The 122,509-nt window shown below is 35.1% G+C and overlaps 6 protein-coding genes and 1 pseudogene across 8 annotated transcripts; 4 read left to right on the top strand and 3 right to left on the bottom strand.

Annotated features, from left to right (window-relative positions):
* Positions 1 to 1,338: 1,338 nt before the first annotated feature.
* Positions 1,339 to 2,203, top strand: LOC110115305. Its single transcript, XM_020848497.2, has one exon. It carries the CDS (start codon positions 1,625 to 1,627, stop codon positions 2,153 to 2,155), a length of 531 nt encoding a protein of 176 aa, XP_020704156.1. The 5' UTR covers positions 1,339 to 1,624; the 3' UTR covers positions 2,156 to 2,203.
* A 3,635-nt stretch (positions 2,204 to 5,838) lies between these two features.
* Positions 5,839 to 12,010, bottom strand: LOC110115346 (cytosolic Fe-S cluster assembly factor NBP35). The gene is made up of 3 exons (XM_028694859.1): positions 11,853 to 12,010; positions 11,646 to 11,747; positions 5,839 to 7,015 (listed from the first exon to the last, which is right to left on the bottom strand). The coding sequence occupies exons 1-3, from the start codon at positions 11,893 to 11,895 to the stop codon at positions 6,105 to 6,107; spliced, it is 1,056 nt and encodes a 351-aa protein (XP_028550692.1). The 5' UTR covers positions 11,896 to 12,010; the 3' UTR covers positions 5,839 to 6,104.
* A 7,586-nt stretch (positions 12,011 to 19,596) lies between these two features.
* On the bottom strand, positions 19,597 to 20,245 carry LOC110115319 (annotated as a pseudogene).
* Positions 20,246 to 28,623: 8,378 nt separating this feature from the next.
* LOC110115354 lies at positions 28,624 to 29,411 on the top strand. The gene has a single exon (XM_020848573.2). It carries the CDS (start codon positions 28,869 to 28,871, stop codon positions 29,136 to 29,138), a length of 270 nt encoding a protein of 89 aa, XP_020704232.1. The 5' UTR covers positions 28,624 to 28,868; the 3' UTR covers positions 29,139 to 29,411.
* A 15,918-nt stretch (positions 29,412 to 45,329) lies between these two features.
* Positions 45,330 to 55,869, top strand: LOC110115342 (PTI1-like tyrosine-protein kinase At3g15890). The gene is made up of 4 exons (XM_020848553.2): positions 45,330 to 45,526; positions 45,630 to 45,774; positions 54,762 to 55,024; positions 55,108 to 55,869. Exons 1-4 carry the CDS (start codon positions 45,483 to 45,485, stop codon positions 55,769 to 55,771), a joined length of 1,116 nt encoding a protein of 371 aa, XP_020704212.1. The 5' UTR covers positions 45,330 to 45,482; the 3' UTR covers positions 55,772 to 55,869.
* Positions 55,870 to 61,159: 5,290 nt separating this feature from the next.
* On the top strand, positions 61,160 to 80,159 carry LOC110115352 (TBC1 domain family member 17). Of its 2 annotated transcripts, XM_020848569.2 has the most exons (15): positions 61,160 to 61,344; positions 61,422 to 61,586; positions 61,763 to 61,841; positions 61,944 to 62,051; positions 62,848 to 62,932; positions 63,150 to 63,204; positions 66,583 to 66,999; positions 73,752 to 73,808; positions 74,960 to 75,058; positions 75,152 to 75,262; positions 77,666 to 77,737; positions 77,852 to 77,968; positions 78,100 to 78,249; positions 78,822 to 78,922; positions 79,218 to 80,159. In XM_020848569.2, exons 1-15 carry the CDS (start codon positions 61,291 to 61,293, stop codon positions 79,546 to 79,548), a joined length of 2,001 nt encoding a protein of 666 aa, XP_020704228.1. In that variant the 5' UTR covers positions 61,160 to 61,290; the 3' UTR covers positions 79,549 to 80,159. The 2 variants fall into 2 exon arrangements, with proteins under 2 accessions (XP_020704228.1, XP_020704231.1); XM_020848572.2 differs by lacking the exons at positions 61,160 to 61,344; positions 61,763 to 61,841 and having other exon boundaries at positions 61,445 to 61,586; positions 79,218 to 79,548.
* Positions 79,362 to 121,319, bottom strand: LOC110115350 (DExH-box ATP-dependent RNA helicase DExH15 chloroplastic; the record flags this gene model as incomplete). Of its 2 annotated transcripts, XM_028694858.1 has the most annotated exon segments (11): positions 79,362 to 79,491; positions 82,850 to 82,961; positions 85,009 to 85,155; positions 85,252 to 85,351; positions 97,555 to 97,775; positions 103,145 to 103,381; positions 103,825 to 104,187; positions 111,326 to 111,496; positions 120,049 to 120,327; positions 120,421 to 121,020; positions 121,145 to 121,319. In XM_028694858.1, coding segments are annotated over 10 exon segments (2,392 nt in total), but the record flags the coding sequence as incomplete, so codon positions are not given.
* Between the last annotated feature and the right edge of the window lie 1,190 nt (positions 121,320 to 122,509).

The raw sequence follows: 122,509 nt of genomic DNA, 5'->3' as shown, positions 1-122,509 counted from the left end.
GGGGGAATAAGGGCAAAGCTCATTCCATTATAATAAAATAGTTACAAGTAAAGAAGATATTGAGAACAAACAGTAAACATAAAAGGAAAACCTGTGAAGTTGAGCAAAATAATAAAAGCTCAACAGAAGATGAAAAAGAAAATTAGCCAAAATGTGAAAAGTTGGCTAAAACCACTATGAGCTCTAAAAAATGGCAGACCAAGAAATCAAAAGGCTCAGTAGCAAAATTTGCAACCCACCAGTCGGAATAACCCCGATTGCGAGAATTGCCATCAAAAGGATATAATGTTGCAAAGAGTCACCATCCAGGGGAAGAGTGTTGCAAATTGATCATCCTTGTCCCAAATACCAACCTCCAGCCATTAGCAAAAATCAAGAGCCGAAGTCCATTTAAATCCAATACGCCAGCCAAAAAGAAAAATCTGAAGATAAAGCTTAGTATAATATGCCAGTTCCAAGCAGAAACGTCCCGAATCACAATACCAGAAATAGGAACAATCAAGAGCCGAAGTGTTTTTGCTCTCAAAACTATTAGCAAATTTCCTACCATTCATTTATCTCCAAATATAATAAACCGAGCACCATAAGAATAGAAAGTTCAAAGAATGGTGATTATCTCCCCCAACAATAAACTCCATAATTTCAAATAGATTTGATCGCATAAGAAAATCCTTTAATCTAGATATGATATTTGAGATGATAGATAAATAGAAGTCACACTAAAAAAAAAAGTGTGAAGTACTTTCTAAATTTGAATTGCAAAAGCAGCAAGCTGAGTCAACATAGCTAGTCAAAAATAGAAAATCTAAGGGCACTAAAATTTCTTCATTGTAAAAATCTTGAATAAAGGTGTGAAATCAATATATCTCTCTCTAAGACCATCCACAGTTTTCAACCCACCAATCAAAGCCAGCCAATTATAAGGTGTTTCATTAGTCTCTCTTAGGGGTGTAAACGAGTCGAGTCGAGTCGAGTATTTGCCTTATCAAGCCTGACTCGTTTAGTTCTTAATGAGATCGAGATCGAGCTCGATTAGTGGGCTCGAGCTCGACTCGTTTAGAAAATATCAAGCTCGAGCTCGACTCGAAAGCTCGAACTCGTTAGAAAAGCTCGAGCTCGTTTGAAAAGCTCGAGCTCGTTTGAGAAGCACCAATGCATGTGATGGGTATTATTATATATATAATTATATCGAGTAGCTTGATAAGCTTTCGAGTCGAGTCAGGCTGAGCTTGAACTCGAGTTCGTTAATCATTCGAGCTCGAGCTCGAGCTCGTTAACGAGTCGAGTTCGAGCCGGCTCACGAGCGGGCTCGGCTCACTTACATCCCTAGTCTCTCTCTCTCTCCCTCTCTCTCTCTCTTACTACATATTTTTCCCAAATCAATGTGATCATACGTTCTACATTTCATCATATAAAAATCATGTCCGGCTCCCGTAAGCCGGGCCCATCCTTTCTCCCCGAACGAGAAAGCAAGGGCTCCCGCGCATGCCTGACTGCGTTCCAGAATCCCAAACGAAACGGCAAGCCCTTTCCCGCCATACAAACAAACACAGTCTCTCACCACTCCTCTGCCTTCCTTATCTTTTTCTAAAATAACTAAAAGAAACGAAGACAGAGCATAACAATGGCAAAGCCAACGATAGCCATCGGTGTACTGACCGTCACACTCGCCCTCTCCCTCCTCTTCCTCCTCCTCCTCCTCCACCTCTCCTTCTCTCTCCTTCGCCGCCGCACTCACCCACCATGCCCACTTGAAACACCTTCCCTGTCTCCGGCAAAATTTTCGCCCGCCATGCTCTCCCCTTTCTATGCTCATGGAGTCCTCCGCGCACCAAAAAGATTCCTCCTTTCTTCCCCAAAGCTCGATGCCATGCTTCATCCGTCGTCTCCCAGCGCGGACGCGGCCGAGAGCTTTGTTTGCATATCCAACCCTGTATTTGATTTGGCGAGCGGCAGAAGCAAGGCGGTGGTGGAGGAGTATGGCGACAGATCGCCAGAGCTGAAGCTGATGAAGAAGTTGCCTTTGAAGGCTATGCTGGCGCCGAAGGGGTGTATGGTGGATACGCGAACGTCGCTGGCGACGTCGGTGAGCGCTACGGAGACGAACATTGCTTCGTTCTCCCCTGAGAAACTCTGTTCTTCTCCCTCTTGGTGAGTTCTGTTCATGGGTGGAGCAGGTTAAATTCAAAGGATTTTTTTTTTTTTTTTTAAGTTTTGTTGCGATGAGAGTGGTTGAAGAAAGATGTGATGGAAGGAGGGTTGCCTGGAAGGAGGGGGTGGTAGTTTATGGTTGGAAAGATCGGAGTGAATATAAGTAGTTGAATTTCGTTTTGTATTTTTCAGTGTAGATTTCGATGTTTTGCTCTCTTTATTCGATTACTGCGCAAAATCTTTACTTTTGTGCGGCTCTGTGGTATTTGAATAGAAAGATAAATGATACAGATTTTGACCACTATTTTTTTTTGCTATTTAAAAAAATAATTAAAAAATTTACTGTAGAAAATATTTAAAAAACTTATTCTAAATAAAGCCTAAATTTATATATTCTATTTATTGCTGATTGAGTTTATTTTTAATCTTCTGATTAATTTTAATATTTTATTATATACAACAGAAATAGATTTATTTTTCTTCTATTAAGTATAATTAAGCAAATAATAAAATAACAAAAAAAAGTAATTAAATTGTTTCATTTTTTAGGCTAAAAGAATAATTTTAATGACTACTAATTTTTTCTTTTTTTCTTTTTTAATTTAGTTGGGACAAAGGTTTGATATTGTTATTGTGTCTCTGTTCATTGGCGCTCCAATTCCCTCACCTGTCTTTAAAAAAAAAGAGTTAAAGAGTTAAAGCTGTATATAATATATAGACAGTTTTTTTTTTTTGGGAAAATTTGGGGCTTTGTCCATTCATTAATAAAAAAGTTACAACTAAAGTGAGAACCAAAACTATAACTCCCTAACTAAAAAAGAAGTTAAGGAGTTCATAAAGAAAAAATACATAACAGTAATAAAAAACAAAATTGGCTAAGAAGCCATTAAAGACTCAGGCTGTCCTGCCAATAACGTATTTGATCTGAACTCGGAAGGGTCTGGGCAGGACAAAAAACCCTGGTTTCCAGAACGACCGTCCAAGGGGTAGCTGAAGAATCAGCATTCATCATCGTCCTTTCAAAATAATCTTTCCAGGCAACCTGTAAAAGGGACAAGAATACAGGCACCGCCAATAAGCATGAAGTGAGAACCAGCAGCAACAGCAGCTTAGTGGGTCCGCAGAGAAGGGATCCACCAAAACAACCAGGCAACCTGTAAAGGTAACAGTAATACAGGCACCCCAAAAGTGTAGAAATAACGGATGCAGCATAATTATCAGTCCACGGGCAACAACTTAACCAAACCATCCATTCACTGTAATGAATCATCTCAACCACTAAAATCTAGTAGTAAAACACCATCCAGAGCAACACCCAGAAGAAGGAAGGAAGAGTACAGCCAACCAAACCAGAATCCGGCAACCAGAATTTATAAGAGAATAACAAAATGACTTTTAAGATCATCATATCTCTTCCAGTATTTAACCTTAGCAAGAATAGTATGACGGATAGTATAGATTAGGTTAGATGGACTTTTCCAAACATTCTCAAACCTTCTTGAATTTCTTTCCCGCCATAAGAAGTAAATGGTGCTGCAAATAGTGAAATAGCAAAAAATTTTCTCCCAAATACAATAATCCAAAGAATCATCAAAAAACTTAAAGGCCTGCATCATATTTGGCCTTAAAAGAAAGGCCCCCAGAGGTGGTAAAAGAGTGGTGATGATAGTATACGAGAAGTCACATGTAAAAAATAAATGAGAATGACAGTCACTACCATCACTACAAAAGGAGCAAACAGAGTAAGCATCAATCCCTCTCATAATAAGATGATCAGCAGTTTTTAATTTACCAAGCATAGCCATCCAAACATAATAAAAAAATCGGAGAGACTTTTTCTCATGCCAAATAAATTTGTGCCAAAGAACTTCCTCAAATAATCCAAAATAATTGTTGTAAAAGGTAGAGAAAGTAGGATTAAGTGAGCCATCCCAGGAAACCTCCGTTTGCTCACTAAAGTTAAAATCCATAAGCTCGGATAACAGCATGTGAGGAGTGGAAGGTGGTAACATCCAGCCATTGAAGTTAGTGTAGCAGTTCACAAAGCATTTCTCAAATTTAAAATAAGGCATAATTTCTTTAAGAGCTTTTCCTTTGCACCAATGATCCCATTCCATAGAAAAGTTGCAGTTTTTGGAAGCAGAAAAAGAAAATTTCCTTTTAATCAAAATAGCAGTGTCATGAAGCTTTCTCTAGAATTTCGAGGAAGAAGAGGTAAGAGGTCTCCAAGGAGATATATATTTATTTCTAAACCAAGCAATAACCATATTATCCCTTGTGAAGAATCTCCATAAAAAAGAACAGTGATTGGCATGAAAAAGGGCATCAATAGACGGTATACCAATCCCCCCAATCTAGTAGGCAAAACAGTAGCACTCCAGGATATCAGATAAAGCTTTTTCTCCTTGATCTTGCCGTGATAAAGGAACGTCGAGCAAAGTCTAGAGATGACTTTACAACAAGATTTGGGTATAATGGAACCCCTTATCCGTTCCAAAATAATCTCTTTGTGAAAAGGGGATAATGTAATTGGTTAAAGCTTGCAACTGCTTTATCTCAGTTCTTCGTCTTTTTTTGCTTTCCTCATTGAGTTGCTTTCTATCTTTTATAAATCTTTTTTAAGTCTTTTCAGTGGCAGTTCTGTAGCAAGATGCAGGTACTTGAGAGAGAGAGAGAGAGAGAGAGAGAGAGAGAGGAGAGAGAAGGTACAGAGCTGAAGGTGAAACTGCACAGGAGAGAGAAAGGATCAAAACAGGCCATGACCGTGGCTTGGGTGAAGAAGACAAAGTTTCCCCTTTGATGTAAGTATTGGGGAAAGCAGCCATCCATATCCTTTTGTTTTTAATGCAAGATCGGTTCTTTTCATGTGAAGGTTTTCAAGGATCAAAACTGGACTCTCTCACACAGCTCACCTGGACTTGTTGGTTGAGAGTTTATGCTTCCAACTAAGAGATCTTGGATTCGAGTTGTGTATGCCTTGTGTGTGTGAGTTTGCCTTAAATGACCTAAATGTCCCAAAAAAAAAAAAAAAACTGGACTCTCTCTCCCCCCCTAGCCTCTAGAATTACTATTCCCAGCCAACTTGAACGTTAAAAAATTATTAAAAAAAAGATTAAGATATTAACTAATTTGCTTAGGTATCTGTAGATAGTGTTCTGGGTTATGTGAAATAGTGTTTGTTAATTAGAAGGAGCTGCCAAAAGAAAAAAAAACCTGTTATTTGGTTGTTTATTATTTCAAGGTTTTCAATTGCGAAGTTTTAGGGCATCTCCGACCAAAAAAATCATTTTTCACTCAAAAATGTCGTGAAAGTAAAAAATACCGTGATTCATCTCCAATCGAACTCTATTTTGCCCCTTTTGCGAAGGTAACGGTCGTTCACTTCTTCCACGCGTTTCTTCGGCAAGTTGGGTAGAAATAGAAAAATGACGGAGATGAACAGTCTGTTCGCCCGCAACCAAATAGAGGAAATTTTACCGTTCGGCTAAAGCTCGCGAGCGACGCCATTCAAGTGTTTAGAGTTTGGTTGGAGATGCCCTTAGTTGCACAAACCAGGAGGGGCATTTATTTACTGTTAATATTTTCAATTTCAAGCCTAATCATCTGCTTTGCTCTCTAACTAATGGACTCCAATGGAGTGACCGTTCGAAGAGCTAAAATTAGCATCCGATCAACTTTTGTCCAGCATTAGCATCATAAGTTTTTAGAGAAAAAAAATGTGAAGTATAAAATTAAATCTTACACTTGAAGAGAAGCCCACTTCCTTTCTCTGACATGGTAGATAGAAATCTAAGTTCATCAATAAAACTTGCCCTTCGCTGGAACTAAAAATAATTATGTATGGTATTCAAATACATTCGGAGGTCAATTCGGACGTGCCACATCACCCAATGCATATCACGTGTGAATTGAACTCCTACCATAATCAGAAGTTCGTAAGATAGAAAGGAGAACTATTCATGAGAAGCAATGAGTTGTTCAACAATTCTTAGAAGGGCCGGAGCACTTGAGCTACACTTCTGGTCTTCAAAGCACGATCGCCCTTCCTCCGCTGCCTTGCCAAGCTGCGGATCCATCGGCACCGTGCCAAGGAAGGGGACTCCCATATCAGTGCACATCTTCGCCGCACCACCTCGACTACTATCAAACACCTTACTGCAAGCAAAAAGTGACAATAGTTCTGGCGCATTCTCTATTATATACTTCTGAGCCCACTCAGTGACATCCTCCACAATAGTTTCTTTCCCCTCAATAATTACTCTTTCGAACTCGAGATCCAACACAGGCTGCTTCAATCTGCTCATGTTCTCCACAACTCCAAGGACTTTGATCCCAACTTTCTTGCAAAAGCTTATCTCCTTGCGTACATCGATTAGAGAAACCTGCTGTGGGGTGGTGACTATGACGGCGCCGTCAATACCGGTGGCCTGAAGGAATTGGACGATTGATATGTGTTCATCTGAGGTCCCAGGTGGGGCATCCACCACAAGATAGTCGATCTCACCCCAGTGCACATCCTTCAAGAATTGTTTGATGAGGCCATTCTTGCGAGGACCGCGCCAGATGACCGCCTCATCAGGATGGGGAAGCATGAAGCCTATGGACATGACGCCGAGATTGGAATCGACGTATATGGGAGACCAGCCGAGGTTGCTCTGATGGATGTCTTGTCCCTCCAGGCCGAGCATCTTAGGGATGCTCGGGCCGCATATGTCGATGTCGAGTAGGCCAACCTGGTAGTCCTTGCTTGCAAGGGCAAATGAGAGTTGAGCTGAGACTGTACTCTTTCCAACACCACCCTTGCCAGACAAAACCAATATTTTGTGCTTGACAGTTGCCATTCTTTCAGCTATAGCAACCAAATCTGATCCAAACAAGTTGAATTTAGTATGTTACCCAAATAAGTTGAATTTAGTATGTCACCTTTAAAAGTAGTCCATGATAGTACAGAGATGCACAACTGCATAAATTACAGCAAGATTTTGCAATACAAGTTGAATTATGATGCCTTCCTTCAAACTCTTCAGCAGTAAAAAAGACTGAAGATGAAAAAAAGCATAATTGTTGACAAAATGACCCACTGAAGAAAAAAAATTACACCCGGTGGTAGAGTGAGAAAAGCCATACGTAGTAAACTGCATCAGGACAGAAGAAGACCAAAAAATATATATAGTTATAAATAATTCAATAATGGCTAACAAGTGATACTAAGATATGACTAAAGAAGAACCACTTTATCAAGCCACGAGGTTCGCTATTGAAGTCTAGCTCAGCTTTAGAAGTCCGTACAAGTTAACCAAGAAGGCTTTTGATAACTTTGATAAAATATCATCATCAGCAAAACAAACGTATTTCTGTACAGGGTGAGAATAGTTTTGATGACTTCCAAGGAAAGATTTTCACATTTCTTAAGAGAACTCCAAGCTGTATATACATCACAAATCCACATTGGCTGTTATCAGTCTAAATAAGATTCAAGGCCCATATAACGTGGTACACAAACTGGGTTGAGTTTGCGAAGGCCTAAATAAGTTCTAGCAGTGGACAGAAGCAGAACCTTGCATAACTATTGATGAGTACATCGTTAGCAATTTTGACACGTGTAACATCGGAGACGCCGGAGATCGACGGCCACGATCAGGAGTTCTATTTTGAGTCATTTTATGTAGTAGTTTATTTTATTTTTCAGTTTTACTGTTTTACCCTTATGGGTGGTCATTTGATATTGTAGCCTCGAGGGTATTTATGTCTTTTAGTTTTTGTTTCATTTTGGCCTATTTATAGGAGGCCTCATGCATTGTATGAGGGAATGAATTATTGAATGAAAAAAAGGTTGTGCTTGTTTGATCTCTTAGTGAGTTCATGAGGGAAGCCCGAGAAGGGTGGTTTGCAATACCCATCAATCTTTGGAAGAGTCCAAGATTCGCGGTTCTTACGATCTCTTTGTGAGTTTGTTATTTTTACTTTTATCGTATTTGTTTCTTCATTCCTCCATCTTCCACTTCCGGCGTTCTTCCACATCTCCACCACCACCCCACCTCCGAAATACCACCTCTAAGTCCATTCGAACTCCCCATTCCCAAGCACCACCCGCCGGCCACCCATTGGACCCCCTTGCCGCCAGCCCCCTCTAGCTCTCCCCTTTGAATTTTGAATTCCTCTCTCTTAATGACTTTCCTAATTAAGCCATATTAATTTGGGAAATTAATTAAGAGGAGTTACACAAATTTGAAATTCAAATCTTCCCCAATTGATTACTCATCTATTTGAAAACTTTCCTATTTAAAAAAAAATGTGAGAATCAATTCAGATTTCAATTAAATCTTTGATTAAAGTTGTGGTCCCCACTCTACTTATGACAATTGTGCTCGTCCCTCTCTCCATGTGGCCGGCCCCCTTTAATTGATTTTTCTCTCTCCCAAATTAAATTAAAAGCTCCACCAAATCAGCCCCAATTACCTCCTCAATTAATGCTCCTAGTCATTAATGAATTAATTTGAAATTTCAAATTAATCTCCCTCCAACACCACTTGGAGCTGAATTTAAATCTCCCCGTAGCCCCACCCCATTAATTGTCCCTAAATTAATTCTCCAATCAAACACCTAATCTCCCGCAGCCGTAACTGCCTTCTCCAAGCCCCGTCTTCATGGATTTTTCCCCATTCCTAAAGTTGCTACGGGCTGTCCAAATCCCTGGACAGAACATGCATGCTGTCCAGAAATCCTAGACAACTCCATTGCTGTCCAGAAAAAAAATTCAGCTGCTGTCCTGAACTAATTCCAGAATTCTGGAAAGATTCTAGTGGCTGTCCCGAACTTTTGAACCAGGAAAACTGCTGTCCTGTCCATTCGGAATTGGTCCATTGCTGCCCAGAATATCCCCAGTCACTGTCCAGAAGTATCATGCTCACTAATCAACCCGTGGATTACCCGCCTCCGGCTACTTCTTCAATGGACTACACTTTGGGCGCCATTTGTCTCCTAGTGGCATCGCTCGGTTTGCTCTCAATCTTCCTCCGTTAAAGCTCCACCGTCAGGAGCGTGAGTGAGGGACCCAAGGTGAAGAGTTCTATTTGTTAACCGTGGATTATTGTTTCTCACCATAACATTACTCTCTATTTATATGTTGTCAATTTGATATTGTCCCGTTAATCTAGTTGTAACCGCATGCCTTACATAATTTCAACTTGAGAATTTTGAAAACCTAACTTGGGTAAGCATTAATTCTATAACTAGCAAAGTTTTAATAATCTTATATTAAGAATACCCAAGCAGTTCTTGTTTCCATGCATTACGTTTAACATCAACTATGCTAGATCAGTCAACAAAGAATCATGGAGACCTAAAAACAGGGCCATAGGGCATAAGGATCACACAAAGGGTCATTTGTTTGGATGCATTAGGAGTGTACTGCATTACTTTTCTCTGCATAAATTTATCTTTTTGATGTTTGAATTGAAGAAAAAGAAATGCTAAGTAAAATTTTGAGGAATTTGAAATATATCAAAGCCCTATTTTCCTTGCATTTAAAAACCATTCAAATCCAGGGCTCATAATTTCTGTCTCCCACACCACTCCCACCACCCTTGGCCACTGCAGGCTGCTGACACCCATCATATTTCAAAACGCATAAAAAAACATCTAACCAAATCAAATCCCCCATCGACATTTTTAAATGAATGTAATTTAAAAATATCCAACCAAAAAATTTTATGAATTGGATTATATTTCACTGTCCACCTAAGTATTCTATGTGAGAGAGAAGGATATATCTCACTGCTTGACAATCGTCTAATTTGTTCTGTAATTCTCTTCCTTCCAATCAATAAAATCTTTTTCTCTTCTATTCTCCAAAGGAATTCCTCATTCTACACTATCAAATTTACTGGCTTGATTAATCCAATTTCATCTCACAAATCATTTTGCATAGATGATGAATAGAATCTCCCTAAACTTGTGACCTCTTTAAGTCAACATCTATCACTTAGTTCTCCAGAAAGATTTGATAGCAAAATCTAGGTCAAGCCTTCCGGTGATTCCGGATCTAACAAAAGAGATTTTAGGCAAATTTCAGTTAGAGATTAGAGCTAAATTGAAGGAAGGGTACCTTAGTGGTACTAGATTGAAAGATGAAAGAATGAGAATAAGGGGATAGGAAAACTGCTTATGAGATGCATAAGCTTGTGGTATATTCATTCTCTTATGTCACTAAAAATGCATTATCATGAGAGATACCATATATTTCTAAATATATTATATCAGTTAATAAAGATCAAGAAATTCTAACACCACTTGAATCCAACGAATAACTAGTGTCACTTGATTTAAGGAACACCCAAGGAAGTGGTCAGCCATGGTATTGACCAACCTTCTGAAGTATTGCTAACCTTGCGATATAGCCAACTAAAGGCAGCTTGATAAAGCCACTCTTTGAAATACTGCCACCAAAAGACACCTGCAGATATCTCGTATCCATCATATGCATAAATCATAATGAAATCATGGAGCTTTTAATCTAGCCTCTGGCAGAAAAAATAATTACGATGGAATGCTAGCCACAATTAATTCCATCTCCTTATAGAACTCATGTCTTTGTGGCTTTGCCTAATTGTAAAGTTCCCTAGAAAAGAATTACCAGGATGAACTATGATGTATGAAAATAAAAATAAAAACATGTAAGATTGAGTTGGCAGAAACGCTATGTTATTTCCATCCTAACAAGTTAAGAGTTTATCACTAATATCCTTCAAAACATGTATCCAAACATATTTGGAAATGCAATTAGCAAGTAAAATTATGAGGGTTGGCAGAAACTTAAAAGAACAAAGTTTTATCAAGCCACAAAAGCTAATAGAAAAAGTGAATTTCCATAAAGCGAAACAAACACTCAAAGCAAAATAGTAATACAAACATTTCTAGCATAATGTAAAAGAAGCCTCTGCAAAATTTTCAAGTTTAAAGGCATAAGCTCCATTGTAACTTTTGGTATCCTAGATCGACATTGAATGAAGCTTCTCTATTAACTGAACTCTTCAAAAGAATGAAATACATAAAAATAGAAGATAAAAATCACACAGCTGCAAGTTTCAGTAGAAACCAGCAGGAAGATTCAATATCTTGTCCAGTTAAGTTTGAATTTCTTAAAAGGGTACAAGTGAACTAAAAAAGATAAAAGAAACAATGTACAAAAACTGAGAACGTTTGATAGAAAAACATAGGATCATATTAACAAAACCTAATTACAATATATGCAAGTTCAGTAGAAACCAGCAGAAAGATACAATATCTTGCCCGGTAAAGGTCTAATTTCTTAAAAAGGTATTAGCTGACTTAAAAAAAAAAAGATAAAAGAAACCATGTAAAACAACTAAGAAGGTTTGATAGAAAAACATAGTATCATATTAACAAAACCTAATTAAAATAGCTCAAACCTAAAGTAATAACAAAAACATTTCCGAATTTACAAAGTACAGGGATGAAGAATGATGAAATACCAGGATCTGGGCCTTTTGGAGCAGTGGCACATATTTGCTGATTAGGGCAACCTTCACAAGCATCAGACTTCCCAGCGGACTCGGACTGAGGTCCTGGGCAATCTAATAGGCCAGAATAAAATCCAAAACATTAAAACAAAATCGGACTTTACAAATCCTTAAAACAAATAAGAAAATATAAAACATAATCAAGGAGGAGGAGCATACGCTCATTGGCATTCTCTGGGATTTCTTGGTTTCCATTCTCCATCTTAAACTCTCTGTTTTTTTTATTTTTCTTCTCTCTTGCAAGTTTCCAAGCTTCTTTTGTACGGAATAACTGCAAACGGCAAATTAAGGGGCTGTTTGGTGGGGATTTAAGCCGAATTTATCGTAAATCCTGCCAAACGGTTTGAGAGAGCAGTGAATCCGAATCGATTGTAAATCCCAGATTCACGGATTTAAGAAGTAAATCCGAGATTTACTAGGGGGCTGTTTGGCAACAGGATTTATGCAGGATTTGAGCAAGTTTTATGCTAAATCCTGCCAAACAGGATTTAAGCAGTCGGTAGATCTCACGGAGGAATAAATCCTCCGTTTCCCTCCTTTTCCGTAAATCCCAGATTTACTAAAACCTGGAGTTCGGCGGATTTACGGGATTTGGCTGAAGCGCGCGAAAGGGAGAACGATAGTTACCTTCACAGCGAGCGAGCTCCCGTCGCTACGTTCGATCCAACAGGGAGAACGGAGAACTTTCGCGACTTCCGATTCGACGTCGTCGAAGGAGGCGAAGAACGTTTTAGCGACTCGTTCAAAACCCTACCTCACGCGAAGCTCGCAGTCTAACAGCAACGAAGAACGCAGAACAGAAGAACGGAGCAAATCGTCAGTAATTATTTAAGAATTAAATTAAGTAATTGATCTCAAAATTGACTAAAAATAATCTTTGGGAGCTCAACCATCTGTTTTTTGATCTCAAACTGAATGACCTCAACTCTGTTGGTAGTAGATATACCTGGTTCAATCTACATCTTGACAATCCAATACACATCAAATTGGATAGAGCTATTGTTAATGAGGAATGGAAATCTTCTTTTCCTTACTCCTTTTGCTCCTTCCAAAATCCTACCGGTTCGGATCACTGCCCTATCATTCTGCATTCAGGTACTGCTACCTCATCTAAGCACAGATTTTTGTTCAAAAATTTTTGGTCTAAATTGGACAGATACTGGGACTTGGTTTTACATATCTTTTCATCCCCCACTTCTGGAAACCCCACTTTGGACTTCTGCAGCAAACTAAAACTCCTCAAAGGCAATATTAAAAGTAAAGATTGGTTCAATTCTACTTCTATTCAAAAGAATATGGATGAGCTCAACCTTCTGCAATCTGATTGTCTTAACAGACTCAATTTGGATCCTCTTGATTCTACACTTAATGCCAACCTTAAGGCTATTAACCAGAAAATAGTTGACTTTTCTCATATGTTGGCCTCCTGGATTATACAGCGTGCTAAAGCAAAGTGGTTAACTCAAGGGGAAGATGACTTGAATTTCCTTTATGCAAAAATTCGCGCTCGGCAAAGCTCTAACAAAGCTGTCCTCAATTTGGCTTTTACCATTAGCTCCTCTTCTAGGCAAGATACTATCAACTCTATTATTGACCACTTCAAAACTTTGTTCAACCCCCCTTCTCTTGCTGCATGTGACGTTAATAATTTTCCTATGGGAAATTATATCACTACTTTTATGTCTCAAAATATTTCTCTGTCTGTTACCACGGATGAAATTAAGGCAGCTGTATTCTCGGGAGCCTCTTCCTCTGCTCATGGACCTGATGGTTACAACTTCTTCTTTTATAAATCTGGCTGGCACATTCTTGGGTCGTTAGTTTGCAAGGCTGTTAGGGGATTCTTTTCTACTGGTTATATGCCTAGTGGGGTGAAAGCAATTGCTATTGCTCTTGTGCCTAAATCAAAACATGCTGCCTCCTTTTCGGATTTTAGGCCCATATCCCTTTGCAATGTTTTTTATAAGATAATTGCCAACGTCTTGGCTAACAGACTTAAACCTATCATGCCTTTGATCATTAAAGAAAATCAACCTAGATTTATAAAGGGCAGAATATCCACTGAAAACATTATTCTTGCTAAAGAGTTGCTCACTTTAAAATGTCAAAGAGGTGGATATAATATCTTTTGTGCCAAGATGGATATTAGAAAAGCCTTTGATACAATTTCTAGAGAATTTATTCTAGCTCGTCTAGGCCAAAAATGTTTCCCTAGAAAGTTCATTGAGTGGGTTAAGGCATGCATTTATGATGTCAATTATTCTATTCTTATAAGCGGAGCTCTAGAAGGTTACTTTTCCTCATCAGCTGGGTTGAAGCAAGGTTGCCCCCTCATCCCTTACCTCTTTTGTATTGTAATGGATGCACTTTCAGAGCTTATTGATAAAGGGGATTTTGAAGGGGTGGACATTGATGGATTCAAATTGACTTATCTTCTCTATGCAGATGACCTTCTCATTTTTGGTAAAGCTACTGTTGACAACTGTCAAAAACTCATTAGCATTTTGACTTCTTTTGGTGAGGCTACGGGTCTATATGTGAACTTTGATAAAAGCTCTGTCATGCTTCCTAGTTCTGTTGCTAATCATCAGGCTATATGTCATGCTTTAAACATCTCCAATTATAGTCACAAATTCTCTTATTTGGGCATCCCGCTTTCATTTGAGAGACTCTTACTGGTTGATTTCATGCCACTGATTGATAGTATCAACAAAAAATTAAACGGTTGGAAAGCTAGTCTGTTATCTTTTGCTGGACGCCTCCAATATTTGAAATTCACTATACAAAATACTATTGCCTATTGGATAAGGGGTTCTATAATACCCAAAACTATTATTAAGCATATAAAGAAAATCTCTTCTAGATTTCTTTTTTGTGGGGACTCTTCGGCTGTTAAGAAGTTGATAATGGTTTCTTGGGATAAAGTTTGCAGGCCTAAGTGTTTTGGTGGTTTGGGCTTACCGTCTATTCCTGCTATCATTTTTGCTTTCAATTGCTCCATTATTAGTAGGATTTACAACAGCTCTTCCCTACTATCCAGCTGGCTATCTCTGAGATATCACTCACCTTGGAAACCTTGTTCGGGCTCTGCTTCTTCATTATGGAAATCCATAAGCAAATCTGCTGAGTTGGCTAAATCTTCTTTTCTTTTTAAGGTCAATGCCTCCTCCAATATCTCTCTTTTTGGGGACCATTGGTGTAATAACTCCTCTATTTCTAATTTTTCTGGTGGCAATGTTCTGTTACAAAACTTTGGTTCCAATGCCAAATTGGCGGTGCTGATTGATGGTAATCAATGGTCCATTCCACAGCATATCCCTGATGCTACTTCCTGCGTCATACGTGGCACTACAATTTTAGAGTCCTCTACTACCAACATTTATTGGGAAGACAATTCGCTTGGTAAATTCTCCAAATTTCTTCTTAAATACTATCATGATCTTCCCATATGCCTTTGGCATAAGTATATTTGGCATAGAAAATATGTGCTCATGTTTTCTAGCTTGGCTTGGTTATCCTTAGTTGGTGGGCTTAAAACGGCAGATGCTTTAATATTGAGAAATATACAGATCATCCAAGCTTGCCCACTTTGTTATTCTCAACCTGAAAGCACCTCGCATTTATTTTTTGAATGCAATTACTCTCATGAGGTCCTGCTGAGCCTTATTTCGGATATTGCTGCCCTCTTGCTTAGGCCTAATCTTTTACATATTCTGGAATGGATCTCTGACATTCAAAACATTTCTAATGCAACTAAATGCTTCTACTATCTCATCATTTGCTGCTTTGTTTATTATATTTGGAAGGAGAGGAATGAAAGGAGATATAATTTTAGCAATCATTGTGCTATGTCTGTTGTTCATAGAATTAAGCATGTGGTTATTACCAAAATCAGCAAATGGAAAAATGTGGAGCACCTGCTGGCTCTCCTCTGAGGACGGAAGGAAATTGTTTGATAAAATATGATGGGGATTTTCGACCATGGAAGATGATGTTCCCTGAGATCAGGCGCCCCTTGGATGGCTTTCGAGCAACCAGGGGCGGTGGGCTGGAAACCAAAATGACATTCTCTGTATACTGAGTCCTGGTATCCAGTAATTCTGGATTGTTACTGCTTTTGCTGTCTCTCTCCTTCCAGGTTTTGGCAGGTATAATGGATTTTTGAAGATCATCTTATGCTTGTGGACTATTTGGACGCTTGGTTGCCCGTGCTTCTGGATTGCTGAGTCTACTCGAGCGCTATGCTGTTCTTTTGTTTAATTTCTTTCTCTATAGCTTTGCTAGTGGGAAAGTTTTGTTTTTATTTCCTCCTAATTTTTATTTTTTAGCCAACGGTATAGTTTTTTTTTCTGTTTGCTCTTTGTAGCTGCTATGTATCTGGAGGCTTTAGCCTCTTTTCATCTTATTTCAATTTAATATTCGGGCTTTGCCCTTAAAATTCCCAAAAAAAAAAATAAGTAATTTAATAAATATAAATAAAAAATAATTAGATAATTAATTATATAAATAATAATTAAATATCTAATTATATTATTAATATTCTAAATAATAGATAACTATTCAAGATAGTAATACTAGTTATATAGTTAATAAAGTTATTGATACGACATCACAAAATCATCTTGATCGGGCACGAATCTCGAGGCAAAAACTAGTTGGAACCTTCAAAAACTAATTTCGGGAGCATATGAACTCCGATTTCAACAAGCTTACAGTCAAACTGAGCGTCTCGGAAATACAAACCCAACGACACAAAGATCAACCCAATCCGAGTCCAAATGAGTCAGAATCAAGGGCTCAAAGCGCTGTTGGAAGGTTCAATCCGCAATTTAAGATACCAAACGGTCTCCGATTTTGACGAGCTTATACTCGAATCGAACGGCTCGACGAGACAAATCCAACGAGCCCAAGATCGCCAAATTCCGACATCATTAAGACCTTCAAATGCCCAACGAACGGTGCATGATCAAAGGATTCAATATCGGCCGTCCATTCAAAACACTCCCAATTCGCCCCTGGTCTCACGCCTATTTACGGGCTATGCCACTCCAGAAAAACTATAAATAGAGCCCTCATTCTACACCAAAGGGACTCAAGTGAAGAGAGAGAAGAAGAAGAGGAGAAAGGGGAAAAGGAGATTCCTCACCTCCTCGACCACTACCAGAGCTCTTCCTGACGCCGGAACTATGCCAGATTTTCAGGAAACGCAGGAATTCTGCACAACTTCCACGTGATGCTGAAATCCTTCCCAATTAACAACAGAGTTCCCTCCTGACGCCGAAACTCCGCCCAAGTGAAGCCGGAGTTCTCCTCTGCCACCAAAGACGTCGGACTTCTACCTGACGTCGGACCTTCACTCTTCGCCAAGTTTCTACCCGACACCGGACTTCGTTGGACGTCTATGCGAAGATGCATTTCTTTCCATTGCTGGACTTCTACCTGACGCTGTCCTACTGATCTTCGTCGTCAGACTACAGTCCTTCCGACCTCCGTCGCCAGCCGACTACGGTCCTCCTGACTTACGTCGCCCGCCGACTACAGTCTTTCCGACATCCGTTGTCCGTTGAATACGGTCCTCCTGACTTATGTCGCCCGCCGACTACAATCTTTCCGACCTCCGTCGCCCGCCAACTACAATCTTACCGACCTCCGTCGCCCGCCGACTACGGTCCTCCTGACTTACGTCGCCCGCCGACTACAGTCCTCCGTCGCCAGCTGACTATGGTCCTCCTGACCTACGTCGCCCGCCGACTGCAGTCCTTCTAACAAAACGAATACGTCGATAGTAGCTCTTTGTATTTACATCATGTAATGTACTCCATAAGATGTACATCAAGCTAAGGCCTTCTCCCAAGGAAGGGCCTCATTTGTAATCGACTGCGAATACTAGTGGATTCGTTCAAACTGGGCTAGGCCACGTGGTTTTTCCCCCTTTTTACAGGGGTTTTCCACGTAAAAATCTTGGTGTCTCATAAATGCTAGACCCTCTCTCCTTATCTGATTGCGTGCCGAATTTTCATACAATGCTAAGACGATAAACTTTATATTTCTCTACCGCCGCGAATACTCCTGGACGCAACAATTATTAATATTTACAATAATAGTTAGATAATGGAGCTTATTAATATCTCTAAGTTATATTATTAGTTAGGTAAGATAATTAATCTTCTGAATAATAATTATATTATCAGTTAAATTATTTAATAGTTAAACTAGTTTTTAATAATAATATTTATAGTTGTTATTTATTAAAGGTGATTTAAATTAAAATGAATAAGTAAGTTGCATTATAAATATAAATTAAATTTTTAATGAATTACCAGCCTTAAATCTTGAATTACATTGTCAAAAATTTCCACATTATTTAACACTTGTCTTGTCAAACCTTTTTTAGGACTTAACTTCAACAAGATTTAGTAAATCAAGATTTACTCCTAAAGTTAAATCCTACTTGTTGCCTAACAGCTTCTAAATCTCATTGTTGGGCGAATTTAAGGGATTTACAAACTATGAGAATTACAAACTTATTGTGGAAAATGATGATTACCTTCACAACGAGCGAGCTCCTGTTGTAACTTCCAATTCAACATCATAGCACAACGTCCACACAGAATAAGATTTGCACCTCCCTGGAACTGTGACCATAGCACAACAAAGTCCTTTTTCGGTAAGGATCATCCTTCTCGAGGATTAATTATTTTGTGTGGACGTTGAACGTTGTCCGTAGACAAATTAGAAAGCGTCATGTCACCCTTGCGCTTGTTACCGCAGCTCGGTGCGGCTTGGTACTGCTCGGTACCGTGGCTCGGTACCGCTGATGTGGCGCATTCTTGTTGGTCTCGAGACGATATTTTGAGTTCGGTCTCCACGCAAAATAATTTCTCCTCTCTGAGTTCCAAATATTTACAATTCAAAAGCACTTATTGTTTCTTGCATGCATTAATATAACTTAGATTTCGTTTGGGACGGCTTTTTTGTTGCTTTCTAAAACGGAGTTTTAGTACAAAAATAAAAAAATTTGTACTAAAACTCCGTTTTAGAAAGCAATAAAAAAAGCCGTCCCAAACGAAGTCTTAAATATACCAAATCCTCACATGTTGAATGAATTTATCAAAATGATCCCCAAACAAAAAAAAAATTCTTCTGAGAAAAAACAGAAAAAAATAGGTATGCCTTCACTGACAAAATAAAATGACTGAATTTTCCAAATCCTTACGCGGAGGAATTAACCCTTCAATTCTTCAAAATCTGCATAAGCTTTTCACAAAACAGGCAAAAGATATGCATACTAACGATGAAAGAAAAACATTAAGGCCCTAACGTAAGAGCCTCTTGAGCTCCTACGATAGAAATGAGCACTATTTTGAGTTCAACAATTTTTATGTTTTTTTTTGGATGACTTTCTTACCGGTTATTCAAGTAGATTTTTAATAAAATATTAAAAATTTTGAACTAAAAAATTATTTTAAGAATCAGCAAGAAAATCATCCAATCGAAATCTTAGGCCTCGTTTGATTAGGCTTTTTTCTCCGTTTCCGTTTACTGTTTAGAATCAAAGCTTAACAATAATTCCTTTTTAATAAACATCGTTTTTTCGGCGGTTACAAAATTCTTTTCGTATCTGCTTCTTCGGTCACAAAACGGAGTTTCGGCCACAAAATGTCTTTTATAATAAAATCTCAAAAGCAGAACTCCTAAACAAACAATTTAAAATTACTTTCAAGTATTAATAAGCACTTTCAAAAATATTAGTCAAACATATCTCATTATTGAAACTCCATTTTATTGAAGGGCTTTTTCTCAACCTCCTTTTCTAAAACTCCTTTTTATATAAGCATAAACCAAATCAAACGAAGCCTTAGGCTTTGTTTGAGATGACTTTCTTACTGCTTCTAAAGAAGAGGAAGCCTTAGCAGGGCTGGAGCACTTGAGCTGCACTTCTGGTCTTCAAATCAGTGCACATCTTTGCTGCACCACCCCGACTACTATAAAAAACCTCATTGCATGCGAAAAGGACAATAGTTCTGGTGCATTATCTTAAGAAGAAATAAGAACAGCAGTTCCTTTCTCCCCAGTAACCATTCTTTCGAACTTGAGATCCAAATATCCAATGCCGCCTGCCTCAGTCCGCTCATGTTCTCCACAACTCCAACGACTTGCATCTCCACTTTCTTGCAAAAGCTCATAACTATGACCGCACCTTTGATCCCAGTGGCCTGAAGGAATTAGATGGATTCATCTGAGGTTCCATGCGGAGCATCCACCACAAGATAGTCGATCTCGCCCCAGTGCACATCCTTCAGGAACTGTTTGATGAGGTCATTCTTGCGAGGACCACGCTAGATGACTGCCTGATCAGGGTGGGGAAGTATGAAGCCAATGGAAATGACACCAAGATTGGAATCAACGTAGATGGGAGACCAGCCAAGGTTGCCCTGATTGATGTCCTGTTCCTCTAGGCCAAGCATCTTGGGGATGCTAGTGACGCAGGTGTCGATGTCGAGTAAGCCAACCTGGTAGCCCTTGCTTGCAGGATGCTTATCTGAGTCACTTCACTTGTCCGATCCATCGCTGCTCTCTTGGCCGGCTAGAGGACCGCAAGCAGGTATCTCCCTCACGCATTCTCTAGCTCGATCGGTAGGAACCGCACGAAGTCCCGCTCCCGTTCTCTCTTGCTGCCATGATCGCACGAGCCAGTCCCCTCTCTGTCCGTCTCTCCCTCTCCCGTTTCTGTCTCTGGATCCCGCTCGGTGGATGGATAGAATGGGGATAGCCGCCAAACACCGCTTATAACCCTAAAAACCTAATGTATTGAACGAAATGAAAAAAAAAAAAAAAAAAAAACGATTTTGCACTCAAGTTTTAATATGATCCAAGGGCTGAGATAAAAACTGAATTAAACAACCAAATTAGATTAGGATTTGGGTTCATTTAGTTAAATCGATTCGAGCCAATTGACGTTGATTCGATTTAGATTTAGTCGAGATGTGTTAAATTAGATCTATCGAAGCCGGTGAGCATAAAATTTATTCAATTCAGGTTGAATTGACATGATATTGAAAGACTAATTTTTTTTGGTTAATCTCAAATTAATTTTAAAAAATTTGGGCCACAGTCGATTTGAGACGAATTAAATAAGGTTGGCTAAATCCGTTGAGCCTAAAATTTCATTGGAGTTGAGTCAAATCAACTCGACGTTGCTCGATCAAATTAGTTTTTATTAAATATGGTTCGGCTTGACTCAACTTAAGGATCTATTGAATCAATTTAACAATCAACGACGGTATCTAGGTCAAATCGAACTTGAATCGAGTTGAGTCGATTTGACGGTGTTCAATTTTGTTTATTTGATCAAATCGATTTCAATCATCCCAAATACAACTCAATTTTTATTTTAAAGAAGGGACAATGACAATGATTATGAATTTGCATTTAAAAAGTGAGGTCAATTAGGTGGTTCTCTAATAGGGGTGTTCCAACGATAGTGATCAGGCAATGACCAATTGGCTATGTTAGAAAAATTATGATGGAACTAAATTTTAAAATATCAATTGGACCTTTTAAAAAAGTCAATTTAATATTTAACTTGCCCACTACAATCGCATTGACCACGGTCGCCCATGGTCGCCCTATGGTCCCACCGACCACAGTCGTCCGATTATGATCCCATCAACCACCGTCGCCCGATACTTGTCCCTCAAATATTATCGCCCGACTACTACGGTCCTTTCGACCACCGTCGCCCACCGACTACGGTCCCTCCGTCCACTGTCGCTCATCAAATATAGTCCCTACAACCTCCGAAGCTTGCCGACTACGATCCATCATTTCTCAGTCGCCCGCCGACTATAGTCGCTATAACCACATTTTCTTGTTGAGTACGATCCATCTGACCACCATTACCCATTAAGTACGGTCCCTCCGACCTCCATTGCTCGCCTACTATGGTCCTTCGGATCTTCGTCACCCGTCGACTACAGACCCTCTTGAATCTGTCGCACGTCAACTACGTTCCCTCCATCCATCATCGCCCTTCGACTATAGTCCCTACATCCACCGTCTCCTGTCAACTATGGTTAGTCTAACCACAGTCTCCTGGTAACTACGGACCCTTCAACCTCCGTCGCTTGCCAACTATGATCCCTCCAGCAGTCGTCGCCCGACTGCAGTCCCTTTGACCATTGTCGTCGGACTACGGTCCTACCGACTAAAATAACAAGTCAACATTCTCTTGAGAACAACTCTCATATTACTAAATTCTTCCAACGCCCATCATGTAATGTGCTCCATATGATGTATATTTGCTACATCGAGTCAAAGCCTTTCCCCCAAAGAAGGGCCTCATTTGTAAATAACAACAAACACTAGCATAATTATTTTAACTGATCCATGTCCCGTGATCTTTCTATTTTCAAAAATTTTTCATGTAAAAATTTATTCTCTTATGACTCTTGCATCTCTCTTTCTTATCTATATGTATATTAAATCATTATACAAAGCTTGAAAACTATATTCTATATCTCTCTTGTTCCATGAATACTTTAGGAAGCAACAATACTTGTCAATTTAAACCCTAATAATGCCAATGGGTGCCTTAGCTAAGTAGTTCACGAGCGTGCCTCTAATTGTTGGTGACTCATCCTTTATAATTAATTATAGGAAAATTTACATACATACCACTTTATAACATCCTATTTACATATCTAACACCTAAAACTTTAATATTACATGCATACCAATCTATATTATTTTAATATCAAATATACCACTAATATTTCTTTCCTACCACTCATATATTTCATTTCTACCAGTCATATTTGATATGAAAATGAATTATGGGTGGTATGTATGTAATATTAAAGTTTTAAGTGTTAAATATGTAAATAGAATAGTATAAGGTGGTATGTATGTAAATCTCCCTTAATTCTATGGTTACAAGAGGACGATGATAGATGTACGTTAATTCCTCGTTTATTTTGTTATTTTTTTTCATGGAACTAAAAAAAAAAATAAAGAAAGAATTATTCTATCTTAATACATTAAGACGTGAAGGTTCTCACTATGGATAATATCAAATCAGAGGACAAAACAACTTTTTTCCCTCGTTTTTTTTTTGTTTTTTTTTAATTAAAATCAACCGGTACTTCTCAAATGATAATTAATCTAAAGAAAATTAAATGGGCCCACATCATTATTTGGGCTTCCAAATTTCGATATATCAAATTATATCAGGAAAGCTGTCTTATCAATTCAAAATTTGGAGAAATGCCCATCACAATTATTTGGGATCAATTTGAGGCCACAGAATTTGCAATCTTAATAGGATGTGGATATTGATGTACTGTTAGTGAATCTGATTGAAAGGATCCAACATTTTGGCAATTTTTTTTTAATCACAATTAAATCTCTTTGAATACTATACAATAGTGCAATGATTCATATTGTGATTTATATCAATTGAAAAATAGTAAATTTTAATTATAGAAATGATGATTGATAGCTCTAAAAATATGTGACTTCGAATTAATTTTAATTTATGATCGTCAATATTCTTGATCTTATGATCCTAGGGGTGTCAAAATCGGCTCATGCGTTGGGTCAAACTTGAGTTGATCCTGATCTAAACGGTTCAACACGAACTTGATCCGTTTTTTACAAACGGGCTAGATTTTTCAACCCGGACCTATCCCGTTTCTTACTCGGGTCAACCCGACATGACCCACAAACTCGGGTCAGCGACGATGAATTGTAACTGGCGGATGGCCGGGGGCGGATGGTTGACAACTAAAGGGGGGAGGGGGATGGTTGAGGGTGGAGGGCGGATGGTCTTGTGGCACACAAACAAAGGAGCGACGCAACGAGACACGAGAGACACGACGAGACACGAGAGTTGACACGACCCATTATTCACCAAAGTGCTTATAAATACCTCTTAAGGAGGTAAGATAAAGCAATTAGTCTCTGCATTTCTTGAAGACTCTTCTTCTCTCTTCACTCTTTTATTCTGAAAGTTATACCAATTTAAATTAAATTTAAGCTCTTATTTATCTACAATTTTTGTTATTGACTTGAGCGATGAATTATATTCTTAAAGACTATCCATAAGGACTCATCGGCCTCTTGTTTTCATTAATTGTTGGCAGTACACTTGCAATAAATATAACAAAGGGTATAACTACCTATCAATATTGATCTCAACATCAACACCAACCTCATAAAATAAGATATCCCATAAATGCAAGGACTTGAAGTTAAGAATATTAATGCACTTGAAAGTCTTTTTTTCCTAATAAAAATTAAAGAAAGCAAACATTTAATGGTTCCATGAAAAGGAAAGTCCAAACAATTTTAATGTTGGCTCTGTCTTTTCCCACTATTCATAAAGCAATTGAAAGATCTCACAACTATTAAATACCCCTAAACAAAAGTATTTCAAGCACTTGCTACCAAAAACCCTAACCAATAATAAGATTTTTCTTCATGACTTCTATTAAATTGATTTCTATAGTGCCATAAAAAGGCTTGATTTTCAAATGTTTATTTAAGTATGGTTTAATTTGTCAAGGCTTCTTTTGGGACAGTTTTCTTATTGTTTTCTAAGACGACTTTCTAGAACAAAAATTTTCAATCTCAATTTTCTTTTGTATTAAAAAGTTGTTTTAGAAAGCAGCTACAAAGCTGTCCCAAACGAAGACTAAACGTCAATGGATAACTAACAGCTAGAAATAGAGGACAAATAGATTTAGTTTTCCTCCCTCCTAAAAGAAGTTGAACATGCAAATATATATACCTTTTCAACAAATGTGTACTTCACCCCAAAACCCTATTCATATGCATTAGAGAGAAACACTAAGCTTGTAAAATCATGCTATCTTAGTCCTTATATTCACACTAATGGCTATTATTCTAACTTATAAGATCATCTAATCATTGGTCAATTACTTCAAAGTTTTCTTAATGTATGACTTTGATTATATGAGTATAGAAATTTATGATTTCAAATTTTAAATAATATAGAGTTTCATATAGCTTGATGTAAAACTATTGATTGTTGATGATATTTAGAATATTTATGGTGGGTGAAATATATGTGTAAATTGACTTTTTATGAGTGTTTTTTTATGTTATATTGATCTTAATTTATCTCAAATGATTTGTATTTGATTAAGTGATTATGATACTTACGAGATCCTATTCATTAACAATTTTTACATTATAGAAGCTCATAATTTTTTAAGAAAAAAATTGATCTCAAATAATTAATTAAGTGAAAGTAAGATGATTAATTTATAAAAAAATAGACATAAGACCAATTATTGATAAATAAGACTCAAAGTCAATTACATATCCAATTATACACAGAGAGAGAGATAATATCCGTTTAAAAAAGATTATTTTAGGTTAGACCCGAATATGTGGCATTTACCCTAACAATCACATATGACATAGTATTTCAACTATAGCTCTTGACAAATGAGCTTATAAAGATAACACTAAAATTAGAAGAAGAAGATCATCCTCCACAAAGATTAAAAAAACATATCCATCACACACACATAAAATGTATAATATTTTTTAATTATAATTATATTTTTATTAAAAAAAATTAATATTATTTAATGAGCCTTTAGTTAGTCATGCATGGCCCTAAAATGTTAGTTAGCTCATCTAATTAAAAAAAAAGTAATTTACATTCTACAAAATAAAATTAACAAAATGGCTCCTTTTTGGTTTTAAAAAAAATATTTTAACCTAATTTAATCATAAACCGATTATATATATGTTAAAATAATTTTCAAAATATTAAGGCTTCATTTGATATAATTTTGTTATTGCTTTGTTTTTCATATTGCAACTATAATTTATATTTTTGGCCATTGCTTTTTTACTGCTTTTAAGAAAATTTTATGTTAGAAAGCAATTTGTTACAACAACTTTTAATTTTTTTTTTTACTTTCTCCACAGCAGCTTTACATACACCTTTAAAAAAAGCTACAGTCATCACAACAAATCATTAATTAATAATAGGCAGAATCAATTGAAACTTGTTGTTCAAATCAATCATTTGGAGTATATTTGTCCACCAATTTTTCTATCAATCTTTTACTTAATAAACTTTATATAATAAGAGAGTAAGAAAATGATAGAAAACAAAAGCATGATCCACAGACTTTTTTATCATTGTTATAGTAATGTAGATAAGGTATGACAATAGCATTTGAGATCCCAATTTAAAAATCAAGTGCGCGATAACACTTGCCATAAATTTAAGCTTCCTCTACAATATCCCTGGCCTCAAAAAATTTGAGATCATAATTTAGATGCCATGCTTGTGGAGGGCAAGATGTTTCAAAGTCCAAATACAAATCTTCTTGATTTAGAATCCTTTGTTGCTCTATTAATTAAAATATTTCAAAATTTTGATATTTTTTTTATTATATTTACATGTAATGGATTGCCAGTTTCTTTTATGAAAATTTTACTGGTTTTATGATATAAAAAATAATTACAAAAAGCCGCTTTAAGAAGCAATAAAAAAATCATTACAAACAAAATCTAAGTATTTTAGATGAAAATTTATATAAAAAAAAAATCTTTTTTTTTTCTACATTTATTTCAGAAAGATGTTTTTTGAGAAATCATAATACAAATTATAATTTTGAAATAGTTTTTTAAAAATATAATAATTAAAAAAATATAAAACTTTGTTGAGGTAACCATTACATTTCTTATTAGTTAAATATAAGTATGATCAGACATCAATCAATTAAAAATGTACATATTTTTTAAATAATCAAGAAGTTTTTTTTTTTGCCATAAATTAAATGAAAATTATCACTATTACTTATCTTTTATACTCCATATACTCGAGAAATGAAGCTATATATATATATATATATCAATCTTAGTACCTCCAAAACCTAAAATTTATGGCTTATTTGTATGGCTAAAAACAGTCGCCTTATCTTTTTATAATTTCTGATTATATCTTTGTTTACCCTCATTTAATCAGTCACGTGAATAACTGTTATTTTTTTAGGATAAAAAATGTAGGCAAACATAAAAGATAGTTACGAACAACCCTAATATTTATCATTGCCAACAAGTTCAACATCGATCATCTACACTAATGACGCTCATCATCACCAACAAAGCCGATGCTTCCTATCACCACAAAGATGAATACCAACCTTCCATGCAAGGAATCAGCATGAATCATTTAATGGCTTGTTTTGATTTTTCTCAAAAAATCTATAACTTACTTCACTTCCGCACTTTTTGAGAGGCTAAAATGAGGTCATGCACAGGAGGATTGTAAATGAGAGTAAATGGAGTTGTCTACTGGCATTAGACACCCACTGTTGATAAATGTCAACGCTCATCATCACCGCTAAGCTTGAAATCTAGCATCAAGACCAACGATAACACCTGTCATTACCAGCATACATCTACCATTGACATCAACATTGATACTCATTGTTTACACCAACACTAATGTCCTTCATCTCGATCAAAGTTGATTCATGCCTTCTTGGTTATTGCTCTATCATTTTATAAGAAAAACAGTCGAACAGATTGTAACAACTTAAACTCTTAACTATCGAGATATTGTCTGTTTTGGCTAATAGCTTCACGATTTTATCCTGTTAGTGTAATGTCCCAGTAGATCACACATCCCATAATTGCTTAAAGATGATCGAGCTTAATTGCGGAGTTTCTTAATGTAATTCTAACCATTACACTAAAATGCATCTCAATATTTAAGAGTTTAGCTTATTTTATTAAATATGTTTCACAATTTTCCCCACTTAAATAACTGACATTCTCGTCAGTATTTTTATCCCAGAAGCACCACCAAACCTATAGGATTCTAGAGATGGTCCCTACAAATTCAAGTGTTGGCTCCCGTCATGTAACATTTTGTCCGATATAGGGTTCAAGAGTGGCTCCCATGGAGTAGCACTTTATCTTGCATGACAATTAGTTCCTATCTTATGGCTGGTGTATTGATCTGATATCATTTGTAACTGTCCAAACTCTTAATTATCGAGATATTGTATGTTTTAGCCTAAGAGCATCACAATTTTATTCTATTCGTGTAACTTCCTAGTAGGTCACCCATCTAAGAATTGATCCGAGTTGAGCGCGCTTAACTGTGAGGTTTCTTAATGACGACTTGATGTTTAATAGTAGCTTCTTTTACTTAAAAGATTTCACACAATCAACCAAATCTTGCTGACAATGTTTACGCCTCAAGACTCCTCCTAGTTCCTCAATAAAGGCCTTCTCCATTTCATGCAAAGTATTTCCTTTATAATTTATGACTTCCACAATTGAAACAATTTTATGAAGTCATGCCACCTGACTTATCTCATTATCGAATTTTTCATATAAAAAAAAACCTCATCGCTCTTCTCAGCTGCTTCCCATTTATCTATATGTTCAAAATTTTAGTGCAACATTAACATAATAAATAATAATTTATCATTGTCTATCATATTAAAAGCTCCAACACAAAATATATCTCAAGGTTTGGCTAACAATAGAATGTAGTAGTAATTAGCAGTCCTCTTCAGAAGGAGAAATTATTGTGTGCGAAATTTGAACGTGTTCGAAGGCGAATTCGGACATGCCACGTCACCGGGGCCTTGTGCATTTAATGACATGAGTGTACTAGTAAACAAAATAGCTCCTTAAAATTTTTATTTTTATTTTTATTTTACATGAGTGTAATATAAATTATTTTAGCATATCCAAGATTTATAAATCCTAATATATTTTTTTTTATTTTAATTTAAAAAATAAGATTATAATTTTCATTAAAAATAAAACCTATTTAATAAATAAGGCCACATGTTTATAAAATCTTGATGAGATATGCCTCCAGGAAAAAATTATAAAGTTTGGTGTGGGATGTTGGTCGATTCAAACACACCACATCACCTAATAAATAGTGCATTTGATGAATAGGCCCATTCGAATTAGCCTCTAAAAGCGGAATAATCTCTCATGCAGGAGACTTGGCACTGGTGTGCGGCTTTAGCAGGTTCCTGAAATTTAAAAAATAAAAAAAGAATCCCTTATAAAACATACAATAGAGTCCACAAAGGCAAATCTCTTCCTAAAACACCGCTTTGTATTACATATAGAAACAGAGTGAGCTGAGGCGGAGCCATGCCGAACACATCTAAGTCCCAGCCACCCAAGAAGCCGGCTCCGGTGGCGCCGCCGTCACCTAGGTCCGCGGGCGGCGGCGTTGGTGGTCAGTGCCTCTGCTCGCCGACGACGCATCAGGGTTCTTTCCGCTGCCGCTACCACCGGTCGATGTCGTCCGCGTGGCTTCGAAGGTCAAACTCGATGCCCTCCGCCGCCTCCAAATCCTCTTCCGGCGCTACCTCCGCCTCCGCCGCCGATCCCGAAGCTCAACCAGCTGAAACTCCTTGATTGCGTAGATTCCCGCATATCTTCCCTCGTATCTGATCTTTCTCTTTTTTTGTAAATTATCTTAGAATATCTTGGTGCAAAATTAAAAAATTTAAAAGTTCATTCCGATAGGTTTTGCATACGGTGATTTGCTTTTTTGAGTTTTTTCCGTATTGCTTTGCCCTTGCGATGCTTTCATGTGAGTATACGGCGAAGAAGCAGATTTAATGTATTTAATTATTTATTCATCTTTTTTCTGCAAAAAGGGTGTATTTGGGTAATTTTGACATTCAATATATTTTTTTTTCTGCAAGTGGGATAAGGTTTGGGTGTCAATTAGTAAAAGTATTTGAATTTTGTTAGAAAAAATACATTTGAATTTTCTACAAAAAAAATTTATATTTATGACCTAAGAGTGATCATTAAAAGAAAAAGTTTGCTATTAAAAGTATGGTTTACTTTATAAGTGGAAACTATTTTGCAATTACTGAAATTGTTTGGTTTCATTTGAAACTATTGATTTCAGTCAATATTCAACAGTTTTGCTGATGTTTGTTTGAAATCAAGCAAAAGGTAATTAAAACAACAAAAATTTGATCGAATTCATCAAAATTCAGCTAAAACTTAACGAAACTCAATAAAAAAATTCATCCAAAAAATATTATATTTATAACTTAAAATATTTATCTGCAAATTTTAATTTATAAATTGTTTTTTTTTCTATTTTAGATAAAAAATAATCATCAATATCTATTATTAAAATAAAAATCGAAACCAATAAATCAATTTTTTTTTTTAAATATAAAATGAAGCCAAATTTGAAAACTTTGGTCTAACTTTTTTATTTATTTAGTTGATAAAATAATTATTTAATGTAAATCAAACATTATAGGAGACTTGGGGAACCTTTAATTTTATTTATTTTTATCTGAAAGTTGAAATTTGTGGCCAATTTTCTTTTGGATATTTTTAATCTTTAATAATTGAGGCAAATGATTAATGTTAACAAACAAGTTGATATGATTTTTTTTTAATAATTTTTAATAATTGAGGCAAATGATTAATGTTAACAAACAAGTTGATATAATTTTTTTTTTAATTTCCAGCAAAAATAAATTGACTTGAACTCAGTGAAATTAATTTATTAAAAAAAATTGATTAAGTTTTAAATTAAGTTGTGTTATTGTTCCTAATTTTTATTGTGAGTTAGGTTTCTTTTGGGACATCTTTTTTATTATTTTTTAAAGTAGTTTTTCAGTATAAATTTTTTAAGCTTCAAAAATTTTTGTACTAAAAATTTGCTTTAAAAAGCTATAAAAAAGCTGTGCCAAACCTAATTTTAGGGTGATGAAAATGACATCTTCTTAAATGAAATGCATTAAATATGTTTAGAATGGGAATATTTTCACGAATGATTGCGGGCATGAGCGCATGACAACGATATCATCGAGCGCTCGCTGTAAAAATGCTGTGCCAAACCTAATTTTAGGGTGATGAAAATGACATCTTCTTAAATGAAATGCATTAAAAATGTTTAGAATGGGAATATTTTCACGAATGATTGCGGGCATGAGCGCATGACAACGATATCATCGAGCGCTCTTCCTATTGATAATTAAAAAAAAGGCATATATATGTCATAAATTTTTTTATTTATAAAATTAGATTTTAAAAATGAATGTATGAAATTCATATTAGCAACATGCTGCGATCAAATAGAATTTAATGGAATGAAAAATATTATATGATATGTGATTGTGATCTTCAAAGATTTTGATTATATTATCATAAATGTAAAAATTGAATATTATTTTTGATGTGTTTTCGGGCTAATCTTATTTGTATCTAGGCAGTTTTTTTATTGTTGGATTCATCACAATAAGGGAAAAATTATTTTAAATATTTTTTTTAAAAAATTATCATTGTTGTTGATGGCTGGCCGCTGTCAGCCTCCAATTTAATTAGGCCAATATTGACCACCACCTCTGGCTAATGTCAACCTCAAAAGTCGACCACTGTCGACCACCATCGTCTCTCACTAGGGGTGTCAATATTTGATACAAAATGAAATCCCGACTCAAATCCGACCCGGAAATTTCGGATTAGATCCGACTTGATTTCAAAACAGGTTGGGTTCAGGTTCTCAGATTCGACATGTTTGGAAAAATGGGTCGGATTTGGGTTGTCCCAGTAACTCGAACTCAATCCGCGTTAACCCGTGAAAAATCCCCTGATGAGTCAAGTGACAAACGTACAATTTGCGTCGAATCCCGTCCACATCGAGTCCTGTCCACATCACGTCCCGTCCCAGTCGAGGGCTATCCCCGTCGAGTCATGTCCGCATCGAATACCCGCTGTTGTCGACTTGTCATTGTCGACGCTGCCTCGCCTCGCCGTCTCGGGTTAATAAAATCATGTCGAGTTGGGTCAACTAGGTAACCCGACGGGTCTGGTCCGGGTTCGTGTTTTCGACCCGTTTGCAAAACCAGGTCAAATTCGGGCCAACTTATTTGAACCTGAGTTAATTTCGAGTTCGACCCGAACCCAACCCAAAAATTGAATTTGACATCCCTATCTGTCACTATCCTTGACTGCCGTCTTCAACCACCACCAACGACATGCTCTTGTTGTTGGGTTTGTTAGTAGCCATCTCCAATCACTTTTTTTTTTGGCTAAATTTAGAAACAGTAATTACTATCCTTTTTTTTACTAACTTTCTAAACCTTAAGTAATCAATACCTGATAATCCCTTTCCCTTATAAACCTTTGCCACTTTAGAGTGCTGGAAAGAAAGAGGTAGATATCTCTCATATTTCCATCCAAAATGTTAAAAAGGGCATTTAATAAAAAAAAAATCGTAAAAAAAAAAGAAAATTATTTTGATTTGCACCATCATTTTATTGATATACTCTTATGAATATTATATAATTACAATTAAAAAAAAAAACTACCACTTCAAATATAAAAGATTTATTTTTTTCATATATCCAATTAAATTAATTTTTCGAAATGAATCAAAGTGTGCTTATTGAATCTCGTTTTATGCTTTTTTAAATTAAGCAGCTTATAAATCTATCATTTTATAAGCTATGATTTGGGAGTTCTGATTATCAATAAAAAAAAAATTACTTTAAGATTTATATATGTGATATGTGTATGAATTTATCTTAATTGATCTAAATGTTCTCTGAAAAAAATATTTGTTTGACTGAGCTTGATTTCATCAACTAAAATCTAAATAAATAATTAGAGAAAATTTGGGATATGATACATAAGGATGAATATTTAAATTTTAAATTTTATTTTATGACATAATATAGAAATGGCCAATCAACCTTTATATTTTTTATTTTTGCCAATTAACCTTTATATTATACAACTTCAAAATAAATTTAGGTAGTTTAAAATCTATTATGCTTAAAATATTCTCATCAAAATTTTTAATTTCACAAAAAAAAAAAATCTCAAAGCAATTATGTTATTCTTAAAACAATAATTATCTCGTGTTAAAACTTTTTAAAACTCAAATGTTAAAGTTACATTCAGGATATGTATCTCACCGCTTTCTCACTTTTTTTTTTTAATTCCAACCACAATTTTGCTTTGTTCCTATTTTTTGCTATTTTTTAATAATTTTTTTTTAGAAATTTATATTTGGAAGCTGTTTTTTACAATCAAAATTGCTCATGTGTGATAGCTTTAAGAAAACATTGGTTTGATTTATTTAAGAAGAATATTAAAGTCACAAAAAATTCACCATGATCGAGCACGAATCTTGATTCAAATATGAATTAGAGGTTTTAAAAATTAATTTCAAGACTATCCACACCCTGATGTTGACAAGCTTATAGTTGAATTGAACATCTCGAAGATATGAATTCAACGACACCAAAATCAGTCTAATTCAAGCATAAATGAACCCAAATCAAGGGTCCAAAACATACTTGGAGGCTTCAAAGCATCAATTGAAAAACTAAATGATGGTCGAATATGTCATGCTTATAGTCGAATCGAGCGAATTGATTCGACGAGTCCAACGATCCCAAGATCATAAAATTATGATATCATTAAGGCACTTAAATGCTTGACAAATACTATATGATCAAGTAAATCATTATTAGTCATCTAATAGAACACTCTTAACTTGCCCTTGATCTTCTCCATATTTACAAGTCATACCACTCCCCAAAAACTCTAAACACACCCTCATCTTCACATGAAAGGACGGAGAAAAGAAGATGACTTAAGAGCTCTATTGAGTAGAGTTCTTCTTGACCGCCACTGGATTTCTTCCCAACCCCTGCCAGAGTTCTTTCTGATCGCCGTATGAATTCTTCTCGATCACTACTGGAATTCTTCTCGACCTTCAAATGTCACTGAGCTTCCACCAGCTCGTTGTCCACCGCCAGATCTCTTCCCAACCACCAACAACCCACAAACTTTTGCTCGTTCATCCGCCATCCATTCTAGATCAAAAGCACCTATTTGAAGTTTGACAAAATTCTTCGACATATTGTATTCAACCTGTATTTCATATTTGGAATGGGTCGATCTCTGTATTTCATTCAAGCAATATTGGAATCATTTTAATTGGGCGAGGCCCCATGGTTTTTCCCTTTTATAGGATTTTTCATGTTAAAACTCTGGTGTTCCCCAGTCTTTTTAAGTTCATATTTGTATGTTGAATTTTCGTGCATAGCCAAGGCGTAAAATATTTGCACTCTACCATCGCGAATTCCTCACCCCATAACAAATATATTCATAGCATCTACAATAACTTTAAAAAGTTATTTTTGTCAACAACATATTCATAATCATCTTTACAAAACACTGACCCTCAATTTTATCTAACAAAATCAAATAAAATTTTTTGCAGGATGAATAGATTTTTTTTCTTTGTTTATCATTATTCTTCTAATTACTTTAATAACCTTTATAGCTTCTATATATTTTTCATCTATGCTAGAAAAAATCCCAATTTTGTTTGATTTACTATTGCTAAAAGCCTAGAAGATGCAACTGATGAAAATTGTCAATGCATCACAATGCATGCATCTATGAAAGGACTCTGGCTAGAATAGCCCAATAATAGCGAACAAATTGGCAATACATCACAATATCTGCATCACTTTAAGGCCAATAATAACCAACAAATTTGTTTTGAAGGACAAGTGCACCTTTATATATAGACTTCCTGTAGTTTAGTTAAGGCTTCGCTTGGGCCGGCTTTCTTAAAGCAATTTTTTAGTATCATAATTTTAATTTTAACTAGAAATTTTTTTTTAATAATCAATAAGAAAGTCGTCCCAAATGAATCTTAAGCTGAAATTTTGACAGTTTTTGGCACCCAAAAGAAATAATATATTTCATATGGATTAAACACTTTACTTTGTCATTACTTACTTTCTTGAGCCAAAGTAATTTAAGTCGTCTCTCCTTCAATATTTTGAGTTCTCCTCTTGTATTCTTGCAACCATGTCAATGAGAAATGGATCATTTTTATTTGGTAATCATAATACTTTACTCAACAAAAGCATATGAAGTTTTTTTGAAATAGTTCTCCTAAGCAATGAAGATAGGAAGAAGTTCTACTTTCTAAATGAGTACAAGTGTAGGGATTGCACAAAGGTTTGTTACTTATGGAGGTTAAGAAAAGTTAGGTAATTTTTCAAGAGAGGTGCTTAGGACTAGAAGGAAAATAGTTCGTGTTCAACCACATGGAAATCAACTTGTGTACTTTTTTACATTGCCTTATTTCACTATACTTGAACAAGTTCTATTCACATTTGCATCTACCTTAGTATTTTATATACAACACTCTGCTCTTTATCTGTCTCCAAGAAAACTCTATATATCGCTGCAAAAATTAGGTATACAATGTCACATCACTATGCGGTTGTACATAAAAAATAGGAAGTAAAGCACCTGAATCGAAGCAGTGGGAGAACCCCTATAATCCCGCAATGAGCTCAGCTGATGGAATTGAGGTCCAAGGCAACAATACAACTTGATTGATCGACAAAATCAAATCCCACACAAAACTAACATCGCCCAGTTGGTTTGATCTTCTAGGGCTTGCCAGCATGCTATGATCTTTGCAATGTGAAGTGTTCGCTTACCCATGGCTGATGCCAGCAATTACTCTACGAAGACAATATTTTCTTTTGGTGATTGTCGTTAGGGGTGTCAATTTTTGACACGACACGAAACACGACCCGAACCCGACCCGAAAAAATCCGGGTTCGGGTCAACCCAAACCTGAAATGGGTCGGGTTCGGGTTGAAGAAATCAACCCGTTTTAAAAATCGGGTCGGGTTCGGGTTGACACAGAAACACGAAATTGACCCGAAAGTGACACGAAAACTGATAATTGACCCGAAAATCCGAGTTTGACCCGTTTTTGACCCGATTTGACCCGAAAAATGAAGATTGACCCGATTTTTGACCCGAAAACTAGCAATTCCGGGTCATTCGTGTCGGGTCGGGTTGACCCGAACCCGAATCGGGTCGGGTTGACCCGAACCCGAATCGGGTCGGGTTCGGGTCCGGAAACCTGACCCGTTTTAAAAAACGGGTCGGGTTCAGGTTGACCCGAACAGTGCCGGGTCAGTTCCGGGTTCGACCCGAACCCGACCCGTTGACCCGAATTGACACCCCTAATTGTCGTTTTGACCGCGTGCTTCCTGTGGCTGAACTCCTTGCCATGAACTTTTTTATACCTTTGAGTTACTAAAATGAACATTGGCATATCATCCAAATATCATCTTGATTGAGCATGAATCTCAAAGCAAAATCAAGTTGAAAGCTTAAAAATTTAAATCGGAAGCCATCTGAACTCCGATTTTAATGAACTTATAGTCGAACTGAACGTCTTGGAAATACAAACTCAACGACACCAAATTTGACTCAATCCGAGCTCAAATAAGTCCAAATCAAAGACTCGAAGCACATTTAGAAGGTAGAAACCATAATTTGGATTACCAAACGATTTCCAAACGTGACATGCTTATAGTTGAATCGAGCAACTCGGCAAGACAATCCAACGAGTCTAAGATCATAAAAATATGATATCAATAAGGCATTTAAATGCCTAATAAATAGTTCATGATCAAAGGATTCAACATCGATCGTCCATTCAAACCACTCCCAACATGCCTCTGATCTCCTCTTTATTTATCTAACGACGGACTTCTACCTGACGCCCGGGGAGGGGGGGATGAAGAAGGAGGCCCAAGCAAAAAGAGAAGAGAAGGAAGAAAGGAAGAGACACCTCCTCGACCATCGTTGGACTTTCACCAAGCAGCTTACCGACGCTGAAGTTCTGTCCATAGGCCATCTAATGCTAGAGTTCTGCCCACCCGCCGTCTGACGTCGAACTTCTACTGGACGCCCTACCTCCGCTAGTCGTCAGACTTCTACTCGATGTTGGACTTTCGCTCATTGCCGGATTTCTATCTGACGACAGACTTCTACCCAATGCCGGACTTCTGCACGTCTTCGGACATTCGTTGAGCTTCTATCTGATGCTGGGCTTCTCCCCGATGCCATCCTTCCGACCTTCGTCGTTAGACAATAGTTTTTATGACCTCCGTCGCCCATCGAGTACGATCCTTCTGACTTACATCGCCTGCTGACTACGGTCCTTTCGACCAAACAAACACATTAACATTGATTCTTCATGTTTCTACCTTGTAACACATTCTGTATGATGTATATTTGTTACATCAAGCCAATGCCTCCCCCCTAATAAAGAGCATCATTTGTAATTGACTGCAAATAATAATGAATTCATTCAAATTGGGCTAGGCCCCGTGATTTTTCCCCTTTTTAGGGTTTTCCACGTAAAAAATTTGACGTCTCTTGTGAATACCGCACCCTCTCTTTTTATCTGTGTGTGTGCTGGATCTTCATACAAAGTTAAGACGTTAAACTTTATATTTCTCTACCGCCACCAATACTCCAAAACGCAACAAACATATATGAGCATACAAAGTTAACAAACTATAATAATAAGAACAAAATAAACTATCAAAGCAATGTTATGGTCATAAGTGGGCATTACAATCTATTATGTTTGGAGAAAAATAAAATATTTCGCTGTCCTAATCCATGGATGTTTGGAATATTCAAAAGCTGTGAAGATAAATTATATAAGTTCCAATCTCAAACAACTTAACAAGCTCCAAATAATATTCAAATGAACTTTAATGACATAAAATTAGCATAAAATGCATTAAGTTGTACTCCATACACTTCTTAATTGGTCTTTCAAGCAAACATCAACTATTTAATTGTCTACCAAACATTCTAAATGGGGAATTCATAATCATTATATCTTGAAAATGATACAACCATTTATTTCCCATCAGTCAATGCTATATAAAACCTCTTCATGCATTCAACTAATGGCAGTACAAATATTGTTAAGGGGGATTTACATATGTACAACTTTATTTCATTCTATTTATATATCTATTGCGGGATAGAATATACGCGATGATAGAGTTATAATTCTACGTCTTAGCATTGCACGGATATCCAGCTCACACACAGAGAACATAATATTTTTTTACGTGGAAAACCCGGGAAAGGGAAAAACCACAGGGCCTAGCCCAGTTAAAAATATGATTCCACTAGAATTTGAGGAAAGTACAATGGTCGTCCTTGAAGACGACCAGATAACAAATATCATCTGAGATTTTTGTAAGAGTCTAACGTCACCCTAATGTCAGGTGGCGGTCCGGCAGCACTCCGGTGTCAGGCGGTGGACCGGTAGTGGCACTTCAGCGTCAAGGGGTACTTCAGCTTTGGGCGGCACTTCGATATCCTTTGATAGTCTGGTGGTTATTTGACAGAACTCTGACGTCACTTTGTGGTCTAACAGTGGTGCGACAGATCTCCGGTATCGTTAAGTTTGTGTTTATGAGACGCTCAATTTGGCTGTAAGTTTGCTGAAATTGGAATCCATATGGCCTCCGATTTAATTTTTGAAGTTTCCAACTTGATTTTGCCTCGAGATTCGTGCTCGATCAAGGTAATTTTTTGATGATGTATCAATATCTAATACTTAAAACTATAATATTACACTCCTAACATATAAAATTTTAATATAAATATATCACTCATATATTTCATTCTTACCAATCATATCACCTTATAAACTTTAATATTTCATTCAATACACATATTTGTTCAATGAGTAATGGACATGTAACATTAAAATTTTAAATATTAGATATATAAATAGCATGAAATAAAGTGGTATGCACGTAAATCTCCCTATTGTTGATTTACAAAATTAATATCATATTTCTCAAATAAAATAATATTTAAATTATTATCTTGAAATTAATATTACAAATGCTATAGAGGTGGAATTATTCACGCAAAAAAAAAAAAAAAAAAAGTCAAAATCATCGTGGCAAAATTCCATTGAACTATGAATCCCAACACAGCTCATCTTGGCTTGTTGGTTGAGAGCTTATGCTTCAACTAAGAGGTCTTGGATTCGAGTCTTTGTGTATGCATTGTGTGTGTGAGTTTGCCTTAAATGGCCTAAATGTCCCGAAAAAAAAAACTATGAATCCCAGAAATGCTACCGTGCTGAATTCTACATCTTTTTCCGGGTAAGAGTAGACCTTTGACTTACATTTACCAATTAGCCATTATAACTTGACATATTTTTCGTTTTTCATATACTTTGATATATATTTATTAAAAAATATTTGACTGAAAATAAAATAATTGATATTCTGATATTCAAGCAAAGTAATTAGTTTTAATAAAATATTTTTTGATATACAATAAATAAATTATCTTGATCAGACACTCAAGGCAAAATCAAGTTGAAAACTTCTAAAATTAAATTTGAGATCATATGAACTCCGATTTCAACAAATTTATAGTGGAACTGAGTATCTCGAAAAAGATGAAACTAACGTCACCAAATTCGAGTCAATCCGAGCCTAAATAGGACAAAATCGATCGAAGACCCAAAACACATTTGGAAGGTTCAAACTATAAATTTGACGACCAAATGGTTTGCAAACGTTACATGCTTATAGTTGAATTGAGCAGCTTGACGAGACAAATCCAAGGAACCCAAGGTTGTTTAATTATAACATCATTAAGGCACTCAAATACTCAATAAATATTCCATATGAATCAACATCGGTCGTCTATTCAAACCACTGTCGGGGGAGTCCCATAAGGGAGGATCAAGGAAGAAAGAGAGAGAGAAAGTTCTCGTGCAACCAGAATCATACTTGACCACTGTCGGATAACTAGTTGACGCCGGATTTCCACCATGCTTCCTGTTGCGTCCAGGAGTATTCGCGGCGGTAGAGAAATATTATATTTAACGTCTTAGCATTGTACGAAGATCTGGCACGCAAGCAGATAAGGAGAGAGAGTCTAGCATTTATGAGACACATTATTGGACTTACATCCAACGCAGGACTTCCTCCAAAGAAGGGTCTCATTTGTAATTGATTAAAGACATTAATAGATCCATTCAAACTGGTCTATGCCCTGTATTTTTTCGCCCTTTTCAAGAATTTTTCACATAAAAAATTTTAATATCTCTTATGAACGCTACATTCTCTCCTATATCTGGTTGTATGTTGAATCTTCGTACAAAATTAAGATATTTAAATTTATATTTTTCTACCATCACAAATATTCTACGACGTAATTATTGTACTTTATTTAAATTCATTCCTTTAATAAAAATTAAGTTATATCATTCAATAAATAATTAATGAAAATTTAATTTTTTTTATAAAAAACATTATTTTAAATAATTATAAAATTAATATATTATAAAAAAATTATTTTAGGTGAGAACGCAAAATAAATTTAGATTAAGGCCATTTTCTAATATAATAATTTAGGATAATTCAGCACAGGGCTATAAGGCAAGTCGTTTTACCAGTCATGATTAACGACAATTACCTAATTATTATCATAAATAGGCCAATATCCGCAACTATCAACTGTTTGCTGGGCCCCATCCTTCCTACCACCATGAAAGCCCGTGGTGTTCGCAGCAAGCAAATGCGGGTCCCACCACTAACTAAAGTAGGCGTTGCGTGGGTTTACTTGAAATGGGTGACGTAATGTTTTGCCCTCTGAGGGACAGGGCGAGGTAGAAAGCGACTCGTAAGATTTATTCCTGCGGAATATTTTAAGAATTGCATCACAGGCCGCGTACAAACCCTAAATTGCGAGCATTTTTAATCATATATTTTACATGTTTTGTCTAAGTTGAAAAGAATTGGGAGAATATTATAAGAGGCTCGTGATGGGATGTGGCACACCAGCTATTCTTTTTTTTTTTTTTTTTTTTCTTTTTTTTTTTTTTTCTTTTTTTTTTTTTTTTTTTTTTTTTACTATTTGTTTATTTTTAGCCTTTGAGCAGTTGAGCTCTGGCTTTTTCACCCCGAAATTTATTTTTAATCCACTGTTATTAATATTGTCGATTAAGAATCAGTTTGGGATGTCTATAACTTTTCTTTAAAATGATTTTAAAATTATAATGAAAAAATAATTTTTTGTAAGCTGTCTTAAAAATAACATTTTAATATATAAATTTCTTGAAAGCAGATGAGAAAATAAATAATTGTAGTTAGATTTGAAAAGCAAAACAGTAATAAAGTTGTTTGAAATTAGGGGTGTCAAAAATTAGTTGATGGGTCCAGTTCGAGTTTGACCCAAAAATGATCCGACTAGAATCCATTCAACCCAAACTCAATATCGTTTAATAAATGGGTAAAAAAGATTAACCTGAACATGATTAGCTAGCGACTTGAATATCATGAATCTGACATGTTTAGGATCCATTCAACCCCCAAACTCGTCTTGTTTTCCTTCTCATTGTACTCAATGCATTTCGTTAGGTCACTTGAAAGTGGAATGTTGTTTATTACATCCCCATCTCGATAGTTCTCACAATGTTAACCCTTCTTCAATTAATGTGGGTGTTAAACCCTTTGTTGGTTTTCAAGAAAATTTTCATGGTGGTGATGGTGTTTTGCTCAAGAATGTGGAAGTTAGTGTTGCTGGTGATGTTGGTATTTTCCCTTGGCAGTTAGTGATGTTGGGCTTGTTTCTGTGCTTGCGGCTGGTGATGTTGGGATTCCCATTCAGGTGACTAATTTTGTGGTTTTCCCTCCAACTGTTTCGGCCTATGATGTTGGGCGTTCTCCTGAGCTAATTGTTAATGGAATTGATCATCCGTTGTCTAGGATTTTGTTGATGGCTCCTTCTTATGGAATTAATGAGAGGGCTGTTGAGGCTTAAGATCCTAACAATTGTTTAGTTAATTTGATAGCTAGTCTTATTGTCTCTCCTTATTCTAATATTGATGTCGGTGATGGTGAAGCTGCGATTTTTAATGATTTTGTCCCTTTGGACCCTGGTGACTGAGATTGTTAGCCATATACGAGTAGGATTTTGCCTGTTAATAATTGTGTGGATGCTAATTTTTTGGGCACTTATGCTCCTTTTAGTGCTTCTTTTATCGAGGGTGTTGATCATGTCTCTAAACATATTGGTGTGCCACTTTTTGATGTGTCTATATTCGTTATTTTTAATGATGCTTTGTTAGCTCATCTAGCTTGTAAATCAAGGAAAAATAAGGTGATGCAGGGTGACTGATTACATGATGACAATTCTTCAGTTGCTTGTGAGGAAATTAATGAGAATATTTCGGATTCTCGGGATAACTTTGATTTAATTATTTATCAAATTGTTGATGCTGATTTTTTAAAAAAGTGTAGTAAGCATAGAGTTTGTAAATTGAAAAAAAATAATAATTTTTCTTTTTCGGATTTGACCCTACTTCTGCTACTGGTGTTTGCTTGGTTGGTTTTGGCTTATTTCTTTGGAGTGTTATGGATGGTGGTCCTTTCAGACTCAAGGTTGGCCGATTGGTTTTGTTGGGTGCCTTGTGGATTGATGGCAAGACCGTGAGGTGTTGGCTTTTATTTTTGGACTATGATGAGGTAGGCTTCGTGCTCGCCCCCCTAGAAGACCATGGCTTGTTTTGGCGCTGCTAGTGGTTCCTTCTTCTGTGTGTTCCTTGGTGGTTATCATATTTGGGTCAGATGGTTATTCTTCCTCCAATGGATGGTCCAAGCTTCGCAACCAGGTGGTGATTCTGAGTCCGACACTTTGGATTATTTATCCTTTCTAGTTTACTTTGCATTTTGTTGATTAATGTGATATTTTTAGCTTTGTATTTTTATTTCTTTGGCTTTTTGGTCTTTTGGTTGTATGTCCATTTTCTTATGAAATAAAATATGTTGTTAAAAAAAAAAGAATTTGACTCATTTTGATTATTATTTTTTGACTTATTAACTATAAATTTAAAAATATATAATAAAAATTTAAAACATTATAACCACACAAAAAATTAGGAAAAATATATCAAACAAATTATTTTGGGTAAAAAATGGGTTTGCGGGTCAATTTGAACTTGATATGTTTGATGAGTAAAAAACTTAACTCGAACTTGACCATTTTATTAAATGGGTTAACTCAAACCCGAAGATGTTTTAAGAAACAGTATGAAAGCTGTCCCAAGGATGACTTTCTTATTGTTTTCTAAAGAAAATTTTTAGCTCAAAAATTTGTTGAACTATAATTTTTTGTACTAAAAAATTGTTTTAAAAAATATTAATAAAGCCATTTCAAACAAAGCCTAAATTAGATTGATTATCACTTAAAATTGAAAAATAAATAAATAAATTTAAACAAAATTGTAAAATTCAATATACATTAAGCTGAAAAAATTAATAATTTAAATAATATATACTCACTCAACTTGACTCAATTACTGCCAATTTAAGAGAGATTTTTTTCTTTCAACGTTATCTTATCTGAAGTTGCTTCCATCTAAATGAATAAAATTTTCTAAAGAAATTCTTCATAGTGTCTCTTATATTTAGTTTTATATTTTGTTAACAACTACAACTTTTTAGTAAGTATAAAGTAGGTGGAAGAAGATCTTACCTGATGTGGATGAACAATTATTACGTCCTCTAATCGGACGTAGAGCTATGTTCGGCCGCCAATAACATGTCGCCACGTGCTTTTACTCTTTACCGTGCGGCCCGACGACTTGACCCGGACCGGAACCCGGGAATGCTATGTTCGTGTATTGCACGAGGTATTACTCGGTATTTGCTCGGTATTGCTCGGTATTGCTTGACAATAACGAGAAATACCGCTCTGTGAAGACCAATACCGAGTTGCTCGGTAATTGCTCGGTATTGGTTATTGCCGAGCAAAATCGACCAATACCAAGCAAAATAGAGAAATACCGAGCCATCCTGGGTCCGTTCCTAGTCGGGTTGTCGGGGCACGCGATAAATAGTGAGAACGTGTGGTGCGATTCTACTGATGACCGAACGTAGAGCTACGTCCTGTGACCGGACCAAATAAAAGTTCGACGCGGAGAGGCATTAAAACTAAATTGAGCTAATAATTTTGCCGTGTTGAGTCATAATTGTATTTATAATGAAAACTAAGCTTTAGATAGCTCTATCATTAGTTGTTGAGACATAATTTTTTCTGTTTTATTTTGACTTTCCTTCTTGAAAATTGAGAGCTTTCCCACCACGTTTGAGTACAATATTTCCAACGTTAAGTGGTGAGATTTTAAAGTTTTATTTTTTATAGTTTTTTTTTTAAAATAAATTCTTGATATGAAAATTTTTAAAAAATTATCTTAAAAAACAGTAAGAAAGCAGTCACAACTGGCAAATGAAATCTTAGACTCTATTTGGGACAGCTTTTTTAATGCTTCTTAAAGTAATTTTTGTATTAAAAAGCTGTTTTAATAAGCAATAAGAAAGTCATCCCAAACAAGCCTTAGGTTTTGCTTGGCACGACTTTCTTACTACTTCTTGAAGCAACTTTCAAGTATAAAAATTAAATTTTTTTTCATTAAAAATCTGCTTTAAGAAACAAAAAAAAGCCGTTCCAAACCAAGCCTTAGACTTCGTTTGTGACGGTTTTTTTTACTGCTTCTTAAAACAGCTTTTTAGTACAAAAATTAAAAATTTTGTACTAAAAAAACTGTTTTAAGAAGCATGAAGAAAACCGTCCCAAACGAAGCCTTAATCTCTTGCATGTTGGTTACATTTCTTTTGTCTAAATGGGATGAATATCAAAATATAACCTTGAATGAAAAATTTCTTTTTAATAATGGTTGATAAAACTATTTTGAATTAATGAATATTAAAATTGTTAATGTTTTCATGTTCACCGTGTTTTAGATAAGACATTATTTTGACATTCTATTTAATTTAATTTGCTTAAATTTATTTTATATGGGTTTTGTGTTATTCAATGATTTAATACTTTCAAAATAAAAAATAGTTTCAAAGTGGCATTTTGACTTCTCTTTTTTTTTTTTTTTACTTCTCTTATTCTTTTCAATAATAATAATAAAAAAAAAGAGAGAATCATAGTTGTGGTCTAAAATTAAGGGTAAATCATTTTGGAACAAAAAACAAAAATAAAATCGGAACATATTTAAATATTATTTGCATTACCTGGCACACAACGGTACACAACACTGATATACAATAAAATGGTGATATGACGCATCATAATTCACCTATGGACAACGTCTGATGACCGCACTTAATCATTTCACCATTCTATCCAATCACGAGTCATTTTAAACATCCCTCAATTGTTATGAGATGAACAATTATTATGTTTGCAGGAAGACCCAAAATAGAGAATCTTAGATGATTATGATATTAGAGGATGCTTTGTTGACATAGTGAAGACCCCCTCTGATATTTTGCTTTGAACAATCTCCATTGACATTTTGACATAAATGAATATACTTATGATATACAATTTGACACTCTTTAACAAAGTTATGAGTTGTTAACATTCCAAATATTTCTTATTTTTTTTTTTATATATATATTTTCTTCTTGATATAATATCTCTCAACATCCCAAATAATCAGTCTATTTATCAAAATATATTCAAAATACATTCAACAAAATAAAATATATCATCCGAATTAATGCTACATTCAATTAAATTCATTTACATCTATTTTACACTGAATTATAAAATACATTTTTGGACCAGGTTAATATACCTGCGGCACACCGCACCACGCTCGGGCGCCGTCACCGAAATACGCGGGTTCTTATATATTGCGAAGTCCATTTTTCCGACTTTGGGTTATTCTGTTCTGCCTTTTTCCCCCCACTCTGTTGTCGGATCTGCTCTCTTTCTCTCTCTGTGACTAGCTCGCCTTCATGGTTGAAGGGAACTGAGCTGTTCGCCGTTTTGCTTTCCCCAGCTAGGTTGAAGTACTCGAGCTAGGGGCAGATGTCTTTCTTCTCTTTCCTCTGCTGCAGAAAATCCTCCGACCGGTGGGTTTTGGGGTGCCTTCTTTTTCTTTCTTCTTTTGCTTTCTTTTACTGTGTTTATTATTGGTGATTGGAATGGTGATGAGAGCGAGGGCTGTTGTCGCAGGAGAGAGGGGAGGAAGTCGAGCACTTGGAGGGTTTTTTCCCTCAAGGAGCTGCACGCGGCCACGAACAACTTCAATTACGACAACAAGCTAGGTGAAGGGGGATTTGGGAGCGTTTATTGGGGTCAACTATGGGATGGATCTCAGGTATTTGGCTATCTCTGAATTTCCTCTGGGAATTTCGTATTATGTTTTGATCTAAACTTCTTTTAAAATGAGTTTTTACATTTGAGTATTTGATTTGGTTTTCTTTCTTTTTGCTTTATGAAAGCGACCATAAGGAAGGGAAAGGTTTGGTTTAGTTATGCTGTAGGTCAAATATGAATTTTGATGGTTTGATTGATTAATATACATCGCTTCCTCTGTGCAGTAATTACAAAGGTAATATCCTCATTATCTTATAGGTTGAATTATCGAAGGAATGGCTCCCTTTAGAACAATTATGAGATTGTCATCCTGTCAACAAGTTTATTTGTTATGAAAGACTATTTTGGCAGTTCTCTCTTTCTTTTATGATGCTGATCCGCGGTGGTTTGGGTTTGCTTATGCAAAATATCCCATATATTAAAAAAATAATAATAAGGATATTAAACTGTGAAAAGAATGTAATGTTAAGGCATTGATGAGGTGCAGGAGTGAATGAGACTCTTCTACGTGATTTTTTAATTATTGCAATGATGGAGCTGTATTTTTTTTAGTTAGCCATGGATTAAAGACAGAAATAGTCATTGATTCTGGGAAAGCCTCTTTTAAATTCTGCAAAATTACCCCAAACTTGGCATCCACTTTCTAGCTGTCTATAACCATTTAGATTAGTTTGATAGAACTATGGGGTTGGGTATTTGGGTTTGTTTTGTGGTGGTTAGCCTCCGTGCTATGGATCTCTTTTATAAATGCATTAAGGAACACTACTATGGTCATAATCTTTATAAATCTTATAAATCTTAATTTTTTGCAGTTGTGTGTTTGGTTTAGCGTGTCTTTCAATCGGTGAAAGATAATTTACCAATATTTCCTGTTAAAGTAGTGAAAGATTACTTACCTATATTCCCCATTAAATTAACAGTTGTGCATTATGCCATTGTTGTTTCTTGGGCTACTAAAACCAATATGTTACTGCCAATTTTTTTATTTATGTTGATTTGGAAACAATAAATTATTTAAGGACTTTAGGCGAACATTTGGCGTGTGTTTGGGGTTGTGGATGGCTAGATGATTAAGAAATGAATTGATATAAGAAAAGTATTTGTTTTCTTTGCTGGTGGAAACTTTTTTTTTTTTTCAAAGTATCATTTAAAGGGATAATCTGTTAAGCAATTGTTATTGTGTAAAGTATAGAAGCATCTCTCTACATACTTCTGTGGTAGAATTTTGTTGATAGCAGAATGACTGCATCCCGATCAGAAATCTACCTTTGATATTTTTCTTTTAATCAATCAAAGTATTTTTCATTTTCGGAAATTATGTGATAGATGTTGTACGCAACATTTTGTGAATTAATGTGATTTTTTGGATGAGACATCACTAAGTATTGAATGTGAGTATAATTAAATTACACAAATGTGTTTTTTTTATGTTGGATCCAAATTTCTTCGTGGATGGTAGCTGACTTTATTGGCAGGCGAACTCTGTGAGGGGTGACTTGGAACTAGTGTGAGAATGGAGCGAAAGCAGTTTACTGGGGAAAATCTGTATAGAAATGCTTAGTGGGCTTATAATCTCACTCAATCAAGAGATTCAAAAATGTTTTTTTTTTCACCCTTTATTTATGTAGATCCAAGGGTTACATGAAACGTTACATCATGAAAGATTAAAGAACACACAATTTTAATGACTTTTAATATAGACTGTCCTAGATATGTGTTGCCTTATGACTAGTTTGAAGGGGCGGTGTTGAACAACTTTCAATGATCTGTCGTTAGGGTGAGTTCAATAGTGTCGAGTAGGTTTAGACGAGCGTCGTCCATCAATAAGTGCTAATATGGGGCTTGCAACTGGCGGGCTTGCTGGGGTTGCTGATGAATTGTGTTGAAGGCCTCAAATCACCTTTGAAGAGAGAGTCGAGTGAGCTATTATTGTGGGAAATGAGAGATCTAGGTTAGATGGTCGCAATAAGATGAACTAAGGGTCTCGTGAGTAGGCACCTTCTTATAGTAGATCTTGGTGAGCATGAGCGAGGATACCCGCTCTTTATGGGAGTGAGTGATCATGGCAACTGCCTTCTTATGTGGTCGGTGATGAGTTGTTTGCTTTTTGAGGAGCCTTGAATGCCCTCTATGAAAGCCGACCTCCTTTAGTAGGCCAGGATGAGTAGCTCTTGTTGATCATTTGGGTGAATTCTCTTATGCGTCCTTGGCTAATGGATCATTAGGTGAGTTCACCTGTGGGCCCCACTAGATGTTGGTTCCTTTGTTGCTATCCGCCAAATACTTGCTAGGTACCTGTGAAGGTACATGCGAGTGTATATGATAATTGTACATATTATATGCATACTTGAATATATACATTCGCGTGCGCGCGCGCGCGCGCGCACACACACATATATATATATATATTTGGGCAGTAGAGTTATTTCCTTGGACAAGTTTTATCCTTGGTTTCTGTAGACGATACTAGTTCAAATGAAAAATGATAACCATTCATCTTGATTTTCATCATGGAAGGTAGTACGACGTAAATTAATTGCTAATGGCTGTCTAGTTAGCATGATTAATGGTTCTTGAACTTCATGATGTATTATTACACAAATTAAATGAAACAAATAGGCATACAATTGAAGTGCGGTACTTGAGTAGCTCTTTAATTATACTGAGATTTGAATATCTATGATCTTAAGAAGTCGATGAACAAAAAGTAACAGTTATATGAAAATCACTTGACAATAAAGATTATGGCAGATAAAACAACACATTAAAATAATTGTCTTTGGTCTGTTTTCATTAATAATGCAAATGAGGATCCAAGGCAGCGGATGGAGGAATTTGATTCTTCATGTAACAATGTTATGATAAAAGTACAATGTTAAAAACTTTATCTTATTAAAATATATAAAATCCCATGTTTGTCATTAAACTTTGACAATAATGGTTTAGAGGAATAAGACGGTGGCCCAATGGCTATGATTTAGTTGTCTTAGTTGTGACCTAGAAGTCATGGGTTAGATTCATGGAAACAATCTCTTTGCAATTCATGTTTAAGACTACACAAATCAATCCCTCCACAAACCTTTAGGCTTTTTGCACTATTACACCCTTTCATGGAAAAGAATAAGTGGGTATCTTATATGTAGGGAGATGTTAAAGTGACAATCATGAGCTCCCTAAACATACAAATTTTTTTCTCTCGCATTTAAATTTGCTGGGTTTATGTAATGTTGCCAAATCTAGCATTAGGTTTTGTATTTGGCATATGGGCTCAATCTAATATGAGCAGACAGTAGTAGAAAAAATGTTTGTACACCAAGGAATGGGACTAATTCCAATCCAAATTCAAGCAACTTTGGCTTGACTTCAAATGCAAAATTTTATTACGAATTTAACTTGCACTCCACTCAACTCGAAATAATTTGATTCCGACTCAACTAAATAAAGATCATTTGAGTTTGAGTGGACTCAAACTTGATTTCTAATTAATATAACAACAAACAATAACATCAAGCCTTTATCTCACTATGTGAGGTCAGCTACATGAATCCTTTTTCTCCATTGTGTCTTGTTAAGAGTCAAATTCTCATTTAAATCTAAGGTCATTTCTAATAATTTCTAACGAAGTATTTTTAGGTCTACCTCTACTTTTCTTAACATAAGCCAAAATCTAATACATATACTCTCTTAACTGGGTGATTGGAAGGCCGCCGTTTTATGTGACCAAACCATCTAAGGTGACTCTTTCTTATCTTATTTTCCACTGGAGGTACTCCAATCTTTTCATGAATATGCTCTCTAAGAGCACAACCACTCATTCGCCTGAGTATCCTCGTCTTTGCAACACTTTTTTTTTTCTCGTCTTTGCAACACTTAACTTAATATTATGCTTCTCCTTTAATGGCTTATTTTCTCCATAAATCATTGTAGGTCTCATCATCATCTTATAGAATTTTTCCTTAAGTTTGAGGGGAACTTTTCTATCGCACAACAAGCCCGATACATTCCTCTACTTCAACCATTTAACTTGAATTCTACTAATAATATCCTCATCTATTTCATCATCACTCTGAACAATAGACCCAATATATCTAAATTGTGCACTCTTATTAATGACTTGACTACCCAAAGTCACAATCCCCCCACTAGATCTACTACTACTAAAATTACACTCCATATATTCGATTTTAGATCTACTCAAACGAAAATCTTTAGACTCTAAGGTCGACCTCCATAATTCAAGTTTACTTTCCCCTCCCTATTCTTATCAACAAAAAGAATGTCATCAGCAAAAAGCATACACCAGAGTACAACCTCTTGCAAATGTTTAGTGAGAATATCCATGACTAAAGCAAACAGATATGGGCTTAAGGCTAATCCTTAATGTGATCCAACAAAAATATAAAAATACTTGGTCAAACCACCTTGTGTTTGAACACAAGTAACAACTGCTATATACATATCCTTAATGACTAGAATATAAGCATTATTAACCCCTTTCTTTTCTAGAACTCTCCATAGCACTTTTGTTGTAACTTTAACATATGCTTTATCTAAATTAATAAATATCATATGTTGATCCTCCTTATTCTTTCTATATATGTCTCCATCAAACCTCTCAATAAATGTATAGCCTTCATAGTAGACCTACCTGACATGAATCTAAATTGATTTTGAGAAACATTAGTGTATATAATAAAAAAAATTGAACTTTATATTAAACATATATTCCATTATACATATTATAAATTTTATGCTAATTCTCATTTTGAGTCATATCTCCATCGACTTGGTCTATTATAGTGAGTTAGGGTATAGTCAAAGTCAACTCTGAGTTTGTAGCTTTTTTACAGTCCTACTATCAGGATGTCTCACTTTATATTCTTTAATGAAGTTCATTTTCCAAATCAACTTTACAATAAAAGTCAATGGTTTTCCATTATTGTCCATTGCTATAATTTATTGATATTGTCAAGTGATTAGCAAGTTTTATTGTAGAAGTTTGCTTTGTATAGGTTGGAAAATGATGCAAATTAAAATCAAGACATGAGATTTGGCTTTAATTACACATCGGATGGTTGAATAATATGGAGTAAAAAGACCAAGTGATTGGCATTCATCAATAAGTATAAACTTTTGGGTTGAATGCTGGCTTGGCTATTGATATGATAGATCCAATTTTTTCCCCTTTGGTTCATCCTCTCTATAAGCGATATCGAAACCATGCTCATGAAGAGCGAGCAACTCCCATAGTGTTTGTATATGATTGTGTGGTTTTTTTTTTATTGCTTGATATACGGTATAGTTGAAAAAGCTTCTATTTGAGAAAGTTTGTTAGCTGATGTGGAGAACTCTTACGTGAGGTAGATTGTTAAGACACATGAGATGAGATTGGTATCCCATAATATTGTTAAAAAAATATGTTAAAAATATGATTGATCTTGACTCATAAGCTTAAACTTTTGGGTTTGAATATGGGCTTGGCCACTAATGTATGCGGCCCCATTTTGATCCTCTTGGATTCATCCTTCTCAACAATTAACATCGAGTGGTCTAGGGTTATAACATTTATCAATGATTTGACATACTAAATACTGGCTTTCACTCATGCTAGATGATTTGAACAAAGCGTTGATTGACATTTTAGTAGCTAGGCCTTTGTGACAGGTTTAGATATATAGAATATTTGAATTTAATTGCTAATACTTTCTCCTTTTTTTAAGTTGCTCAATCCAGAAATGGCTAGTTACTGGAGAAGTATAGGTGAAAGGGTTCCCTTCCCATTAGAAATTTCAAAATATGCTTTTATGACACGATTCCATGGTTCAAAGGCATGATTCTCCCCGCATCCGGTATTAAGGAAAATGAGATAAAAACAAGACATATGAAAGTGGTAGAAAAAGAGAGCAGAAGATGAAGAACGCTCCAGCTTTTGCTGTTTTGCTCAAAGGTACTAAAACAATAGAATAAAATATAGGACGCCATTGAAAATGACTTATGACCAGACTTCTGAGCGTTTTCCTATGATGATGTCACTTGGTGCCGTTGTTTTTTTTTGATGATTATGATCTTACATGGAATTCATCTGCAACAATACTACTGTTTTTTAAGAGATGGTTGAGTTGAAATTTTCTGAAATGAGTAAATGCTCAAAATAGTCTTCCCGACTATTAATAAATAATCAATTTTATCTCAAACTTTCATAAGACATAATATAGTCTCCTGACTATTATAAAATGCTTCAATTTAGTCTGCGCATCTGGTATTCCATGAAAGCAACTAAAGAAAGGGTAAGGGTTCATTTTGCTTGGGTATTGCAGCAAAAATACTTTTTTTTTAAAAAATTACCTGGTTCACCTTCCCGCTATAATCCAATGGATACAAAATGAGGAATAATTGTGTTATAAGATCATCGAAGTGTTCAAGCGGTGCGGTGCTGCATGACGAAGTATTGCGACATCGAAGAAGAAACACCGCGAGCTATGCGAGACGACGGGGCTGTGAGATCGGCGGTGCCGCATGACAACATGCATCGACATCGAAGAGGAGATGGTTGTCAGCTATGCGAGATGACAAGACTGCGAGATTGACAGGCTATTGTGAGTGACACTGCGAGATCATTGACGATTGCGTGTGATGCCATGTGATGAAGTTTTGTGACATTGATAAGGAGACGGTCGCGAGCTGTGTGAGACGACGAGACTGCCATATCGGCGGGTTGTGAGCGATGTTGCAAGACGACATGATTGTAGCGACTTTGCGAGATCGACAAGGAGACTGTATTTTTTTGTGAGTTAACAAACTTGTATTCTTTTTATTTTATAACTTGATTCATTAGCTTTTAGCTTGGTAAACAAAATCCATTGCATATTTTGTGAGTTAACAGACCTTTCATTTAGATTTTTATTACAAAAATTATATTATTTGATAATTATTCACCATTATTATTTAGTAGATTTAATTTAATTTAATTTTTTTATTTATTATAATTTATTAAATGATAAAATAGAGAAACATAAGTAATATAATCTCACATACTCTTGCACTATCCTAAAATACCCCATATTCCCCGCATCCGGTATTAAGGAAAATGAGATAAAAACAAGACATATGAAAGTGGTAGAAAAAGAGAGCAGAAGATGCAGAACGCTCCAGCTTTTGCATTTTTGCTCAAAGGTACTAAAACAATAGAATAAAAAATAGGACGCATTGAAAATGACTTATGACCAGACTTCTGAGCGTTTTCCTATGATGATGTCACTTGGTGCCGTTGTGTTTTTTTGATGATTATGGTCTTACATGGAATTCATCTGCAACAATACAACTGTTTTTTAAGAGAAGGTTGAGTTGGAATTTTCTGAAATGAGTAAATGCTCAAAATAGTCTCCCTGATTATTAATAAATATTCAATTTAATTTCAGACATTTGGAATTTTCTGAAATGAGTAAATGCTCAAAATAAACTTCCCGATTATTAATAAATATTCAATTTAATTTCAGACATTCATAAAGATATTATAGTCTCCTGACTATTATAAAATGCTTCAATTTAGTCCCCGCATTTGATATTCCATGAAAGTAACTAAAGAAAGGGCATGGGTTCGTTTTGCTGCGGCAAGACTTTTTTTTTAAAGAAAAAGTACTTGTTTCACCTTCCCTCTTTAATCCAATGGATACGAAACAAGGAATAATTGTGTTGTAAGATCGTTGAAGTCTTCAAGCGGTGCTGTGCAGGACGAAGTATTGCGACATCGAAGAGGAAATGCCGCGAGCTATGCGAGACAACTAGACTGGGAGATCGATGGTCTACTCTGAGCAACGTTGCGAGATGACTCTGCTACAAGATCATCAAAAACTACGAGCGGTGCTGCATGACAACGTGCATCAACATCAAAGAGGAGATGGTCACCTGCTATGTGAGATGACAAGACTATGAGATTGACGGACTATTGTGAATGAAATTGCGAGACAACTGTGCTGCGAAATCATTGAAAATTGTGTGTGATGCCATGTGACGACGTTTTGTGACATTGAAAAGGAGACGATCACGAGCTATGTGAGACGACAAGACTGCGAGATCGACGGGTTGTTGTGAGCGACGATGCGAGATGACGTGATTGTAGCGACTTTGCGAGATCGACAAGGAGACAATGAGTTTTTTTTTTGTGAGTTAACAAACTTGCATTATTTTTATTTTATAATCTGATTCATTAGCTTTTAGCTTGGTAAACAAAATCCATTGCTTTACAACAAAATACAATTCATGTTTTTATTGGGTTCAATTGGTAAACAAAACCCATTGCATATTTTGTGAGTTAACAGACCTTTCATTTAGATTTTTATTTAAAACATTATATTATTTGATAACTATTCACCATTATTATTTAGTATATTTAATTTCATTTTGATTTTTATATTTATTATAATTTATTAAATGCTAAAATAGAGCACCATAAGCAATATAATCTCACATATTCTTGCACTATCCTAAAATACCCTCATATTTAACACTTTGGTGTTAAACTTTAATGGTTGTTTTAGGCCCTAGGATTAAATTAGATCAATTTTCAGTCGTCGGGGGATTAAATTGAGGCATTGTAAAGCTCTGAGATCAAACTGAACACTTTTTAATAGTCGGAGGACCCTTTTGGGCTTTTTCTCTTTCCAAAATGTTCAAACTTTTTGGGCATTTTGACAACACCAATGAAATATTGGAATAATTTATTTATATATTAATATATGCTCTTGCATGACACAAACAGTTGTACATAAGACGTGCAAATGAGTCTTACTTAGAATGCTTGTGCATTTTATTCACCCTGGCAAAACTGATGCTTAAAATTCTCTCCCCCCAATAGTGGCATGGAGCACTGGCATATCTTTCTTTTAACTCTTCTCATCTTTATCCTTCTCATGCTAGCACTTCTTAGTTCTTATGCAGAATTTTCCCCGGATTGATTGAATTTGGTGCTTCCCTTTATGTTTCACACAGATTGCTGTTAAGAGGTTAAAAGTTTGGAGTAACAAGGCTGAATTGGAGTTTGCTGTTGAGGTGGAAATTTTGGGAAGAGTGAGACACAAAAACCTTCTTAGCTTGCGTGGATATTGCGCCGAAGGACAAGAGCGCTTAATAGTATATCACTTCATGCCTAATTTAAGTTTATTATCCCATCTTCACGGACAGCATTCGGCAGAATGCCTTCTGGACTGGGGCAGAAGAATGAATATTGCTATAGGATCAGCTGAGGGCATTGCGTAAGCGTTTGGACAGTTTTAAAGTTCAAATTTCCCCCTTCAACTTCAGGTTTACTGATTTTCTCCTTGTTCCTGTTTTGCAGTTATCTTCACCACCATGCGGTGCCTCATATTATCCACAGAGACATCAAAGCAAGCAATGTTCTACTAGATTCCAGTTTCCAGGCAAAAGTTGCTGATTTTGGATTTGCGAAGCTCATTCCTGAAGGCGCAACTCATGTTACCACAAGGGTGAAAGGTACTCTGGGCTATCTTGCCCCTGAATATGCTATGTTTGGTAAGGCATCCGAGAGTTGCGATGTTTATAGTTTTGGAATACTATTACTAGAGCTTGCTAGTGGAAAAAAACCATTGGAAAAGTTGAGCCCAACGGTGAAGCGATCCATCACTGACTGGGCACTCCCACTTGCTAGAGAGAAAAGGTTTAATGAAATGGCAGACCCAAAGCTCAATGGCAACTTTGTGGAAGCTGAAATGAAGAGAATGGTGCTTGTTGCTCTAGTTTGTGCTTATAGCACTCCTGAGAAGAGACCTACAATGCTGGAAGTGGTGGGTTTGCTGAAAGGGGAATTGAAGGAGAAACTGGCAAATCTGGAAAATGATGACATGTTCAAGCCAGAACTCATCAGAAAAAGTCAAGGTTCGCCTGCTGTTGACAGTTCTAATGGTGTTTGTGAGCAGAAAGATTCAAAAGGGGATGTGAAACAAGAAGCTGATCAAATTTCTGAAGTTGCAGAAACAAGGTGAATTCTGCTTGGTACATAAGTTATATAGAAGAAATGTGCATGTACCATGTAGCCAAGAATCAACTTTAATCTGGATAATTTTACATGGTTTGTGTTTTTCCCTCAAGGGTTGCGTTTTTTGTGCTTTGTTGCTGGTAGGAAGAAGTTTATCTGGAGAAGAACTGGAGTTGTTTGTACATCTTGGTTTTGTGTTATTCAGAATGGATGTAGTAATTTCTCTGGAAATATATTGGGCAGCTTCTTTCTATATCTTCTTCCTTTGCGCCAGCCATTCTTCCTAAGAACAGTAAAATAGGATTCCCGTGACTTAGGTTTTCTTGTGTTTAATTGGCGATGTGCTGTTATTTTTCTGCATTTGATATTAAGGCTTATTTGGATGGTTGTCGAGTATTGCTTGTAGTTGAAAATATATTTTGAAAATTATCTTTTTATTTTCAATTTAATATTTTTTAATAAAGTCTTTTTTTTTTAATCTTTAACTACATTCTTTTTCTCCATTGTGTCATGTTAAAAGTTAAGTTCTTATTTAAATCTAATAAAAAATGTCATTTTTAATATTTTTTAATCAAGTTTTTTTTTTATCTACCTCTTTTTTTCTTAGTATAAGTCAAATTTAATACATATATTTTTCTAATCAAGTCATCGGAAGGTTGCCGTTTTATGTGACCCAATCATCTAAGGCAACTCTCTCTAATCTTATCTTCAACTAGAGTTATTCAAACTTTTTCTTGTATATGCTTATTTTGTATCATGTCTCTTAGAGTAAAGCCACTCATCCACCTGAGCATCCTCATCTCTGCAACACTTAACTTAATATTATGTTTCTTTTTAATGGCCAAAACTATGCACCATAAAGCATAAAGTTCTTATCAACAAGAGATTTTAATGATATTTGTAGAGTTGACAATTATTATAAACTTTTAATTATATCTAACTAAATGATGGAATTTAAGCAATTCATCATTTTCTAAAGCATAATTTGCAACTTGAAGCAATCCAATGAGGCCCTGAGAATCACATTATTAATGGTTTTATTTGTGGTCTTGAATGAGTTGAACTTTTTTTATATCCTTGCTCTCTTTGTCTAGAAATATGAGACCGTTTGAGCAATCATTTAATATGTTAAATAAAGAGATTATGAGCTAGATGGTTAATTAATCGAAGGTCTACACGATATTTGTCAAGTGGAACTCTTTTTGTTCTCTCTCTCTCTCCATCGTTCTGTTTTGTATCATTTGATTGTTTTTTTAATGAAAAATTGTAATTATTTTTTGAAAGAGATTGTATAGTTAGATTTATTTGATGATTGCTTTAGCCATCATCCAAGTTTGTATTTTGATAGATTTTTATTTTCTCTAGCAAAATTATCATGTTAAGACTTGGTGGGATTAAAGAAGCTTGGGATGTAAAATTTATGTTCATTTGATGCTCTTCATTTGTTAAAAGGTGGGTGCTCTTCCTTTTTAAGGTAGATGGGATGATAGTTTCTTGCATGCTTGTGACAGAATAAGTGGTAATGAAATCTTAAGTAAGAGGTTCCTAATCCTCAAGCATAGATGTAGGCTAGAGTTTTATTTGAGATAGTTTTTTTACTGCTTTCTAAATAAAATTTTTAGTATAAAAATTTTTATTCAAGAAATTTTTGTACTAAAAGCTGCTTTAGAAAGCAGTAAGAAAGCTGTCTCGCCAAGTAATGTAAAAATTATTATTTTGAGTTTGATCTATAGTTTAGTTTGCATTCTTTGTGCCTTTACTTATTACATTACACATTTGGATAAAATTCAAGATAACATTGTGATTATACCTGAAATAAAGATCCACAACTCTTGCCCTATAATAAACTATTTTGCTTGAAAAGGTGCAGTGGTTATATAAGCTCTTGAATTGAGTTTAAGAATATATTTTTGTATGTGAATAAAAAATTGGCCAATTTTTTTTTAATTATTTTATATAGCAATTCATACATTGTAATCCCATCTTTTCTAACTGAGGGGACGAGCAGACTTCTTTAATCTTACTTAGATGGTGAACTATTTTAATTTGGCCAAGTTTTGTGATTTTTTTCTATTCAATCATATATAAATTTTGATGTCTCTTTAGAGCTCCTTTCATTCATATGCGTAGAGTTTTATGTAACGCTAAGATAAAAAACTATTACTTTACAATCATAGGATTTTCAACATGCAACAATTATAGATTAAATGAGTATGATAATATGTGCTTTTAATAAGATGATTAAATCATGGATATCTAAGGATAACTTTTTTAAATATTCTAGAGAAAGTGATACATGAGGGGAGTAATTAAGGGAAGATATTTGAGACAAGTCGAAAAAATTTATACTAGCTTGCATTTAAGAATTTATAAAAGCAAATAAGGTAGGTTGTGAATATTTAGGAAGTTTAAATATTAGGTTTTTAATATGGGAGGCAATACCTTGAATATAAGGGCATTTGGTGTGCTAGGAAGGAGATCATGTAAGAATTTGGAAGGGATTTGGTGGAGCCAAAGATAGTAGTCCACACATTAATATATAGTATATTATTTTATTTGTCAATTAGCGATATGATATGAAAGTCTATGTTAAATATGAAGACAATTAGGATGAAAAATGCTATTTTTTCAAATAAATCAAGATCTATACAAATTTAATATAGAGGATGGTGAAGGTAACATGAAGAGCACACAACCAAAAGGAAGCCTCAAATGAGAAGAAATTTGATACTAAGCTTTGATACCACTTTATATAATTACAATGTAAGAGATTTGCACCTTATTGATATTGAAGATAAGTGAGGAGAGGAAGAGAATAACAAATAGTTCATAACTTGAGAGAGAGAGCTTGAGTATATAATATTGCATGCTAGAAAATTCAAGTGAGTAAAGTGAGAGAGTTTTGACTCCTTGCTTTGCATGATGATCATGCACACAATAAATAAATGAAGAAAGTAAGGGAGATACCAAAATTTTTACATAAAAAAATCTCGAAATGGGAAAAACCAAAGGGGCCTTGCCCAACTGAAATATAATTCTTTTGGTGCACAATCTATATCATTGTGTGGCTGAGTGGCAAACTAAGGGAGAGGAGGCTCTTGTTTTTGGCAATGATTTGGTGATGACAGTGGTTGAGTGGCAATGATTTGATGATAGTGGTTGGGAGATGATGGTCTGATGACAACGATTGGGTGATGATAATATGACAATAGTCTGACACTAGTGGACCAATGATGGAGGTGGTCCCACAATTATATGATTTGGGGGAGACGAAAGTACGATGAAAGTTGTTAGGTGGCAGATGGTCTGATGATAGCAGTTTGTCAGGTGGCAGATGGTCTGATGATAGTAGTCTGGCGGTAGCAAACTAATGATGGTGATCTAGCGGTGGTACCCAATTGAGCTCCTATATTTTTCAAGCCAGCCTCTGACCTCTCATCAATCTCAAGTCATCGTCCCTTTTATATAGAGAGTGATGACCTATTTATAAATTTTTTAGAGATGCATATCCCATAACTATAGAAAAAATCTAGAACTTTGCATCAAACAATCTTTATTAATTTCTTTGATGATAGAACATTTTATTAACATGCAAATAATTTAATGATGTTAAAATTAAGCGATCTTAGGATGATTGGATTTATCTTGTGGTGATGTTTGATTTGACTATAAATTTGCAAGAATTGGGTTTCATTTAGTGGATTAATTAATGTTTCAATATTTATATTTATATTTTAAGTGCTTAATATGGGCTATTTTAGATTTAGATCAGATTACTTTTGGTGTTGATGTGTTCCTCTCATTAATACATTCAATTTAATTGTAAGTTTACAAAAATCAGAATTTGAATAATCATAAATTTAATCATGAAAGTTTTCAATTCAAATATACAACAAAATTTATACCTAAGCAAGGCGCTTTTTGCGTGATGTATCAGGTATACAACCAAAAGAAAATTTTAGGGAAAATTTTGACAAACTAAGGGAGAGGAGGCTCTTGTATTCAAGATATTTATATTCATTTGATTTTATTTTCTTAAATAGGAGTCACATAAATTAATTGAAAAGGACCTAAATTCTCAAACCATCCTCTTATATAAGCAATTATTCTCATGCATTTCACCCCACTCATCAATAACTTTAAACACTTGAGATTTAAAGTAGTTAAGCATCTTTTTTAAATCTAATATCACATTAAAAAGTTAATATCCACTTTAAATATCAATCATCAAATGAAATGAATGAATGATATGAAATATATGAGATAAAATGCTCTTATTTTTCTAAAAATCTCCAAATGTATGGTTATATAAGTTTTATTTGTAAAAAAAATATTTTGAGATTATAAGATTGATCAAATAAGATCTAATCATGCACTTGAAATCAATGAAGATTTATTAATTCAAATTTGGCTTAAGCTCAAAATAAAAACAAAATTAGAACTATAGTGATCTCGCTTTAACTCACCACCAAGGTATCATTCTTTATTGAGCCTTAGAGTATTATTTGAAGAATTTATGATAAGAGATAAAAAATTGTGATAATTATGAATGTTTTGAAAATCAAACTAGATTGGTCGATTCAATCATGAACCGATCTACCAGCTGGTTCGACATTTTACTAAAATCGATTTCGACACAAACTATCTTCAACACAAATTGGCCTTAAGCGCCTTGACCGATGGTTCAACCGATTAACCAGAGAATAGATCTCAGTTTTAAAAATCAATCAGTTTATTCAATATGAAATGATTAATTTCAAAAATCATTTGTTACATATTTGAATTTTTATATAAGTATGCAATTTTAATAATAATGCTTTGTTAAATATAAGCATCAATTATGCTTTATCATATGACCCATCATCCCATACAACTTCTTTAGTCATGTGAACCAAAAAAGTTCTATAAACAAAGCATATAAAAAAAATTAAGATGAATTATCATGTTTATACTACATATTTTAACATATATATATATATATATATTTAATTAAATTTTAATAATGTGAATAATATTTAATTTTATCTATTATTTTTTATACATTTTATTTATATTTTAATCATATATTAATATTATTACATAATTATTATATTGATTAGGTGACATTTAAATAATTTAAATAGTTATTATATCATTCAATTTAATCACGATCTAAACTCGATTGAAGCATTGAATTTAAACCTCTTCTTATTTTGATTTTACATGTAATCTGATTTTTATAACTATGATAATTATTATTACTTTAAAATAATTCAGATATTGAAGCATAAATTATTATTATATAATTTTTAACAAACAGTTCAGAAACTTAATGTTCACGAGTCACCGCCACGTCGTCACCGCTGGCCGTAGACCTTTTTTTTTTTTGGGAAACGTTCGCAGACCCTCATTGTTTTATCGGTAAGCGCATCGCGCCAAAGCCCAGCTATAAGAACCCAACTATTGCACTGCCGTCCTATTCTCGGTTCCCAAGTCTCCATCGATTCTTCTTCCTTCCTTCACTCAAGTTCCCCGGCGACACACCAGATGGAGCTGCATGATCTCTGCGATGACCCGTACTACGCCGCCTCCCAGCGTCAGGTAGAAGCAATTGACCCTTCTGATCTCCAATCCTCTCCTGGTCAGCTGCTTCACACGCTGTAGATTGGATCTTGCAGGATTCAGCTAGCAATTTGAGCTGCGATTCCGATCAGATGAGAGATGCCAATGAATTCGAGCTGGTATACTCCAAAGAGAATGTCGCGATTCACCCGAGCCAGTACGCCTCGGAGCGGATTATCGGCCGTTTGCGAATCATTAAGCAGAGCTCTTCGCTGTTCTTGGTTCGCTCCAATATTTTCCCTTCTTGTTGCTGATACACTTTCTTGAGTTGAAATTGGTCCTTTAGTCTTTTAACAGCTGCTTCATCCGTCTCTTTATGCCATTTGAGATTTTCTCGCGATAGTCTATGACATGAGATGAAATTTTTTTGAGTTCTTTCATCTATGCATTGCAATAGACGTGGATACCCTATCGCACTGCATCTAATTTGGTTGGCACTGCGGGGCGTAATTTAAGCTCAAGTGTATCAGAGAAAGGTTGATAGGATTTATGATTTGACGTTCCTTCTAGTAATTATTGTGTTAGATTAGGGCTATCAATCTTTCTCACCTATTCACCTTTTTTGTGATTAAATGCAGATATGAACCTGTACACAATCAAATCAGTGCCCTTGACTAGCGTCCATTCTATAAGAAGGCATATCCCAACAATTGGATGGCAGTATATAATTGTTATCCTTTCGTCAGGTAAATCTAGTTGATGCTTAACCAATTTCCTGATATTCTGTTTTATAGCTTTGTTTTGTGCACTGTTCTTATTTTCTTGCTTAATTCTTTGGATGCTAGCGCGGAACTTCCTAGGCAAATGTGCGGTTGATTTGTTGTTTCTCCTTATTCAAACCTATTACCAACACAAGATGTGAACATTTCTCATATTATTTTTGTGTGCTTAATGTTACTGCTAGCATTTTTTATCTTTCTTGCTTGCGTGATTGCGTCCGCGTAAGTGTTTTTTATTATATTTACTATTGCCACTAAGGGAAGCTTATGCTCTAGAAACTTGTTTTGGTTGTACCTACTGCGGAAGCATGCTCAGGGCTACTTTGATCATTTTGAACAGCTAATATAACTGAGATTCTTCATCTATGCTAATACCACAACTATAGACTGTTCTTATCGGGCAAAGTTATTGTTCTGATAAAAAACAAATTTCTATAGCCACCACTTATATCCTGAGCACAAATTTATTTTATAGTAGGTTAAAGATATAATTGTGGACTACTTCATTATGCTTATGAAAAATAATTGTATATGACATGATGATACATCGCCGACCTGTCTATATGGTTAGATTTCTATTTGTCATGCTCATGCAAGTTATTAAACATGTATTATGCTCCTCAGAGTCTTTTTAATGGGTTGGGATATAGCTATGTCCAGAATACTGGAATTTCTTCTATTGTTTACTTGTGTGCTTATGTTTGAGATTGACTTGGCATGGATAATACAAATCAAAATAACATTTTTTTGGGGGCTAATATAGGGCTTGCATTCCCTCCACTGTACTTCTATAATGGAGGAGTTCGTGAATTTTTTGCAATATTGAAGCAGCATGTATTTATTGTGAGGTTCGTGCTTCTATTTTGGTTATGCATATTCAAATTATGTATGTTTCCAGAAATTTTCTGTTAAAATTGAGGCTACCTTAATAACTATAATAACCAGCATACAAAAGACCATCTTGCAGATAAGCATCATCTATTGATTTTCTGTTCATGGGTATGCTGTGCTGTAATGACAGAGCTTATTACACAGGTTTCTTAATTAGAAAGTTGATATCTCCAGGTCTGCAGATGATGCAAATGTCTTTAGGCTAAATGATTTCCAGGATTCTCTTCAGGTACCATATTATTTTTTTTTTGTTGTTCCTGTTTTTTCATGCCCTAGCTTATTATTATTATTATATTATTCCATAAATTATCATACAAATTTCTACTTAAACATCATTTCTTAGGATCCTCCATTTGTTTACTTCCACACTAACTTTTTACTTCATTCTTTTGTTAGAATATCAAATTCAGTTTGGTAGAATTGAGCAGAAGTGTGTGGTAAGCAAGGGTGTATAGAACTTACAACGGGATATTTATAATTGAACAAAGACTCTTATTTAAAGTAGTTGAGTGATAGTAAAATTTTCTACCCATTATTTTGTAAACCAATTTTAAGTCCAGGTCATTTTAAATATGTCATGAATGTAAATAAAATGGATATGCGGATAATGTGCGAATTTATGCTTCCGAATGATTCCGTTTCTACCGGTAGGGCAAATATTGATTTGGTGCATGTTTGGTTACCCTTTGATATGGGGCTAATGGAGGAAAAAAGAAGTTTTGCCTATTTGGGCACACGTTTAAAAAAATTATAGAACTCGTGCTTCCTAGTTTTTAAAATTTTATTTTCTTGATGTGAACTTCCCCTGAATACTTGAGTAAAATAAATACTCTTAGTTATGGACAACGAATAAAATTTCTTTATCAGAAAAAATAATGACTTAGTGTGAAGAAACATCTTTTATTATATTATATTCTCTTTGCTAAATAAACAAACATTATTATGTAGAAATTTGAATTTAACTTTTTACTGAATTTTGACCTTAGTTGGTGACCATCACGCTCAAAATGCAATTGGAGCAAACAGGAAACTTAGAATAGAGATTGCTAGATTAACTTAACAAATGCTGAGCATGCACTATTAGTTTTTTTTTTAATATGAAAATGCAAATGATCAATCAATGATTATTGAGGAATAATTCATGCCCTTGTGGTAGTTTCACATACCTTGAATTACTCCTCCCTCACAAAAATGAATATGAAGATAAATATAGTGGTTAATGCTTGTTGGTTGAAAAGAACTGGTGAAGTGATGAGTGATAAGAGAGAACTTGGGTAAGTTTATAAGAATAACTTTTATCCTTATGTTGTATATATCCGAGTACGGGGAACCAAAAAAGAGGTGAGCAGGAAGAAACAAAGGGACCCAGTATGGTAGAAATGCATAGCTGCCATGTGATGTTGTGAAGTTTCTACCATGAGAAATAATGTGGTAGATGAGATGGTTTTAAGCTCCACTAGTGCAAGTGGAGAGGTCTAATGTTGATGGACGAGGCAGAACAAGGGGTTGGACACCAAGGCTGACTGGCTAAACCTATTTAAGAATATGTTGATACATTGATACCTTGACCAACTCCAGCTCTTAGTATTGTAAAAGAAGATTTATATTTGCCTAAAAATTGTAAATGCACAAGATATTAGTGATGATGATGATGTAGAATGATCCATCTACTGAGCAAATCAGCTTGCAAATGAGTTTATGATTGTTATGCAGTTATAGCCAGCTATTATTGCTGCCTGCTTTACATATTTTGAATGTCTTTAAGATAAAAAAAATAACTAGGACTTATGATTGTTATTGTAATGAGAGCCATCAACTGTTGAACTGTCATTAGGATCGATAAAGATGTGCCTAAAGAAAATAAATAAAATGAAAAAACACATCACAGAAGGCACCTAGATTTTCATAATTTTGCTTCAACGAGGCCTACTTATGCAAAAGCGGAGAGTGGGTGAAGATCTGATACACTAATAAGAATAGAAGCAACAATTGTCAGAGTTTAAAATAAGGACACTTACCAACCCTGACCCAAATTCCAAGTACAAAAGAAACCCACGAATCTCACAATACAGTGATTACCTTATATTGAAGATCATCTTCTTGCATCACCACCAAGTCTCAAATCCTCCTAGAATCTATCCACTCAGAGAGCATGTGAGGAACAATGGAAAACTCCATTAATGGTGGGGGCAAGAAATATAGGAGCCTATACCCCTCGCCCACACAAAAGAGATGAGCACCCGGACACCCGCTAAAACACTAAAATAGATGATAATTCTATGACGACGAGCAAACTCTTACATTTCAATTTAAAGACAGAAAAGAAATTAAAAAATTACAAACGACGACGACTTGCAAACTTAAAATTAAAGACGACACCCTAAAGTTGCTGCACTTGGAAGAAAGATACAGATGGAGTGGGACTTGCGGAGAGACGAAGAGATTAGAAGCCGAGACGAAAGGTTGGAAAGAGCTCGCAAGATTTTCGGAGGGGATGGAAAGAACTCGCGCTCGAGCTTGACTCGTGAGCTCGATAAGCTTGGCTCGCAAGCCCATAAATGAGTCGAGCTCGAGCTGGCTCGGCTCACTTACACCCCTAGCCCCCACTAGCCCATTAATTTTTTTTTGTAATTAAAAGGCTAAAAATCATAACAGTAGCTATTTCTATAGTAATTAAGCAATGGGTAAATATTTTAGCAGCTCTTCACCAAATCTTTCATACTTTTCTCTTGTCGCCTCGAGTTCCGCCCTATCTCATTCCCTCTCACCTCCCCACTCACTCTCTCTCTAACTTTTTTTTAACATTCTACCTTATCTCTATCTTTCTATCTCTGTCTTTTAAATCTATTTATTTACATTAATAGGGTCTAGTATTATTTTTTTGGATCAACTAAAAATTTCATTAGAAACTTCAAATTATTTTTAAAACTCCAAACCTCTGTTATAAAAAAAATTATGAAATTAAAGCCACTAAATTATAGTCTTACATTGTTGAGAGAAGGATTACAATCTTCGAATCAATAAGTTAAAAAAAAAACATTAATTTATAAAAAAAAGAGCAAATCTATTACCAGTTAATGAACCCAACATCTCTAACTCCAGTAGGCCACAGAGTAATTTACTCTTAAGCTTTTACTTTTTATTTAAATTATTAATAAAATTCTAAACATTAATTTTATAATTTCTATATTTATAAAAGAGAAAAGAAATCACCTAAATTTTTTTGAAAATATTTTAAAATTATTAATTTGAGCCCCCACTAATATAAACTCTTGGCTCCGCCCTTATCTACCATCCTTATTTCTTTTAAATAAAACCCCAACTTTGTCAGCATAAGTATAGGATCATCACTGTCATCATTAGATTCATTCCAATGATTTGGGATAATTTTCCTGATTCCTCAATACTGCATGAGGTGTGATTTATATTTTCTGCTCGGAATGTTGCACAATGAACATAGATAAGATACTTGCTTTAAAAAGCTGTCCACTCAGTATATGTAGTTGGCTTAAGTTCTATGGCTGATGACCTTTGCAGTCAAAATTAGTAAAATTAAACCTGAGATATTTCACTTCTCTTTATTTTCATTTTATTTTTATTTTTACAGAAAAGCCTGTCATCTCTGGAGCTACCAAGGGTTCTTTCAGTTGCAAATGGGGCAACGTTGCACCATTCACCAAGTGCAGTTTCTGCAATTGATAACTCTAAGAGGGAAAATGGCATAGCCTCTGGTGGTGTTTCCACTGCTTCTAAACATAGCGGAAAGAAAAAGTACAAGGTTCCTGATCCTGCTCATGATCTCTCCGTTCAAGTATTGGAGAAGTTTTCGCTTGTTACCAAGTTGGCCCGGGATGCAACAACTCAAATCTTCCGCGAAATTCAAGACACTCGTTCACCTCTTCGTGACAAAAAGCTTCAAAATAGTCCTTCCCCTGTTACAACAGTTAGCCAGCTCGACTATAGAACGAATAATAATACACGAACAAAGCCTGATGATATTGAGGGAATATCTGTTGATTCCAAGGTACTTCTTTTTCCAGATATTAAGCTTTTAATATTTCTTTACATACTGGTATATATATTATATAAACAGTTTATTGATACATTTCAGATTTTAATATGCTCCACTTTTCAAAATTCCCAACTCTTGGGAAGTTAGGATGTCATTCCGTTTGACTCTTGCAAGTGTTAGGTATTAATTGTGCTTAAGATGCCTGAACAAACCAAATAAATTGTCTTTGACACAAAAAATATGCGACTAAAATAACATCCTGATTCATACAAAATGCACACACTGTCACGACCCGGCCCGGATGCTCGATCTAACGAGGCGGGTACGAAAAGTCGGACGATAAAATTTCTTAAACATTATACTAATTCATTTGTACTAAAGAGACATTAAACACAAATATAAATTACCTATTGATATCTGCACGTCGTCTTCTGTAAACATGTTCTTCTCTTTCAGCAATTTCTTCTTTAAGAACTTACCTGAAACATTTAAACTCGTGGGTTGAGTTTACTTAGTTTACTAAGTAAACTCAGTGGGTAAATAATTAAACAATTAAAATAAATGTTCTTATTTACAATACTCTTATAATCTTCAACATGTATTTAATCATTCATTCAACTTTTTCCATTTATTTCGATAATTAATACATATTCGATCATTTTGCTTAAAAACATTTAAAGCTATCTTGATTATTTTCTTTTCCCATTTAATTCATATAGGAGCACCATCTCAATGTACTCAAAAGTACAACCTTTTCCATTTCCATTACCTTTTCCTTTTCCTTTTTACGTGCACGAGTACGGTGTCCCCAGCCAGTACTATAAGGAGGTGAACTCCTGAAATATTCATATATATCATTTTCCTTTCTTTTACATTTATCATAACATTTCTATTCAATTTCATATGTCATTTCTTTTCAATATTTCTTTAATACATACATATATTTTCTTTTCATTCTTATGTAATTCATTTTATTTGTTTCTTATTAGAATAATACTTACAATTATTTAGGTATTTAATCTTTCAACATTTTGTACATTGTAGTCTTTAAATTAAAACTTTGAAAGCAGAATAATAATACTAAAATTTGAATTTCATAATTATAATTATCCACTTTGAACTTTTCAGGCCTTCGGCGAAGGGTGCTACCTCGAACCTCTCTCCAAATCTCTAACATCAAGCAATAAAGTTTTCATGAATTTGTTTTATCAAATAAAATTCAATAATACTTTCATGACATAAATTTCTTACAATGGGGTTTTCCAAATCTCCCAAAAATCCTTCTTCCTTTTCCAAAATTCTCTCTCTTTGCTTCAAATCTCTTCCTTTACTTCAAGAAGCATATTGTTCACTTTAAACGAAGAAAAGAAGAAAATTTATACAAAAATCCGTAAGAAAATCCAACAAACATTTTTCTTTTTCTTTCCTCGTTCGTTTCTCTCATTCTTTGCAATTCTCCCAAAATAACACTTCTGTTAACTGTGGAAATGAAAAGGCGTTGATTATTCTTATCCTCCAACGCGATCGACTGCTAAAAATGGCGAAAGAAAACTCAGAAACCTACCTTCGCACGCTCGGTCGTCCGCCCACTTCTCTGTTTCGCGAATGCCGCTGTTCCGCGAACCTTCTCTGTTCGCGATATTAAAAGGGTGGGCCGGCCGGTTCAGTTGAACCGGTTGTCACACACACAGCCCAAAGAACTAAGAAAACACATTAATCTAAAATGCTAGAAAGCAGTTCTCTTTGGTCCATTGCTACCTTAATGTAGAAATGAAAAAGTAAGTTCCGACTACATGTAATACCTGTATGAGAATGCAAACAAATGTGTGATTTCATGATAACTGCGTTGATGGTTTAATTTACAATAAATAGAACATAACTTGATATATTGGAAAATCCTGATTTGCTGTAGAGTTATAGGATCCTAATTGTAGTAACAGTTCTGAACGTTATCTTTCCATTTGCTATATGATTCATCAGAATTCATTGATTGAGTTAGACTCTGGGTGGTTACGAAGAGGAATTGTAGAATCTCGGTTGGAATGTAATTGCAAATAGGTAGATTTGATATTTAAGGTTTTGCTTACCTTAGTTGATCTAAAAAAATGATAATTAGATATTATTCAGAGGGAAAAAATTACAAAAAATCAAAGCAGATTAATTAAACTAGGGCAGCATGTGTTTGGTCCTATTAATTTGCTCAACTGAAATTCTGCCCATAATTTTCAACAACTCTTCATTTTGGCTTTTGTTGACCTCTGAAATTCTTCAAGGAAAATTGACTTCTCATCAGTTTATGGTCTACCTCGACTGATCCATTTTGGCCCAATGATTGAACAATTGTACACATGTGCAGCTTGATGTTGCCTTGAATTACCGATAAATCCCTTTAATTTTTATGGCGCATGTTGACTCAATGCAATGACAATCTAGCCTATGCTCTCTGTAAGGATCCAAGTTGGCTAGTTGCCATCCTCCATTCACTAGACCAAATCGTCCTTATGCATCTAAAGTGGACCTAGTTGGGACCCAATTACCCTTTCCATCGATTTAAGATCTTGGTACTTTAAACAAGTTCATTAGACCATCTAATCTTGAATTGACCTAACTCGAGTCCTATGTAATTGTTAATGCAACTCATATTGTAATTAACCTCAACAAGTTCATAAGTGAGCTCACCAGACTTAATTCGCTTGTTAGTGGTGCTACAAAGTCTTATAACAAATGAGCTACTGAGTATTATGATAAATCTAGTTACGATCAAATGCATGAATCTAATTTAAATAGGCTCTATTGGTCAAACTTTAAAGGTAACATGGCCTTAATTGACCCTCGTAAACCTTACTAGAGGCTAATTGAAAATTGACCAAGTTTAATTTATACATGACTGAGCCAATGGGGTCCCCAGCCTAACCCGCTTAGGTTTCACTTCATTCATGCTTAAACTTAAGATACTTGAAGCTACAATAACACCACTCCGTTGCAGCTTGGTTTTTTGAGTATAACTGAATTTATTTGAATTCTGTTCAAGAGCAGTCATTATCGATTCAAAACTATTCAACTCCAGCTTCATCTTCTCAACCGTGATTAAATGAATTTTTACTGAATTAGACTAGATGAATTGTCCAAATAATGCTGCGGTTATTGACCTTGTTTAGCTTGATTAACCTAGCAATTAAATCCTCAAATTGAATTAAAACCTTCAGTTAATATTTGAAAATTTTGTGGTATTGAAAGATTTTGAATAAATTAGGTGACCTGTTATTTCATTCTTTTTATTTTTTTAAATAAAAAATTTATAGAAAATTATAATATATTATCTTTTTATATGAAAACAACATACAATTTTCTTTATTCTTTTTAAAAATTTATTTATGAAAATTTCTAACATATCACTCATTTTTTGCACCCAAGCAAATAGCTATCCAAGAACTATTCTTTGGGTGCTTGTAACCTCGTAGGACTCGTTAGGTGGATGCTCCTTCTCATGTTCAAAAGAAGTAGCTTTTGCATCTCCTACTCTTGCTCTCTCTCCTCGATATCTCTCCTCGATGAGCTGCTATAGCTGCATCCTCTTATAGAAACTCTCCTTCCTAAGCTCAGGTGCTCATATCAGTGACGGTCCTGCATAATGTTTCTTGATATTTGCTATTGCCTCTCCCTACTCCATGTGCAAAGCTTTTAGGTGTTCACCTGCTCCTTATTGTGGTTCATCACAAATAATAACTGACCTACCATTTCTCTCTTGTAGCACTGACGCTCTCAAACTCTTATAAGAAGATACCCTAGTGAGCTACATCCTTGCTGGCACCTACCCCATATGGATGACCCTTAACACGCAGTTACCACTTACCAACTCCCACTGGCCATCAGCATCATGTCAATCTGCTCTCACCTATTTCTCCAAGGATGACAAGCTTCTTTCTACCTCAGCTTTCGGGGCTGCATCCCCTCACGAAGATGTCACCATGTTTCTCTTCACTTAAGCTCACAGTGACCAATACATCCTCTGACCAAAATTCAGTTATATGGCTTTAAAACTTTTGGATTTGCTTTAAGATAAATGTAATATAATAGTTGATTTATTATACATATATTATGAGAAAACCTACATTACAATGTGAGATCAAGGATAGGTTACACTATATGCATATAAGGTAGGCCATAATCAAGAAGCCTAATAACAATTTGATGCGCCTTGGAGACAAAAATAACAAACACAATGAAAAAAAACTGCTGAAATACGAATATAGATGGCTGATCATTTTATTATAACTTGAATAAGAAAGATATATACAAGCGATCTATAATTCGAGAGATAGACCAACTCTCCCAAACAACTTAGATGTTACTGGAAAGCCCTCATGAAATAAAAACTATATCAACTCTCCAATAAAATTCTGCATAAACAAAATAAACCCTAAACTTAGCCTAATAGGCTTCTCCTATTTTCCTTCTAAATCAGCTCTCCCCCCTTCTTAATATATTTTTATCTCTAACTTAAATTTCAATTAGGAAATCCTTCCTAATTAATCTCTTCCTAAACCAGCCTCCCTTTTCTAATATATTTCCCTCTCTAATTTGAATTGAAATTAGGAAATCCTTCTTAATTAATCCTTTCATGAATTCCTTAATTCCTCTTCTCACATATGTAATGATAGGTTTAATGGGCCCCGCAAGGGGGGCGAATCCTTTGCTTTTTCTGCCCCCTGCTGGTCCAGCTCTTGTTGGACCAGCCTGCTGCCCTCTCCTATATCAATACTCCCTCCCCAAAATGCACATTGTCCTCAAGGTGGAATGAGAACTGTCTCTTGATTATCTCGTATGGCTCCCATGTGGCATCATACTCTGGCAGATCTTTCCACTTGATTAGCACCTTCTATGCCCATGTCTTCCCTCTATGCACACTCACTACATCCAATGGTTCCAAAATGACCTCCATGCCTTTTGTCAAAGTCGGGGGTAGAGATGATGGTGTATGCTCTCCTATCACCTTAGCTGTGAGACATGAAAGATTGGGTGCAAAGCTGATGAAGGTGGTGGCCTCAGTTGATAGGCTACTGCTCCAATATATTCAATGACCTCATAAGGTCCAAAGTCCACAGGGATAATTTCTCATTCCTCCTAGCTCGAAGTTTACTTCTTTCCTGTGCTCTTCGACCTTCCTTTTTATGATTTGTTGGGCTCTTGACAAATGTCCATTTAGCTTAGATAATACCTTACCCCTCTCCTCTAAGTATTGCTCAATACTAAACATAGTTGTAGCGCTCTCTGAACACAGTTGTAGCCCTCTCCTCTAAGTTTACTTCTCTCCTGTGCTCTTCGACAGTATTGCTCGATAATACCTTTTTTATTAAGAAATGTTTAATAATTTAAAAAAAATACTATTACTTCAAAATTACATTTAATAAATAATTTAATTAAAAAATGGCCAAAATACCTCTCGATTTAACACCATTAGTCCCATAATTTAATGTTAGGAACAAATTGGGCCCCTTTTTAAGGAGTTGGGGGATCAAATTGGTTCCTCAAAAGAGTTGGGGACCATTTTGATCCCTCACAAAGAGTTTAGGGACCATTTTGGTCTTTTTCTCATTTAATTTATTAATAGGCAAGTTGTTTCCTTTTTAAACGACTTGCCCAAATTAATTGAATAATATAAGTGAATTGTAACATAAAATCGTTAAATTGAACGATAATATAAACCGTTAAATTGAAATATAATATAAAATTGTGAATTGTAATAATTTTGTGAAAATCAAATTAAATGGAGTTGGTCTTGTAAGAAAGGCAAGAACATGCCTCTCGACTCGTGACTAGACCCATTCATCCAAGCCCAGGACCTGCCCCCATCCCACCCGTGCCTGGATGCAAAATCCTGACCAACTAGACCCTTTGCCACGTGGATTTGCCTCGTGAGAGCTTGTCGTAGGGTTACCAAATGACTAGCATCATATCTAAATTTTTATTTTTTCGTTTTGTTTTTGTCAAAATAATTAGCAACAGATATCATTTTAAAAATTGTCCAATGAAAAATTGTAATCAAGTGTTTCCTTCCCAGCGTGAACATAAACGCTAGAAGTTTAATAGCTTCTTAATATTGAAAGTTCTGAGCATGAAACCATAAAAGTATCTGGGTTGTTTGACTAGAAATACCCATTGCCCTTTGAAGGCACCATTCGGTTTTGAAATGATATGCTTGATTTTGTCTCCAGTCTATTTGATACCTCATGTTATGGATTATTGGATTAGCATGCTAATCATTACAATTAATTATTCAAAATTTTCATGCATCGGTAACAGAATATGGTGTTTTCTGTGCCATTGTTTTTTATCATTATTACGTGTTTGTAAATGAAAAACACTTATACATGCGTGCATGTAAGATTGTTCTATTAATAATGGATATGCTCATCAATCGTATGGAGTTTTAAAAATATGTTTAAACTACAAAGATAAATGCTAGCCCGAATGTACAAATGTAGATGAGTGTTTACTTTGAACATATGAAATGCACAGATTTGAGCACCTTTTAAAGAATAAACTCAACGTGATATATGTTACTGGGTTACGCAATCCTACTGTCTGATATGTTCTGGTAAATAAAAAGTGTTCTGCATCTCTAACCTTTAAGGTAGACTAGTTGAAAAAAGTTTTCCAGAACTTCCCCTGATACACTCTCTCCTTTTTCACTTGCATTATGAATTTTCTTGTTACATGAACACACTTTTCAGGCTTAAGGAGTGATTTTATGTTTTTGACAGTCTGTGAGATCCTATGTACGTGGAAAGAAAATGAAGCTTCCTTTGACCCATGAAGAGGTAAATTCAAATGTTCAAATGCAAACGTTTTTGTTGAGATTGTTTTTAATTATTTATGTAGTTCCTCATTTTGTTTTTGAAAGTTAGGTGGAGCAATTCCTCCTGCTATGATATAATCATCCTAATATGGTGACCCTCTTCTATTGACATGGCATTAAAGAGAATGTCAAGATGGATGTTAATTCCTTTTGAGGTTTAATGGCTTATTGACTTAAACTAATGGTGCACACGCGTGCCTTATTTAAATAACTTTCCTTGGTGATCAAAAATGTACTTCCTGGTTGAGTGTAAATTAGCTTGCTGTTCACCATATCAAGCTTGCAGTAAATATGCTAGATCCAAAAGTAGTGTTTTCTCAACCTTTAGACTTCGTTTGGGATGATTTTCTTACTGCTTCTTAAAATAATTTTTATACTAGAAAGTTGTTTTAAGAAACAGTAAGAAAGCCATCCCAAACGAAGCCGTAATGATCCTATGGAACTTGTGATCTACCTCCACTTTGAAATTTCAGTTTTGTTCTACCAAGTTAAATTTGTACATTTTAAGCTTAATTTAATAACTATTCATCATCCATTCGACATGAACATGAATGGATTCCACCTTAATTCGGCATTCTTGATGTTGCATTATGCTTGGTGAAGGATTGCCATGGAGTTGGCGATGTACCACACCTACAGTCTAGTACGATGTGAGTGTTTTGCATATCAGTCAGTTTAGAAGATGTTGATGGTGAGCGTATAATGACTTTCTTGTTATTTACTTCACATAATAGGACTTGACCCTTTTAATTGTACCATCATATCTTTTTTCCAAGTTTTTGTTTGGGAAGTGAAGGCGTTAGAGTGTTGCTTGCTATGCTATGCATAGACAAGATTTTGGTTAGATAAGAATTATGACTCTAAACATGCTAATATTAACAAGACTGTATGGTGAAAGGTATAAATGCTTAAGTATTGACTTGATTTGATCGTCCAGTCAAGGAAACCATTAACCTCTCATTGGAGTGCATACTCCATGTTTTGAAATTCTTGGCAGTGAAATTGTTACAGCTTATGAGAAGAATTTCGTCTTATTTGCTGCATTCTATTTTTTGTTATATGTTATGTTACATTTATCAAGATTCATTTTATATCTCTAAATTTTGGGGACAGTGGAGAGCTTTCCTAGGCCGTGAGGGACGCATTGTGGATTCAACAACTTTGAGAAAAAGAATATTTTATGGTGGAATGGAAAATGATCTGCGAAAGGAGGTTCTACCGCCCACTCTCTTTGCTTGAACCAATGAGTTACACTTGTTCTGTTTATTATTTTTGTATAGGCTATATCTTGCTCGTGAATTATAGGTTTGGAAATTCTTGTTGGGATCGTATGAGTATGATTCTACATTCGCTGAGAGGGAATATCTTGATTCAGTGAAGAAATCTGAGTACGAATCATTGAAGTCCCAATGGAAGGTTTTATTGTTTCACATTCATTGTTCCTGTTTATTTTTCTTTTCTTTCATTTTCTAAATATGATGTATGCATCTTTTTTATCTTAATTTTCTATAAAATCATAACTTCATAAGCAATCTGTTTTCTTGAACTTCTTATGATAATTTATTTGTGGATTTTACATATTTACACATTTTCAACGCTAATTTATTGACTAAAACATTTTCCAACTAAAGCGTAAATTAGTGGCTACAAGAAGTCTCTTATATTTATAGACAATATAAGATAATAGTATAATTTAGAAAACAAATTCAAACTAGCTTATCTTTACTTCGAAATAAATGCTAAAATAGTGAGAACTATGTTAGCACAAGGTGTCTCCTTATCTCTTTGTCCCAGACCTACCTACAATGAGATGAAGGGTGTGGGGGAGATGGAGATGTGTAGATAATCTGACCTTCTTATTAAACTTGTAGTTAGCTACTCTACTCTTGTAGCCTCTTTTGCTCCCAAGCAAACTATACAAGCTAGTCATATTGGAGCCACTTGGATCAAGATGCCAATTATGCCACCTATACCCATTTAAAGATCATTTAACGGAGGCTCCCAAAGACCATCACAGGCTGGGCTTGTCTGGATGTGCTTTGATGGGTTGCCCTAGTTATACTTATCATTTCTCCCATGTTTACGATTTCATTAAACAACCAACTATGCCATGCCCGACATACATAGAAAAATTTGAAACTAGAAACTCTATGAATTTTTTAATGTAATCAAAATCAAGTATTAGAACCCATTCAAGCTAATTTTTAAGCCGGGGACATCAGGCTTATTATGTCCTTAAAAATACAAGGCTGTTTATTTATCCTGATTATCCTATCATATATATCAAAGTTCAAACTTCTATGATCCCTACGCAAGGATTGACAAATAAATAATGTCCTTTTGATATCTGCATTATTAAATTACATGAAGACTCATGAATTCACATTCATCAAATCTATAAAAAATCAAGCACACATTTCAAGGTCTTCAACACAGATTCAATGGTCTGGTTTGAATCTCTAATTACAATTGTATCGAGGTCAAAGATCTCCTTCGATCAATCCATGATATCCCTGGGGCACGATTGTTTTACACGTCATGAGGATGATGTGGTGTGGATTTTCACTATCTGTTGCTTACACAACCAAAATTCCTTCAATTCAGGGGTGTTTTGGTTTTACCTAGATCTTGAGGATAAGATAGTTCGATTATCAATCATTCACTTCTTCAAGGTACCAAAATACCTTTCCACAAGAAATACTCTCCAAGCTGTAAGGAAAGTTTTTTTTTTTTTTTTTTTAAAATAAATTTTTTAATTTTTTTTTTAATTTTTACCATTCCTTTATCTAAAGAAAGCTTTGTTGAGTTGCTTTCTTACCTAGAAGTTAAATTCTGACTTACGTATGAGAGTGTGAAAACCGCATTGGAGAAAATGTCTTTTGAAAATCCCATATGGCTCATAGTTGTTTCCGACATCATTAATGGGTGCATCCTCACTCTTTGGGTGCTCCTTGCAACACCACCAATCACTCGCTAATATAATTGAAGGGACGATCGACCCTCAAATCAGATGGCGATTGAGCACAAAAACAGGAGATCTTTTATGGAAGCTCCCATGGCGCTTCTCATCATATCCTGTGGTCTCAACATCTTTATTTCTCATGCCTTTCTCATCTTGAAAATTAGGTAGAGAAGTTATGAGTACTGGTCTAACAGGATTACTGGTCATTCCCCTGAAAATTGAGTGTGATACTTAGAGTAAAAATATGATTAAATGATTCTATCTTCTTCATGACATCCATTCTCAAGCAACATCGCCCCCATTAGAATATCACCCATAAACTAATGAGCACAACGCCACTTGGAGATGACCATTATGGATAACTGAACCGGACCTGAGGAGTTCATAAAATCAGAAAATTCAGACCTTCCTAGTTTGGAACAAAATAAAAACGGTTCAAAACTAAAACCAAAACCAAAATTCCTAAAAATAGTCATCTTTCAGTTTCCTCGTCTTCAAACATGCATCATGAGTTCAACAATTATAAATTTTTTATCATCTCTCAGGTTTTAGAATGATGGAGGAATTTATATAAGTTCGTTGAATTGCTAAAAAATATTGTAGCTCGTTCCAAACAGGTCTTACTTTTGAATGGCGCTGTATTAACGGTGCATGGCCTACTGAGTTATAATACTTAAACATTCTCAGACTTATTAACATGTACGTTAAGCAGCATTGTGAATTGCAGGCTTTCTTCCAAGTTAGGGAAGAATGTAAATAGACGTATTCATGTCATGAAATACTTCATAAACTGGAAAATAGCAGTTTTGATTAATTTGATGCATTTTTAGGAACTAATCTGGAATTTTCAAACACAGAGTATTTCAGAGACACAGGCCAGAAGGTTTACAAAGTTCAGAGAGCGAAAGGGACTTATTGAAAAGGATGTGGTATAATTACATCTGGCTTTTTGTAGTGGCGCAATGTAAATCAGATTTTTGCTAAAGGTTTTACATTTAATTACTGAATTACTAATAACCTTTTTTCTCTTCAAAATTTTCAAGATTAGAACAGATAGATCTATACCTTATTATGAAGGTGACGGTAATCCAAATGTTACAATTTTACGGGACATACTGTTGACATATTCTTTCTATAACTTTGACCTTGGATATTGTCAGGTAACATGTTAGAGCATTTATGCTTCTGTTTTCTCTTCTTATCTTCCTATCTTGAATTGTTCCATTTGAAGCCAATATTCCTATTTCTCTAAATCCTGCATAATTCTCATTTCTATCTATTGGGTTTTTAGGGTATGAGCGATCTTTTATCACCAATATTGTTTGTTATAAGGGATGAATCCGATGCATTTTGGTCTTTTGTTGCATTGATGGAGCGCTTGGGCCCCAACTTCAACCGTGACCAAAGTGGAATGCACACCCAACTTTTTGCATTGATGAAGGTTTGCATCCTCGTTGTACATATTTATGATTACGAATATTATTAATTCGAGAATATGCTTAAGAATGAGTGAGATTTTAAGAATATTACTAAATTTCTGAGCTTTTCTCTGCCACTGTTATCAAATTATAATAATTTTACCTACTCACCAATCCACCTTAAATGCCAATCGCGGAGTTTGTTTTGAGCATTTAGATATTGGCGTGGTTATGTCAAATTTTTAAAATTTTATGTATTTTACTTGGACGGTTATCGTAGTTCGTCCATATACTCTTCAGCTCAAAAGTTAGAGTGATCTGACAGCTACCAGGAATAATGGTCACTCTTTGAATAATATGTAGTCACAAGGTCTATCTGAATTATTCAGACCAAAAAAAAAATTGCATAATCATCACTGGAAATAAATCTTCTACTTCCACGGTACTTAGTAATTGTTGAAAAATAAGAACCTTTTCGTTTTTGCTCAAGGATGAGGGGTCGAAACATGTCCATTCGGGCCCTCCATTAATTTAACTGGTTGTTTTTGTACTAATTGGTTTTTTTACCTGTTCTAAATTCTTCCTATTTTTCCAGCTCGTGGAGCTTCTGGATCATCCACTGCACGACTACTTTGGGAAAGCTGATTGTTTGAATTACTTCTTCTGTTTCCGTTGGATTCTTATACAGTTCAAGAGGTAATTGAATGCACTTTGTTCATTATTCATAAGAAATTGTGTTTTTTTTTTTCCCTCTTTTCACATAAAAATGTTCTCAAGTCCATAAGAGTGCCTCATGAAACTTACACTTAACGATAATTTATGAACAAAAAAAACTTCGAAACCTATTGCTGTTACTGCCTGGTATTGAAACATAGTTTAGTTAGCAAAACATATGATGTATTAAATGTCAATAATCAAATTACTGAGACATACAAGAAATATGATTTTGCTGGCTCCCATTTTCATCTCTCTTTGCATGTATAAACTGCAGGGAATTTAACTACAAGGAGATCATGCAACTATGGGAGGTACTTTGGACGCATCATCTGTCAGAACACTTCCACCTCTACATCTGTGTTGCTATACTAAAAACCCACCGGGAGAAAATCATAGGAGAGGAGATGGACTTTGATTCCATTCTCAAGTTCGTTAATGGGCTAAGCGGAAAAATCGATCTTGATGCAGTAATAAGCGACGCAGAGGCCTTATGCATCAGCGCTGGCGAGCACGGAGCTGCCTGCATTCCTCCTGGTACTCCACCTTCCCTACCATTAGATTCAGATGCTCAATTATATGCTCAACAAGATGACGAAATATTATGAAAAAATATATTAATTTACATACAGAAAACTGGGTCGCTATAACTTATAAGATACACGCACACACAGTCTGGTTGATAATTCCACAAACGAGCACAAATATGAGAAGTGAGCAGATCTTATCAGAATGATAAGATCGACCTTCTTATCAGCATTAACGGTGTATATGCGCGCAAGCGAGATAAAGTCTTGTTCGGTTCAATTCTTTAATTATCGAGCTGAAAAATGAGTTAGTCCAACTTTGCTAAGGTTCAAACAAATGTAGCACTAAATTGGCTCGTTAAGTAGTGAGTTGAACACGACAAGATGTTAAAATGTTGACTAAGGTTTTGTTTGGGACGGTTTTTTTTCTTCTTTTTAAAGCGGTTTTTTAGCATAAATTTTTTTATTTTTGTACTAAAAAGTTGCTTTATGAAGCAGTAAAAAATCGTCCCAAACGAAGCCTAAATTGATGATTTTGATTGTGTGATAAAGATTAGGGATTTTTATAGCATAATGTCCCCTTAAGGAATACAAAATTTAGTCTGTGCAATGTACATTCTTTTTAGATACGTTTTATAGTTTCAGTGGGTGAAATATGTGATTAATAGCGAACATTTTTTATTTTTGTAGGATGTCTGATGTTCCTTTTTTAGTATAATATTCTTTTTAAGGGCATTTTGTAGTGTGTTAGATTTCTTTTTTGTTTAGAAGGGTAGAGCTATTACTCATCGCACATGTTATCATCACTGGCTACAATTTAAATGGTTAATAATAATAATTCAAAGGATGCAAAAGTTCTAGGTGAAGCATAGAAAAATGAAGAATCTTTGAAGAACAAAGAACAAAAATTTAAAAAGATTTAATGAGCAATAATTAATTTAGTAATCCCTTAAACCAATTAGATGATAATACATTTCTGCTACATGTAACAGAAATTTTATGATAATTAAAAAATTAGTTATCCCTTATGCGACATTCTCTTCTTTTTAGAATAAATAAATACAAAATTATAAAAGAACAGAAATTCCATTTTAGATGTCTAATAATAACAAAAATTATATTTTATGTATGTCATTTCTTTTTCTTTTAGATAAACATACCTGAAGATTTATTTTAGATCAAATCACCCCTAATAAGAGATAATTTCTTATATTTGTTGACGACAAAGTAATCTCAAATGGTTTGAACATATTCAGATTTGACTTTAGTTCAATCCGCATTCAAATCAAATTTTAGCATTATTTGAACATGATTCAAATTGAGTTCAAATTAATTTCAATGGCCATGGAGTAGTTTTTTCTGTATAATAGTGAGATAATTGAAATGAATCAATGAGCATATTTTCTCCATTTTAAGCAATATTGGGCACTTGCACTCGAATTTCTCTAAAATAAATGAAGAAAAATATAGCCTATGCTTTCGTAAAATTCTTAATGCAATAAAATCATAAATAATGCTACAGTTTTTACCACATATTAACACTTCAACCAGCTAACTCGCTGATCGGCGCACGGTCCATTACATTAGCGGCTGCAAGAGCATTGTTTTGCACCACAGGATCAATGTCCGGCAGTTTTGGAATCTGAACCAAAAAAAAAAAAAAGTATTGATGATTATATGGAAGATTGCTAGCCATAAGCAAAATGCTAGATTATTTTAGTAGACTCCCAATAAATTTTATTTTTAGAATAAAACAGATTTTTCGCAAACGGTCATCAATATTCTCAATATTTAAGCCATAGAACTCCACGAGGACTAGATTAGCAAGCTAGGTGAGATAATTTTTTTGCTGCTTTATAAAATATAATAAGGAAACTGTTTCAAATAAAACTTTAACCTCATAAATTATTTTCATGGAGTTTCTTGAACTTGGATCTAGGTGGGCGAATGGTAAGAATTGTTCCTTTAAAATTTCTTACATGTCAATGAAAATGTTACTTAAGATATAACTTAACAAAGAACTTCTACAAGAAGCAAAGAAACAAAAACATTGGGTAAAATAACATGTAAGCTAACATCCATCCAAATGTTGAAAAGCAGACCCTCATTAAGATCTAAATAGCTCATAATAGTTCATGCTAAGTCCAGATGTAAAACTCATCAAGAGAATTATCTCGTTTAACTTAAATTCTAGCAAACATGAGGGAATTTAGACCATCAATATCCCCATTAATATGGTAATTATTAAGATTTAAATCTGACAAGCGAACTGCATCCATTGCAATAAAAGAAAAGTTTTTATTCTATAAATGTTCATCATTGTCATTACTGTTAGGAGATTGTCACAGCTTTGGGCGCATATTTTTAAATGACTCAAACCCTAAATGCAATCCATGATTAGCTAAACTACTTCAAATTAAAAATTGCTCTCCGAAAATAATTAATTAAAATAAATCCTTATGCACATACCATGAAATCATGGGCGTTTGCAAGTCTAACACCTACCCCAAAAAAATAAACTATTGAACTCGTGCATTTACTCATCACAATCAAACTATTGACAATTTGATGAAAGCAAAAAAAAATGAGGTTTTGTTGTGCTCTTATTGATTTAGCTGTATTCATAAAAATGGAGATAATGGGATGTTAGTTTTATAAATATGCAAGATTTGAATGTAACACATAACTTCCCCAAAAATCTAACATCATGAATTGCACTAATTATCAAGTACAATTTATATAGGGCTTGTTTAATGTTATTGAGGTGTCAATATTATTAAGATGTAAGTGTTATCTATCAAATACTATAGCTTCGTTTGGAATAGCTTCATTATTATTTTTTAAATAAGCTTTCTAGTAAAAAATTTATAACTAAAAAAATTTGTATCTTTAGGTGCGCTTTGCCTGCGTTTTATCTGTGCTTTTGACTCGCTTAATTTAAAATAATATTTTAATAATATCCGGATCTATCTCTACGTCCCGTGACCGGATGTAATAATTTGCCCTCTCATCGACACCTTCCTACAACAATCCCACATCTAGCTTCTTAATTTCGAACGACATTAGCATTTTAATTCCAAGTTTGAACAATTTTTCCGTTCAATCTCACAGAAATATCTTGAACTTCAAATTAAATTCATTGTCGATGGAGTAGTTTTTGTATATTAGTGAGATAATTTTGATCCAAAATAAACATTTGAACATATTTCTAGAAGTAATGAATCAATGAGCATATTTTATCCATTTTAAGCATTAATGGGCACATGTACTCGAATTTCCCTAAAATAAATGAAGAGAATTGAAACAAAGAAGAGAAATATAGCCCATGCTTTCGTAAAATTCTTAATGAAATAAAAATCATAAATGATGCTACAGTTTTTACCACATATAGCAGTTCATCCAGCTAACTCGCTGATCGGCGCACGGTCCATAACATTAGCGGCTGCGAGAGCATTGTTTTGCACCACGGGATCAATGTCCGGCAGTTTTGGAATCTGAACAAAATGCTAGATTATTTTAGTGGACTCCCAATAAATTTTATTTTTCGTATAAAACAGATTTCGCCAACGCTCATCCATTGTCAATATTCTCAATATTTAAGTCATAGAACTCTACAAGGCCTAGATTCTCAGGCAAGGTTTTGCGTGAAAACTTGAGCTTTGTTTAAGACAATTTTAGATCATTATTTTTTTCCTACTTCCAAGAAATTTTAGTACTAAAAAATATATTTACAAAACAGTAAGAAATGAGTCTCAAACCAAGCCTTAGGCTTTGTTTGGGACAGCTTTCTTAATACTTCTTAAAGCAGCTTTCTAGTAAAAAAAATTATTTTTTTTTTACTAAAAAGCTGCTTTAAGAAACAGTAAGAAAGCCGCCCCAAACAAAATCTTAATCTCACAAATTATTTTCATGGAGTTTCTTGAACTTAAGTCAAAGTTATACCCTGAAATAGAGAGCTTTCAAACTAATACTTAATGAGGTGATTCCATAGAAATTCAATCTTAGATCTTATTTCCATCTGCTGGAACTTATGCTCTAAATCGGGTTGGATGGTCATGTCTCTAATGGAGGATCCAAAGAGAACAATAATAGATTAATGCAGCATGGAAATAAAGAAGGGTGATATGTAGCAATCCTTCTTGATATCAGAATTGCTCTAATACCAATTTGGCATAGAGATAACCAACAGGTGGGCGAATCATAAGAATTGTTCCTTTTTTCAATGTTACGTAAGATATAACTTACCAAGAACTTCTACAAGAAGCACAGTAACAAACAACATTGGGCCAAGAAAACATGTAAGCTAATAACATTTATCCAAATTATGAAAAGCAAGCCCTCATTAAGATCTAAATAGCTCATAATAGCTCATGCTAAGTCCAGATGTAAAACTCATGAAGAGAATTATCTCGTTTAACTTAAATTCTAGCAAACATGAGGAAATTTAGATCATCAATATCCCCAGTAATATGATAATTATTAGGATTTAAATCAGACGAGCGAACTGCAACCATTGCAATAAAAGAAAAGTTTTCATTATATAAATGTCCATCATTGTCATTTCTGTTAGGAGATTGTCACAAAAAAATTGCTCAAACCCTAAATGCAATCCATGATTAGCTAAACTACTTCAAATTAAAAATTGCTCTCCGAAAATAATTAATTAAAATAAATCCTTATGCACATACCATGAAATCATGGGCGTTCGCAAGTCTAACACCTACCCCCAAAAAAATAAACTATTGAACTCGTGCATTTACTCATATAAGAATCAAACTATTGATAATTTGATGAAAGCAAAAAAAATGAGGTTTTGTTGTGCTCTTATTGATTTAGCTGTATTCATAAAAATGGAGATAATGGGATGTTAGTTTTATAAATATGCAAGATTTGAATGTAACACATAACTTCCCCAAAAATCTAACATCATGAATTGCACTAATTATCAAGTACAATTTATATAGGGCTTGTTTAATGTTATTGAGGTGTCAATATTATTAAGATGTAAGTGTTATCTATCAAATACTATAGCTTCGTTTGGAGCAGCTTCATTATTAATTTTTAAATCAGTTTTCTAGTACAAAAATTTATAACTCAAAAAAATTTTGTACTAAAAAAACGTATTTAAAAAATAGTAAGAAAGTTGTCACAAACGAAGCCTATATCTTTGGTTTAAGGCTATAGTGTGATATCAATATTATTTATATAAAAGCCTAGTTAACATGATTCTTCATACGCCATGATATCAGATGTTAGTTAATTTGGCTGAACAATATTATTTTCTAACAAAAGAATGTTAGGTTAAAAAAAAAAAAAATCTTGTTCGGCCAAAGATTCACGTAAATGGGCAATGGTGAAAGATACCATAAGAAAAAAAAAATATGAAACTTTAGAGACCGAGACTTCGTTTAGGACGGCTTTCTTACTTCTTCTTAAAGCAGCTTTCTAATACAAAAATTTTAATTTTTGTACTAAAAAACTGCATTAAGAAGCAATAAGAAAGCCATCCCAAACGAAGCCCGAGTCAGCCCAACATATTACCTGTGCCAATAAATCAATTGTACGACGGAAGAGCCGAGCCAAATCACCCTCATCCATTGCACAGTCCATCATTATTTCCCTCCAAGTCAGACCAGAAGCCCAAGCCTCAACCATCCCAGAAAATTGGCAATCTAATCCACAAGAAATCTGTAACGGATGACAAATAATTAAGAAAGAGCTCAATCATGAGGATAATCCTCGAGTCCAATAGCACAAAACATTTTAGCATTCCTCCCAACTAACCTTTACCCCATACTTATCCTGTATCTGCAAGAGAGAGGTTTTCTGTTCCTCCAAAATCTCAACAACATCAACAACAATGGAGGATGGTTCAAATACGTAGCTGAAGACATGGCATAGGAAGTTTTCTATCAGGAAGATATGATTTAAAAGAAAATCTCCAAATCAGGAAACAGACGGCAATGATAAATTATTTTACCATTTTACTTAGTAGTTTCAACTTTCAAATAAGAATTACGTCATAATTTTGATCGGTACAGTTGTGGACTCATCCACTTCCCTAGTGTCTGGAAATTTCGAGTTTAAGAGCTAACAGATTATTAAGATATTCTACAAGTCCACAAGCCTAATGAGCCGTAAGAGCAAGTCAAGATATGCTCTGTCAAATCCCTACGTTCATTTGTAAGCACTTAAAGTGAAAGCCAAGGGATTTAAGTGACTTAGGTTTCATTTGGGACGGTTTTCTTACTGATCTTAAAAACTAATTTTTAATTTTTGTACTAGAGAGCTGATTTAAGAAGCAGTAAAAAAAACTGTCTCAAATGAACCCTTAGTTTATATAAGAAATCCATTCAAAACAACTTTGAATGATACTTTCTATTTTTAGGAATTCTTCTTAAGTTTCAAGAAAATCCTCCTAGTCGGAAAACGAGTTTTGACGAACTTAACTAGCGTATTGTTCCAAAAGAATCTACAGAAAAAAATAAAACCAGGAAATCCGCAAAAGAAATTAATGTAGAATTTTCAGATCATGAAAGGCAAGTGAAAATGCTGGCAACTCTGCAGAAATTGGTTAGCCGCTAAACCACACTCCCGACAATGCTCATGCAGCAATTGATGCAGCAACTATTCCTCCACCTGCTAAGCTGTTTCTTACAAGTGCTATGGTGTGACTCAAGTCGACTTGGGTTGGTTAAGAGTATCTTCAAAAATTTTATGCGATGAAAATAGTTATGGAGGAGAGGAGGCTTTGATGTCCGTTTGAATCACATGAGGAGCTCGGGCAAGTACTAGTCACTTATCAAGGATTCTAAGGCATCGCAAGTGTTTGTCATTCATCCACTAACTAAAAAACCACATACAACGGCTTTAATTATAATAATGTTGCTGACTTATGGGAGCTCTTCCTAGACTAATTGGGGTGTTGAATTTAGCGATGTAAATGAGTCAAGTCATCTCGTGAGCTGGCTGGAGCACGGCTCGATAAATAGCTCATGAGTCGAGCTCAATGAGTTAACAAGCCCAATTGGAGTAAATCTCGACTTGATTCGTTAGCTCACAAGCCAGCTCATTTAATTTAAAATATATTATTATAAAATAGACTTAAAATATATTAGAATTCAAGAGTTCCAAGTATAAAGCTATTAAAAATATTAAAAAATTATATCTTATTTTTATATCAAGGAATTTTTATTATTTATTTACTAATTTCTTTTTCTTTTTATAATTTTATTATAATAACTACTTGAATCATAATCATTTTGTCCCTTTTGTTATAAACGAGCCGACTCGTGAGCTGGCTCGTTATGACAAATTAGGAAGAGCACTTGGATTATCAATCCAAACTTTATTAGGGAAACAATCTAATTAGGGAACTCTAATAGGAGGGACCACACTTTCAATAAACCTTGTCCTCAAGGATGGAATTCAAGAAAATTCTCTTTAAATTTGTGCCAAGTTTCCCAATTTTACATCTTTAAGTGGCAAATTATTGAATCTTTAACATTTCTTCCTCAATCTCATGCAAATGAGTGAGAATAACATTAATATTAAAGACTTGTATAAGCAAGATGCATAAAAAACATAATTACTTTAAAGCATAAAGGTAGCACCAGCTTATAAGCAACAGTAGGGGTATTAATTATTGACCCGACCCCAAAAATTCAAGTTCGGTTCAACTCGTTTAACAAACGGATCGAATTTTAGTTCTAATATATGACCCATTTGAAAATTGGGGTTGGGTTCAGGTCAATCCGCTAACCCGAATTTTCACCCATCCCCATCCCAAACTCATATGTCGCCCTTGCACGGTGCATTGCCTTAGACTTATGCATGCCAAATGCTCGCATCCGCACCGGCGTTAGTGCGTCACGACCCCTTTCTTGCCCTCTCACGGGCCGACCTCGCCCACTCACAGTCGGCAGTTCCGCACTCGTACCCATAGAGCTCGCCCAGACTCATGCACCCGTACTCGTAAAGCTCACACCGGACTCGCACACCCACACCCAGTCACGGTCGTGCAGTCTCGCATGCGACCCGCGCTAGTTGCTTGGGTGATACGCTCTCGCACGCGCTGGTTACATGTTGGGTCAAGTCGACTAGGTAACCCAGTGGGTTGGGTCAAGAGTCTGAGTTTGATTTTATGACCTGTTTGCAAAATTGGGTCAGCTAAATTGGACCCAGGTTAAAAACTCGCCCAGAACCCTCACTGCAGTAACTTTATCTCTTGCATTAAAAACTAACTGTAAGAAATAAAGACTACTTCAGCACGAGAAATAAAAGAAAGACCAAAACACCCTCTGCCTTCCCACAATACCAGTTCAAATATAAACAGAAAAGAAGCAAACCAAGGCTATTAGGTTTAAATCAAGGACTTAGTTGCTCTGAGAACTTGTTCAACTTGTTCTTTAAACCAAGCCCAACGCCATCATAGGAGAGCCCGAGGTTAAAAGGTTTATCATCTTGTGGGCTCCGAAAATTATGCCCCGGCCTCCCCGCCACGCTTTTCTTTTTATGCTGGGCGAGGGGGAGTTTTAACAAAATAAGTTTCGAGGTAAATTTTGGAAGGCAGATGGGTTTGTAGATAAGACACCACCATAGAATCGTAGAGAATATTTAAAGTTAGCACAACTAACATCTGATAATGTGGCTAAAGCCAGATATAAACCATGTCATCAAGATTAAGTTTCATGTTTAGCATGTTGCTTTTCTTACAACTTATAATTTTCAACAAGCAATTTGACAATGTACTCTCATTGTTTCAATCCAGTTATGCATTAATTATTTTAGTTGTACCATGATATTGACCTTGATATCAACACTAATGTCAAATCAATGAAGTGTGGTAGAAAAATGATGACCAAACAACTCGACATAATGTTAAAGTTGTATAAATCACATTGACCAAAAGTCAAAATCGCAACCATGACATCTGTTCGCTAAACATATGGCGTCGACACATTCAAGTCAACTAAAATAGTTAAGATTGACACTCATATTAGCTGGTGTTTTCAATCGATAAAAATAAAAAAATTTACGAGTGTGAGATGATGTCGAAACTATACAAATTTTAAATTTATATTTTAATCAAATAATAAAAACTAAATTTGAAATGAACCTAAACTGCCCATTAACCTAACATAATCCACTCTCTCATAACTCCTCACATAACCAGCCTCACTCACTGCACTAAGTTATAACTCCCCTCAGCCACTTAGTCTCTAAAAACAAAAAAAGTAAGAAATAAAACTTGACGCAATCGAACCAAGACCTACTCGTGTTAAATATGTATATATTTAGATTTTAGATTAATATTAACAGTTAATTACTATTCAATAGTCTAATACTAATTAATATCTTAAACTAATGCTAATTACTGTAAAGGATTTTCGTTTCCAGTCAAATATCCAAAAGCAGCATCTGTTGGCTCCTTCCACGTTCACTGGAATTGAAGAGATGGGATTGGGTGAAGTGTGATGGCAGTTGCGTTGGGCCCCACTTCCCATTTGGTTTCTTGTATACAAACTGAATGGAAAAGTATAAATTTGAGTGTGGGAAACTACTGCATTACCGACACAGTGCAGTGCATTGGAGAAGACTAGCGATATAGTAATTGTGGAAGAAAGGAAATTCGGCTCTGTACAAAGACAAATTTCGGAATGCTATGGAAATAGAAGCTGTTGTTAGAGTTTGGGAAGAGTGATTGTGAGAGAATTCAATTGATATGAGAATACAAGCGCAGTGAAGGAACAATGACTTTAAAAGGAAGAAGAAAATTTAAGGAAGAGGAATTTAAGGAAAGCAGTTTTGGTATATGCATAGTTATCTTATGGATTTCTAAATAGTAGTGAAAGTCTTTAAAGATGTTGAATCTAATTGTGTCATAGGTATCATAGCTTACCAATTCCTTTCATAATGCTGTTATTACAGGAAAAAGAAAAGAAAAAGTCGATGCGGAATAAGTTGCAATTAAGTATTTCATTTTATATGCTAGTGTTTAACTTTGTTTGTAAGTCTACAACTGAGGTATGTAGACAGTTCATTAGTGTAATATTTTGGGGATTTTATTCGTGGCTCTGTAAATACTAGTTTGATATTTTTGAATTATTAGATGTTTCCGTTTATGCAATAAATGAAATGCTGTTTGAGATTTTATATCAATATTCAGATGATGCAAAATCTCATATGTTTAATGATAAAAAAATATTATGTTTATATGTGTGACACCCTGCAATACTGTTAAGGGGTCTTGTGGGGTGTTACACTAGCACTCACGCAAGCAACCCATCCCTTCCCCCGCTCCTCTTCATGTGATCCTGCAAAATCGAGTTAGTGCCCGAACTCGAATGCACCTCCCTGCTCTTGTGACCCCTACAAGCCGCTGAACTCCCCTAGCCGCTAAGTTGTCGGCTTGCACCCTATCAATTGAACCTCCAGTCGTCGACAAGCTCACAATCACTGGTGAACCAAGCCGTCGGCCACCCATGGCCAATAGCTCTCCCTAACTCATATTTGCTCTCTCACTCTCAAGGGTTGTTTGGCAACAAGTAGGATTTAACTTTAGTGGGATTAGTAAATCATATAAATATGAATTTAGTAAATCATGAGGGTATTAAATCTTGAAAATTATTTGGAATGACAAATGTTAAATCCTGAGAATTGTTTGGCAAAGTAATCAAGGATTTAGGGCAATTGGTTCATTTAGAAATTAAATTTAATGTGCTTTAAATTTAATTTGAGTGATAATTATGATTTACTTATTAACTTTAATTTTAATTACCTTTAGTAAGTTATAATGATAAATAATATAATTGGAAACTAACCTAATTATTGCTAATTAGGTGCTAATTATGAAATTACTTATTATATTACTAATTAATTAGTTAATTACTATTTTTAAATTATAAATTATTTAATTAATACTCATATTATTGATTTAATTAATTATTTAAGTATTAAACTAATTTAATGATAATTATAGTACTATAACCAACAAATTATAAATATTAATTAAACTAATTTCATGATAATTAAGTGCTAACTATTTAATTAAACTAACTTAGATTACTTAATTACGTTACAAATTATTTACTTAGTCTAATATAATACTAATTATTTAATGAATCTAATTTAATGACAATTACAATACTGCATCGCCTTCATTCTTCCCATGTTCTAACTTCTGAGTTTGCGATGCCTTAGATCATTCGACAACCTTCACCGACCAGAGAGGTTCGCTCTAGCGGAGATTGATTGGCAATGAAAAAGCCACTTCTGCATTTAAACAGCAATCACTTCATTTACAACCACCCATTCACTTCTAAATCAGATCATCGTTGACGAGCTAAGTCTCTGAAAGTTATTGGCTCTCCATAGGTTTTCTCATAAGGGCTCTACTTGTTGATACCATTGCAGTTCTCATTTTCCTTATTTGTCTTCACTCGCAAGCTCATAAATCTTGTAGTCCATAAATCCATCGAATGACAGGATTTACTAAATCTCGAAATTTACGCCGGAAATTTGAGATTTACAAGGGATCCGAATTTACTGTGCGCTTGAAAATTGTTCAGAAGGATTTACCAAAAAATCGGCGTAAATCCTACTACAAATCTGATACCAAATAGCCCCTCAATCTCCCCTAATCTCAAACCTTTCCACCCACTATTTATCCCTCCAAACCCACAAACCCAACCACATGTCCGACCACGTTGCATGTCCCTAGCCGTTAGTATTGATTCTCCTTCTCATGGCCCTACCCCTCTACTGCAATTCGATCCCTTTATTCTTTTATGAAACAAAAAAGGAGACCTCCCTCATAATTCATAATCTACAAAAAGGAGAACAAGGTACACAACTATGCATATCTCTCTTTTTATCGTGCCAACATTGAACACTAAAAACCATGCATTCCATTGATCTTAAATTTGGCATGAAAGTATGAAAACTATATTGAAGACCTTGCATTCATTATAATTTTTATTTGGCCTGGAAGAACATTATTTATATAAAGATTCCTCATTCCATTGATCTTAGATCTGGCCAAAAAGAACAAAAAGGCTTTAGCGTACCCGATAACGCCCCTATGCTAGGGTGACATCGGGAGACTGGCAAAATTTTAAATGACAAACGACCCTCACATACCTAAATTAAAACAAAATTCTGAACAAGCAAATGTGTAAAAAAAAATCATATATGCTTAAATTGGTAATTTAAGTAAATGGGGATGCTTCCATCCAAACTTTTGGCTCGCTACAAATCACTCATATGTATAAGCATTGCAAGTGCGTTTGCAAAGTGTCTATTTAATAAACCAAGTTAAATATGAATAGAGTTGGCTTGGTTAGGTGGGCTTACCAACCGATGACTCTAACTCAAGTTAGCTAACTCCATGACGATTTGAAAGTCGTTTTATCATGCGAGTTGCCTTAAATGCAATGTTAAATTTCAAAACCCATATTTATAACAAACCTAAAATTAGGGCAAAAGATGCTTGCCTAACAAAGTGCCTAAAACTAGATCAATAAAACTAAACTATTCAACATTTCTTGGTAAGACCCCCAATTTTGACAACTCATAAATAGAGCAGTAAGCCCCAATCTAACTAAAGTCAAGCAATCAAAAAGATGTAAGTCCTAAAACAAATTAAACAAAGGCAACTCACATATAGAACAATAAACCCCATCTGAATTAAATTTGGGTCATCTAACATATATAAGCCCCAACCCAAATCACATTTGGACCAGCTCCCATGTCAGGAGTGCCAATTCGAGTCGACGGGTTGGGTTCAGGTCCAACCCGAGTTGACCTGAGCATAAACGGGTTGGCTCGAACCCGACGGGCCCGACCCGCACAGGTTAATGGGTTGAACCGGCCCGAGAACACGCGAACAGTCGCAACTCACGGACACGGACGCTGGCGCTGGGAGACTTGGCTAGGTCGTCTTGTTGAGGCGGAGCGGCCCGCGTGGCTGCATTGGGACGAACCGCGATCTAGGCGGAGCAGCGTTGCAGCGGAGCGGTGGACTGGCGGAGCCGCGACAGCGGAGCGAGGCGAAGCGGCGGAGACGTCAAACGCGGAGCGGCGGAGTCGTCATGACGCGACAGCAACTGTGCGAGTCAGCCGACGTTGCTTCTGCCTTCTGCTAGACGCGATGCGACGGCCTGTGACATTGTGTCCTGACGCCTGACTGACTCGACAGCGGCACAGCGCTATCATGACGCGACAGATCAAATTTTTGGGTCAACCGGGTCGACCCACGAGTTGTCGGGTCAACCCGAACCTGACCCGTTTTTCAAACGGGTCAAAAATTCGAACCCGACCCGTTCGCAAACGGGTTGACCCGAACCCGAATTTTTTCGGGTCGGGTCCGGGTCGGGTTTCGGGTCGGGTTTCGGGTCGGGTCAGAAATTGACACCCCTACCCATGTTAACAAGCCCGCTAAATCAATTAAACCCTAAAATCATAGCTAAAATCTATACATAATCATCTTGGTCTAATTCGAAGATAACATATGATTGCTAATCAGATTCCCTGAACGTAAATCGCTAGTACTCTCAGGATGACAGAACCATAAGATCTTAAATGGATCTACCCCCACCCCCCACAAACATCTCCCATTAATTCAAATAAATCTCAAAGTATCAAGCTTGAATTTAAAACCATATCAAAGTAACCATCTTTAATAAAGAGTGCTCAATCACAAGTGGGAGAGGTAATTAACTATGAGATCTTGCGCTCAAAAAATGGTTAGGTCGTAGATCTAAATAAACCATGTCATAAATATTGGGAGAAATCTAATTAATTAAAAATTAATATACCTCATGAAGAATGTAATTTTAACTTAGAAGGCAGGGTTTGCATCCTTTTTTCTGAGCAAACACAAGCAAATTATGAGCTAATTTGCATTGGTTTCATAAGGAGTCCTCAAAATAAAAGTTTGTTTCATACTCCCACTCAGCCCAAGGTAGCAATTTTTTTCAAAAACTTAGATTGTTAGCTAGAATTACAAAGTAAGGGATTTTTTGGTTGCCTAAAAAGGAATACAGTCTAATGGAAAGAGTTGTTTAGATGAGTATAAAAAGAATGCGTGACTTTATTTTTTTGTTTGATTTGAAGTAAAGTAAATGAATGTAAAGTGTAAAATGGTTGTACCCAGAGTGGTTGTAGGACGGCGGAGGAGGACAGCGGATGCAGGGCCTGGCGTCCGACGGTGGTTGGCGAACTGCGGCGGTAGTGGTCGACAACCAATAGTGGTGGTCAACAAAGGAGAATGGTGGCGTCGAGGCCAACGACCGTGGATGGAGGCGACAGCGGTGGTGGCTAGTAGCACTGGTCGACGATGGGTGGTGGCCGGCAATGGCGGATGACAGTGAGCAGCGGGACGGTGGCGGCGGGTAGCGGGGTGGCGGTAAAGAAGGTGGTTGTCGACAATGGTCAAGCAATCTTTGGAGCGGTGTAAACAGTTCTCCCTTAAATTGGGAAAGAACAGTTTACCTCAAAAATAAACTAGAATAAAATACACTGCATTACTTTACCTTGGATTTGCTTCTCATCCAAACAAAGACCAAATTTTAAAAAACTTATGCATTTACTCTACTTTACACCATAAAGTATTCCAACAAAACAATCCCTAAATAAGTTTTCAAGTAAGTGTTAAAATTCTTTTTAATTGGCCATCAGATTGTCGATGGCAAGCTAAGCTCATGCACAACTTCATCTTTTTACAATGAAATAACTTCATCAGATTGTCGATGGTAAACTAAAGCTCACAATTCCATTCAAAAGAATTCATTCTTAAGTAAGTAGTCAATGGAGTGGAGATTTTTTTCACAATCTTCAACAATCTTCTTAAAGTAAATCAGAAGGTCAAGAAATCTATGTAACCCCTCACATAGGTTCAAATGGACCAGTTTGCAAGGAATCTTTTGATGATCAAGGGAAAGTCTGATAATAATGTGACCAAGATGGTCAACTTGTTGCTAAACAAAAGAACACTTGGTCCATTTGACTTAAAGTTGATGAGATTGATGGGTTTGAAAGATTAACTTTAAATGAAAAAAGATCATCTTCTAAAGTACACTTGTAAATTAATGTCATAAAAAATCAACACAAGTTTAAAAAACAAACAAAACAAAAAACCTTAATCTTAAGACCTAGCAAAGTTGATGCTAAATTAATTAGCCTGAAAGGGATAATTACAAACTCATAATGGCGTTCATATATTTGAAGCATGTGAAGTGAGATTTCAAAATATTTGGAGATTCAAAGGTTGAGTTGTTTTGATTGGAGGGGCTAGAGGTAGAGTATAAAATGGTCTACATTAGACATTCCTTGTTGGATGTTGAGGCTTCATCATATTGCCAATAAATAGCTCATGTAACGCATACACTGCAAATGTAAGATTTTTGAATTCTCTTCGCATAGAATGGGTCATGTTCCTCTACGAGTTTACTTTTGTATTGGGCTTTAGTTTCTCCACTTTCTCTTAGCAGAAAGCCAAGGGAGGATGGTTAGAATGAATTCACAACTGAGGTACGTAGGTTGGTGGGTAGGTATGGCTATAATACTGAAGTTGTCCCAAGATTGTCTTCATAAGTAAAAATATGATTTCTTTGAGGGAATTATTAAGCCTAGAGAAAGTTAATAAGAGGGAAGTTAGGAGGGAATAACAATAAGGACCGCAGGTTTTCATTACTTTCAAATGCAATGAACAATGCCATTAAAAGTGCATGCTTTAAATAGTGTATGAAGTGGACTGATAAGATTGTGCATTCCTCTGCAAAGAAGCGAGCTTATACCATAAAGCAAAGTCAACGCATCTTTTCATCACTTTGTAAAGTAGCCTGAAACACACCCACTTTGTAACTTTCAGATCAAAGAAGGTCAATCAATGATAGGTTCATATCATGCATTGCTAATGACACCACATGCATGTCATATTGCTGACTAGTAGGAAAAAAAATTCTAATTAATGTTTGACTTCAAATGCCAAAGATCATTTCAATATTTTGATTTTCATAATGGGTGTTAAATATCATGAAGTTCCTTCATGTTTAAGCTGCGCTTCATATAAGTTCATGTTTATGAAACTCTATACTTTGATCCTTCTGAGAATTTCACTATGGTCCCTCAAGTTTGTTTTTCTTCTTTACAGAGATTCATTTTTGTTAAGAATGTCAAATATTTTGTTAACTTAATTGATATAGTATTTTTTAATTAAATTAAACAAAATTGATTTCATATGACCAAAATACCCTTATCCTCAAGATTCTTCCCCCATTATAAGATTAGGACATTCTCAAAAGATCTATCTAAACTATGTTCTTGAGGAGAATAATGGGGTTTTGGTAATGACAAAATGTGTTGGATTGCTATAAGAGATAAAATCATTGCAGATCGCTAAAGATAGCCAGCATTAAGAGGAGGGGCAAACGAGACATCAGGAGGAAAATTGATGAAAAAATAGATGGTATTTGCACCTTTTCTTAAGTGATGATTTTATTCACAAAAGATCCTAATATTAGCTTATTTGACGATTGTACTAACGAAAGAACCTATGTGAAGCTAGACGAAATATCAAAAACGAAAGTTGAGGGGGTTTCAAAATTTTAGAACAACATGATGTGCAGCCAAAACATGAAAGACCTGTGTGATATTTATTCAATATTATAATACTATGTAATATTTTTTGTGTTATTGTGAATTTCTACAAAATAAAATCAACATTGTGTTTTTGCTCCAAGATTTAAAGCAAGAAACATCCCTCATGTGATATATTGCACTTCTTGGAGTTGACAACCTTAACCACAGGATTTATAATTGTAATGGGAAATCAACCTAATAAGGTTAGCATGTCTGTTGATTTTCTTATTAGGTTGATTTCCTGATGACAATTTAGGTCCAGGACGAGAAATAAGGTATACAGCTGTCAATCTTATGCTATTAAGGAAAAAACTTTAACTAGGAAAAGTAGGACGTTTGTTGTCAGATATATTTAAAGAAGCATGAATACCCTCTCTCCAATCAGCACGTGATGTCACCCTATTTGCTGGAAGGACATCATGATTTATGGATAATCACTATCTTTCGTGCACAAACTAAAATAACATGTGGCCGTAAAATCTTGGTCGACCACACCGAGCTTAGCTAGGTTGGTGGACGAGCGTGGTTGGGAATTCCCCAACCCACGTTAGATTCCTCTCTCATGCGGCGCGACTCCTTAAGTGGGGAGAAAGTAAGTGCATGGTCCGGCACCTGTGGGGCTAGTTGCCGCTTGGCCCGCTGAAGGATTAGTTACTCCGTCAAATGCCTCCTCTATGGGGGTGACAGCAGGCAGATACCTCTGTTCCCAAAAAAAAAAAAAATCTCGGTCGATTTTTTGGTTTATGGTTTAATAAGAACATGCCCGGAATAAATAAGGGCAGACACTTCCATTCCTGTTTAAGTTGAGTTGACAACTTAAAATAGATAACTGAAATGGCTTTTTCCTTTAGCCAATAAATTGCTCCCAGAACCCTCACTGCAGTAACTTTATCTCTTGCATTAAAAACTAACTGTAAGAAATAAAGACTACTTCAACTTGTTCTTTAAACCAAGCCCAACGCCATTATAGGGGAGCCCGAGGTTAAAAGGTTTATCATCTACATGATTGGATGATTGTGGGCTCCGAAAATTCGGCCCCGGCCTCCACTCACTTGATTTCTTTTCTTATTCGAGCGAGGGAGTTTTAACGAACTAAGTTCCGAGGTAAATTTTGGAAGGAAGATGGGTTTGTAGATAAGACACTACCCAGAGATTTCGCCCTCATTTGCGAGGACTTTATGATCTGAGTTCTGGTTTCCTATAGGCGCAAGCCCCTATAGTTAATTACCCCTCTCGATCACAAGAGAGAACTTTCGATTTATACGATGCAGGTCAACACATCTACATGATTGGATGATGCATGCTTTGATTCAAACATACAAAATCACCTCCCCTAAGATGTTCTTGCACTAATCTTCAAGGCCAAACACAATATAGCGCATCAAAAGCAAAAGGGGCAGAGTATTATGTACAAAAAAGACAATAAAGAAAAAGAAAATGGCATACCAGTTACTTTTCCAAGGCCGAATTTTTATTCCTTCAGAAACTAAACTTCCAAGTACTGCAGCAAGTTGAGCAGGTTTTAGATCTAACAAAATTTTATTTCTAAGGACCATAGCGAGCCAAAGTTCATTTTCTCCTCGAATTGCAGACGCTGTTTCTCCCAAAGGATACATAACATGTGTATGGACATCTAAAGCTCTGGTTTCTTGTATAACTTTGCTGATCTGAACATTGAATAGTCAATATCAACCCAGAATTTCAGAAAATTAATATTCCATGTTGCACACTTTTAGTAATAATGAACTTATTAAGACATTGTCGTCCTAATTCAGAAAGTAAAAGTTAAGAATTGCACGTAAAAGAAACTAGTAAGATAGAACAAGCAAGAAATGCAATATAGGTAAAGAAATGGATGACAAAAGAGGCATAAGTTCGGTGCAAGTGATTAAAACTAAAAGTCATTACAATGTTGTTATTAATGAAGGAAACTCCATGTGCTTAACCTGAAGTGATCTGCATATGCAACTTGGATCAAAGGAAGAAGCAAACAAACGTTGGAATCATCATATAATTTATTTATCAATGGGTTCATATCTAAAAGTCCACAGGAGTCCTATTTATGAAAAAAAAAAAAACATAAGATAAGGATGGGATTATCATTATCATTTTTACCTATAGTAAGGATGAGATTCTCTTTCATCTTTATGCATTTAATCTAATAATAATACAATAAAATATAATAAAAGTTGCAAAATTCAGTTAAAAATAAAAAAGAGTCCAAAAAAAGTTTAAAATGAGTCCAATTTAACTCCTTCAGAGCCTATTTTTTACTCTTTTTTTATTGGCCTATTAGAAATTGGTCATTTGGGTTAAATTGTTTGAACAATCAATCAATCCTGATTGTAATCCATCAATTCACCTGGCCTACAAAAAACTCTCCTCCAAAGACTATATAGGATGCGGCCAAGATGAAGGTGGTGGAACAACAGTTTAAAATTTACACACTTCATTAGACACAATCATTGGCTTAATCTTTAATAATATCTCAAACTCAACTCAGATGAAATAATAAAGTTTAAGTTTTGATAAATTATAATTATTCTTAAGGTCTGGTTCCTCATCGATAATACGCTAAGCTAAAAAGGATTCAAAACTTTGTGAGATAGAATAAATATGTTCAACTTGTGCAATTGATTGCATGGAACTGAAGTCAAAAGTCTCTTTGAAGATGCATATTTCAGGATATCATTGACAAATTTTGTAGACAGCAAATTTTAAAATTTCTGATAATGAATAGGAGAGGGATCATTATAGTTATAAGAAGATGATTTATGCAATCTATAATGACAACCATCCGCATAATCATAGTCAAAATCATAATGTTATGACCAATGAATCCTAATAAAAAGTTATTCATCATATATGTATGAGACCAACAACTACAAGCACATAGTTTAAAGTGAATATGAGAATGAAAAATATGGCATTCGTGATATGCTGATGTGATTTATATATAAAATATGATGTCAAGAAAATTTAAGTAAAGATACCTATTAGAGTTTCTGTTGGAGGTTGTCAGCAAGAATCTTAATCATTTTCCAAGTCTATGAGGAGTTTCAAGTCCTTAAAGAGGAGCATTTAGGCAAAACTGGTGATGTGTTTGTTATTGATAGCTTAGAATAAAGCTTTGAGGATTGTGATAGGAAACACTTGTAGATCTCAAGTATTTCCTATCAATCATCGGAAAACAGCGAGAATTTTCCACAAAAAAACCCACACAAAACCAGGAAAACAGTAGATAAATTGTATTACTTGATAAAATGGAAACGGAAAATACCAAGATACAATTGATCCACTATTTGAGAGGAGGATCTATCTCTCACAAATCTATAGACGCCGCTAGAGCCCAAAAGAAAATCTAAATCTAAGAGATCAAATTTCAACCAAATTCAATATGCCCTAACCCTAGGAAATCTCTAAACAGTCTCTACATTAAAATTTCCCTCCTAACTCTCTCAAAAATCCTTCCTAAACAGCTCTATGGGATCCGACGGCTTGCTCGACTCGTACAGGAGAGGCGGAACTTTTCGCCCAGGCCGGTCCCGTATGACCGACTGGACCGATCCAATGGATCGATCTTACAATACACCCCTCCCAAAGATTCACTTTGTCCGCAAGGTGAAAAGACGACACCCTCCATTCCTTCTTCATCACAAATGGCAAGAACCTGAAGAGTTCGGTCCTTACACATGTGCCCCTGCGTATACCTCTCGTCACATCTGAAACAGATCCCCTTCGCCCCTTTCTCCTGTAATTTTATTTTTGTGAGCTTCTTGAAGTTGTCCCCAGTTCTTCCTACGACAGTCTTTTATTTTGAAGTCTCCCAAAGAGTACCCAATGTTGGCTCCTGGCTTGCCAAAAAGGTGGCGATCATCTTGTACAAGCCTCCTGAATTGCTGCCTCCTGCTTCTTTTTTCAGGTGCCTCTGATCCTCAACCAACTGAGCTAGCTACATCGACTCTCACAAGTCCCGAGGTTTCATCACTCTGACTGCTGCGCGAATCTTTGGTTTCAGTCCCTTCATAAAGTTCCCCTCCAGTACAGTCTCTAGAAGTTGATCCAATCGACTGGCAAGGTACTCAAATTGCTCACGGTACTCCATCAATGTCCCCTCCTGCATCAAAGCGAAGAACTTTTCGTAGAAGTCCCCTCCCCTGCTAGTTTGGAAACATTCCAACAGGCAATCCTTAAACTCCCTCCAGGTCCTTATCGGTCGCCTCGTATCCCTCCATTGGTATCATGCTAAAGCTTTCCCTTCCAAGCACATCATGCTGCCGTCAGCTTCTCCTCTTCCGACAACCTATTGACAGTAAAGTATATTTCCACCCTGTAGATTCACCCATGTGCATCCTCTCCCTCGAAGATAGGCATTTTCAATTTTTGCACCCTCATATGGCCTCTGTTCCCTTCATAATTTCCCCTTCTCCAAGGGGGTGGTTGCCCCCCAAGTGTCTCAATCATTCCTTTTGCGTTCATACCCAAACCTTTCATCGCAAACCCACCTCCCTTCAAATTCAGCACCCCTTCGATCATATTCAACCCCTCTCCTTTTAAATTCGGCAACTCTTCGATCATAATCAAGTCTCCATCTTTCCAATTCAGCTCCTCTTCTTTCAAATTCAACATCCCTCCACTCACGCCCAACCCCCTCATGTTTCTCCACATACCATCTACCAAACTCCTTCCTAGGAATAGGTCCTAGGGGAGGCATTTTTTTGTTCCCTCCAAAATCTCCACCTCTTGATCTTCCTTTCGTCTGATTGGCTTCAGATTTTCCCCACTTCCATGGTTGTCGGCGCCTTCCCTCACCTCCGACGGTGATATTTTGGTTTGGCCTTCGAGCACTTTCTTGAAAATCTCCTCCATGATGGAAAATTTTGAATCGAACTTATCATGGATGGCTGAAACATCTTTTATTAAATCTGAAACTTGAGTTTGGAGATCTAAAATTTTAGATTTCATTTGTCCAACCTCCACTTCGAGGCGTTCCTCCAACGCATCCATTTTCTTGGCCGCCATTGATGCCCAAATATTTACAGAAGGAAAATCTAGACTTCGACCTTCAAAAACAGCAACTTTCTTCTTCTTCTTCGAAATCCCAAAAACAGCAACTTTCTTCTTTGAAATCTCAAAACTAGCGGTTGAAATTTACTTAAAATAGCCCACCAAAGGTCCCAAAACCAGTTCTAATACCAATTTGATAGAAAACACTTATAGATCTCAAGTATTTCCTATCAATCTTTTGAAAACAATGAGAATTCTCCAAAAAAAATCCACACAAAACCAGGAAAACGGTAGATAAATTGTATTATTTGATGAAATGGAAACGAAAAATAACAAGATACAATTGATCCTCTATTCGAGAGGAGGATCTATCTCTCCCAAATCTCTTGACGCCGCTAGAGCCCAAAAGAAAACCTAAATCTAAGAGATCTCAAATTTCAACCAAATTCAAGATGTCCTAATCCTAGGAAAACAAATTATTTAATGCATACAATCTAAAAGTAAATCTCTAAACAGTCCCTACATTCAAATTTCCCTCCTAACTCTCTCAAAAGTCCTTCCTAAACAGCTCCATGGGATCCAGCAGCTTGCACGACTTGTACAGGAGAGGCGGTGTCACGACCCAGCCCGGTAAGCTCGAATTAAACGAGGCGGTGGTTTCTTGCCTCTTTCCTTTCCTTATGTCCCCTCGGTTTCTTCCTGGTAATGTTTCCCGTGGCTGGTTCTTCTCCCTTGCTGGGTGCTGGTTCCGGTCCCCTTTGTGCCCCTTCGGTTTCTCCCCTGGCTATTGTCCGTCCCTTGTCTCATGGCTGTTTTTTCCTGGTTTTTTGTGAGGCTATTTGGGTGTTGCTTTGGAATAAATTATGGACTGATTTAATGAGATTAAATGAAGATAAAAGGACTGTTTGGCTGCCCCATTTTCTTCTATAAATAGGTGATGTTTTGTAATGTTAAAAGAGAGTTATGTGAGGTATTTTTGGAGCTAAACCTACGGGTTTCCTTGGAAAGGCTTGCGAACTTGTTCCACCTCTTCTCCTCTCCCTCTAGAAAAGCTTTCGAGCTTGTCCTCTCTTTCATCTCGTCTTCTAACCTCTTTCTTCTCTCCGCAAGTTCGACGTCAATTGTATCTTTCTTCTCAAATCCAATGAAATGCAAGTTTAGAATTTTATTTCATAAGTTTGTAATGTCATGTTTTGTTTAAAAGTTTATAAAGTTTGTTTTTTGTCGTATAAGTTGTAATTTGTCGTATTTTTTTAGTATTCTATGTATTTTCTTATTATCCTAGGAAGCCTTTCTTTTGCTTGCAAAAATTAGGGGCCTTTCCTAATTTTTTCCTGCATCAAGTCTGGTATTGCATCATGGTCAAGCTAGTAGGTTCCAGGCTGAGCAACGTGAATAGATGACACACACCCCAACTATGATCCAATACAGCCAAGATTCAACACAATTATAATGTTGATCAATATGACATAATCATGACCCACTAAGCCAACTGATCTATTTATTATCCAAACACTTTAGCTAATAAAATTATTTGAATGGGTGACGTCAGCTTATATATTTAGTTAGCATTCTGGTTGGTCTTATGTGTTTCAAAACAAATAACTAACAAACAATGTTAAATTCAAGAAAAGATGGACACAGGTCGTAAGGATTCAGATCAAACCAATCAATAAACCCAAATTGGCATGTCTTACAATAACAAACAAATGATACAAGGCCAAGCACTTTTTTCATAAAAACAAGAAGTTTTCTCTATAAGTTCTTAACAAGCAAAGACTTCAGTGAGCTTAAATACTTAACTCAGCATAACAAGCATTCAAGCCAAACAACCAAAAAATAAACGACAGAAAAAAAAAAACATTTAAGAAAAATAATTTAAGTGTGTGATAAATTGACGATGCAAAGATACATTTTGAAAATGCCAAATAATAAAAGACCTAATTAAAGCAGTGCACTGTAAAGGGGGCAATAATCATTAAAACTTTAATACTATATATGTGCAGAAAAGTAAACACACTGCATATACCTGAAGAAACTCTTTCCAACCAGAGGGTTCAATCTGTTCTATCCTTCTGGTTAAACGATGAGATCTAGTTTCTAAGCGCTCAATTTTTTCCTTGTTAAAGTTAACCACATCCAAAACCCTTTTAAATTCTTTAAACCCCTTTGTGCTTGTCATTTTTTTCTTCAAACGGGAAACCTTTTTTCTTTGCTCTCTATAACAGTTGATAGCATCTTGATATTCTTCAGACCAATTTTTCACCTGAATACAGTAAAGCTAGTTAAGCATTATCGCACAGAATCACCAGCAATTAGCCAAAAACAAATTAATGATTTGAAAAGATATTCCAAACGCTTAACCGATAAAGAGTTCCCAATTAATAAAATTCAGAACATTTCAGACCCCCCAGTTTGTAGATAAGTCTACTGTCAAACTTAAATATCTCTGTCAGATAACTATCATGGAGTGTAGAAATGACCTGCTTAAACCCACTTTACACCATGAAGATGGGTTATTTATCAAAATCTTCATGAACCTCAATATTTTCAAAAATCAGTAGATGATGATATACTTTTTTTAACATATGACATTCTTATTCTGACATTAAATGATTTACACAATTTAATAGGTGCAGACATACGGATGGCATTCAAATATTCAATACAGGAGTAACTTGAAAAGTTTATGCAACAATACATTCTCACCTCATCATCTTCTGAGAGGCTACTCAGTACTGGAACATTTAGACTCCATGACCATGTCTCAAGAGAACCTTCTGTGCTCCATAGAGATCCAAACTCAGATTCTACTAGCTTATCCCACGTCAACTCCTCCTTCGTTAGGAGGCCCCTCAAAATTTCTCTCGGTAAAGCTTCACCATAAGCTAAAGAGACATTAGGAAGGCCAATCTTGTATATCATTTTGATCCACTTTTCTGTAAATAGATACCAAGAATTGTCTGAGCCCAAAGCTACATAATAGGCTGGCTTGCCGCTACCCTCGTCTTCCGCATATGCCAACTTAGGCTTGGACGGGTCAATGTTAGAATTCTCAGGATCTAGATGAAACTGTAGCAGCAAAATATAGAAATAATGTAATTTCCAACCATACAGAGAGAAGTCTATGGATGAATACAACTGTGCTAACAACCACAGAAAGACAAAATTGTGACTAACAAACATTCAAATACAGATTGCACTCATCAACACCGACAGCATTACACGAGATGAGAAATCAGGTAAAAACACGACAACATTCCGGTTATATTGCCTACAGTAGCATGTACTTTCTTACCTAATAAAGAAACGAGGGAAAATCAGATATAACTTTAGCTAATGGATAACATGTGAATCACTTCAGAAAATCTATGCAGCAAGCAAACATCAGCATCAACAACCGCAACAAACCTACTTGCAGATTACAGAGTCCTCTTTGCCACTGAATACAGCTTGGAGTTCTTCAACATAAATACATCACAAGCCCTCCTACATCCTTTTCATAAACAGCATAACCGCTTTGAGACACAGCAATCAATCAAACTTATCAAATTAGAAGAAAAAAGTTCCCCATGCAAAGCCTGGGATGTAAAACATTCATAAGCCTAGGAAAATTCTTTTCGATTTGGATTTATATCTTAAGAAGAGACCGATTAATCAAAATTCTATATATTATAAAGATTAAGATTAATACCCAGTCTTATATATTATATAGATTAAGGTTAATAGCTAGTCAAGATTGCAGGCGTTTAGTTTGACTTAAAATTAAAAATTTCAATGTCTACTTGAATTTGAGATCAATTCTAGTCAAGCCGATTTAACTCAAAATTGATTTGGGTTAGCTCAAAATAAATTTTGAATTTATAGGACTCAAAATAGATTCAAGAGAACTTTATATAATATTGCTTAAAGTGTTTACTAGGATGATAAAAGGTTAAAATTATGGGAAAAAAAAAAAGAGAACATTTCATCCATGATTTTGAACTTTTTCACTTGAACTCAAAATTATCCTTCCATTAAAGGAATAACTTTTCAAAAAAACAAATAGAGAAAAGCTCATTTTAAAATTAAGTGCTCTTACTATTTTGGGTTATAAAAAAGAAATCTCTCTCATTTTAATTTACCACAGTAAAAAGATATAAATTTAGTTTGCTTCGATTGATAGACATTACATGCAATATTTAAACAAAGAATATTTCTCTTAAATGAATAAATTAAAAAAATTAAAACTGAGAAGGCTCAATTTTGAAATGAAACTTTCTTGTTATTTTAGAGTTTCAGAGGAAAATTTCTCACTCATTGGGCATCAGTAATATGTATAAAATTTTGCCAAAACATAATATTCTCATTAACATAGCCATTTCAAGTAAAAAAGCATCTTCTGATTTTTTTTTAATTCAACAAAGGATAATAAAGACCTGTACATTGGCTCCTATAATTTCGAAGTTTTATCCAGAGATATCATAGTACATTCTATTCCTACATTACGCTACAAAAGTCTTCATTTTTTTACAACATCACATTCAATAAATTTTTCAGTGACCCATATTAATCCACCAAAATATATTAAGGGTTTGTTTGGTTGGATATTTCATAATGGATTCATTTCAGAAATACAGAACATCTGAAATACATGCATTTTAAAAATGCAAGACTTATTTGTTTGGATGCCAATTAAACTTCCTGAAATAATTTTATGTATTTGTTAAGGTACATTTCAAATACTCTCTCTCTCTCTCTCTCTCTCTCTTATTTTTATATGTAAAATAGAGAGGAGATGATGAGCTAAGGAACGGGAGATAATGGGCAATGCAACAGGCAAGAGAGCAAGAGGATGCAAGTGAGGCAGCGAGGAGATGGGCAACTAAAATATTAGTATTGTGCAATCATTGAATATTATTATCAATAAAGGCTAGTAAATTAGTATATGTAAAATTTTTCACACGTATGATTGAAGCTAACATACAGTTCAATGGTTGGCCTTGAGTTGGATTTATTTTGGATTTTCAATAGATCCCGGATTGAGACTCACTTGTGTTTAATGAGGTTTCTGATAGGTAGAGAAAGAAAATGCTTGTTTAAGATCACTTTCAGGCAATAATTAAAAATATGCTACAACAACAACAACAACAACAACATCAAGCCTTTATCCCACTACGTGGGGTCGGCTACATCAATCCTTTTTCTCCATTGTGTCCTATTAAAAGTCAAATTCTCGTTTAAATCTAATAAAGAAAGGTCATTCCTAATATTTTCTAACCAAGTCAGAAAAAAATATGCTAGAGAAAGAAAAAATAAAGTAAGGGATCATAAATAGACTTTTAATTTCTAGAAATATACTTACTTTTTTTACCTAACTAAAAGAGAATCAAATATAAATTTTAAGATTCTGGTTCCATATTTCACAGGAATGCAAATTTGCACTCTATGAAGGGAGAATATGCATATGAGAAAGAATGTGTGGGAAGAGAAAATAACATACAATATGTGATGTTTTTAAGAAAAAAATTGTAGAAATTGATGAAAATAGGAGAGAATTATTCAGAATTTAATGGAAATTAAGAGAAAAATCCAGAAATATCAATTTTTGTACATTTCAACAACCACGCTAACAAACCATTGATTGTAGTGTCCATAGAATCTAATTAGCAGTCATGGGTTGCCTCCTCTTAAAAATCCCGAGTAGACCTAAGTGCTTTGGTTATAATTTAAGTTTAAGACTTATGTCTATTAGAATGCCCGTTATTTTATTTAATTTGAGGTTTATGGCTTCTATTAGGAGTTGCCTAGTAGTTTGGGGCTTACGGCTCCGTATAGGCTTTGCTCGATAATTTGATTTAGGATGGAGCTTATGGCTCCGCTTAGTAGTTGCTCGATAATTTTGATTAAGGATGGGGCTTATAGCTCCGCTTAGGAGTTGCTCATAGATTTATTTGGGATGGGGGCTTATGGTTCCACTTACGTGTTGCCCAAAAATTTGATTTAGGATATGACTTACGGCTCCACTTAGGAGTTGCACGAGGATTTGATTTAAGATGAAGCTTACGGGTCTGCTTAGGAGTTGCCCAAGAATTTGATTTGGGATGGGATTTGATTTGGAGTGGGGCTTACGACTCCGTTTAGGAGATTCCTAGTAGTTTAGTTAGAGATAGGTCTTCCTGCTTCCCTAGGAAGCAGCCTTTTTTTAATTTTGGGTTTATCACCTCTCTTAGTGTTTATTTAGGGTTGATCACTTCTCTTAGAAGTTTTCCAAAAAGTAAGTCTTACTGCTTCCATTAAAAGTTGCATTTTTATTTTATTTGGGGTTTATCACTTCACTTAGAAGTTTCCCAAAGAGTATGTCTTATTGCTTCTATTGGAAGTTTCCTGTAGATTTTGATTAGGGATAGATTACTTCACTTAGAAATTCTCCCTAATAAATTAGTTAAAGCAGGCCTTATGACTTCTAGTAGAAATTACGTGTTAATTTAGGTTTAGTTTGAATTTGTTTTAGGGTGAGTTACTTCCGATAGGTCTTACTGCTTCATTTATAAGTAGCATGTAGTTTTGATTTGGGGTTTATTAGGGTTTTATTACTCCACTCATAAGTTTCCTTAACAACTTAGTTAAAGTAGGTCTTTCTGCTTCCATTGGAAGTTGACTAACTTGGCTTAGGGTTTGTTACTTAGAAGTTTTCCTAACAAATTGATTAAAGTAGGTCTTACTGCTTCGATTTGAAATGGCCTGTAGATTTAGGTTTTGATTAGACATAGGTCTTACTACTTCAATTAGAAGTTAACTGTTAATTTAGCTTGGGATAGGTCTTACTGATTCCATTGGAACTGGCCTATAGTCTTAACTTAAGGTTTTGTTAATTCGTTTAGAAGTTCCACTAAAAGTTTGGTTAAGAGCAGCTTACTGCTTCCTTTGGAAGTTGCTTGTAGATTTTAGATTTGAACTTATGAATAGTTACTTTTGATTTCACTCTCTTGTTTCAGCAATTTTCCTTGTGCCTCAACGTTACTGCTTTAGTTTCAGCACTTTGACTTTTCCTTTAGCACTGTTGCGTTGTTGCAGTACTAAATTTATTCTTGTTTATTTGTTAACAGGTATTTTGGAGCCCACTCTGATGGGAGATTATTTGGTTTTGAATTTAAATTTATTAGTTTGTAGTTTGACTTTATGGGACTGTTGTACCAGAGATAGTTTAAGTGCAAACATTTGATTATGTTTTTTTTCTTTTTTTTTCCTTTTCTTTACTCCATTTTTTATTGCATTTTTAAATATATTAACTAATTAATTAATTGAGAAAATTTTAATTCATTGTGTTTTATTTCAATTTAATTAATTAAAGTATTTTAACGATTATTCAATTATCTTTTAATTTAAATTAAATTAAAACTTTAATTGCAAATAATACATTTAAATGCAATGATTTAGATATAACGATGCTCACAAAATTATTTTAAAATGGCTCTCAAATTGATTATAAAATGCTACAAGAATCACTCCCAAAAGATATTTTAAAATTGCACTTTTTTTCTTGAAAATTTGATACCCTCCAGGTGTCCCTTCAAGATACGACGGCACATGATCTTCAAGTTAAGCTCTTACTGGCTTTAACTAAGATATAATGGTGTGAGGTCTTCAATTCAAGTATTCCTGGCCAGATATAAAGATACAATGGTGTAGGTCTTCCGATCAAAATACATGTTTGCTTATAACTAATTATTTAATACTTTTTTCTCAAAAATATGGCAACCTTCCGGCTCCCCTCCCCACAAAAGGAGGTTGAGACGGCACTTGTTGTTGGTTCTTCTCAGCTGAATCTAAGATACGAGGGCAAGAGGTTTTCAAATCAACATCTTCTCGGCCGGATCTAATATACAACGAAGCAAGGTCTTCAATTTAAGAATTCCTAGTCGGATCTAAGATACAAAGATGCAAATCTTCCATGCTTTCTTTTTTATTATATGTTTTTTCCTTATACACAAGCACTTTTGTCACCTTATACTCACGGGCAATAAAAGGCATTCCTAGGCACTATACAAGAGTAAAGATGAGAAAGCTCTCTGCACTTACGGTTGAAGAGGAGAAGCTAAGGTGTGGAGGAAATTATGTTCGAAGTGGGTTGAGGCAATCACAAGGATGAACGGGTTGCGGGTTGTGCATGTTCGGGATCGGAGCAGGATCAAGTCAAACGGACACGCGACGGGAGCGGGCACATCGAGACTCGAGCAGGCGCAAACGGTTTACGGGATTGTGTGGCCTTAGACGGGTTGAGGGGTTGTACATGCACGGATGGTCGATGTGACATAACTGTGGGATATCACGACTGGACGTGAAGGAAAGCACGCGAGATCTCATAGACGGGCACGTGTGGGCTTTCAGTTGGAGTGGGCTACGCAGGAGAGAGAGTCATACGAGTGGAAACGGGCACACGAGAATGTGAGGTGATGCGGACGATCGGTCGAAGAGGATCATGTGAGAGTAGGGTTATATCGGCTTTATTGATCGGTGAAGACCGCTCGTAGGAGACATTGGGCAGTGTGGGTTGAAGGCTCGTGAGCATGGGCCTCGTGCAAACTGAAGCATGACATAACATAACGTAACTTCTCTTCTCATTCTGTTTCTAGTATTTTTTTTATTAATCGTATGGATGTGTCGTTTCCCGCGCAATGCATCTCTTCAATCATTTTTTGAAACATTGCACCTCTTCAATTTCTTTTTTTTTTTTTAATTTAGTCAACATGTACCATTAATATCTCCCATAGCGTACCTTCTCCAAAATTAACTCTCACTGTGTAATAACCCAAACCAAAGTAGACGAAGATGCTTGGTGTCGATTCGATCACATAGAAATCGCAAAAGCTGAAGCATTATGTTGATTTGAGGAAGAAAAGAGGGGATTGTCATTACGTTTCCGTGAGAAAGACGAAGAGCTTGCTCCTGTCGATTGGAGTTGAAGAGGCCAATTGGAGAGGGTGTTGTTTGGCTTGTAGTCTCACAAGAAGTGAATCGTTTCAACCCTATAAATCACAAAGAAGAAGAGTCGAGGGCATTGCAAATGATTCACCTCTCACATACTGCATAAATTAAAGAAATATAATATGAATAAAACAACTAGATATATGTGATTGCATGTGCATGTTGACTGATAGAACATACCGTCTTATGGTACTAACTGGGGACGTAATGTATCGTGCACATAAATAAAAAAAAGTTATGAAAAATGAGTACCTTTATTGGTACTAAATTAGACAGTGGCTCCTATGATGGTTATATTATTTATGAGAAAGAAGAAAGATGTAGATAAAAATATTATATATGTATATAATAAAAGTCTTGAAATGAAATGAATCTAAATGGAATTACTTTAAGATATGAATTGAAATGATCATGCATATTGTTCCAATTATTTTGGGTTGCTATAATTTAGAAACATATTTTACTAATTGAGCTATGGCTTACTTCTAATTACTCTAACATTTTCATGTATAATTTAATAAAATCAAAATGAGTACAAGAGGTAAAAATGTATATCATAAACTGATGCACCGAATGAAAGGTATTTAATTCATTTCATATCAGTTTATATTTTTTTGAAGTTTTAGTGGCTCTTTCGGAGTATTAGAGATAGATTTAGCAAATGAAAATTTAATCTACAGCCCGACCGTCTATTCCCACCTCATTAATTACAGCCTCAGGACCGGGTTGTGACACTCTGAATAAGGAGGACTCAAATTAAAAAATATGCACACATGTTTATCAAGGCCTAGATTCAAATGCATTTGAATCATGTCATTTTGCACTAGTTTCACATACATGTCTACCTTAGACAAATGTTTTCTTGATAACATCTAAATAAATGTAAATTACCAAATTCTTAGCTTAAAAAAAAACAGCTAAAGTTTAAGGTCATGACTTTAACATATAAAGCAGAACTATCCAGCTAGTGTTGTCCAAGGATTGAAGATAAGGCATACATCAAGATTGAAAGGTTATATTGGGTTTGTCATTATTTCCAGGAACATGCTGAGCAAACCACTAACTATTTACTAAAATGAATGCAAAGGAACTCCTGAAAAATACTTCAACCTGGAACTTTAAAAACCAGAATCAAGTTACATATACTAATGCAATGATTGGATGAGACTTGCCAGATTTCTTTTAGTTAAGAATGGACGAAACTGAACCTGTTTGTAACATGTGAAGCATAAAAAGGCCTCACCTTTCCCATATAAACACCAGAGACAAGATGCTGAACTGATTCGCTGTCTTTATATTGCAGACAAATGAAAGGCAGTTGTCCAGTTTCAAGTTCATCCAATAATGGTTTCCATGCAGCCATGCGCTTAAGCTCCATCTTTTGTCTGAGTTCAGTTCGAAACTGTTTCTCTACCTGAAAATGACTGAGTATAGTTAATATACATACCGAGGTTACATTACCTACTCATTACAACTTGGGAAGAGAGAAAATATAACAAAGATCTAATAAATGGACAAGAAAAAGCAAATGTAAGAAAACACAAAGCACATAAAATAAGCATCTAACAGTACAATGGACAGCTAAATACTCTTAGTAATCACGCATAAAAAGAAATAACTTGGCAAAGAGGACCTTGGTAGGCTCTGAAACATGTCCCTTAGTTTCAGAGCAATTGAATCTGTATCATTTTGAAATGCTTAATTGCCAGATAGAAAAAAAAAATTTTTTGCGGCCAAGTTATAGAGTTTGTACAAACAATCAAATTTTGCAAGACACGCATTGGTTAGCTCCAAGAAAAAACTGAAGCTTGAGGAAGAAAAAGTATTGAAGCTAAAGATCCACTGACAACTTATTATAGCAGTACATATCTTCTCACTGCCTGGAAAGCCTAGTTCTGTTTGACAGTGATCTGAAACTAACCGAGATAAATCTTACTAAACTTCGTCATTTTTAATTCTTCTTAAAATCCTTATAAATGGAAATTTCTTTATTGAACTGTGTTAACGTACACATGTAATCCTCTAGTTAATTAGGTCAAAAGTGGACAATAAAAACATAGTTTGATAAAAGACTGACTTCAAGCGTCCCAAATCTATTGCTCATCTCAACAAGCAGGCCACCTGATACGCTCAAAATGCGAGATAGTACATAAAATAAGCACTTAACAGTATAATGGCCAATCAAATACTGTTGGTAATAACTCAGAAAAAGGAACTACTTGGCAAAGAGAGGCTTGGTAGGCTCTAAAGCATGTCCAATTAGTTTCAGGGAAAATGAATATGCATCATTATGAACTGCTTTATTGATAAAAAAATATATTGCAGCAAAGTTGTAGGGTTTCTGAACAAACAATCTAATTTTACAAGACAAACATTGGTTAATTGTTGTCCTCCATATGTATTCCAAGATCGATTCGAGCATGTGCGATAATGATTACAATCAACTAATGTGACGTTGTGAGAAACAAGGTTGAAGCACCTCAACTGTGATCGAAATCACCCAAACATTGCCTCATCGACACATTTAAAGCATTGAAATCATCAAAGGAATACTTCCCATGCTCAACTCCATAGATTAATGATAAGAATGACAGTCTATAAGTGCGATGTTGTGCGAAACCATCCGAAAGTCTTGTTCATAAAATGGGTTGCGCCAACATGTCAGAAGCACCAAAAGTAAACACCCATCAAGCTCGATTCAAGCGAACGAAATCCAAAATGATGAACTATGAAAGCGATCTTATGCAAAATAGCTCGAATGTCCTCCATTCGTGAAATGGATCAGGCCATAGCATCTCAAATATCAAAATTATTAGGAAAGCACACCCATGTAGCATAGGCTCCCACACAAGGGAAAAGGCAGATGAATCCATAAGCACATGAAACAAAGACGAATTCAAAGCAAGTGAGTGACAAGAATTAGCCAAATGAATCAACACGCATTTAAATAAATACATATTAATTATTATTCTAAATATTTTAAAATTTAATTTAAATTTTATATTTTAATATTTAAATTAATTAAATTTTAAAAAAAAATTGAAATCTATTGGTACACTTACTCTGTCCTTCTACTATAGTAAAAGGATATTCCTATTTTTATTTAAAAAAAGGGAAATAAAACTAAAACAAAACCTAAAAAACTGTAACTCTCATCACCTCCCTCGTCTTCACTCAGCATTCCCATTCTCAACAATAGCAATTGCCTCTCCTTTCACCCTATATTTGTTTGCACACCAAGCGACAGTTCGCCCTCTACTAGCACAACTAACAGCCATTCCAATATTGACCCTCTCTTGTCTCTCATGTGAGATGTTACACCTGGACATCGGCCGCCCCTTGTCCCTTTCCCTATCGATGACTTTTCTCCACTCAAGTTGCCACCATCGGCCAACTTTTCTACAACCGCCCTTTCCCTTCTTAAAGATCCACCTCCACGCCAACCACCAGCTAGCCGCCTACAGCTTCTCCACGTCTCCAACCTCCATAGGTCAACAACCAACTCCATCTCCTTTATCTCCCTCAACCTCCTCAATTTTTTCTCCCTAAACAAAGAGAGAATAACTAAAAAAATATCTCCAACCACTTTCTCTAGCTAAAACTATCTCTATTTTCCTCTACATATCTTTCTCTGCAAAATATATGTTCTTTCTCTTGTAAATAGAGAGATGACTCCAACCTCACTCTCTCCCCTCATTTTCTCTCACTACACCAAAAAAAATATGTGTCAAGTTCACTTACAAGTTCATTGTGCCACCGTTGCCCTCGACAATGCCTCCGTGTGCTAGATTATAAAATGAAACAATTCAAAAAAATCCACATGCTTCTTTCTTGACACTTTGGGATATTTAAAAATTTTCATACGCAATGTCGCATGAAACCGGTCATACACGTCTTTCTTAACATGATTAGCATGCCTAGACTCATACATGGCGAGGATGCCCTGAGGTTGCCGAAATTTTGACTAAACATGACCTTAAAAAGATACATGCATAGAATCTTAAATGAAAAAAATGTAAATACAAATAAAATGACGAAGCCAAAGGTATACACTAAAAATGGCAATGCAAGCAAGCATAAAGGAGCACAATATTGAATAATGAATTGAAAAAACCGTACTTATAGGGGACAATGAAAAGCTTGCAAGTTCACTAAAAATGCGAACAAAACCTCGCCACTACACTAAAAAATCTCAAGGACTCTCAGTAATGAACATAAGTGAACGTAAGAAATGTGAGAAATGAATCACCATCCCCTATATTTATAGGAAGACTTTGAACTCCTGTGAGACCAGAAGCATAAAATTTTTTTTTATTAAAACGACAAAGAACAAAATGTCAAAAATCTAACTTTCTAATTCAGTAATTCGTCTCAAATTCGTCTACTTTGCCAATGAATTCACAATATTTTCGTACAAGCACACAAAAAAAGATAATTAAAAAATGCAATATTACAAAATATGAATGCAAACATTAAAGCATGGATAATTTTAATGCTTACATTTGCTTTCAGAAGATAATCTTATGACGTCTCAAAACTCGTACAAATGTTGTGACACAAAAATAATCAAATTCAAATATTTTTATGTCATATGTACACATTACAATGCGCTTTTAAATTCTATTAAAACAACTCAAGATGCATGCAGACACATCAAGCGCATTAAAAATTGCACAAATGTGTCATCAAGTACACTAAAAATCGTGCAAGCATATGAAGCATTTGCATTGACAAATGTCTAAGAAAAGAATCTCTATTACAAAATGAAATGTCTCAAGTGCCCCAACCAACGTGACAAATGTGTGAACGTAATGTATGAGAATGTTGCGTGCATTAGAAAATAATAAATAAGACTTAAATTTCTCACTCTAACAAGCATATAAATATATTGGAGCCTTTAAGACCAATTTTAACTTTCAATTTTCTTTTAAAAAAATAAAACACATGCATATAGTCTGACAAATATGCTTAATGCTCAAACACGAATTATGAGAATATGTTATAATTGGATACATAATTTGTAAAATCCCTTAGCTGAAATTTAATTTCAGCAAAACCAAAAATTGGCAACAAGAGAAAATAGGAAGAAGAACTCACAAGAACACTTTTTATTGAAATAGTTATGAAAGAAAAGATTGGACCTTCAATTGGAGAGGAAGATCCGACTCTTCCAAATTCCTAGCCGCCGGCTAGAGCCCTCACAATCCTAATAAATTTTAATTTCAACAACAAAAGCAGAATCCCAAAAATACAATATTGTTAGCCTTAAATAGAGTCCCCTAATTTCCTCCCAAAATAGTCCCCTTTTCCTAAAAAGTTTCCCCTCAAATTTGAATTCAAATTAGATCTATTTCCCTAATTAATTCCCTACCAATTGTAATAAAAACTTTCCTAAACAATCTCCCTTGATAATGAATATTAATTCTCCTGGGCTTTCCCAAAATAATTCCCTCTCAAATTTAAATTTAAATTGAAAATCTTTCCCTAAATAATTCCCTCTTTATTCCTCCTCACATAATGAATCATAGCTTTTTTGGGCCCCACAAGGGGGGCCGAATTTTCCCTATTTTATGCTCCATATTCTGCTCAGTCAAATGGTTTGTTCGGTCCATGCTGCACCAAATGGTTGGGTTGGCCGCCCCCTCCAATCGTATAAGAAACTGTGCGGGGTTAAATACAAATTGAACTGATATTCCTTTTTTTAAATTGAAATAATTGCATATTATCTAACAAATGTGATTAACGCTCGAACACAATATGTAAAACCCGAAATTTGTCGATCGGATGCGTCGCACGCATTTCGATGCACCGTAACGAAATTAGGTGAAATTTCAAAGTCGTCGGAATTTGACGCAATAAATTTTATTAAATTCTACGCGAATTTTCGATCGAAAAGGTATAAAGAACGTATACCTAATTTCACACGATTTGAAAATTAAAAATCGCCGAAGATGTTTAAGTAATTTTTAACCCTTTATACCCAATTTACCCTTCATGAGATATTAGGGAAGTGTTTGGAAGAGGGGCACATGCGTAATTTACTTCCTAATTCTACCTTAATTCCCCTCATACCGCATAGGTACCAATTCATTCGGTCCATTGCTCGTTTCCTCGGCCGAGAGAGGGGGAAGGCGAGCGGAATAGAGGAAGGATTGGCGGGAGCTAGCGAAAGCCGGCGACCGGTGGTGATTTCTGGCGAGTTCTTTGGGAAAAATCAAGAGGAAGGCTTGGGAAAGTCTAAGGTATGGTTTCTTGAAAATATTTCTAAGCTTTTCATGTGATTTTCCTTTAAGGAAATTTCAAGGGTTTCTCCCAAAATTTTGTTTCCTCCAAAATCTCTTTACAATAAAGATTACCCTTACTATTAGAAATGTTTTTATGCTTACAAATCAAACTTTCATAGGAAAACTTTTGAGTTTAGAAATTAGGGTTTTGATGAAATGTTAAAATCTTTTGGAGAGAAGGTTAGGGAAGGCTTAAGAACAATTTTTAGCCATGAAAATGCAAGATTTCTTCAAAGAATTTTAGGTTCAACTCTTAGGGTTTTTCACTAATTGGAAAAATGTTGATGCATGCTTACCTAAAATGATTCCAAACAAACTTAAGAGAGCTCTAATGGTGAAATTTGGGCATTTTTCACAAAATCTTATTTTTCCCTAATTCTTATATGTAATAATCTGAAAATTAAACGCCCTAAAATTATAATTAGGTAAGAGGGATGTTTTAATATGCAAATTGAATGAAATTAGTGAAGAATTATGTTTCCAAAAATTGGAATTTAGGTAAATCCGAAAATTAGCATTTAAGTTACATTTTATTAAGAAAAATATTTGATATAAAAGCATGAGATTTGGATATGTTAATGAAAATTATTAGATATGTGATAAATTAACTTTTAAAATATTAAATATGAGATAAATATGCTTTAGGGTATGAGTAGGTTAATGAGCTTTAATGATCCTAAAGAGATTAATAAATTAATGGAATGTGTAAGGTGTTTAGTGAGGTATAGTGATTTGGGTTGATATAAGAGGCTTATGTTGTTATGTGATCGTTTTTGGTGTGAATATGTTTTGGTGTACAAAGAGATCTTAGAGGAGATCTTAAGGATAGATGTATAAACTTTTCTGGTATGTAAGTAAATTTTGACAGTTTTAGTAGAGCTCTGTATTTGTTTTTAATTATGTTTGATGTTCAGCAAGATATATTACATGCTTCCTATTATTAAGTGTAGAGTTTGATATGTTGCAATCCTTCTTTGTTATACTCCAGTTTGAATGTTAAAGGGTGAGTCAAACTGGGGTGTGACAGTTATATTGTAACTTTTCCTTAGAACTTGAAAAGATGAGGTATTAAGGAGAGATCGGTGAAACGACACTTTCAAGGAGCAACATTTGAGGTAGGAACTCTTTTTTCTAAAAACTCATATTCCTTTATGTTTTGAAATGTTATATTAAATGTTCTCATTGCATATTCAATATTCTCATGTATATTAAATGTCCTCATTATTTAAAGCAACGCATATTTAATGTTCTCATGCATATTAAAGTTTCAATATTTGATAGTAAGCAATGCATAGAAGTCTCTTTCATATAAACTTGTCATATACTCAATGTATATGATTGATATGAAAATGTTACACTACATATCTATGTTTCTATGAAAAGAATGTTTAAATGATTGTGCATGTTGAAGGCGGAGTATCAAATATGGTGCAAAAGCACAATACAGCTCTTTTGAGCAATATGGCTCTTCGGGGCAAAAGAGGAAAGGAAAATAAATGGCCAAAAATATGTTTGTGTACCTGATCAGTACACTTCTGGTACTCCAGTACGGTTGTATAAGATAAAGAATAAGCAAGCATATTAGAACATTTATGAGACAAAGGACATGACATAGTTGAAAGGATATGCATATGAATTAGCATGTGATATCTAGCATATACATAAGAACTAGCATGTGATACTTAGCAAAACAATCATGACATTTCATAAATATATAGAAGAGTTAACTCACTTTTAGCATATATGTTGATTTTCATTTAATTGGTTTATGAATTTGTTAGAGTTAGTGTTACATATTGAGCTCTAACTCATTCCCTCGTTTTGGGATATTTTCAGGAGAACCCGCTGCTATGAATGGCTGATCGCCCTTGGTACACTTACAGTCGTAGAGGACCAGATGACAGGTTCCTCTTAAGTTCCTTTTAGTTGTAGTTTAAATTTTTGGGTGGTTGGCATGAATGAAAAAGATTTTATAGCCACCTTTGTATATTCGAAACTTTTTATGCAATGATATGAAATGCTTATTATATTTGGAATGTGTAAAAAAAATTTAAAAAAAAATTATATTTGGAATGTTGTTTAGAAGCGCTTTTAGTTTCCTTTTGAAGTATTTTAGATTCTTCAACGCATGTTTTATAAAAATTTCATGTTCTGAATGTCCGACATTCGTTCTCGCCTCGTCTACATGAGCTCACCGGGCCAGGTCGTGACACAATATATCATAATATTGCGCAAAGTTAAAAATAAATTGCGCTATAGTTTCCTTTTTAAAATTAAAATGTTAGCATATGCTCCAACAAATGTGTTAAATGTTCGAATACAAAATCTAAGAATGCTCTACAGGGCTAAAAGAAAATTGGACTAAATTATCTTTTTAAAATTGAAACTATATACCTGCATGTGCTTCTACGAATAAGCTAAACACTCAAAATATAACATTCAAGAAAGTTGCATAGGTCAAGAATGGATTAAACAATCGTTCTCTGACTTTCAAAGGCAATGTAATCACTCCACAAAGCTTTCAATCACTTAAAAATCACAAACTCTTTCCTGAGCTCAAACATACCCGTGTGTACTCCAACCAATCCATCAAGTTCAAAAATTTAAGGTATGAGAATGCTACACAAACTAAAATCGAAATGAACAAATATTAGACTCGAACCACTACAAGCAATTTGGCAGAGTTGATGAGATAAAAAAATAATAAAATTAAAATCTTAACAACCTTATAAAGGTCGTGTTCACTGAAAATATCATTGGACAGAAATATATCTTTCGAAATGCCCCCAAATCTACAATGAGTAGGATATTTTATAAGTCCATTAAGCATAAATGAATGATATAGATCAATAATTACTACTTCGAATTATGAAACACCTACTGAGTTATATATTTGTATGCTTCACCTCCATTAGTTGATGACAATTTTCAAAATAGCTTCTGATGGAATAGATAATTCATATAAAGGATGAGGAATTTCTGTACAATCAGCTATGAGTGCCTTTTGTTAGGTATATGTGTACCCATAGTTGATGTATGGTGGAGTTTCAGATTTTTATTCATACTTATTATTCTGCGGTCTATTGGATTTGCAGTATTGCAACATTTATTTAGATAGATCTTGTAATGAGGATCATATGATAATTCCTCAAGATGTTAACATGTACATATACAACTTTGTATCTTACTGTTATTTTGAATGAAAAGATCAATGTGTAATCACTTTTTTATACATCAGATGTCTTTGGATTTGGATAATTACACATTTTTATCAATTTTTATATTAAACTATGTAGCTGCAAATTACTAAATTGTCCACGTGCAAATGTTTACATATTTTTATCAATTGTTAAATTAAATTATGTATGTAGTTGTATATTGTCCATGTGAAACCATCATTATGAATGTAAATTTTTTTATAATGGTTAGATCGGCCAAGTGTTGGGAAGTTCGCCTCCTGTCCCATCAATCAATTCCAGCATCATTTTATTATGAGCTCCCGAACCTAATCATGGTAATATGCCACAAAACTCAATCATAAAATGAATAAATAAATGGTGACTAATCCTGCCAGCAATTGAACATTAAAAAATCATAGAAAAATCAAGATCTTTATTAATTGAAAGCACAAATCAGAAAGAGGTGCTGTGAATAATAAAAAATTGTGAGATTAAGACATTACCCTCAGTTCTTCCTGTAAATATAAGATTTCAGCGTATTCTGCCTCCAAGAGTTGCTCTTGGCACTTTCTGTCAATAGCTTCATCAGTAACTTCCTTTGAAAGCAACTCAATTTCTTTCCTGATCCTTATTAGTTCTTCTTTAGCAGCAAGCATGACATTACTTCCAACATAGTTACCAAAACTTTGTTCAACCAGTTTCCTAGCTTCTTCTAATGTCCTACCGGAACTAGAAGTTTTTAAATTAGCCGATTTGCTTGACATGCGAGTAACTTTTTCACCCTGTGAACATTCAGCATGTCACAGACTTGGACAAACAATAATAAAAAATTAAACTGAAGCAGATCATTCACACCTTCCGAATAAGATACATACAGCTAGGAGATTAAGAACCATTCCATAAGAAGCAGTAAATTGTGATACAAGAGGTTCAAGCCCTGTGAACAGAAGCTCACAAGATTCTTCAGCTCCTTCATATGGAGTTTGAACAAGAACAACATAACCAACTTCATCAATACCTCTCCTTCCAGCACGACCTGCCATCTGAAGTAGCTCATTTGAGCTTAAAAGTGTCCGTCCTGATTCACCCCTTTTGATAAGAGATGAAATTATTGCTGTCCTAGCAGGCATATTGATCCCAGCAGCAAGTGTTTCGGTAGCAAAGACAACCTTGACAAGACCTCTTTGAAATAGTTCCTCAACAAATGACTTCCAAAGTGGTAAGCAGCCCGCATGATGTGCTGCAATTCCTTGCAGAAGACCTTTTATAGCTCCTTCCCTAATAGCATCAGGATACTGCACCCTAAATCTCCGCAGTTCAAGTTCAACTTCGCTAGCTTCACAGTCATCTAAAAGCATGCAATCCTCAAGGTACTGAACAGCAGCATCACAACCTCTTCTACTAAAAATAAACCAAATAGCTGGCAGCATATCCTTCACCCTAAGGTGCTTCAAGGTATCCCTGATTTGAGGAACCTGAAGGGAGAAGGATACAAAGTTAAAAATCTACTAGATTTTACTTAAAATAATTAAAAGCATCAAAATACATAAGAGAATGGAAAAAAATAAGATCAAAAATGAGAAAACATGTCAATCATACTTGTGAGCGACGTATGTTGTTTATGACATTCTTTGACAAAGGTGTTTTTCTTGAGATCCCGGCAACCCTACTAAAGCTTTGTTCAGTTTTGTTCGATCTATGCTTTCTTGTTCTGTTCTCATTGTAAGTATCGACCTTTGAGGGTGATGGATGCACGTTATCAATTGAAAGCTTCCTGCATTCAATGGAGTAAAGTTGCAAAGTTTGACTGGTCTTTTACTATAGCAGTAAGAAGCACGTCATGCATCACAAAACATAATTACAACATCCATATTTACCAGCTAGAAGTCACTGTTTCACGAAGCAATGAAGAAAAAGAGGTAAACTATCAGTCAAGATGTGTCTTCATGCCATAATTTGATTATAAACTAAATTTCCAAGAAATATTTTAACTCCATCCATATTTTTCTTCAGTAATGTATTGCATATTCCTCATCTTGTAATAAATCTTCTATAAATCCATAAAATCACTAAAGATAATAATTGCAAGGTAACATTTTTTTATTGATCATTTTGTATTTCAAAACCTCACAACGGTGAATACAATCGGGCAAGCTAAGGAAAATGATGAGTTATATTTTCTTGAAAACAACAATCACTTATCATGTTCTTTCATTTTCGTCATCAATACAAGTCATTTAAAAACATCAATATATTAGAGATCTCTTTCAAAGCCCTAAAATATATGTTTCTTTCTCTTTTTTTTTTTAATGTAAACGTAAAAAATTCTCATTGTGAGACTTATGAAATTGCAAAATATCATCGTGTTATTTTTCTTGACAGTGGTTTTAGATTCTCTACTCCTTTTCTAATTATTCAATCATATATTTAGAAACCTTCCAAAATCTCCAATTTTTTTGGAGCTATAGGATTTGTCACCTTTATTGATGTTTGCACTTGAATGATATAGATATATCTTATGAAATAAAAAATATATATCAGCATTAACTTTCTCATTTTTACTACAATGATACAAAAATAATTATATTCTAACATCAAAGTATTTAAGATTGATAATGCTCATGATTGTTTTAATCATGCATTATCATCTTTATTTCATAAAGAAAGAATCATCCACCAATCCAGAATCATCCACCAATCCTTCTATCTTGACTCTCCAACAAAATGGAGTAGAAAAAAAATTGCTGTCATCTATTAGAAGGCATTTGAACTCTGCTATTCAAAAATTAAGTGCCAAAAAATATTAGGGAGAAACTCCTAACTGCCACATACCTACTTAATAGAATACCCTAAAAAACTAACGATTTCAAAAATCCTTTAAACTATCTTGTTATATTTTTCTCCACAAATAACTTACTCTCAAATTTAAAAAAAAAAAAATCTTTAACTGCATTGGCTAATTCC

The sequence above is a fragment of the Dendrobium catenatum genome, unplaced genomic scaffold, assembly GCF_001605985.2.
Source record: "Dendrobium catenatum unplaced genomic scaffold, ASM160598v2 fragScaff_scaffold_586, whole genome shotgun sequence".
Lineage (NCBI taxonomy): Eukaryota > Viridiplantae > Streptophyta > Magnoliopsida > Asparagales > Orchidaceae > Dendrobium > Dendrobium catenatum.
This window is presented reverse-complemented; position numbering and strand designations above follow the sequence as displayed.

Excerpts from the sequence above, each read along its gene's own strand:
- LOC110115305 (XM_020848497.2), top strand. The coding sequence starts at position 1,625 with ATGGCAAAGCCAACGATAGCCATCGGTGTACTGACCGTCACACTCGCC.
- LOC110115346 (XM_028694859.1), bottom strand. The coding sequence starts at position 11,895 with ATGGAGAATGGAAACCAAGAAATCCCAGAGAATGCCAATGAGC. Across the intron at positions 11,748-11,852 it reads CCCAGAGAATGCCAATGAGC|ATTGCCCAGGACCTCAGTCC; the intron begins GTATGCTCCTCC and ends CTGGCCTATTAG. Across the intron at positions 7,016-11,645 it reads TCCAAAAGGCCCAGATCCTG|ATTTGGTTGCTATAGCTGAA; the intron begins GTATTTCATCAT and ends TGTTTGGATCAG.
- LOC110115354 (XM_020848573.2), top strand. The coding sequence starts at position 28,869 with ATGCCGAACACATCTAAGTCCCAGCCACCCAAGAAGCCGGCTCCGGTG.
- LOC110115342 (XM_020848553.2), top strand. The coding sequence starts at position 45,483 with ATGTCTTTCTTCTCTTTCCTCTGCTGCAGAAAATCCTCCGACCG. Across the intron at positions 45,527-45,629 it reads TGCAGAAAATCCTCCGACCG|GAGAGAGGGGAGGAAGTCGA; the intron begins GTGGGTTTTGGG and ends CTGTTGTCGCAG. Across the intron at positions 45,775-54,761 it reads AACTATGGGATGGATCTCAG|ATTGCTGTTAAGAGGTTAAA; the intron begins GTATTTGGCTAT and ends TGTTTCACACAG.
- LOC110115352 (XM_020848569.2), top strand. The coding sequence starts at position 61,291 with ATGGAGCTGCATGATCTCTGCGATGACCCGTACTACGCCGCCTCCCAG. Across the intron at positions 61,345-61,421 it reads ACGCCGCCTCCCAGCGTCAG|GATTCAGCTAGCAATTTGAG; the intron begins GTAGAAGCAATT and ends TGGATCTTGCAG. Across the intron at positions 62,052-62,847 it reads AATTGTTATCCTTTCGTCAG|GGCTTGCATTCCCTCCACTG; the intron begins GTAAATCTAGTT and ends GGGCTAATATAG.